This window comes from Conger conger, chromosome 3 (genome assembly GCF_963514075.1).
Source record: "Conger conger chromosome 3, fConCon1.1, whole genome shotgun sequence".
Taxonomy (NCBI): Eukaryota; Metazoa; Chordata; class Actinopteri; order Anguilliformes; family Congridae; genus Conger; species Conger conger.
The window spans coordinates 26,689,719-26,797,571 of record NC_083762.1 but is presented as its reverse complement, the minus strand read 5'-3'; the positions used below and the strand labels follow the sequence as shown (position 1 = coordinate 26,797,571).

The 107,853-nt window shown below is 39.4% G+C and overlaps 6 protein-coding genes across 12 annotated transcripts; 2 read left to right on the top strand and 4 right to left on the bottom strand.

Annotated features, from left to right (window-relative positions):
* Positions 1-422: 422 nt before the first annotated feature.
* On the bottom strand, positions 423-5,233 carry tmem216 (transmembrane protein 216). 4 transcript variants are annotated; one of them, XM_061236557.1, is made up of 6 exons: positions 4,817-4,884; positions 4,205-4,218; positions 4,001-4,094; positions 3,507-3,599; positions 1,185-1,386; positions 423-940 (listed from the first exon to the last, which is right to left on the bottom strand). In XM_061236557.1, exons 1-6 carry the CDS (start codon positions 4,827-4,829, stop codon positions 925-927), a joined length of 432 nt encoding a protein of 143 aa, XP_061092541.1. In that variant the 5' UTR covers positions 4,830-4,884; the 3' UTR covers positions 423-924. The 4 variants fall into 4 exon arrangements, with proteins under 4 accessions (XP_061092541.1, XP_061092542.1, XP_061092543.1 ...); XM_061236558.1 differs by lacking the exon at positions 4,817-4,884 and adding an exon at positions 5,061-5,233 and having other exon boundaries at positions 423-1,386; XM_061236559.1 differs by having other exon boundaries at positions 423-1,386; positions 4,759-5,031.
* Positions 5,234-6,636: 1,403 nt separating this feature from the next.
* Positions 6,637-21,712, bottom strand: matr3l1.1 (matrin 3-like 1.1). Its single transcript, XM_061236183.1, has 19 exons — positions 21,608-21,712; positions 17,906-18,964; positions 17,549-17,610; positions 16,013-16,051; positions 15,442-15,518; positions 15,307-15,353; positions 15,101-15,217; positions 14,183-14,308; positions 12,686-12,802; positions 12,471-12,595; positions 11,311-12,286; positions 10,929-11,031; positions 10,743-10,768; positions 10,464-10,589; positions 9,918-10,048; positions 8,946-9,624; positions 7,816-7,936; positions 7,559-7,680; positions 6,637-7,101 (listed from the first exon to the last, which is right to left on the bottom strand). The coding sequence occupies exons 2-19, from the start codon at positions 18,809-18,811 to the stop codon at positions 7,069-7,071; spliced, it is 3,933 nt and encodes a 1,310-aa protein (XP_061092167.1). The 5' UTR covers positions 18,812-18,964; positions 21,608-21,712; the 3' UTR covers positions 6,637-7,068.
* A 950-nt stretch (positions 21,713-22,662) lies between these two features.
* Positions 22,663-60,557, bottom strand: LOC133123444 (uncharacterized). The gene is made up of 42 exons (XM_061233909.1): positions 60,470-60,557; positions 60,310-60,347; positions 54,714-55,594; positions 52,173-52,234; positions 50,611-50,649; positions 50,381-50,478; positions 50,174-50,220; positions 49,835-49,951; positions 49,178-49,303; positions 48,764-48,904; positions 48,500-48,624; positions 47,262-47,784; positions 46,978-47,101; positions 46,696-46,715; positions 46,422-46,544; positions 46,158-46,286; positions 45,912-46,034; positions 45,661-45,791; positions 43,546-43,906; positions 43,077-43,221; positions 42,713-42,828; positions 41,602-41,651; positions 37,965-37,969; positions 34,595-35,337; positions 33,056-33,117; positions 32,378-32,416; positions 32,141-32,238; positions 31,919-31,965; positions 31,605-31,721; positions 29,311-29,436; positions 28,877-29,017; positions 28,306-28,430; positions 27,032-27,545; positions 26,751-26,862; positions 26,497-26,516; positions 26,232-26,354; positions 25,734-26,090; positions 25,487-25,617; positions 24,808-25,156; positions 24,481-24,625; positions 23,890-24,005; positions 22,663-23,183 (listed from the first exon to the last, which is right to left on the bottom strand). Exons 3-42 carry the CDS (start codon positions 55,497-55,499, stop codon positions 23,166-23,168), a joined length of 6,774 nt encoding a protein of 2,257 aa, XP_061089893.1. The 5' UTR covers positions 55,500-55,594; positions 60,310-60,347; positions 60,470-60,557; the 3' UTR covers positions 22,663-23,165.
* Positions 60,558-64,065: 3,508 nt separating this feature from the next.
* Positions 64,066-67,133, top strand: LOC133123443 (uncharacterized). Its single transcript, XM_061233908.1, has 3 exons — positions 64,066-64,139; positions 65,139-65,175; positions 65,565-67,133. Exons 1-3 carry the CDS (start codon positions 64,066-64,068, stop codon positions 66,531-66,533), a joined length of 1,080 nt encoding a protein of 359 aa, XP_061089892.1. The 3' UTR covers positions 66,534-67,133.
* A 2,383-nt stretch (positions 67,134-69,516) lies between these two features.
* Positions 69,517-93,670, bottom strand: LOC133123304 (matrin-3-like). Of its 2 annotated transcripts, none has more exons than XM_061233654.1 (21): positions 93,590-93,670; positions 88,351-89,234; positions 87,836-87,897; positions 87,174-87,212; positions 86,640-86,737; positions 86,392-86,438; positions 85,204-85,323; positions 83,326-83,451; positions 81,119-81,262; positions 80,845-80,969; positions 80,134-80,656; positions 79,283-79,406; positions 78,718-78,737; positions 78,451-78,573; positions 78,106-78,234; positions 77,904-78,026; positions 77,664-77,794; positions 76,515-76,842; positions 75,774-75,900; positions 70,749-70,864; positions 69,517-70,577 (listed from the first exon to the last, which is right to left on the bottom strand). In XM_061233654.1, exons 2-21 carry the CDS (start codon positions 89,134-89,136, stop codon positions 70,530-70,532), a joined length of 3,339 nt encoding a protein of 1,112 aa, XP_061089638.1. In that variant the 5' UTR covers positions 89,137-89,234; positions 93,590-93,670; the 3' UTR covers positions 69,517-70,529. The 2 variants fall into 2 exon arrangements, with proteins under 2 accessions (XP_061089638.1, XP_061089639.1); XM_061233655.1 differs by lacking the exon at positions 93,590-93,670 and adding an exon at positions 92,680-92,697.
* A 408-nt stretch (positions 93,671-94,078) lies between these two features.
* On the top strand, positions 94,079-104,501 carry LOC133123305 (polyadenylate-binding protein-interacting protein 2-like). Of its 3 annotated transcripts, none has more exons than XM_061233657.1 (4): positions 94,079-94,201; positions 98,731-98,875; positions 100,987-101,166; positions 103,379-104,501. In XM_061233657.1, the coding sequence occupies exons 2-4, from the start codon at positions 98,738-98,740 to the stop codon at positions 103,433-103,435; spliced, it is 375 nt and encodes a 124-aa protein (XP_061089641.1). In that variant the 5' UTR covers positions 94,079-94,201; positions 98,731-98,737; the 3' UTR covers positions 103,436-104,501. The 3 variants fall into 3 exon arrangements, with proteins under 3 accessions (XP_061089641.1, XP_061089642.1, XP_061089640.1); XM_061233658.1 differs by lacking the exon at positions 94,079-94,201 and adding an exon at positions 94,541-94,659; XM_061233656.1 differs by lacking the exon at positions 94,079-94,201 and adding an exon at positions 97,403-97,559.
* The last annotated feature ends 3,352 nt before the right edge of the window (positions 104,502-107,853 follow it).

The window sequence follows — 107,853 nt, the reverse complement described above, 5'->3', positions numbered from 1 at the left end:
AAATAAAAGCTGAAATTCAGATCCGTCATCTCATGTACATCTTTTGATCTAAAACTCAATTGTCTTCAGTGTATAGCAAAAACAAAGAAATTGGCCTTGATGTTCCAATACTTTTGGAGGGGACTGTACCTGTAGTACCGTAAAATGGGGGTACCAGGTAGAAAAGGTGCTGTCATTTCTAAATGGTTCATCTGATAAAGCTGACAGTCTGCAATTATGGTGATCACTGTGTTTATATTTTGATCATTTGCTTTTGAATGGCATGCAGACCCAAGCATTTGTAAATTCTTGAGCAGACCCAGTGTTGAAACATTTATTGTGACACTACATTTATCCCTGAATGTTTATCACAGTAGTCACTGCTTCATAAGGACTGTGAACAAATGCAATAATAGTAATTTTTTTAATTCAAATAAATCTCATTCTGTATGAGTGTTCTTGTGCAAGCTCATCAGAATGCAAGACAAATGCACAATTCTACAAAAGCCTTACAAATATATTTTTATTGTAAACAATATTTTTGACTGATTTATCAATAATAACTTGATAACATTCATTGATATGCTCGCAAAACAATGCTGCACAGTACTTTCAAAATGTTATCATATAAAACGATACATAATACCTAGGGCTTCTGTAAAAATGAATCAATTATATACAGTTAGCAACACATTTATCTGCAGATTACAAAAACAATCCATATGAAATACACTTATATACAATTAATTATATACATTGAAAAAGGAAAGATATATTCAGACTTTGACAGCTCAATTAAAGTTTGCATAATGCATGCAAAAGTGAACTGCCGACACTAATGGAGGAATTCCTGTACATTGAGGTGTCCCTGCGTGGCTTTTTCTTCACACCCCTTTTCAGAAATACACTGAACCTCCCCGCTGCCTCACTGGGACCACAGCGACATTAATAGACATTTGCCCTAAACAATAACAGAAACAAGAAAATAAATATCGCAAGGAAACCCAAAAATAGTACAAAAAGAAGAAAAGCTCTTAAAAGACAGTTTGCTAGATTTTTCAGGCAGTCTGGTAGACGATTCAGGGTAAACCACATGAATAACTAAAGAACAAGGAAGAATTACTTCTGCAGTAATTTGATATACTTGGAAAACTTGATAAATATTTTATGAAGCACTGACTGACACCTAAGCGTGCTTTGGGTACCTTGAGAAAGCGGAAATGGTGATGAGGCTCAGGAGCAGTTCCAGGCTGTAGAAGCAGAGCTGTATGGCATTGAGCACCAGCTCCAGACGCAGGACAAACGTTTGCAGGAGCAGGTAATACACACAGAGCACGCTGCAGGGCACCAGCACTGCTAAACTCAGCATCAGGGCCAGGGAGCGCTCACACAGGTTCCCTTTCCAACCTGTAAGACATTACCACAACCAATGTACACCGTGATCACAGGACCCCAGTACATCAAGACAGCATCAGGAGACTCAACAGGCTGTGCATTTTGTTAGTTTGCCCATCAGTATTGGTAATTCAGGATAGACATATTACATATAATGGCACAGTCCCTACAAGTACTCCCACCAAGTCTACTCCAGAAAAAACAACAATGAACTCTCAATGAAAAGTGACCAATTATTGAAAGATAGTCCATGTTATTTGCTATAATAGTCAAAATGAAATGCATAATTTCCTTTACATTATACTAATTATCTTGAGCCATTTACTGGACAGTGCAATGTTTTGCAATTATATTTGCACCTTGTATAACATCGAAAATCAGATAAAACATTCTCCTCTTTATCATCCAGCAAATGGCACTTAACTACTCAAACACTTGCAGCCCTAGGGAAGATGTTCTAGGATGTCAAACTAAAGTCAAGTCAACACAGAACAGGACTGCCGAGCATTCTGCTTCTACTTTCTTCCCAGTGCATAATTTGGAATGAAACCCTTCCAAACCCAATACAGATATATTACACCATGAAAAAACTATTGGAATGAGGCAGAAACAAACAAACAACAACATTCATCAACAACTGCCTCAGGAGGATCCTGAATATCTGGTGGAGGGACAAAGTTAAAAATGTGGACCTGTGGGAGAGAACTGGACAGGATCCCATCGACCTACAGATCCTAAGAAGAAAGTGGAGCTGGATAGGACACACCCTCAGGAAACCAGCCAAGCCCTAAAGTGGAACCCACAGGGGAAGAGAAAAAGAGGCCGCCCCAGGAACAGTTGGAGGTGAGATGTCCAGACAGAGGAGGTCTGGGAGTGGGCACAACTGGGGAGACTCGTGAACAGACATTCGACAGTCTCTCTTTGAAGATGGAATTAAATTATCCTGTACCACCACATAAAGAATTTTCAGTGACAGTGATACATGGGAAAGTGGGTTCCACAATTATTGGCACCCTTGATAAATATGCACAAAGTGCTGAAAACTAAAAAATAATAGTTATTCACATAAGCTTTATTTTCCTAGCAGTGTGCTTTATTACTGATACAGTGGAATCAAAAAAGTAAAATAAATAAATCGATTTCCTCAAAAACAGGTTCCAATTATTGGCACCCCTGGTAAAGATGACAGCCATCAATCAGTCTTTTACTAATTTTTGATAGTTAATGAACACAATGGGAGGGATCTTTGACCATTCCTCCATGCAGAACTTCAGAATCATTGAGATCCTTGGGTTTGCACTTCTTCAGTTCAGACAACAGGTTTTTGAGTCTGGAGACTGAGATAGCCATTGCAGAACATGGTTGTTGCTTTTACTTAACCATTTCTGTGTTTGATGTACAGTCTCCTCCAAAAGAATTTGAAAAGCAAGGTCAATTCCTTTGTTATTGCCATGTAACGAGAGATTTTGCCTGAGTCCGAGGTGGGATTTTAACCCTGGCCTCTCACTTGTCCAAAGAATTAGCAGACAAATGTGTTACCAGTCAGCCTTGGCTAGAGATGTAATCCCCTCTAGCCAAGGGTGTTACGACCTCTGTCGTAAGCTTTTGTGTTCATGTTGCGCATCTTGGCGGGATGTGCAACCATCATGATTGCCTTCAATCTAAATAACATAACATGTTCTTAAACAGCGTTGGCAAAGTCTGCTCACCTTTCTTCCGAAATAAATTAACAATTGCCTTCCTTCATGTTCCTTTCTTTTTCTAATCTCCCTTTCTTTTATTTTTTGGCTCCCCAATTTTGCCGTCTTGGGGAAAGGCATAGTTTTGTTTACCACACTGTAACCAGACCACTATAAGCTCAAGCTTCAGCTGTCATTAACTGCTTTCAGGACAAATTTTTCCAGCAGGGGCATGAACCATTTGCGACTTTGAGAGGGGCCTCAGTTAGGGAGCCTCCAGTTTTTTCAGCCTATTTATTCAGCCAATATAAATGTAGTTAGTCCAATTACTTTGAGATTTAAAATTTCAGGTAAAAACAGACATTACATTTCCAGGCTTATCGCCCCCCCCCACTTTTCCACCCACTATTGCTTGGTGCCATAAAGAAAAAAATCACAAACAATTTGACCTACCATAAAAGAGCCTGAGGACCTCAAGGCCAAGGTAGAGGAAGAGCAGCACTATGTCAAGAATAAGATTGGCTCTGGGATATGGCAGCAAGATTCCTAGTGGCACAGGGAGGGACAGGGAGAGACAGAGAAAGAGAGAGGAAAGCAGGATGTATCTTTTTAGTTTTGGGACATACCCAGATAAATTATTACATTATGATGCTTGAAATGACATTTTCAAATATTTTCCATCTTATTTCCAGATAATTTGATGATTATATGATCATTAACATGAAATATGATCATTTGAATATCACTTCATTATAGGAATATATTTATGTCAATAGTTATTGAGACCCAAAATGCATATATTCACAATCATTTAGAGATTTAGTATGTCATACTAACTACAACAGCAATGAAGATAGTGTGTATTTCAATAAATAAACAAACAGGAGCACCACAATACATTTCAGTTATAGCAGATATAACCAAGACAACAGGGCAGGGTAGCTAACCTTTGTAAACGAACATAAGGATCTCTGCTACAAAGAGGGCAGCAAAGTACCAGCCATTCAGATGAAGCAGGACCTGTAATGGTGCCGAGGACAGCTACGAGCATTTGTTAAGGACAGGGCAGATTTTAAGAACGTTTAGTAACAGATGCACAAGACCAATTACTGACTTTGAAATGTATGGTAAGTTACTTCTCGGAAGGATACGATCATATCTTTCCCTGCAAAGCATAATAACACAATGTTTATTATGTAATGTTAGACACTGAGACAAATTAGAGGACAACATTTATTTAAGTTGCATCTTTCACTCAAAGCAGCTAACTAGTACTACGTTAGTTAGCTAGCTAAGTTAACGTTACATTGATGTCATTATAGTTAGTAACGTTAGCTAACCTAGATTAACTTCGTCGTTACTAGACAGATTGCTGAGACGACTTGCCATTTTAGAAAATTTAAGATTAGCCTGACGCAACTAAAATAAAACGTCAATGCAAAAATACTTGCTGGCTAACTTTAGGCGAGTTAACAGAAAGGGCTCTTGGGCATTTGCTAGTCAATTTATCCAACGATGTTATTAGTTAAGTGTCACGTTAACATTGCACGGACGGTTGTGTCTAACTTAAGTTACCTAGGCTACCTAGTTTGTATAATATGGCTACTCCTAGAACGTGCTGCATGTTAGCTAGCTAATGTAGTCTCTATATTCGCGTCTCATTTGATTCTAAGACGAAGCATTCGTCTTAAAATTAGTAACGTACCTAGCTAATCAGCAAATGCTATAACTTGCTTGCTCGCTGCTTGTTTCAGAAAACTCACCCGAGCCCGCCATATTCGTTTGCTATGGTGACAGCGTCGTTATCAGGAGCAAAGGGCACCGATTCCAGAGAACACTGGGAAGTGTAGTGTGGTTTCTTTTTTCTTTTCATTTTTTAACAATCACTTTCGTGCTCTGGTTTCTGTTTGTACCATTAGAGTTCAATGGTTTGTACTCAAGTTTCAATAGCCAAGACACATCACTCAAAACGTGTAGTACTTACACAGCCTGTCCTATGTTCAATACCTTGCATTGTGCATTCACATCTTTGAAGAAATCTTTCACTTCGTAATCATTTGTTTCAAATATCAGAATGTTGTTGCAGCACCGTCTCAGATTCTGTTCAAACCTCATCGATATCATGAATTTATCCCAAAACCAAGTCCTGTAAAATATTTCTGTTCAAGTCCTATGCATTTCATATTTCAGCCCTTGATATAATTTAATTTTATAGCCTCAAAACCACCTTAACTGGGAAGCCATGTTTGGGCATTCATATCTTGACGTATTGAAGTACTGAATTGTTCCCAGCCTCACAAAACTTGGAATGGAAGACAAACATGTATTTTGCATGCCAAAACCATTAAACTAGATTATGAAAAAAGTGCAAAATTAGTGATATTGAGGGTACTACAAACCCACATGTTTGCACCAATATGGCATCAATCATAATTTTTCCTGCAAATACAACCTTTTATTGATTTTGGGCAATATTTGAGGCCTCTATCACTAATGGATATGAAGATATTATGAATGAATGTGGCATATTTTGATCATTTTCATAGGACTAAAATGGTATGTGGGGTAGCTAGTAGGAACATGAACATGAACATGGAAATTGCTTGATGTATGGTTATTAAGAGTACAAAGTGAATGTCCTTATGTTTTTCCTTCATACAAAAATAGACACAGATTTGAGAGATAGTTTACCTATGGCAGAAAAAGTCAATTTTTTTTGCCTCAGTATGATTATTGAATTCCCAAGAAATGTTCATTATCGGTTTTGAGTTTTGTGTTTAGTTTAAAAAAATAGATATATTACATTACATTATTGGCATTTGGCAGACGCTCTTATCCAGAGCGGCGTACAGTTGATTAGACTAAGCAGGAGACAATCCTCCCCTGGAGCAATGCGGGGTTAAGGGCCTTGCTCAAGGGCCCAACGGCTGTGCGGATCTTATTGTGGCTACACCAGGATTGGGGGTCCCAGTCATTTACCTTAACCACTACGCTACAGGGCGCCCCATATATATATTTCAGGACGAGTGCAAATGTATTCTTTGCAGCTGCATTACTGCCACCTTGCCTGATTTTACATCTCATTTTCTAAAGCTACTGCTACATACAGAAAGAAAGAAATAAACATACAGAACACAAAACCAGTTAAACAGGTAATATGTAGAATTCTGATTATTTCATCCTCTACCTTCATTTAATATGGTAGGTCAACCAGACACATCTCATTTGCAATAATGACAAGAGGAATGCAAGAGATTGTGTAGGTAAACAAACATGACTATATGGCCAGGGGACCATTCTTTATAAGCAGTTTATGTTTCAGGTTAAGATAAAGTCTACCGGATTCAACTATCCAGGATTGTTGATTCTTCCAATGCATATCTGCCAGTGATTTTCAGCACTGGCACCCACAGGGTGTGGTAATGGAGAATTTATTTAAAAGTCTCACTCTCTCTCACACACACAAATGCACTCACACAAACATTCACACACAAACTCACACTCTACCTTGCCTGCCTTTCCTATTCATAAGAATTGCTTCTGTATATACCTGGTCAAGTCAAAGCATTTTCCAGATTAGCGGTCAGCTACAATGACTTTAATACACAGAAGATTAAACATTCATTATACACAACAAAAATAAATGTGTGGCTACCAACAAAACAACCATACACAGTAAAGTAGACTATTTTATATTGAAATAAACTAAATCTGAACAACAATCTGAACAGATTTTGTTATTTGTAGTAACAATAGTAAAAAAAATAATTATTACGACCAACAGGAGTGCACAAGAGCTTCCCGGCGAACAGAAAACCCAGCCTCCCAGCCTAGGTGCATTGTCCTCTAACAGCTGGTTTGGATTTTTTCCAATTCTCATCATATTTCTTGCTATTCTATTCTTCTTGGAAGATTGTTGCACATCAGGTCCCACTGATGTAACTACTTAATCAAGGGCTGTTTCCACACATGAGTTGTCATAGGACTTTTATAATAACCACTGTGCAGTTCAATGTCAATTAGGATTGCCGTTTTGCTCCAAGTACGCCTGAAAAAAATTTAACAGAAACAGTACAACTGTGATGTTAAATACATTAAATGAGGGCTATCCTGGAAAAAGGCTAAGCAAACTGGCATGGCCTTTTCAAGGATTTGCTAAATCTACTAATTTAGTTTATTTTGTAATTTAGCCAGGTAAGACATTGAGATGGGTAAACAATTTTAATACTCAAGCACTCAAGAAAATAGGCTACTCGGGAGAGTTAAGAAAATAATACTTCTCCAAAATAGCAAACATATCGTACTGATAAAATCTCTAGACATTTTACTGTACTACATTACTTTAGACTGTAGAATAAATGTGCTTCATTCATTGTACTTTTATTCCAACATATATTCATATTCCAACTATTTAAATCAAGCATGCAGCCACATGCAGAGTACCAATGGTAACCTTACTAGGTGGTTGAAATGCAACTAATCATTTTATAATTTTCAGGCTTTACCTTCAGTTTCTCATAGTGAGAGAGGCTGGAGCAATGTTCATTCCTTGCTTCGTCTTCGGTGACATAGATGGCATTGCATAGGCGGCAGAAGTATCCAATTTTCTGACTGACAAACTCCCTTCCTGTAACAACAGTCACATATCCAACTCAAGTGTTCATGCCACTGGGTGGGCGGGGCACAAAAGCAGCAGGCAGGCATGATGCTAATGATTTCAGATTAGATGTCTACAATCTACAAGATGATTGGCCTCACTTACCCATGGGGTTGTTGGGCAGGTAGGGCCCCACAGGGACATGAGTGGGCTCTGTTATCATTTCCACTTTCCCCTCCTGAACACAGACCTGTTTGATTCCATCTGAATTTTCATCACTGGTCTCCTGTAGGACATTGTAGTGAATCACTTTTTTTGCACTTTTCTAATGCATGCTTTATTTCCTATGTGTCCTATTTGGGACCACATACGCTACCATTCAAAAGTTTGGGGTCACCTTGTCTTTTATGATTTCATATTTTATTTTCACTGTTATCAAAACATTAAAACATGGTCAAAGTGCAGACTCCGAGCTTTTATTAAAGGGTATTTTTGTACATTTTTGTTTCGCCACGTAGTAATTACAGCACTTTTTAGATGTAGTCCCCCATTTCAATGTTTGAGACAAATTAACATAATGGTAAAATTTGTCATATTTTGTATTTGGTTGCATATCCTTCTATCCATCTTCCTGCATTTCATGACTTGTCTGTGACCCATCAACATAATCAGAGTCTGGATATCTTATTTTTAGGTTGTCCTACAAGCGATAATAAAACTCTTTGCATTTGAATGGATCTCAATGTGAATTGTGGGGTGGGACTAGATTCATCTGTAGATTATGTTACAGTATGGAACACATTTGTTGGCTAAATGTCTAAGTCATGAAGGGTCCAAGGTATCAATTGCGCCCCAAACCATCATACTGTTGCCAGATATGCAGTAGATACTACAAAAACTGACACATTTTCCCGCAATGGGAAAAATATATAGGAGAAACAATTCTTGTATCTACTACATATGACAACACAGTCTGAAACACTTAACATGTATTTGCATATTATCTTGCTAGTGAGATTGAACATTCTTTCATGTCATGTGTAAAGAGAAATATCCCATATTAGCCAGTCAGCTAGCTAGCGATCACAAACTACTTATAGGTGAGCTAGTTAAATAGTTGGCATTAACACTGCCATTTTTCTGTGTAGCTAACAGTAAAGCTAGCTGGCTAGTCTAGTTAACTCCCGTTGTTGCTGTTTATGACTAGTAGAATAAACAAACATAAAAAAGTGCAATTGTAAAACATGACTGCCAAGGAGCAACGTGCAGTGCTTCACAAGGCATGCCCAGCTCACCCCCTCTGTGTCTGTCTTCTGTGTGTCCATGCTGTCAGAGGGCTGGCTGAGCTGCACATCTTCATTTTCTGTTTTCACTGCTAACTTTTCTTGCTCACAAGATGTCTCAGAAGCACCCATTTCTTCTTCTTGGTGCTGCTTCTCATTACTGCTGGGATCCTCTGTACCAGCCTTTTCCTGGGTATCTACGCTGTTGGAGGGCAGGCTAATATTCACATCTTCATTTTCTGTCTTTCCCGCTAACTCTTCCTGTTCACAAGGTGTCTCCGAAGCACCCATTTCTTCTTCTTCCTGCTGCGGCTCCCCGTTGCTGCTGGGTTCCTCTGTATCAGCCTTTTCCTGGGTATTCACACTGTTGGAGGGCAGGCTAATATTCACATCTTCATTTTCTTTCTTCCCTGCCAACTCTTCCTGTTTACAAGGTGTCTCAGAAGCACCCTTTTCTTCTTCTTCCTGCTGCTGCCCCCCATTGCTGCTGGGTTCCTCTGTGGCAGCCTTCTCCTCCTCTTTGGTGCTGCTGTTGGCCTCTGCTTGGGCGGTCTTCTCTTCCCTGATGCAGATCTTAGCTGGGGGCTCTTCCTCCTTGCTGGATTTGGTTCTTTCTCGCTCCCTCCTCCTCCTTTCCCTTCGACATTTCCTCTGCTCACTGTCATCTTCTGAGTCTGATTCAGGCTTCCACCTGTGAATATAAACACACATCAAACAGAGCACTGAAAATGCAATGATCTCATAATAAACTGTGGCACTATTACCACAGCTCAACGACCAAAAATGGACACACTGCCAATGTGGTGTAGCACCTGCACAACTGGAACAAAAGAAGGTAGAAGGATCAATTCTTCCTCATGTGAAAGGCTACACAAAGAGAATACTGCATTTATCAAGAAGCATTCAGGTCAGGTGCATTGCTTCCATTATGACCTTTCACTCTGGGTGTAGCATTGACACATCAATGACTACAATGACACCTACCCACATGTCAATCTTTTGTATTTCCGCGACAGATGAATAACCAAAATATTGCGATCCATTGCCACACACTTTCTTGATAGCTCCCTTACAGCTCTCAGGGCATCGGCAGATCTCTCCATTTCAATGAAGCCCTGGGAGACAGTAAGAATGTTTAATAAAATAAAAAATCCCACCTTGTAAGGTAGTCCTTTCAGCATAAAAACACATTTTAAATAAGAATTTAAAACTACCCTTTTATAGATTACTGACCTCCAAAGTAGTGTTCAAATACGATCTAGTACCCTGTGAACATTCTGTTTGTAAAGTTGCATTGTTATAGCTTTTGCTTCATGAATCTTGCTAGGTAAAGTCGAATGTTATGAAAATAGCTAGCTATAATGTTTGAACTATTCTATTTTTCATGTAGACATTAAGGGATATTTTGTAAACTATATTCAAAATAATAAACATTTTGGTGTCACAGGTTATGGCACAAAAATAAAGGTCACATTGAATCAAAGAAATTACAGCAAAGTCTTGGATGTCAAAATAGCTGCTCTTGTCTACCTCTTGACGACGACGGATCAAGAAATAACGATTCACTTTTCCATACTTCTTGCCAAGCTCCACAAACTCTTTATCAGTGTAATAGCTAAATGGAAGATTTTGGATGTAGATAACTCTTCCATGTTCCTGGAATAAAAAATAAACAGTAAGTAATGGCTAATGGCTGCAAGAAAATGTATATATCCTCTTACAGCAACAAAATTATCATTATTATTCTCAGGCCACTGAATTACATAAGTAAATCAAAATAAATTACAAGATGAGCAAATAATGGCTGACCTGTTCTTCCTCCATGGATCTCTGATCTGCAATATGTAAAAATGGAAATACTTACATGTGCAATTATCAAGGTGCGACAGTAAAGACCCATTACCCATTATAAGAACCATTCAAATACAATGTCCATGGATGCAACATGGAAATACAAACTACAGGTGAATTCACATTGGATTTCAGATAGAGTACCGAAGTTGCCTCGTGATGAAAGTGTCTGCCCCTCATTATCATCATCTTCAAGCTCATCTAGAGTAATACAGTTCTCCAAGCTTTCAGGGAAATCAGGTTCATCCTAAGGAGGAAAAATATTTGAAAATTTTAATATTGTGTTACACAAGATAATTTTCTCCCATATAATTTGGTGCAACTATGTCTAAACTCTAATGCCATTTTGTAATAAATAAATGTAATTTCATGGTAAGTGCTTACAAAATAATCTAAATTCTGTACTGGCCACCGTTACTCATTTCAGTGGCATTCCGCTGCCCCTCCCCATATGCCACTTTTTGCTTTGCTGTAAAACTAAACATTAGAGTGAGAATATTCAAGCACATCCTAAATAGGGCTTCACCTCTTCATATGCCTCATTAGGTTCCCCTAGCTCATGCTGGCCTTCCTCTTGTTTCTCCACCTGCACTGCCTTGACTGTTTCCACTTGTTTTTCTTTTTCACTAGCTTCAGCAGCCTCTGAAGGACAAATAGATAAATCATCTGCTAAAGTCCTCTCTTTTCCAGCTTCATCACTCACATGTTCTTCCATTTCCTCCAGGGATTCCATAGAGCCTGCTTCTGACCTCATCTCCTCATCCTCTCCAATCACTGCCATTCCTTCTATGTCACTGTCCATGTCGCTGTAATTCCCTCCCTCGCAGTCCTCAGTTTGGTCTTGCATTTTCTGGGCAGTACCATGATCTTTGGGGTGTTCCTTCGGGCTAGGCACACTCTCCTGAGGATTAATGCATGACGGCTCTTGGCTGCTCCCCAGGTCTGGAGTCTCTGTCAATACTCCTTTGACCACTGCCTTCTCAGTATTAACTGTTTTCTCAACAGAATGTCTAATGGAGTTGCTCTTGTCCTCCCTGGTATGGGATGTGGACCTTCGAGAGGACTGATTCCTATGCCTGCTGGAAGACCTTGTTTCCTCCACTGAAGCTTTGTCCTCTACCTTGGGGGCAACATCACATTTCTCCCTGGACTTCCTCCTTGGACTACGAGACCTCCTCCTGTTTCCAAGAGACCTTTTCATTTGAATGGGAGATCGCCTCCTGGTGTTGGGAGACGTCCCTCTTGGACTGTATGACCTCTTCCTGGTGTTGGGAGACGTCCTTCTCGGACTGTAAGACCTCCTCCTTGGGCTTGGAGACCTCCTCTTTTGGCTGGGAGACCTACTCCTGGGGCTGGGATATCTCTTCCTCATATTGGGAGACCTCCTTGGAATGGGAGACCTCCTCCTAGGGCTAGGAGATGATCTAGTCTGGGACCTATACAACTGGCCGCTGTGTCTGCTGGCCTCTCCATCTTCAGCATGTTTGTCACTTACTGCAAATCTGTAAAGGGTGAAAAGGATACCATTACCCCACAGAAAAGCAGTCCGCATGTTTGCCCTCACAAAATCATTACCTAAAAGTTGACAACTCTCAAACAATAGGGGCTACCAAAATAAGAAATATACATGACAGAATTCAGTCTGCACAAACCAATGCGCAACAAGAGAAAGTTTCTCATCCTTACTTCAGTGTGCTGTACTCTGTAGAGTGGGATACTTGGATAATTTTGCCACTCATTTTAAGGGGGTGGGAGGTGTAATATTGAACCAACTTTCCAGCATCTTCTCTGGATCCCATTTCCACGAGCACCTACAGAAAGGGGAAATAGAAACTTCAGACACAATGCAATCTTTCATTAGAAATTAAACTTACAGGTGTCAGTAATGATAGTTTGTTTACCTGATTCGGAAAAAATAAGGAGTGTTTAACAGGTCCAAATAGTTTAGCAATGCCCATCATCTCAGCGTACACCGCATTTCCAGGGGGCAACAAGGAAAAAATCACCACCGGGGAATTCTACAGTGCATATGAAGAGATAGATACCAATATTTATTAATTAAATGTACAAACACATTACTCACAACTTATACATTTCAACATGGAGCAAGTAAACACACAGCAAGACATGAGAGAGGCAGCTTTCTAAATTGTCTATTCAAAGGTTTCTATCAACAGAGAATTGGCCCTTGTGATGCTGCGGCTCATTGGCCGCACTGAACTTTTATATGCGTTTTTCATAAATTATGGACTTGCGTTCATAAAGTGCATATGTTCCCTCCACTAGTATTCACTAGTACTGTGATATGTGTTACGTGTTGAGTTTGCGTGAGTATAAACGGATGGGTGCACACATGCGTTTAGAACTCGCCAAACATTTCACGCACATTCGTTCATTAAAGTCATTCACTCGGTTATGCAAAAACTATGTTGTGGTCTGATAAAATATGCAGGTTAACCAAAAGATATAGGCCTTTGTACAATGTCTGTGAGCTTGAGATATTTATTTAATGTACAGTGCTTTGTTAAATGCAATGATTTAGAGACATAACTTCTTACCGCCATATCGGCTGGCTCTCTTCCTGGTGTTTCTAGGGAAGCACGCTCCCATCCTGGGACAGCTATATGGTTGGGTACGTTCGCGATCGGCGCATTTGCGTCTTCATAAAATCAATTATGTGTTGTGTAACACTTACTGTGAGTTTCATGGCATGTGTCCATGTACTGTTGTAAACTTAAAGGCCTGGTGTAGTGTTTGTGTAATAGGTACCTTTTTAAATGCTGTTTAATACGTATTTGTGTTGTGATATGTAAACACCCGTGTTTACGGAATGTCATGGTGTGTGCCAATTTGGGGTGGTCATGTCTACCTGTTAAAAAGGAAGGCATTTCATTTGTTGGGGAGATCTCTATGGGGAAGGAACCAATGCCTAGGTCCTCCTTATCCCTCAGTTGTGTGAGGTATGGTCTAATTATTATCATCATGGTTATTATTATTATTGAAGTCTTGAGTTTATTCAAGTACTTTTGTTTGGCTGATGTAGCCATAGCTTTATATAAACATTTATTTTTCTATTATTTTCCTTTATTTCCTTTTTGTCATTTTTCTGCATTTCTTGCATTTTGGATGCCTCAACACCTGGTGGTGGAAAAATAAATTCCAAGAAAACGTCATATCTGCCTCACTGCTATCTTTTGTGCCAACCTAAAAGACCCTCAACACTCTACTATTTAACAGCCCTATATATACGGTTCACACACACACAAAAATAATGTGAAACAGACCACTGACCTGCTTGCAATGCAGTAATGTCTGCTATAAACTGACCTGTTGCAATTATGAACAATGCATTTTGTTTGTACTGGAAAGGAACAAAGCAAAGATGTATGCATTTTTACCTGGAGAAAATTATATGTAGCAGACATAGAAAATTGGACATGGCTCCCTTCAACTACAACTGGGTTCCTGTTGAAATATTTTATAACAGCATCTGCTTCATCTGGTGTACTCATCTCAATGAAACCCTGCAAATACAAGTAGAAAACACAAATAAATAAGGAGACAACATTTCACATAGTATAAAGTCTGCAGTGTGTGTTATAATAATTTGCTATAACCCAAAGACAATACCACACCACTCTCGGAACTTGACATTGATTTTTTAACTCTACTCCTGCAGTTCTGCATAAAACTACTATTTTCAGTTTTCCATTCCTCAAACCAATTTAACAGTAAATTCCTTGCACAGGCCTACTTTGTTCACAAATGTGTCATCTGGGTCACAAAATCCATGTGCAGAAAAAAACTTCATAAATACATCCTAGAAATACATGAAACTAACCAATAAAGCGCTGTTTAGCCTGATGAAGCACTTCTTTAATTTGGTTTATATAAAATATATAAACCTTTTTATGTTTACATGCATGTTACATATAATGACAACTATATGGAAATGATAAACATACAGTACAGCCCATATTTGGATAGTGGTACAATTTCTTTTGGCTCCGTACTCCAGCACAATAGATTTGAAATGAATCAGGTTTAAGTGCAGACAGTCACCTTTAATTTGAGGCTATTTACATACATCCACATTGAATGATCCATGTAGGAATTACATCCATAAAGTCAAAAATAATTGGACAGTTGGCTTCTTGACCTTCTGATAAGTCAGGTGCATTCAAACCCTTCCTATATATAAGAAAGCTTTCTATATCCTGTATTGATTCTACGCTTTTGACTGCCTTTGGAGGCTGTTACTACATTTGTCAACATCAGGACCAGAGTTGTACCAATGACAGTGAAGGAAGTCTCACCTGTACAGGGAACATCATAACATTCACTGCTGTCCCAACTTGGTTAACCAGCCTCCTCAAGGAGCGCTCATTCATAGAATTAGCTGCATATTTAGCACAAACCACTCTTCCGGCAGCCTGGATGCAATAAGACATATACAGTAACAATAAAAGAAAGAACAGCATTGTATAAAGACGGTGCGACTGAAAACATCATCAAACACAACCTTCTCTCCGGCAGGACTGCTTTTCCCTTCACAGCTTGGTGTAACCCCTTTAGAAAAGAAAAAGAGATTCTAAATTAGACTTAAGTCTAAAGTAGTATGGCTTTCTTGATGAAAAAGCAAAGGAAGCATTTTTACCATAGTGTTGCGTAGCTCCATGCCTACTTCCTCCAGTGTTTTTTTCTTTCCTGCCTTTCTCTGAACTGGAGTCACTCCTGTAGAGAGGGAAAACAAATTAATTCAGATTTACATTATGTTTAGATCATAATGAATGCAAACACAGATCATCTTAGATAAAAAATTGGCTTACAATCTGAAAACCAAAAAATGAAAGGCTGTATTTTTTTGCTTTCAGTAACATTAATTATCTGCCGCGTTATGAAGCCAAATAAATTCCAGCATATTTCCGCTCCTGGGCAGGGAGCTCATGCCGAAATCCAAAAGACTTGAGATGTGTTATAAAAATAAAAGCAACGACGAATCGATGCGTCTGCTTTTGTTACAGAATTGTGCAGGAGGAGCAGATTTAACTACTAAAGCTGATGTTTTACAAATCATAAAAGACCGCAGTTTCTTAGCTCATTGCTATCACAGCACAAGGTCGTATGCAACAGCGAGAGGCGGGTTGCAAATGGGGCATAGATGTTGAATGATTAACCTTGTACAGCCAATCACCACAATTGATTCATTAGTCCATACTAATACTCACTGTCTAGCTGATCTAGTCCGACAGTCCCAATCAGGATACCTGAAAATGAGGTCAGGATATGCTTTGAATATCAGTAAGATACAACCATAGACATTTACTTGACAAGATATGAACAGGTTTCCAATAAACATCTCAAATTTGATATACTATATATATGCACCAGAAACATACTCTATGACAATATATTATCGCTTTACAGAACTTTTTGGAGTAATACAATCAAAAATGTTTGTTTATTAACCAATTGATAACATACAGATGCAATTTTTCAAATTGTGTTTACTTTTTTATGTTTAAACATTTCATGCACCCAGTGTTTTATAATAGAACATGCTCAATACATAGATTTGAAGTCGAAGAAAAAGCCTTAGGTATTTGACTGACCCTAAATTAACATCTACAGTGAGCACCATAATGAATTGGACAGGGACACATTTTTTGTTATTTTGATTCTGTACTCTGCACTTTGAATTTGTAAAGATGCAATGAAAATAAGGTTGAAGTGCAGACTGTCAGCTTAAATCTGAGGGTATTTTCATCCACATCGGGTAACAGTTTAGAAATGCTTTGTACATAGTCCACCCCCATTTAAAAAATGTGGTCATATATTCTTTGCATGCAATGACGGCTTGGAAGTCTGCGATGCACAGACATCACCAGACGCTGGGTATCTTCCCTGCTGATGCTCTGCCAGGCCTGTACTTCATCCATCTTCAGTTCCTGCTCGTTTCGGGGAGTTTTTGCCTTCAGCCTCTTCTTCAGCATGTAAAATGCATGTTCAATTGCATTCAGATCTGGGGATTGACTCAACCAGTCAAGGATTTTCCAGTTTCTGGCCATCAAAAACCCCTTTGTTGCTCTAGCAGTATGTTTCAGGTCATTGTATTGATGCATGATGAAGTGCCATCCAATAAGTTTGGTTTTATCTGAGCAGATTATTATTATATTATATTATGCAGGCCCAAACCATGATAACCCTTCACCATGTTTCACATATGAGGTGGTATGCTTTGGAACATGGGCATTTCCTTTTTTTTCTCCACACTTTGCAGTTTCCATCCCTCTGGTACATGTTCATCTTTGTCTCATCTGTCCATATATGGTAGACAGACACATCTACACCTGCATTCAGGAGTGTTTTTGATCAGTTGAGATGTTGTCAGTGGGTTTTTCTTCTCCATAAAGTATTCTCCGGTTATCTACTGGGTATTTTGACATAATTGAGTTCACTAGTTTTCCTGTTAATAATAAACCAAACTGTTTGTATTGCTGTCAAATTAAGCTGCTGTCACTGCTGTCTTTCTCACGTTGTCACACTCCAACAACAATCTCCAAAGGCAATTGCAAAGTCTTGAATCAAGACGAGACATCAACAGCTCTGCATTCATTTGTGTCGTTCTACATTCACCAACGACACAAATGCATATACCTGCCTGACAAAACACATCTGTGAAGCCAATTCAACAAATACTTATAGGACCTTAAAATGAGGGGACCATGTACACAAGGCGCGTAAAACTTTCGAAAAGCCCTTACATTTGTAACATAGCAAGCTGGCTGTCTGCATGTTGAGCCCCATTTATGTGTAAGGTCCAGTCCTAAAGGGAAAGAAACCACATTATAGCAACCAGCAGTATACCAATACCAGGGGTATATGTTATCTGCCACAGCGCCAAGTCTTCTGTAATAATAAACTCCTGTTAATATATTTTGTGAAGGCTAGGTGAAAATTGTACTTACCTTGTTGTCAGAATGAAAGTCTTTTTAGGCTTACAATATATATGCATCAAAAGTATCCGTTGAGTTAAACAATAAAAACTTCAAAAAAGAAAAGTTCAAACTGGGAAAAACAGCCCATTGCAGAGCTGAAAATGAGAGGAAGGTTTTGCTTACCTTTTCAGAAAGAACTGCAATGTCACAGAGTATACATGCGTAAGGAAAGGTTTGGGGTGCAGCACCATGGAAATCATCTGCTTCTCTTGCTGTTGGAGTCGAGTGAACTGCAGTAGCCAAGGGAAGGATTTGCTTCTTTTGATATGTTGCTGCTGGCGCTTTGCCTGGGTTCAACTGCCGGTAATCAGACGAAGATTGCAAATGGGGTCGCTCTCCGATGCCTACAGCTCTCGCACTATAAGCTGGTCTCTCAAGGCGTCGTGAATCCCCCTCTTGTAGCCGGCCGTAGTTATAGTCCACAACATAGGTGGAGCTGGGTTTCTCCTGCCTGACGGCACCAGTTTGCCTGGGGTTCCCCCAGCGATCTTTCCAGCTGTCAGTCTCCTCCCTGGGAAGCGGGTATGAGGTATGTGGGGTTGGGAGTGATGGGTATGAAGGACGTTGGGGAGGGTTTGCCGGATATTCTGCAAGGAAAGCACGAACGGAATTCTCCCATTTGTCTGAGGAAGGCTGGAGAGGCTGATGGCATGTGCTGCGGTGAGGGCTGGATGAATGGCTGTGGTCTCGGAGGGCCTTCTTCTGCCTGATCTCCATGAGCAGACGGGGGAGCGTCTCCTCTGTGATCATATTTTCAGGCATACCTGCTAGGATAGAAAGATCTGCAGGCTCAAGCCCACAGCTGGAGAGAAGACTCAAAGCGCTTTCAGAGGTTGTAGTACTTTGGGAGGAATAAGACTCCAGGGCACTCTTTGGGGTTGTGAAAACGGATGTTGACTGAGGAGATGGCTGGAGAGAGGTTCGATAGATGTCATGCTCTTCATGGTGTAGATGGCCTGATGTATAAAAGGCTCCTTGATGTGAACTAAGATCTGTTGTAGACCTGCTATATGGATTATTATGAGACATGCTGGATAGGAAATGTACCAGAGATAAAGGTAATGCTTCCAATGGAGAGATGAGTAGTGTGGGAAGAGAAAATCCTTCCTCGAGTCAGCAATTCAAGAACTCTGAAATAGAACTACTCTGATTTCTGATTCCTCCTCAGAAAATGCAACAAGTCTGTAAAAACACAAAAATTTAGAATGTTAGGATTATGATAAAGATTTATATAGCCCACACTAACACCATTTTATTCTGGGGCATGAGATCCTTACACAGCATTGTCACTTCCTGTCAAAAGTAAGCTCACCATTGGAAGAGGAGTTTGGGAATTCGGAAGAGTAAGAACAACCAATTGACATGTCATGGAGGAAAGTGTGAAATCCAGGGTGATGGTTATATTTTAACATCTTGCCTGTTTGGATATTTTGAGTGCAGAAATGTATTTGTTGTAATCAGGTTCTGACTTTGTAGCACTGATGTTTGGATGAGATGGACATTAATGAATTCCTGATGCACCTTTGTAGCTCCATTCAATATCGAAACTTGATAGGAAACACCTTTTGCCAAGCCATGCATGTAGGAGGATTTGCGCCACAATCCATTGCTTTTAAGTGTTCAGATTCTACACATGTTGAGTACAGTATGTACCATATTACATTTCATGCTGCCTTTTATCACCATTTGTAGTATGAAACGATAGCACTACAGAATAAAAAAGCAAGGTCAAGGAGGAGTTTGAATGCAATAAAATGAAGGATGGAGCTTGGCTTCACAGTACAATAAGGATACTGTGAAAACCCAGAACAGTTAATTTATTCAGAAATGAGAAATATGCTAAATACATTAAATTTGGAGAATATTAAAATTGATAGTGAGGTAAGAGATGAAGCAGTACAAGACAATACAGAAACATAAAGACAAATCATATAGCAGGCCAAAATGGCAAAACTGGTAAAATAAGATGTGAAGCGAATGTAAGGTAACATAACCCCAAACAGGAAGCAGTGACAAGCAAATATATCCAGGCTGTATGGGTATTGGCCAATAATGGCAAAGAAACGTACAAATCATTACTGGCCCAATGGCAAGATTATGGCTGAGGTAGGGGTAGACATGAGGATGCAGTATACATACACTAGATAGATGAGACCATCACACAATCTATGTCAATGGGACCAGAGGGAAAGCAATAAATGGAAGGAGGGGAAATTAACATGATACAGTAGGTGATGCAATTAAAAAATGTAAATATTTGAAAGTCCAGTCATTCAACATCATTAAACTAATTTTCTGTTGTTTCAACACAAATGCAGGGGGGTCCAGGGTCTAGCCCATGCCAGGAGAAAAAGTACAGTATGGATGTAGCATTAATTCACTGTGCTGGCTTAAAAGCCGGCACTTTGCTCACCTGCCAGTCTAATTCAAATTGGCTATAATACTTAAATGACAGTTTCAGATAATCGTAAAGGTTGCTTATGCAGGAGGAGGTTATGTTGGAGAGAACCATAGTAACAAATGAGATGAATTGCTGGTTTGTTTTTTGTTTTTTTTTAGTATTGGCACAAGAACTCAATAAGGATCGACACACTGTGCTGTTGCACTTAAATGCTCATAGGAAGCAGGGATAAATATCAAAGATTATAAAGAAATCAAAAGTAGACTGTACTTACATTACACAATTTGTCAGACGACATTTATAGTATCGTCACTATTTCTAGTGTCACCATAGATAGTAAAATATTACTTGCATGTGTATAAAGTACCGTAGGCTAATTAAGTGCACCGTTAAAATGGCATCGCTTTTGCTACCGCTCACCCAGTTTCGCATCCATAATAAATAACAAAATTATGACACTCGTAACAAAGCAGTTAATAGCCAAAAGGAAAGCGTGAAAAGAAACAGTGTTTGAATAACTTTTTCCGAACAAAAAAACGCCACGATTAGACTTCAGCTCTACCACCATCCTCATATTATTCGCATGGACGTCAGATGACGTAGCCACTGTAATCGTAGGATGGAATCCCTGCTCTTATTATAGAATTATTGGATCTTATCGCAATGTCTTATCGTGTGACAGCAATGAAAGACGGGATATTGTCGGGGCGACATCGCACATACACTATGACTTGCCAATCGTAAAAGACGGTCGATATCGTAGTGTGCAGCCATCATTACTTGTTTACATTCTGGCCAGATGTGACTGCATTGGCACGACCAATATTTTGTATCGAAAGTGCTGAAACGTGAACAGAGGAATTTCACGTAGGCGCATATGCATGACAACGTGAGCTAATTGGACACCCAGAATAACATCACCATTAGTTTCGTGATTTTACCGTCGTTCAGATGGCGCGATAGGAAACTGGGTGACATTTCAGCGTGCACATCAATCGCCTAGGAAACCTTATTCTTTTACATTTACCTAGCCTAGCAAAAACTACTTTCAAATCAGCAAGCTAGATAATGTTAATCCACAACCAAGCAATCGGTTTGGAATAGCTAGCTAGCTAAACATACTTAACGTTAGCTAAATTCATACTTGCCATATAACGTAACTAAATTACAAGCTAACGTACTATATTTATTTATTTGTTTTAGAAGTAACGTTTTACTTGCATAAACGTTTGCTATAGCTACCTAACGTTATGGAACATTTTCTGCACACGTCAATTGCTAGCGTTAGCTTGTTAGTAGTTCGATTTAAGCAGTACATTCACTAATGTGATGCGATATTCTCGAAGTCAGCATGTAAACAACTGGCCAACTAGCATACTTGTTTTATTAACGTCACCCTACTGTACTAAATATGAACATCTTACCGTAAAACACAAGTAAACAGCAAGCAATATCTTAGCAGGGCAACCTCCAAATTCTCCAGCTCCGTGAATAAGTTCAAGAGGCCTCAGAAGTCCTGTCGTCCTTCCTATCGGAAATATCTATGGTTCGTTAGCATTTTCTAGACTTCCGTTTCAAAAAATCCGGCGAACGATGGGAGTTTTTCGAAATCATTTAAAATAAATTAGGACATTTGGAAGTTTGTTTGTATATGAAAAAAATAATGCTTTTCATCCTATTTTATAGTAAAAAAAAAAAAATCAGAAAAAAGCTCATTCCTACGGCTAACGCACGATAACTTCACGTGCAGTGCCTGTATTTTCAGTTACCATTCACGCGCGTTGCCGATGGCTATTACTCGTTAGTGCAATACATTGTACGCTTTTTAATATCTTAATACAGTTGTATATATCGTCGTCTTAATTATTATCCACATATATGGGCAACCAGAGCAAAACCGTAGCAAAGTACCGAGATGAACAACAATAACGCAAAGCAGCAGACGTGATACAAAGCTACAGTTCTGGCTTGTCTGAAGTCACGATGGATGCAAGATGTTGCTGAGCATGAGGGTTAAAACCAACTAGATTGTACTTTACATGGAATTTTCATGTTACATTTGTATGCGCTATTGCATATATACACCAGTGCTGCCGACAGGCCTCGGACTGGTCAAGAAACGCCGATGGACCCAAATGCAATGGTCATGGTCTTTCATAACGTGCCTTTTCTCACTTATGATCTAGATTTCATCCAAAAATCATTCAATCAACAGCTGAGCTCCATTGTTAAGGTGCCGGTGGAAAGCAGAAATATTGTAGATGCCGCATTGCATTGAGTAGAGGAAGGATGAAGCTCTGAATGAACAGTATAAATTAAGCTTACATAATGGGATGGAGTATCCGTAAATAAATATACTTGAGTGAATAAATAATGTAAATTTCCACAAAGCAGGGAGACAAAAAACAGCCAACTGAAGAGCAGAGTTCACAAACAATCTTGAAATGAACAGCTTTTGAAAAAAATTGTGTACACGCTGTTGCAAATGGTGTCAGAGCTAGTATTTAATACCTTTCCCCACCAAAAGACACTGGTCAGAAAACTCTAGCACTGTGTGAATAATGCAGTCATGCACCAAAACCTTTAAGAAAAACAAGCAAAAGAATGTTCCTTTATGTGGTCAAATGTAGTAGAAGGTAGCAGTAAGGGCTTGAACCTACTTAAAAAGAAGAGAAACAATGGTAAAAGAAATCAAGCCTTTCAAAATGGTACTTATAGTCTAAGCATCTATATGATTTGTCTAAAAGACCACACTTGAAATTTATCTACGATTACCTACATGAATTGGAATGACTACTGAAAACTAAATGCAACAGCATTAAGAGTTTCATGTAGAGCTGGGAAGAACACAGTGTTAAAACAAAGAGAACATGTCATGATTCACTGTTAACAAAATCTTGTATTTAATGAAAATGCTCCTTAAATAAAAATGCTTGGTTTCCCATTTTCCACTGAGCTTCTGGTTTCTTTTTCTTTCCCCTTCTATTTTTCCAAGTGTTCCTGGAAAACAAAAGCAAATTGGATTAAATCAATTGGACAATAAAAAAATATTTTGTCACCAGAAATTCAATTACATTTTATTTGTAGAGCGTTTTTTTACAGAAGGCAAAGACATACACTCAGTGAGCACTATTAGGTATTAGACTTATAGTTGTGTTCAAATAAACACTGGCCATTCTCCTTAAGGCGTTTCTGACTGCAGAACTGCTGCTTATTGTATTTGTTTTTGTTTTTTGCACCATTCTTGCAAACTTGCAGACAAGTGTGCGTGAAAATCCAATGAGATCACCAGTCAAACCACCCTGTCTGCCACCAACAATCATTCCATGGTCAAAGTCACTTAGATCACATTTTTTCCCCATTCTGATGGTTGATGTGAACATTAACTGAAGCTCCTGACCCGTATCTAAATGATTGTATGCATTGCACTGCTGCCACCCAATTGGCTGATTAGATAATCGCACAATAAGTAGGTGTAATGAAGTTAAAATGTTTCTAATAAAGTGCTCGGTGAGTGTATATAACAATGTCAAAATAAAATAATTTTGCTAGGGTCATTTATGAAATAGATAAATATCATGAACTTTTGAGGAAGATCCCTTTGTTGCATTTATTCATATGCAAGATTTAAAAGGCTAGTTTCTTTGACCTGTGATACATTATTTATCCATTATTTAAGTTCAATCTACAACAATTTCAGACATACCTTAAATTTTTGATAGTGAGACTGGCTGCTGCAGTGAACCTTTTTCGCAGTTTCTTCATTAGAGTAGAACAGGAAGCATACTCTGCAGTAGTAACCCATTTTCACATACTCCACACCTGAAATTTCACAGGAGTTAAATTAATTTAAAGGTACTTTAATAGGTAATATTTTTGTGTTAAAACATTGTTACATGACCACTTCCTATCCCTTCCTATCATTGAAAAAGGCTCACTGACATGTTGACTCACCATCTGCCTAGTCCTTAAATTTGGGTTTCAAAATATGCAGTTGACAGGCTGGCACTCGAACAAAACATTCACAGAGAAGGGGTGGAATAAACAGTGTTGTGGGTTTGTGCATATTTGTTGCTGCAGTTCCTCTCTTGATCGTTAGAAGTCCGAAATTACATATTGTTCCTTTACCTTCTTCAGGTCTGCAGTGAGACTCAAGAGAAGCATTTTAATTGTTTCCTAAATATTGCAACAGAATGTTCTGGCTTGCCTACGTTCAAAAAGTCAGAGAGAAGGATTGTACAGTGAGACATCAGGCTGCAGAGGGTTTGCTTGTATGAGGAACAGGAGCCAGTCTTACCCACAGGGTTGTTGGGTTCGTACGGCCCCAGAGGAAGTGGTTTCTTCTCTGCCCGTGGCTTGGTGCTGGGTGTCTCCTCACTCTCACAGCTCTTCTCACTCGCTCCACTGCAGGAGGGCGCTCCTGCTGGTTTGCTTCCGCAGTCCTGAAAGAGGCCACGGCTAATGAATGATTTCATTAGAACAGCAAAATGCCATCTTGTAAACTGGCAGTGAACTTGGAGACAAATGTCAGGGTACACATTATAATATACAGCATATACAAAGACCTACACACACATTCATCACCATTATCAAAGTCCCTTCGATACATCATCCTCAAGCTCACCCCTTCTCTGTCCTGCTCCTGGGTGTTCACGTAGTTGGAGGGCAGGTTAATATTCATGTCTTCATTTTCCGTCTTTGCTGCTAACTCTTCTTGCGTCTCAGAAGCACCCTTTTCTTCTTGCTGCTGCCCCCCATTGCTGCTGGGTTCCTCTGTGCCAGCCTTCTCCTCCTCATTGATGCTGCTGCTGGACTCTGCGGGAGCAGTCTTCTCTTCCCTGAGGCAGATCTTCTTTACTGGGGGCTCTTCCTCCTTCTTGGACTTGTTTTTGGCTGGAGAGTCTTCACCAGCACCACTGCGCTCCCTCTTGTTTGGCCTCTCCTCCTCAGGCTCTGGAGGGGGTGGTCTGAGCCTGGAAAGAGCACAGCTCATTAGGACTGCCACACCTACAAGCAAACCAGCTAGCAACTAATGGACATATTTCATAAGAGTACGGCTGCACAATATATCTAATCAATCAGAGAAAACTATGTTTTAAGGGAAATACTTGCATTTGCCAAAAGCCTAAAAAGACAGGAAATTAAATTGATCAGCCCTAAAATCAGCCTGCTTTCCTTTAAAGTCTATCAGTACAGGCCTTTGGCAACTGCTACAGCCCAGAAAAAATCTACTGTAAAACTTCAAAAACATGTACTCACCACTGGCCAACTAAAGTTAAATAGGGGTGACCTTTACAACTCACCCATTCTTCAGTTGTTTATATTTTCGGTTCACATATACAGTCAGTCGCTGGCCATGGAACTTTGGTGGATTCTCCTTGTAGGCATTAGCCATTCTCTCAGCATCTTGCCCTCTTTCCATTTCAATGAAGCACTAGATAAAATGATTGTGTTATTAGGAGCTGATTAAGACCAAGCACAAAGTCACAATGGCAAAGCAAAAACTTTATATTAAAACAATTGGCTACACAGGTTTGGAAGATTTATTACCTCACAGCGAGGTCGATTGAAAAAATAACGTTTCACTTTTCCAAAAGGTTCAGCAATCTTCAGGAGGGAGGTATCTGAGGTTTTCACCAAAGGAATGTGGCCAACATAGATAACCCGTCCGCTCTGAAAATAACAATTGCAGCAAATAAAAAAACTTTGCAAACTGGAATAGGAAAAAATAGCATTCATCAAATGGGTAATTATTAGTGTTAGGACTTCTGAACATACATGGATTGATGAATGAGTCTGTGAGTGGTATACTTTCACAGGACTCCCACACACTGTTGGGGTAACACTGGAACTGTAGAAGGCCACCATAGCTCTTGCCTCCACTTCAGAAGAAAATTCCAAAAATGCCTGTTTCACACAACCAGCAATGTATTAGCTGTATTTATTAGGAGAATAAATGTCTTCTCCTAATTGAAATAAAAAATTATCTTTAAAATCTGAACAAAAACATTCAGGAACAAGGCAGGTGATGAGAAATCAGGACAACACCTCAGGTCTTGTGTCAAGAACCAGATATCTAACCACTCTTCCAAAAGGTTTGGCAAGGACCAGGATTTCATCAAGGAAGTTGTAGCCTTGCTTAAGTCCCACAACTTTGACAACCTTCAGTTCCTATGAATGAAAAAGAAGTAGTTATGCTTGCAACTCAACACCAGGACATTCAATTGTGTGAAAATGTTAATGAAATAATTGAAACCTGAAAAATGTGTATCATGTCATCAACATTGCTTTTTCAAAAAGGGGTGTAACAAACCTCATTTCTGCCTGAGCTCTCTAAAGAAAGAAAGCGAGAGAGAAAACAATTAAATACAACACTAAAACCACATTTCACAGTATATTTAAGATTACGTGGGTAGATTCCATGTGTAAATGTGTATAGCGTCAGTGGTATTTAACAGAACGGAAATATTTTGGGGTAAAAAAGATGCCATTTTCTTTTAACCAGCACTAATAACCAGTCAAGTTATTGCAACAGAACTTTATCAATGGCAAGTTGACATGAAGCACCTGAGTTCTCATCCCCCGATTTTGAGTGAGGATCCAGTCCTTCTTCTGCTACCTCATCCAAAGTCACAAAATTGTCCATGTTCTCTGGGAAATCCTGCTCTGTCGGCATTTCCTGTTGGAAACCGTTAAATTTAATTCTTGGATGTGATGGCCAATTAGTTAATAGTAAATCAGTTCATTCCAATGCCATGTGAACAACAAATGACATAAAACATGCATGTGTTATGATGGATCAGAATAATAGAATAATTGAATGAATGATGTCTATGTTGGGGACTTACCAGGTCCTCCTCTGGCATCTCTGTGCTTTCAGTTAGCTCTGTTGTTCTCCCCTCATCTGGATGAATTTCAGCTTCAGCCTGTGCAGCCTTAGCCTCTGATAGGGGCTCCTCTGCTATGGCATCCTTAGACCCCGCTGTCAGTGGAACTTCACAGGTCTCTTCCACAGTGTGTCGGGTCTCATCTAGATCAGGAAATGGCTCCTCTTGTTGGGTTGACGACTCTTCTTGTTCCATAATGGGCTCATCTGGGATCTCGGCCTGTTCTGCTTCTTGTGTTTCAGCAGCTTCTTCACAGCCCCCTTCATCAGCTTCAATCACACCAGATATCTCTTCTCCGGGGCCTTCCCCGAGCCCAGCGCTGTGCTCCTGCTCCTCCTGTTTCTTAGCACTCTCTGTCTTGCTCCTCTTGCTGGTGGAGTCGGTTCTCTGTTTTTTTGGAGATCCTTTCCTGCCAGTGCCGCTACTCTTTCTGTTTGTGTCCTCACTCTCTGAACCGTGTCTGGTGGGACTCACTCTGAGAAAATGATGAGTGGTATTTTCATTGGCTGATGATCTTAAGTGTCAGTTCACCCAAAAATGAAAATAAGGTATGTTTCCACTTACCCAGATTAGTATTAGTCAAATCAGACCACAGAAATGTGTCATTTAAATACTTTCTGTAGTTACCCTGGTAAAGTGGACCATATGCATCTTTTATCCTGCGGTCTTAATGAACCCCCAAAAAATAAAATAATAATAATATAATAATCATTTTCAGCAAGGTTCCATCAAACTAGTTTCCTTCTACTGAATTAGCTGGCAGGCACACTAGTATCAAATGCTGGTGATGAGACATGGTAGAACATGACGTTTTATTGTTTCAATATAACAACTTGTCTGCAACTTATTTTATTAAAGCACATAGCAGCTGTGGATGTCCGTGCTTAATGGTGGGATTGTTTGAGCGGTTTAATTGGTTGAGCGTTGAAGTCACAGGATGAAGGACCTGCATGGTCCACCTTACCAGGGTGAATTAAAGCACATATCTAGAAAACACAACTCATTTCAGTGAAACCATCTGGATACCCAGATACTACTCTGGGTTAGTGGAAATGTGCCTTAATTTCATTTCACTGAAGCACCCCTTTAAAATATGATTTCAGCACATTTAATACACAAAACAAACAATATATCTTTGACATGCTTTCACAACACAGACCTCACAACACAACACAACACAAACTTCTTAATAATGAGATAATGAAACCTAATTTTTCTGACTCTGTCTCACTCACATTAAAGTCTTATACTTTTCACAGATGTTTAGCCGGATGATTCTGCCCTTGATAGTGAGAGGATGCAGAGTGTAATACTTCACCATCATCTCAGCATCCTCTGGAGTTCCAAGCTGAACAAAAGCCTGCGAGCACAGATACATTTAAAAAAATGTAACAACTGCTTTAGGCATGTCACATTTTACTGCTTTTGAAAGGTTCAGCTATAAAGAAATTAAGCATTTCAAAGATATGACACTATTTCAGGCTTTTTTCAGATATTTGACTCAAGATATGAATACACCTGCTGCCTATTTCACTACACCTGTACCTATTTCAACAAACATACAGTACTCAAGCTCAAAAGGTTTTTGTTTTTTTTCCATTTTTAAAAAATATTTGGCTCTCCAATTCCATCCAAATCTGGAATATCCAATTCACAAACTGTCCAAGCAAGGCCAGCGCTTGGACGGCCAGCAGGTGTTGCTTGAGCAATGAGCAATCTCTCCTGCACTGACTGTGTTACCCAGCAGACCCAAGGCCCGTATCTTTAAATTTCAGGGATGATGCATCTTCAGACGGAGGCCTTTACTTGTTCTTTTAAAAACAGGTATTTCTCCACAGTTCCAAAACGCCGAGCTACAGTCAGCAGCTCTGATTTCTTCTCTCGCTCTCTTGGCAGGTTGGAGAAGAAAACCACCTGACTCTGTGTGCCACCATCTGTGTTGCCTTTCTGTGGAGCAGGGAAAACATGGCTCTCAATTTCATGTCCTAATCAGTATATACAATTTCAAAGAGAAAGATGTGGATTACTACAGCAGTATTCAAATATACAAGTCTAGTATGTCAACACTGATGCATTGCTCCGTCCAGGCAACATCTGAATTATGTTAATCATGAAAAAGGCAGCAATTGCTTACTTTCATTATTGAAAAAGAAAAGGACAAAGGCTCTACACTAACAAATCTCCAGTTACAAATTCAAGTTAATCAAGTTCTTTATGAAGACACAAATTACCATTCATACCTCAAAGGGGAATTGTGCCCATGATAAAGAAAAAGAGACTGGTTTTCCGTGCATCACTGGCGGCTTCTGCTGGTAGCAATTCACCATTGCAGTTGCCTCTTCATGACTTTGCATTTCCAAGTATGCCTTAAACAGACAATACACATGTAGAGAAATTAATGTTGTTTCTGGGTGTAAAATCACCAATGGGAATATTTTAACAGCATTAACTCTCACCAGGGCTGGGCCAGTGTGGGTTTCTTTTCTTTTTATTTATTCTGTTTTTAACAGTGCAATTTTCAATCACCAGGTTGACGGGGTATAACATGGGAAAACGTTAAAACTCATGGTTTTGTATAACTTATTTTAAGATGCTAGTGACAATACTTCCTAATTTTGTAACATTTTTAAAGATTTAACTTCACTTTAAAGTACTGAACTAATATTTAGTTGCATAACCTTTGTTTTTCACTGCTGCGCATGTGTTGCATCAAGTCAACCAACTTCTGGCACCTAGAAACAGGTATTTCAGCCCAGGATGAACAAACTACATACATTTTTAGTTTTGCTTCAGAAACTGCATTTTTAATGTCACCCCACAAGTTTTCAATGGGGTTGAGGTTGAGGGATTGAGCTGGCCACTCATTACCTCAATCCTTTTTGTTGGGAAGCAAGATGTTGCTCGCTTACTTGTGTGTTTGGGGTCGTTGTCTTGTTTAAACACCCATTTCAGGGGCATTTCCTCTTCGGCATACAGCAACATAATCTCTTCAAGTATTTTAATGTATTCAAACTGATCCATGATCCCTGGTATACGAACCCAACACTGTAGTATGAAAAACATCCCCATACCATGATTTTGCGCCACCATGCCAGTCTGACTATTCTTTGATACATTTTAACAGTAGTTGCTCGTTTTCTTCCGTGTATTTCGGGTTTTTGTTGCCATTTTAAAGCATTTGAGATCATTTTAGCTGAGCATCCTACAATTTGCTGCACTTCTTTAAACGTTATCCCCTCTCCAATCAATTTTTTAATCAAATGACGTTGTTCCTCCGAATGTTTAGAACAGCCCATTTTACTTAGCAATTCAGAAGGAAATATATTTTATAACAATGTGTGAAACATTTGCTTCCCTTCTTCCTTAATAAAGGACAATTAATGACACCTGTTTTTTTTCACAGAATTTATGAATTCTCAAATTAAGCACACCCCTTTCAATTAATGAGTCAATTACACAGAACAAGCAGCGTGCATGTCATGACAGTTGGGTCTGTTGTTTTTCTATTACACTGCTATATCTACAGGTAAAGTATTTGTATTTGTATATTACACAAAATAAGGTAATGTCAGTGCCTTTTTCATGGCAAGGGTCCAGCAAACCAAACAAATAATAATGCAATTCTAAAAAAGTGTGAACTTGGTGAAACGTCGATAGAATGTCCATTGTTTTCTTAGAGTAGAATTTTTCCTGGAAGAATTATTGTTGTCCAAGTACGTGTACATATGAATGCCATTACATTGTATAGGCTCTTGGGAACAAGAGCCCATGTTCTCTGACCACTATCTGTACACCTGTTGCACAGTAAATGCGTGATCCCCATCCGTGATGCAAAAAATACAAGTATAACTTCAGAACCGGCTAGTGATATGCAATTGAAGTAACGACTGTGAAGCATTTTAGCTAATGACATTACATTTCCAAAGCAGTATAGTTTGTTAGGCTTTCATAAGGCATTTTTGACAATATGCACTATTATTATTATTATTATTATTATTATTTTTTTAAACAATCATCTCGACCTGTTGCTATCTGAGGAGAGCACAAGGAAAGGGAGAGGTAGGGGGAGGGTGACAGGCGGGGGGGAAGTACAAACACTTTTTTTTTTAACAGAATAAAAAGTGTTGTATACAGCACTAAGCAAAATACAGTTTGAGAGCCATTATATAATTTTGTGTCCACGTGTCTTTTTGGAAACTCCAAATTACATATCTTAGAAAAATCAAAAGCTTATTCTTGGTGATATTATCATCAAATTTGAACGGGGCTTTGTCCAGTGTTTTGGCTGTGGCTCCATTGTATTTCTAAATGCACCAGGCAACACCACAATAATCTGTGTTAACTCAAAAATCTTTTCTCAAATCTTTTCAGAGAAAAAAATCTTCCATTGTGTTTGAGCTTCTGTAACTTCGATTTAGTAATACTTTGAGTAATTCTGGAAATTCTTGGAAAACAAACCCGAAAGGGATACCCTTTCAGAAGACACCAGGATTGTGAATGTAATCAAAAGTGTTCAAGAATAGTAACAATCTACCTTGTTGATGCGCACCAGATGCTGACAGACAATTCCAAACGGCTGGGCCAGTGACAGTAATTTCTTCAATATTATAGGTTTCCCTTTATTTTCTGCCACCACAACTCCAGTTCTGATCTAGGACAAAAAAAGTATTTCAGCAGAGCAGATACATTTGAAGCTGTCTTTTTAAAACGTTTTTGATGAGGTTGAACGCCTGATCACAATGAAATTATGGTTAAACATTACCAAATATGTTTTATTTCCCCATCACCTTGATTTCAAATGACAGTAAGGTATTGTAAGGTAAAAAAATAAACTGCCTGTAAGGATACCTTCGAAATTGTTAAAAGTGGCTGTTTTTGGTTTGACATTCCGGAACCTTGAAATAAGACAATACAGGGAACAAATTATTAATGATGATTGCTCTCATTTATCCCAATTACCCCAATTACAATTATCCCAATTACTGCACTGGCCAAAAATTTAAGAAAGAAAAAAAAACATGGCAGAAGCAGGGCAGCAACTGGGTTATAATTTTAGAGAGCATGGGTTACCCCAGTTGGAGTTCATCCCTCCTCTTTGTAGCCCCATAGGTGCAGGGCCCAGGATTCCATCGGATCGGTTAGCGCTATCCAGTGCAAGTGGCCCTGACCTGCAAGGGACAAAATATATCCAGATCTGGTGAAGGTGCGGCAATTACTAAGTTTCCTTCCCCCACATGACAATCACATTCAGTGACTCCATAACAGAGTGCACCAATCATGCGAAGGGATGCATGGCACGTAACTCACCCTCTGTTTGATCCCAAGCGAGGATCCCAATCTGGATACCTGACAAAACGTGTACAGACAAATGTTTGCGTTTTAGTTTTTCTTAAGAGTTGTTCCTGATAATGCATACAGTAAAGTCCACCGTATTAGTCCGACACCTACATCAAACAGGCTTTTCAAATTCTCTAAAGTACGAACCATATCAACTCTGGAGAACAGTTGTGCAATGTACAAGAAAAGATTTAACTTCAAAACAATAAAAGTTTCAAGGCATCAAATTTGGTAAATAGGGCACTGGATGATCCTTCTCAACTTAAACCAGAGCTTTACAGGTTCCCTAATTCTATCCTGACTGCTTGAAAGATCAGGAGGAAGTTCAATATGCTATACAGTATTTGTACCTTACAAATGTACCAAACCTTTGACACAACCGGATATCATGGCTTACCCCAGGCTCAAATCTCCATAAACAGACACAGATCTCCATAATCTTATGTTGAACCATTCGATAAATGGGTGCCATTTAATTAAATTGGAACCATGTAATCATGTTTTTACCAGTTTAGGTGTAGGCTATACGATGTGAACACCACAGCTCTCCATTAACCATTTCCTTATTAGGATTGACAGACTGATGGGATTGATGCATCCCATCAATCGCTAACAAGGGCTATAGGCAGAAAGGATAAGGAGACTTACATCTGCAAGAGCTGCCTGCATTTTTCCGCATGGCGCAATCCATTAATGTGCTGGTTCCACTCCTGCAATATGAAATTAGTGAGAATGATTTGTTTGTAAATCATCAAATATGCCACATTCTCCTGGGTACACTGAATTGGTTGTCACTACAACAAGTAAAGATAACTCACACAAACATAAGCCAACCACTTTCCGGTTCATCTTTACCTTTTTTTTTCTTTTTCTTTTTTTTTTCTCCCCAACATGAACAAAAAGTGAATTTCACCTTGTAAGCAAACACCATAATTGCCTCTATGATCATTTAAGGTGCCTGCCATCCCTGAACTAGTTATTCGAAACATTTCACCTGTGGTTAAAATCAACTAATTCTCTGTAGCTTAGACTCTCCTAAGTGTGCTCCAGAAGTAACATTTTCCACAGTTGAACAATTACTAAAAGTTTCAGAAGCAGTGAGTAACCAGCCAACACCCATTAAAAAATACCACTCCACCCCCAATGGTTTTGGGAATATTTCAGTTTCTTGTAAAACGAATGAGCCAAGAGCGGCAAAAGCTGTGGAATAACAAATCCACTCTGCAAGAGGTACCCATGAAAATACAAAGTTGAAAGTAAATGGCAGCAGAAGTCGATGAATTTGAGCATGAGCGCTTATTTAATGTCCCTTGAACATGACTACTGCACAATAGGGAGTATGGTAAAAGGAAAGTTATGGTTCTTTAGGTGCAGTGCCAATGACTAAGGCAGCATCACACTGAAATCACACACTGAAATTCTGAAGCTGGTACATATTGCCCTTCATATGTCTCTAATGTTTTCTATAAATATGTGGTCAAACAACTGAAGACAAGAGCTTCATGGATGCTAATTTTAAAGGTGTCTTTTTAACTAACATTTTAACAATTTTCCAATTTCCATTATTACCTGGCCTCTCTTCTATGTATGCGGCTAATTGTGTAAAGATTTATTATATTTACAGTCTGAACAACAGTACGCCATCAAAGGAATTGCTCTGTCGTTTACATATCACGTGCAGGTGGGAATATAAAATTAGCAGGGAAAAAATGATAGGAAATCAATTTGCTTGTTCAGGTTTTTGGAACAAGGAAAATTGCTAAAATATCAGCTACATCTAAAATGTTAAACTACTGCAACAGAATCAACAACCCATGAAAATAATTGCGTAAATGTTACAGAATGATTTACTTTTGGTTTGACGGGGCAGTCAGGAAATGTGTACATCTCTGATGTTCTCCAGTGTATTTGTTTTTTCACCAAATATCTGTATAAGGCTAGACTGCTGAATGTTGAAAACTTGACCAAAAATGTACACTGCTGAAAGAATGTGTGCTCTTGAAGTAGCAGATATGAACACTGGTCCATAAGGTGCCGTGTGCCTGAAAATTGCTATACAATATCCTCTCTGAAGCACTTGGAAACATGTTCCGTTCAAAAATTGGGCATGCATGTCTGAGATTCACTTTTTCAATGGGAAAGCAAATAACTATGCATTTATTGTCACATGTTAAACAAAGTACTCACCATCATTGAATGGACATCAAAATCACAAAGAGAGCACACATGTGGGAACATGTCTGGCATGACTCCCAAGAAGTCCTGCACTTTGCCTTGGGAGGGAGAGCCCATTCTTTTCTGCAGAAAGCCACTGTCAGATGCTGGGGAGGGACCCATCCCAAGGCCACCATAACTATCACAGGAAAGCTCTGAATATTGGCGGTCTCTGCTCATCCCACCACTGCTGTTCTCACCATAGTCTATACGTTTGTAGGCCCGAGAGGGGCCCCCCTGCATGGAACCATAGCCATAGTCCATATGGGGGCCACGGGCTGAGACCTGCCCACTAGAAGCCGGGATATCCTCCCAGTTGTCACGAGATGCTCTGTATGAGTGCTCTGGAGAGATTGGGGGCAGGTACCTGGAGCTGCCGCCCATGCGCCGGCTCGCCTCCAACTTGCGGTTCTTCAGCTGCATGATAAGTTGCGGCAAGGTGTCTATACTGATATTTTCTTCAGGCATTTGTGCCAGTGCATTTATGTCAGTGGGAGAGAGTCCCAGGCTGCCAAAGAGTTTCATAGTGTTGGAAACATGGCCGCCACCATGAGGGGGCATCTGGGAGTTCCTGCCGTAAGAGGGCTGGGAAGGGGTGCCATAGAGGGGGCGAGGATCATTCATGCTGAAATGCAGGGTCTCGGCAGCAGCCAGGAGCCCCCGTCCCACAGCAAAGCCTTTATGAGCACCGTCAGAGGGGTTCTTCTGGGACATTGCTGCACAAAGGTTGTGCAGTTACTCAGTGGATGATGGCACAAGAATGGTTTAAAGCTGGACACCTTATTTTTCAATTCTCCAAGGGGAGAGGGCTGGGAAAGTCAAAGAAAAAATGTACTTAGCACAAGAACAATTCCACTTCTGATAGGATTTCTCTGCAGGGACACAAAAGGTAACACCCAACACACCTCCCACATGACAATCAATAAGAGCTGATCATGAGCAAAATTGGATTATGTGCATGTGATTTAACAAAGCCTAAGAGCAGTCTGCAAAGTAACCCAATTAAGAAAAATGTCAAACTTCTAATTCGAAAAGTTGATGTTTGAGTGCCACAGATTTAAGAGCATATGTCAAAAGAAATTGCAATTTGTTGAAAGCAATGAAAGTGACTGTCAGAGAAAGTGGACATCCAATTTAGATGAAGGTTGATTTCTCACAAAGCTTAGTGCTGAATAGAATATCAAGAATGGAAGACTATGTAACATCCAGAGTGAAACGGTCAGTCAGGATAAGGTGCACAAATCAGGGCATGTCAGCTTGTAGCTGGTGTTTAGGAGGATGGATGAACACAAGGTATTACAGAATGATTTGTCGAAAACATTTTAAGATTGCGAAATTGTATTACACACAACATATAATCACAGGCAACACGAACAGGAGACTGTTCATATGATTGACATGATTCTTTCCATGACTTTCTTCTCTAAGGGTAAGAAATATCGTAACTTCGATACTGCCGGAGCCTGAGCCAACTGTAGAGGTGGTAACTGCAGTACACCTGCGCTAGCTAGCTAACTGGCTATCACTTATTAGGATTGACACTTCCAATGCAAGCCACAAACAATGAGGTGCTCAGGGGTGTTGAGAGCCAGTTGACTGGAACCAGATAGTGAATGTATAAGAAAAAGTAAAGTCCTACTCCTACTCAACATGACTCAGTTAACGCACGAGCTAGACTGGCTATTCCATACTTCATTACCTGCAACGTTAGCTAAGGGTATTCGTTGAAAAAAATAAAATGCTTGCGAGATCAACCAGTCGGCTTAATCAACGAGCAATTAATGGTACTGCTAGCCAGCGAAGTGCATTTGCTAGTTAAGCAATTCGTCAAATCTTTAGCGTCTGCCTAGATCGCAAATCAACTTCGGAGTTGTGTTAGCTAACTAGCTAACATTACCTCGTCGACGCATATCAGGCTCCAGCTAACTCAGTTCTCTGAAACGCGGTATTGTTCGCGAAGGAAATGTCCAAAAGGTAGGGTTACCATCTATGCAATAGCACAAATCAAAATATTTCAAACATCAACTTAATTGCACATCTCTATTCGAAGGACTTACCTCGCAACCGGAACGGCATCTCTTTAGTATATTAAATAGCGCGACTGGTCACACACAGACATTTTACCACCACCTACCGTACTGGAGTGTGGATGATAAACTCTGCCGCCCCTTTTTTTAATTTCTAAATTCTGAAAAACAAGAAGCGTAGTATGGAAGCATATCCGCCAAAATGAACGTGCAAATCGGCAATTACATTCCATATGCGTAAAAACCAAGGCTGTGTCTGAAATGGCTCACAATTCACTAATCCCTGTCTAGTGAATGTCCATATAGTGCAATGAAAAAATATTTGTGTCTAATAAAGTTAGGGAAAATTGCCACGGTTGTGCAGTAGTTTTTACCGTGCATCATGGGTTATCTCAAGTGCCTTCAAAATGTGAGTAAAACTAGATTTTTGAATTCGGACCATGGTCCGACCATACAACGATATTGACTTTTGGATGTTGGATGTTTTTGGATGTTTCACGTGATTTGTTGTATTTAGTGTAAGTATATGTAGTGTGACTTAACCTTCCTAATGTGTTAGAAAGTTCCCCACACCTTTTTTGCTTGTAGTACAAGATTCTAGAATGATAAACTTAATGCTCTTTAAAAGATATATATATTTTGCCTTATCTTCAGCACCACTCAATTTCGTAAAAAATCATCAAATGTAGTTGACTGAAGACCAATTTCGGTGACCATTACTACTGTAATGGTAATAACATGCAGTTTCATAAATACAATGGTCAAATTAAGCCCTTAACCCTGTATTGCTCCAGGGGAGGATTGTCTCCTGCTTAGTCTAATCAACTGAATGTCACTCTGGATAAGAGTGTCTGCCAAATGCCAATAATGTAAATATAAACCTGTACTCCAAAATATGCACCCTAAGGGCAAATGTGAAAATTTAATTGGGAAGTTAATATAAATAGTAAAGTTCATTTTTTCATGCTCAGGTTGAGATTACTATGAAATTGCCTGTAGACAAAAAAAGAGCAGTACATAAAGAAACAGTTAGACTGCTTATTAATTAAACTCTTAGCAAAACATGCTTTCTTGATTCTCAGACAATGGTACTTGTCCTTTCAGATGGGAGGTTGTTTTTTTCGACACAGCGGAGGAGTGGATGTTGTGCTGGCAATGATGTGCTGCAAAAGGTGGAAAGCAAAAAAAAAAAAAATTTTGGATGTTTTACAAGATGTTTGGATATTTTTCCAGCTTGACCTGCTATCATAATAAAACCACTCCCTCTTAAGATGATACTACTACAGAATTGCTGCTTATGTGACAATGGAATTTACCTGAGCTGGAAAAGAGAACGGGATAGGTACAGCAGTACAGAGCAACAGAGCATGCCAATGGACATTTTTCTTATCAGTTTACCCAAGAGAACTGAGGCAGTTTTAAAGGTGCAGGGTGGGCACAACAAATATTGAACTGCCCTTTACAGTATTTTTTGATACACACACACACACTTTATTAGGTACAGTGGGTAGCACTGCCGCCTCACAGCAAAAAAGAGGTCCTGGGTTCGAATCCACATTGGCTGGGGCCTCTCTGTGTGGAGTTTGCATGTTCTCCCCGTGTCTGCGTGGGTTTCCTCCCACAGTCCAAAGACATGCAGGTTAGGCTGATCTAAATTGGCCATGGGTATGAGTGTGTGAGTGAATGGTGTGTGTGCCCTGCGATGGACTGGTGACCTGTCCAGGGTGTATTCCTGCCTTTCGCCCAATGTATGCTGGGATAGGCTTCAGCCCCCCTGCGACCCTGTTCAGGATAAACGGGTTAGGAATTAATGAATTAATGTTGGATTCAGTTCTGGGGACAAGATAGGTGATCATAAAGTGACCGGTGTGCATGCATCGATGTTATCTTAACACACTTAGCACAAATGAGTTTGTCGAAGTAGTCAGACGCAAAAATGACAAATGAACGGTACTTTTCTTAAATTTTTCACAGTGAAATGGCAAGCAGTATTACAGATTTAACTTTTTAAACCATCTTCTATTCTGAAAAGTAAATGTATGGGGGAACGAAATTCATTTGTGGCCAGTTAAAGGTACAATAGGTAAGATTTGTCTTAAAACATTGTAAATCCCTTCCTATCATTGAAAAAGCCTCACGTTCATGTTGACTCTGCCTGTGTTTACAGTCTTTAAATTCGGGATTCAAAATATACAGTTAACGGGTTGACAATCGGTACCAAAACATTGTTTATACAACAGATAGGTCCGGTCCATTGTCTCCGTCGGTCAGTTTGTGTTCCAGCCGCGCTAATAATATCCACGATATACGCACAGCTAAATGGAATGTTCACACAGCTTTTAAAATTACTCCGTAATCGAAATGAACATAACTAAACGTTATCATCATCTCTCCGCTAGTAGCCTACCCAAGTAAAATAAAATGAGTGAGTTTAAAGTGTTCTTTGATTTGGTAAGAGGGAAGAACGAAAAAAATACAACTTAAGCAACATCCTCAGCTTGAAATACCAGCAAGCGCACCGGCGAAGCAAATGACGGCTCATAACGACACTGAGTTATTTCAACAACTGCACGTTATCTGGCAGGGTCCCGATAAACGTCTACAACAAAAACAAATTATGTGTGTGTGTCAGTGTCCTTTGGTGTAACGTAAACTAGCTAACGTTAATGCAGTAGGGATACATTATTGGGTTAGTACCGTTGCTTTGATAGTGGAGTAGGGGATACATTATTGCTAGCTAACGTTCGCAAAACCGTTACTTAGCAACCAATAAACTACTGTTCAGCGGAAGGATACATTTACCATAAAACATAGTTCCATAAAAAAAAAACATTAATTTAAAGTTTGTCTTATCTTTTGAAAGATAAATGTGATAACCGTTATATAAAAGCCACTTTGCCTAACCAGCCCCCTAGCTGTGCCAATGTCCACGATATACCACGGGTTCTCGTTCCATAACGGTTAAATAGCTGTACAATAATTTACGCTCATTGGTTGAAAATTGGTTTAAATTGCCACAGCCAATGGACCATACCGGCAACACGTCACTGCCATAGCCACGTCCCTTCTCGGGGGTAAAAATGACGGGAATATGATATTTTACCTAAATTAGCTATATCTTTTGAAAACAAAATCTAATTGTTTTGAAGTGATTTAACGTAACGTCAGTATACCACCAGACTAGGCGCAGATGTAAAACAAAGCTCTCCTAAAAAATGTCAATTTGGTATGGAAACGCTCAAAATAGGCTACTTTCAGCTTATCGGTGAATTACATACAATTTATTTATTTTTAAACATTGGATTTTTTTTGTCAAAAGTTAAAGCTAAATTAGGTAAAATATCATATTCCCGCACTGTTATAGGCTACATATAAACCGAGAAGGGGCGTGTACTTCAAAGTACCCGGATTCGCTGGTCGGGTCTATGGCGTGGAGCGGGTTTCAATGTCAGCACATTCAGTGTTGGGACTGATAAACAGTGTTTTGGTTTGAGGGTGTGTTACTGCAATTCCTCTTCGATTTTGAGATTCACTGCCGTTTTAAGGTTTGCTACCTCATTCAAAACCCACACAAAGGTAGCTACTGGAAAGGCACATTATAAATGATATTTCAAACAATACAATGTATCGAAATTGATACTTATAAACCTTTTTATGAATATGAAAACAGATTTCAGTTTTTGATTTTTAATAAATTTGCAAACATTTCTAAAAACATGTTTTCACTGTCATTATGGGTTAGACTAGAGTGTAGATTGATGGGCAAAAATGGCAAGAAAAAGTGAAGCGGTCAGAATACTTTTGAAAGCCACTGTATATTCAAAATGTACTTCCTTTCAAAGGAAACATTTGCTGGAGCACATTACATAACACATTACACAAGTTGTCTGAAAGCGGTTTGGGGGAAAAAAAAAAGAGAAAAAACAAGACCCAGCTTACACATAGCAAGGGTCTTTGTCATTAAGGTATCTGCATATTTAGATGACAAACAATTATGCAAGCTAGCAGACATGTGCTAAAAAGCAACCCAGAAGAGGTTATGGCTTATCTGATGAAGTCACGATGGATGCAAGATGTTGCTGAACATGATGGCCGAAACCAACCAGAGTGCATCTTTACATGCAGACAGGCTTCGGACTGGTCAAGAAATGCCGATGTACCCAAATGCAATACAGTGTCATGGTCTTTCATAATGTACCTTTTCACTTATTAGGATCTATATTTCAACCAAAAATCATGCAATCAGCAAACAGCTAAGCTCCATAGTTAAGGTGCCTGTGGACTGCAAAATTATAGATGTAGATGCCATGTAGAGTAGAGGAACCATAAAGCTGTGAATCTTCAGTAGAAATTAAGCTTACAAAATGGGATATAGTATCACATCTTAAATATACTTGAGTAAATGACTGTGGGAAGATCACAAATTAGCCCCAAAAAGCAGGGAGACTAAAAACATATTGAGCCTCCTGTCGAGCAGTGTTCACAAATAAACTTATTGAACAGCTTTTGAAATAAATTATGTACAGATGGTGTCAGAATTATTTAGTAATGACTTTCCCCTCCACAAAACAAACTGGTCAGAAACCTGTGTGAATAATACAGTCATGCACCAAAACATTTCAGTAAAACAAGCAAAATAATGTTCATTTATGTGGCCAAATATAGTAAAAGGCAGCAGTAAGGATTTAACCTACTTAAAAAGAAGGGAAATGACAGTAAAATAAATCAAGCTGGTACTATATTCTAAGCATCTATATTCTTTGTCTAAAAGACCACACTTAGCATTCTACGATTACCTACATGAATTGCAATGACTACTGAAAACTTATGCAACAGCATTAAAAGTTTGACGTAAGGTTGGGTAGCGTTATAACAGACAGCATGTCATATGGTTTACCCTTAACAAAATCTTGTATTTAATTAAAATGCTCCATTCGGTTTCCCATTTTTCACTGAGCTTTTGGTTTCTCTTTTTCTTTCCCCATCTCTTTTTCCAAGTGTTTCTGGAAAACAAAAGGAAATTAGACTCAATCAATTGTACAAGAAATCAAATTTGATTGGATTTTCCATCACCAGAAATTCAATAAAATTGTATTAGTTTTTTTGACAGAAGACGGTCACAAACACACTACAGAATAACAGAACAATAAATAGACAAATTAATTTGAATTGATTGAGATAAATACATCTTTTACAAAAAAGAAAAAACACAAGAACTGGGCTGTGTTTTTTTGTTGCATTAATCAATTTTTTCATGGTGGAATTTTCAATCACTATGGTAACAGGATATACTATTTGAAAGCCTTAAAGCACACGGTTCTACCTGTAAAACATATTGTAAGATACCATTGCTTTAGCAACAACAGTTTCTTATTCTCTAACGTATCTGAACACTGGGGGGGGGGGGGGGGGGGATCTCGCCTTCTCTGCATTTTGAAAATCCATATACTAGACAAAATAAGGTAATGTCAGCGTACTTTTCACAGCAAGGATCCAGTGAACCAACTGCATAGTAATGCAATTCTAAAAACATGCTAACTGAGAAACATTGATAGACTGCCCATTGCTGACTAAGAATGTCTCTGAAGGAATTATCATTGTTGCCTATTCCTCTGTTGCATATTTCTACAAAAGTACTTGTACATAGGAATACAATTATCTATGTTTTATTTAGGCTCTGTCGAACAGGAGCCCACGAACGAGTTTCTGACCAGTATCGGTAATCCAGTTGCACAGTAAAGGCATGATCCCCATCCGTGAAAATGAGGAAACAAATGCTCATTTTTGGAGATATTGTCATCAAATATGAAAGGGGATTTGTCCAGTGTGTTGGCTGTGGCTCCGTTGTATTCCTAAGCATGCCAGGCCACGCTATAATAATCCACTCAAAAACAGAAAATCTTTTCAGTGAGAAAGACATCCATCACTTCCACTGTTTGAGCTTCTGTAACTAAAGTTTTAGGAATACTTAAGAGTAATTCTGACTCTTGTGTATGTACATTTCAAGCTTGTCAAGAAAAGGGGAACACTACATAAATTCAGTCAACAGCAATTTCATACATACCTTTAATTTTTGATAGTGAGACTGGCTGCTGCAGTGAACCTTTTTTGCAGTTTCTTCATTAGAGTAGAACAGGAAGCATACTCTGCAGTAGTAACCCATTTTCACATACTCCACACCTGAAATTTTGCAGGAGTGAAATTAATTTAACTCATTTTTTTGTTCTCCAAAAGCAGATGTTTGTGCAAATAAAACAAGTGTTTGCAGGTCAGCATTAAGAGACTCAAGAGAAGTATTCCTGAAAGTCACATTGCAACTAAATGTTTTGGCTTTCCTGTTCCTTCGTTCAAAAAGTCAGAGAGAATGATTGTATAGACATCAGGCTGCAGGAGGGTTTGCCTGAATGTGGAATATGAGCCAGTCTTACCCACAGGGTTGTTGGGTTCGTACGGTCCCAGAGGAAGTGGTTTCTTCTCTGCCCGTGGCTTGGTGCTGGGTGTCTCCTCACTCTCACAGCTCTTCTCACTCGCTCCACTGCAGGAGGGCGCTCCTGCCGCTTTGCTTCCGCAATCCTGAAAGAGGCCACGGTTAATGAATGATTTCATTTGTAAACCAGCTGTCAACTTGGGGGGAAAAAAAGAAAAGGAAAAAAAAAAAGATTTAAATGAGGGTGTCAATGAGAGTGGTAGGTTGCTTTTCCAGGAGGTGATTGCACAGGAGTTCACTGTAATAAATAAGTACTTGAATACATTTACTTGTTTCAATCTGTTTTCAACCAGAAGACAAATGTCAGGGTGTACACTAATATACAGCATATACAAAGACCCACACACACATATTCATCACCAAGACAGTCCCTTCAATACATCATCCCAATACATCTTCCTCAAGCTCACCCCTTCTGCGTCCTTCTCCTGAGTGTCCACGCTGTCAGAGAGCAGGCTAATATTCACATCTTCATTTATCGTCTCTGACGCCAACTCTTCTTGTTCACAAGGTGTCTCAGAGGCACCCTTTTCTTCTTCCTGCTGCTGCTCCCCATTGCTGCTGGGTTCCTCTGTGCCAGCCTTCTCCTCCTCATTGATGCTGCTGCTGGACTCTGCGGGAGCAGTCTTCTCTTCCCTGAGGCAGATCTTCTTTACTGGGGGCTCTTCCTCCTTCTTGGACTTGTTTTTGGCTGGAGAGTCTTCACCAGAACCACTGTGCTCCCTCTTGGTTGGCCTCTCCTTCTCACGCTCTGGAGGGGGTGGTCTGAGCCTGGAAAGAGCACAGCTCATTAGGACTGCCACACCTACAAGCAAACCAGCTAGCAACTAATGGACATATTTCATAAGAGTAGGGCTGCATAATATATCGAAGTAATAACAAAAAAAGGCACAGTACTGTGCAAACGTTTTAGGCAGGTGTTAAAAAGTGCTGTAAAATAAGAATAGAATAGAAAAATAGAATGTTAGTTTATTTTTATCAATTAACAAAATGCATGAACAGAAGTGAATGAACAGAAGAAAAATCGAAATCAAATGAATATTTGGTGTGACCACCCTTTGCCTTCAATACAGCATCAATTCTTCTAGGTATACTTGCAGTTTTTGAAGGAACTCAGCAGGTAGGTTGTTTCAAACATCTTGGGAGAACTACCCACAGTTCTTCTGTGGATTTAGGCAGCCTCAAATGCTTCTGGTCTCTTCATGTAATCCCAGACAGACTTGATGATGCTGAGATCAGGGCTCTGTGGGGGCCATACCATTACTTCCAGGACTCCTTGTTCTTCTTTACGCTGAAGACAGTTCTTAATGACATTGGCTGTATGTTTGGGGTTGTTGTCCTGCTGCAGAATACAACCAAAATACAATCTCCCTGATAGTATTGCATGATGGATAAGGATCTGCCTGTACTTCTCAGCATTGAGGAAACTATTAATTCTGACCAAATCCCCAACTTCATTTGCAGAAATGCAGCCCCAATCTTGCAAGGAACCTCCACCATGCTTCATTGTAGCCTGCAGACTCATGCTTGTACCGCTCAAACTGCCTTCTGCTACAGCCAAATATTTCAAATTGACTCATCAGTCCAGAGAACCTGCTGCCATTTTTCTGCACCCCAGTTCCTGTGTTTTTGTGCATAATTGAGTCGCTTGGCCTCGTTTTCACATTGGAGGTATGGCTTTTTGGCCGCAATTCTTCCATGAAGACTATTTCTGACCAGACTAGTAGATGGGTGTACCTGGTTCCCCCAGGTTTAAGGTTGAATTTCTGAGCTGATGACACTGCTGGACATCTTCCGATTGCGAAGGGAAGTAAATATGATGTGTCTTTCATCTGCTGCACTAAGTTTCCTCAACGTTGTCCATTTTCTTTGTGCTTCTTCAACAGAGCTTGGACAGCACATCTGGAAACCCCTGTCTGCCTTGAAATTTTTGCTTGGGAGAGACCTTGCTGATACAGTATAATTACCTTGTGTCTTCTTGCTGTGCTCAGTCTTGTCTTGTGACATTAAACTGTCTTCAGCAACCTCACCTTGGAAGCAGAGTTTGGCTGTTCCTCACCCAGTTTTAACCCTCCTACACAGCTGTTTCAGTTAATTAATTGTGTTTGAACCTACATATTATGTTGATGATCATTAGCTCCTGTTTGGTATAATTAAGTTAATCACACACCTGACTATATGCCTACAAAATCCCTGACTTTGTGCAAGTGTACCAAGAAGAACTGAAGTTGGTTTAAAGGGAAAGGGTGGTCACACCAAATATTGATTTGATTTAGATTTTTCTTCTGTTTACTCACTTTGCATTTTGTTAATTTATAAAAATAAACTATTACCATTTCTATTTTTGAAAGCATTTTTACTTTACAGAATTGTTTCACACCTGCCTAAAACTTTTGCATAGTACTGTACATGTTTGCATTTGTTGAAAGCCTCAAAAGACAGGAAATTACATTGTTCAGCCCTAACATGGGGCTGGGTAGATTGATTACAACCTAAGCAAAATAGGTGCGATGTTTAAAACTCACCCATTCCTCAATTGTTTATATTTTCGGCTCACATATACAGTCAGTCGCTGGCCATGAAACTTTGGTGGATTCTCCTTGTAGGCATTAGCCATTCTCTCAGCATCTTGCCCTTTTTCCATTTCAATGAAGCACTAGATAAAATGATTGTGTTAATAGGAGCTGATTAAGACCAAGCACAATGATGAAGTCAAAAGCAAAGCAAAAAATTTATATTAAAACAATTGACTTCATAGGTTCGGAAGATTCATTACCTCACAGCGAGGTCTATTGAGGAAATAACGCCTCACTTTTCCAAAAGGTTCAGCAATCTTGAGGAGGGAGGCATCTGAGGTTTTTACCAAAGGAATGTGGCCAACATAGATAACGCGTCCACTCTGAAAATAACAATTGCAGCAAATAAAAATGAATGCACCTTGACTTTGTAAACAAGAATAGGAAAAAAAAAAAATAGCATTCATTCAAATAGGTAATTATTAGTGTTAGGATTCTGAACATACATGGATTGACGAATGAGTCTGTGAGTGGTATACTTTCACAGGTCTTCCACACACTGTTGGGGTAACATTGGAACTGTAGAAGGCCACCATAGCTCTTGCCTCCTCTTCAGACGATAATTCCAAAAATGCCTGTTTCACACAACCAGCAATGCATTAGCTGTATTCATTAGGAGAATAAATGTCTGAATTGAAATTCTCTTTAAAATGTGAGACATTCAGGAACAAGGTAGGTTATGAGAAATCAGATTTTTTTCAGGACCACACCTCAGGTCTTGTGTCAAGAACCAGATATCGAATTACTTTTCCAAAAGGCTTGGCAAGAACCAGAATTTCATCAAGGAAGTTGTAGCCTCGCTTAAGTCCCACAACTCTGACAACCTTTAGTCCCTATGAATGAAAAACAAGTAGTTATGCTTGCAACTCAACACCAGGACATTCATTTGTGTGAAAATGAAATAATTGAAACCTGAAAAATACGTAGCTGGCTTATAAATTAAAATGTCATCAACATTGGTTTTGAAAAAAAAGGTGTACAAACCTCATTTCTGCCTGAGCTCTCTAAAGAAAGAAGAAAGAGAAAACAATTAAATAAATTAAAACTACATTTCACAGCATATTTAAGATTACGTGGGTAGGTTCCATGTGCAAATGTGTATAATGTCAGTGGTATTTAACAGAACGGAAATATTTTTTCATGCAATGGTAAAAAAGATGCAATTTTCTTTCTTTTCTATGACAATACTTTATTTTTCCAAAAACAATAATAACCAGTCAAGTTATTGCAACAGAACGTTATCAATGGCAAGTTGACATGAAGCACCTGAGTTCTCATCCCCCGATTTTGAGTGAGGATCCAGTCCATCGGCATCTTCTTCTTCTGCTACCTCATCCAAAGTCACAAAATCGTCCATGTTCTCTGGGAAATCCTGCTCCGTTGGCATTTCCTGTTGGAAACCGTTAAATTGAATTCTTGGATGTGATGTCCAATTAGTTAATAGTAAATCAGTTCATTCCAATCCCATGTGAACAACAAATGCCATAAAACATGCATGTGTTATGATGGAACAGAATAATAGAATAATTGAGTGAATGGTGGGGACTTACCTCGTCCTCCTCTGGCATCTCTGTGCTTTCAGTTGGCTCTGTTGTTCTCCCCTCATCTGGAAGAATTTCAGCTTCAGTCTGTGCAGCCTTAGCCTCTGATAGGGGCTCCTCTGCTATGGCATCCTTAGACCCCGCTGTCGGTGGAACTTCACAGGTCTCTTCCACAGTGTGTCGAGTCTCATCTAGATCAGGAACTGGCTCCTCTTGTTGGGCTGACGACTCTTCTTGTTCCATAATGGGCTCATCTGGGATCTCGGCCTGTTCTGCTTCTTGTATTTCAGCAGCTTCTTCACCGCCCCCTTCATCAGCTTCAATCACACCAGATATCTCTTCTCCGGGGCCTTCCCCGAGCCCAGCGCTGTGCTCCTGCTCCTCCTGTTTCTTAGCACTCTCTGTCTTGCTTTTGGAGCTCCTCTCACTGGTGGAGTCAGACCTCTGTTTTTTTGGAGATCCTTTCCTGCCAGTGCTGCTACTCTTTCTGTTTGTGTCCTCTCTCTCTGAACCGTGTCTGATGGGATTCACTCTGAGAGAATGATACGAATGATATTTTCATTGGCTGATGATCTTAAGTGTCAGTTCAGCCAAAAATGAAATAAGGTTTCCACTTGCCCAGAGTAGTATCTGTTTATCCACATCCCTGTAATGTGTTGTGGTGGTGACAAGATATAGTGGAACGGGACCTTTTGTAGTTTCAAAATTCATTGTTGGGGTATTAACAGGTTTAACTTTGACAAAAAGTTACATCCTACTAATAATCTGAACCATGAATTCTGAAGCTGCAACTTACTTTATTGAAGCACAGAAAACAAGTTGTTTTATTTAAACTACAAAGCGTTGCATTCCACAACATCCCCTCACCACCACTCAAGTTTCATATAAGTTCCCCTGCCTGCTACACAGCTGGTACTTTGTTAGATGTAAAACTAGTTTGATTGAAAGTTGCTGAAAATAAACTCTATGAATGTAATGCTTAAATCACTGGATTATATTTGTATATGGTTGAATTTCCGGTACAACATGGTACAACACATTTCAGCTAAAGTATCTGGATACTCAGATACCACTCTGGATTAGGGGAAACGTGCCTTAATTCATTTTTGAGTAAAGTGCCCATTTAATGTATAATTTCAGAACATTGAATACACAAAGAAACAAGATATCTTAGACATGGTTTCACACCACAGACTTCTTAATAATGAGATAATGAAACCTCATTCATATGACCCTGTCTCACTCACATTAAAGTCTTATACTTTTCACAGATGTTTAGCCGAATGCTTCTGCCCTTGATAGTGAGAGGATGCAGAGTGTAATACTTCACCATCATCTCAGCATCCTCTGGAGTTCCAAGCTGCACGAAAGCCTGTGAGCAGAGACGAAAAAACTGTAGCAACTGCTTTAGGCATGTCACATTTTACTGCCTTTGAAAGGTTCAGCACAGATATGACACCAAAACTGAATGGCAAAAACTTCATGATGCATCTTCAGACGGAGGCCTTTACTTGTTCATTTAAAAACAGGTATTTCTCCACAGTTCCAAAACGTCGAGCTACAGTCAGCAGCTCCCATTTCTTCTCTCGCTCTCTTGGCAGGTTGGAGAAGAAAACCACCCGACTCTGTGTGCCACCATCTGTGTTGCCTTTCTGTGGAGAGGGGGAAAATACATGGCTCTCAATTTCATTTCCTTATCAGTATATATAATTTCAAAGAGAAAGATGGGAATTGCTGCAGAACACTGATGCATTGCTCCATCCAGGCAACATCTGAATTATGTTAATCATGAAAAAGGCAGCAATTGCTTACTTTCATAATTAATATAAAGAAAAGGACATAGAGTCTACACTAACAAATCTCCAGTTACAAACTCATTAATCAAGTTAATCATTCTTCATGAAGACACAAATTACCATTCTTACCTCAAAAGGGAAACGTTCCCATGATAAAGAGATACAGACTGGTTTTCCGTGCATCACTGGCGGCTTCTGCTGGTAGCAATTCACCATTGCAGTTGCCTCTTCATGACTTTGCATTTCCAAGTATGCCTTAAACAGACAATACACATGCGGAGAAATTAATGCTGTTTCTGGGTGTAAAATTACCAAAGGTAATTACCAGAATTAAACCAAAGGTAATTTTAAATAGAATTAAAAAACATCTGAGGAAGTCAAAAAACATGGAAGTGATTTCAAAATCCAATTAAAGCTGAGTGTATTCTACATTATGGCAAAGAAAGAAAAAAAATGGTGCAGAAGAAAAATGTGTCATGTCCTTTTATACTGGGACTGTACCCGTTAAAAGTTTCAAGCATCACTGACTCTGTCGGCAAATAATATAAGCATGTTAACACCTAGAACAGCAATGAAAGCAGTGTAAGAACAGAATTTCAGCAACAGCATAACAGACCAAACTAGCCCCCTGGAGGAATCGCTGCTGAAGAATGACAGTAGATGCATGCACCCTTCATCCCATTTTCGACACAATGCAGTCACTTGGCTACTTCCTCCCCAAAACAGCTTATTTGGGCATTAAGGGCATGACAGCTTCCAGAAAAAACTCGAGTGAACTGTATCTACCTTGTTGATGCGCACCAGATGCTGACAGACGGTTCCAAATGGCTGGGCCAGTGACAGTAATTTGTTCAATATTATAGGTTTCCCTTCATTTTCTGCCACCACAACTCTAGTTCTCATCTAGGACAAAAAAAGTATTTCAGCAGAGCAGATATATTTGAAGCGGTCTTTTTTAAAATGTTTTTGATGAAGTTGAATGCAATAATAGGTCTGATAACTATACAATTATGGTTAAACATTTCCAATATGAACAGGCTTCATTTTCCTATGGCCTTGATTTCAAATGACTGTAAGGTAGTGAAAATGAACTGTAAGCAGTCCTTCCACCACAAAAAATGATACCTTCGGTGTTGTTAAAAGCGGCTGTTTTTGGTTTGACATTCCGGAACCTTGAAAGAAGAGAATAAAGGTGACAAATGATTAATGATGATTGCTCTCATTTCCAAACAATTATCCCAATTACTGCACTGGCAAGAAATTCAAGAAAGAAAAAAAACATGGCATAAGCAGGGCAGCAACAGGGTTATCATTTTAGAGAGCATGGATTACCCCAGTTGGAGTTCATCCCTCCTCTTTGTAGCCCCATGGGTGCAGGGCCCAGGATTCCATCAGATCGGTTAGTGCTATCCATTGCATGCAGCCCTGACCTGCAAGGGAGAAAATATACACAGTACCGTTACTTATTTTTTGACTGCCCCCCCCCCCACATGACAATCACATTCAGCGCTTCCACAACACAGTGCACCAATCAGGTGAAGAGATGGATGGGACAAACTCACCCTCTATTTGATTCCATGTGAGGATCCCAATCTGGATACCTGACAATATGTGTACAGACATGTTTGTGTTTTAGTTTTTCTTTTGAGTTGTTCCTGATAATATGTACAGTAAAGTCCACCATATTACTGTGATACCTACATCAGAGTTTTAAAATTCCCTAAAGTACTAAGCATATCAACTTTGAAGAACAGTTGTCTGCTACATGTACAAGAGTATATTTAACTGAAAAATGATCAAAGTTTCAGGGCATTAAAGTATTGCTTTGATTCTTTCAAAAACTGGAGCACAGGATGATCCTTCTCAACCGGAGCTTTATAGGTTCCCCATTTCTACCCCTTACTGCTTGAAAGATCAGGAGGAAGTTCAATATGCTGTATAGTATTGGTACATTTATACCAACCCTTTGACACAACTGGACATCATGGTTTACCCCAGGCTCAGATCTCCATAATCAAACTGAGATCAACATAATCTTATGTTGAAACATTCAATAACTGCGTGTAATCATGTTTCCACAAGGTTAGGTGCAAGCTATATCATGTGAACACAACAGCTTGTGGCTTCACCCTCCATTAACCATTTCTGTGGGGGAACCCCTGGGCCCAGTATTTCAAAATTTTTTATCTAGATCAGAATAATCCAGATTTTTTAAATCGCTTTCATTTTCATTCGTTCGATTTTCAGATAGGATAGTTCTGATCTAGATACCACAAGGTCAGGATTACAGAATCTAGATTTGCAGTCTTTGGATATGTCTATCTGTTGGTCAAAATAATGCAACACTTCATTAAGACAAACATGTTGGAAAATGCGTAATTCAGTTTGCATATTAGTCCTATTCATCTGCAGTAGTACAAAATACATGGGCCAAAGTCAGTCTAATTTCAAAATATCTACATCTTTAAAAACTAATTTAAAAAAATTTTTAAACGTCAGAACGCAACTATTTTGAGAGCATAGTATTTTCACTGATCAATCGACCCTAGTTAAAAAAAATGGTCTCTGACTGTCCAACTGGTCCATCTGGATTCGGGCATAGAATTTTCATAGAACTGTGATATTTTAGTTTTTGGACCTACCCACTAGGCAATTATTTTATCATTGATAACTTTTAGTGTTGTGGGTTCTTCTTGGAAATATTTTATTTTTCATTTAGAATGGATATTGTTTTGCAATGCTTTGTGTTAATGTGTAATCAATGGATAAAACAATTTATTAAAGATGTGCCATGTGTACCTTGAATCGATCCAGAATCCACCCTTTCAGTGGAATCAACATTTTCAGTATCAAAACTATCCTCACTTCCACCTTAGAATTTAGAAATACCCAAAACCAACATTTGATCTAGAGTCTAGGTAAAATTGGATTACAAAATCCTTATCCCAATTTTCAGCGTCAGCATTCTATTCGTGAAATACCCAATTTTGAGATTTAATCCTATCCGATTACTGGAATCCTATCCAGAAATGTTTTGAAATACTGGTCCCAGGACATAAAATACTTCTTGATGCATGCCATGAATTGCTAACAAGGGCTATAGGCACAAAAGATAAAGACTTACATCTGCAAGAGCTGTCTGCGATTTTCTGCATGGCGCAATCCATTAATGTGCTGGTTCCACTCCTGAAATATGAAATTGTGAGAATAATTTGTTTGAAAATAAACAAATCAGCCACATTCTCCTGGGTACACTGAACTGGTTCTCACTACAATAAATAAGGATAACTCAAATATACATAAGCCCACCACTTTCCGTTTTCACTCATCTTTAACACAGAATATTCAGATTTTATGGATGTCTGACTTAGAAAGACAAAATGCAAGCACTATCCTTTGACGCAGCACTGAAGATGCTGTGCTATAGCAAATAGCCAGATGCACCACAATACGAGAAACAGGTTTGCATACTTGGGTAATTTAGTGAAAAATCTACCAGCAATTTTGCTCAAACTTTGTGGAAATGTTCTCAATATATTCACATACTTTCCAGAGATATTGTCTCTTACAAAGAGGGGGTTGCACCCGAAAAGTAACTTGGGAGTGGAAATTGAGTTTTATGCCCATTTTGGAGCGTCATATCTTTGGCATTAAAGTAGGGGACAAACCTGAAAACGAGTACTCGGACACCATGTTCTGTCTATTTTCAGATTATCAACTCCGATTTTCATAATATTGCCCAGATAACACTGGCATTATATAATGTTTTAATAAATAATCTATTTGACTTCACTTTGCTTGTGGCTGTTCTTAACCAAGATATTCACTCGTATTTCAAGTTTGGATACCATACAACCAAGTGATACCGATGTAGGAAGCCATCAAATTGTTTTATTGTGAATTAAGCTTCACTTTGAAATTATCAAAACAGGCTAAGACATAGCAGTTAAAAAGGTATAATAGGCCTACTTGTTTAAGTACTCATTTTAAGTTTCATTTTGATCGGAAACTTTCTACCTTATCAACTACTTGAAAAGAACTTGAATATTGAACACTTTGATCAACTTTGGCATTGTATACTTTTTGAATAAATGATTCATTTGACTTCATTTTGCTTATGGCGGTTCTTAACCAAAATATTTACTTATCTTAGAAGTCTGGAAGTCATACAAGTGGTGCTGATGTAGTAAGCCATCAAATACTGAAAAAAATTGCCAAGTGCCACAATTTAGCAAAACCCTAAATGGTTTTGGGAAGATTTCATTTTCTCGTAAAACTGATGAGCCAAGAGCAGCAAAAGCTGTGGAGTAACAAATCCACTCTGCAAGAGGTGCCCATGAAAATACAAAGTTGAAAGTACATGGTAGCAGAAGTCGATGAATTTGAGTTGTGCTAAAAGCATGAACGCATATTTAATGTCCCTTGAACACGACTATTGCACAAAAGGGAGTATGGTAAAAAGAATGTATCTGGCAGCTTACTGGAAAAAACGGCAACTTTGTATTAAGCTTGTTAGGGTTCTTTAGGTGCAGTGTCAATGACTAAGGCAGCATCACACTGAAATCGCACACTGAAGCTGGTAGATATTGCATGGTCCATCATGTCTCAAGTTTCATTGAAAGTTTTCTAGAAAAATGTAAGTCAATATGTTCACACAAGAGGATGATGACTGAAGAATAACTCAAGCTTCATGGATGCAATTCTTAAGGAGGTCTTAACTCAAATTTCCCAATTTTCCAATTACCATTAATAGCTGGCCCCTCTTGGATGCATGTGTGTAATTTTTCACCAATAATAAACTGCATCCATTGATTTTGGATGACTGGATCAGTAGGAAGTCGATGTAAAGATTTGTTTTTACATTTACAGTCTAAAACGGCAGCACATCATCATAGGCATTGCTCTGTCGTGTACATGTTTGGGCAGTCCCCACTTGCAGATGGGTGGAGATATACGATTAGCAGGTAAAAAGATGATTGGTTGGCACAAGCAAGTGTATTTTATCTGTTGTTCAGATTTGGCCATTTTAAGAAGAAAATTGCTAAAATCTCAGTTACATCTAAAATGTTAAACTACTGCAAAAGAATCTACAACTCATGAATATCATTGTGTAAATTTTACACAATGATTTACTTTTGGTTTGACTGGGCAGTCAGGAAATGTGTACAACTCTGATGTTCTACAGTGTATTTGTTTTGTAACAAAATATCTGTATATGCTTTATATTTATTTTTTCAAGTAAACCAGAATGGGTTGTATAATTTAATGTTTGAGATACAAAACAAAAATAAAAATAGGGGGGGGGGGGGGGGGGGGGGATAAGTGCTTGGCTTTAACCAATGAAGCTAAAGCCTGAACAATTTATAAAGCATGAATGACAAATGTTCATACATATTCACACACCATTCACTTTGCTCAGTAAAGAAAATTACACATGTATTTTTGCACTGCTCAAAGAATGTTGAGAGGTGTGCTATTGAAGTAGCAGATATGAACACTGGTCCATAAGGTGCCGTGTGCCTGAAAACTGCTATACAATATGCTCACTCAAGGACTTGGTAACATGTTCCATTTAAAAATTGGGCATGCATGTCTGAGATTCACTTTTTCAATGGGTAAGCAAATAACTATGCATTTATTGTCACATGTTAAACAAAGTACTCACCATCATTGAATGGACATCAAAATCACAAAGAGAGCACACGTGTGGGAACATGTCGGGCATGACTCCCAAGAAGTCCTGCACTTTGCCTTGGGAGGGAGAGCCCATTCTTTTCTGCAGAAAGCCACTGTCAGATGCTGGGGAGGGACCCATCCCAAGGCCACCGTAGCGATCACGGGAAAGCTCTGAATATTGGCGGTCTCTGCTCATCCCGCCACTGCTGTTCTCACCATAGTCTATACGTTTGTAGCCCCGAGAGGGGCCCCCCTGCATGGAACCATAGCCATAATCCATTTGGGGGCCACGGGCTGAGACTTGCCCACCAGAAGTGCCCATGCGGCCAGCCGGGATATCCTCCCAGTTGTCACGAGATGCTCTGTATGAGTGCTCTGGAGAGATTGGGGGCAGGTCCCTGGAGCTGCCGCCCATGCGCCGGCTCGCCTCCAACTTGCGGTTCTTCAGCTGCATGATAAGTTGCGGCAAGGTGTCTATACTGATATTTTCTTCAGGCATTTGTGCCAGTGCATCTATGTCAGTGGGAGAGAGTCCCAGGCTGTCAAAGATTTTCATAGTGTTGGAAACATGGCCGCCACCATGAGGGGGCATCTGGGAGTTCTTGCCGTCCCCACTGCCCAGAGCTGAGGACATGCCGTAAGAGGGCTGGGAAGGGGTGCCATAGAGGGGGCGAGGATCATTCATGCTGAAATTAAGGGTCTCGGCAGCAGCCAGGAGCCCCCGTCCCACAGCAAAGCCTTTATGAGCACCGTCAGAGGGGTTCTTCTGGGACATTGCTGCACAAAGGTTGTGCAGTTACTCAGTGGATGATGGCACAAGAATGGTTTAAAGCTGGAAACTTTATTTTTCAATTCTCCAAGGGGAGAGGGCTGGGAAAGTCAAAGAAAAAAATAAACTTAGCACAAGAACAATTCCACTTCTGATATGATTTCTCTGCAGGGACACAAAAGGTAACACCCAACACACCTTCCACATGATAATCAATAAGAGAGCTGATCATGAGGAAAATTGGATTATGTGTATGTGATTTAACAAAGCCTAAGAACAGTCTGCAAAGTAACCCAATTAAGAAAAATGTCAAACTTCTGATTCGGAAAGTTGATGTTTGAGTGCCACAGATTTAAGAGCATATGTCAAAAGAAATTGCAATTGGTTGAAAGCAATGAAAGTGACTGTCAGAGAAAGTGGACATCCAATTTAGATGAAGGTTGATTTCTCACAAAGCTTAGTGCCGAATAGATTATCAAGAATGGAAGACTATGTAACATCCAGAGTGAAACGGTCAGTCAGGATAAGGTGCACAAATCAGGGCATGTCAGCTTGTAGCTGGTGTTTAGGAGGATGGATGAACACAAGGTATTACAGAATGATTTGGCCAAAATTTTCTAAAATTGCAAAATGGGATTATGCACAACATATAATCCCTGGCAACACGAACAGGAGTCTATTCATATGATTGACATGATTCTTTCCCTGACTTCATTCTTTAAGCAAAGAAATATCGTAACTTTGACACTGCGGGAGCCTGAGCCAACTGTAGAGGTGGTGACTGCGGTACACCTGCGCTAGCTAGCTAACTGGCTATCACTTATTAGGATTGGCACTTCCAATGTGAGCCACGAACAGTGAGGTGCTCAGGGGTGTTTTGACTGGAACCAGATAGTAAAAGTATAAGAAAAAGTAGGAAAGTCCTGATTAACATGACAATATGAAAGGAATACACCAACATTTTGGGAAATATACGAAATCTTTGACGAGACGTTTGATTTAATTTTTATTGTTGCGCATTCACTGGCTCAGTTTCCATGTTAGCATAACGTGTTAGCTTAGCATACTTGAAGACTTGAAGCCTATAGGCGTCTGTAGCCTACGTCAAAGTCAAGAAATACACCCTACAGCAACTTGGAAGCAGTCTTTTTTTACACAAGCTATCAGGTGTATTTGAAATTTCTTTTTCTTTTCTTTTTTTTTAAACGAGAGACATCGTTTTCAGAGAAGTTAGGTAGGCTACTGACTCCTATAGGCTTCAAGTCTTTATGCAAAGCTTACACATTAAGCTAACATGAATACCACCAAATGCACAAACATTTTAATGAAATTCCCATCTTGTCTGGTAAAGTCCGAAAAAAGGTATATTTCCCAAAATGTAGGTGTATTCCCTTTTAACTTGGCTCCTTGCTGGAAATTGCATGCCACCTTAAATGTTAGCATCGCTAGCACATAAACTGACAAAAAATAGTAACACGATGGCTAAATGAAACATTGCTTATAGTGTAGGCTGGAATTACACCAGGAGCACCCAAGCTAGTGGATTAGTTTTTATACAAGCCATGGTCTGGTGTGGTGCTCTGCACACAAGAGATATAGTTGGCATAGTTTCACTGTCAAGTCTTGGCAAATTAGTGTTAGTTAAATTAGTGTTGGCAAATTTGATTAAGCCATATTAAGTCAGATATAGCTGTACATGCCATAAGAATAAAAATTGTGTCATCATTGTGCTACATTACAAACAATTAAATGAAAAGGTAACAGATCCGATGTTAGAAAAGTGACCACATTTAGATGAATCAATCAAAGTTCTGATGAATCAATAGGCTCCTAGTTAGGTTGTTGAACATATTTGCTTTCGTTTTCATATTTTTCCACTGAAAAGTATCAATAGAATGCAGGTTAGTAATCGTTTTCTTTGTCTTTGAAATCCAAATTGTTAGTTTTAGTGACTGTGTCCCCACACTCACTAGTTAGGAGCCTATTGATTCACCTCCATCCTAAATCACTCAATTCATTCCATTACCACTTTTCTGTCATCATTTGCGATATAGCACAATAAGCACAACATGAACATAGTGCTTAATTATATCTGACATGTGGCTTCACAGTAAAAAAAGATTTTCGGATTCAAATTGATGTTTATTTGAATGATCCAATATCAATTCATTAAACCCCAAGATCGATCTTTTAACGTATGCTTTTTTTCTTGGAAGTGTGAAAACTTAATACTTGCACCAAGTTTCTGCTGACCTACAGAAACCACAGAATTATGAGCGGAATGTCAAGTTAGTCTCGCAAGGCAAGCCTTCGTTTCATGTAAGGAGAGCTGGCCACGTGAGCCATAAAGGTTTACATTTATTACGCACTTAAAGCAGTTTTCTGTTTTGGTTTATGCACTAGTATTTCCCCTACCATAAACTCACATGCCGCCCAGCTTGGGGAAAGAAAAACTATCAAAAGATGTACATGAGATGACAGATTTGAATTTCAGCATTTATTTCCTTGTATTGCTATCTTGATTTGTTAAAAGCAACTTAGAACATATCACCTTTTGTATCAGACCACCCAAATATTTCAGTGAGCAAAAGTATTGGAACATGTAACTGACAGGAGTTTCTTGTTCCCCAGATGTGTCCTGTTAAGATTGATTGGTTACACAATAAATGGTTCTGAAATTCTACTCTTGGTTTTAGCCTTGGCTTTTGCCTGTGAACACTGCATTTGTGTTAGAAAAGATAAACCAACATGAAGACCAGAGCTGTCTGAGGAAAAATGTTAGCTATTCTGAAGCTTAGAAAAAAAGGAAAATCAATCAGAGCGATTGCACAAGCATTGGGGATAGCTTGCACAACTTGGAATGTCCTGAAAAAGTAACAGACATCGAACAGGTTGACCAAGAAAAACAAGCAGTTGATGACAGAAACATTGTGAGAGCTGTGAAGAAAACCCAAAAACATCAGTCAGTGACATCACAAAGTCTCCACAGGGCAGAGGTGAAGGTCTCTCAATCAACTGTTTGAAGAAGACTTCGAGAGCAGCAATATAGAGGCTATAACACAAGATGCAAACAACTCATCAGTAGTAAGAATAGGAAGGCAAGATTACAATTTGCAAAGATGTACAGAGATGAGCCACAAAAGTTCTGGAACAAAATTTTATGGACTGATGAGACCAAGATTAACCTCTGCCAAAGTGATGGAAAAGCCAAAGTATGGAGAAAGAAGCAATCTGTTCATGATCCAAAACAACAAGCTCATCTGTAAAGCACGGTGGAGGAAGTGTCATGGCTTGCATGGCTGCTTCTGGAGTGGGCTCACTAATCTTTACTGAAGATGTAACTCTTGATGGTAGCCACAGGATGAATTCAGAAGACTACAAAAACATTCTGTCTGCCAACTTACAGAGAAATGCGTCCAAACTAATTGGGAGGAACTTCATCAGGCAATAAGACAATGACCTAAAATACACTGCCAACACAACAAAGGACTTCATTAGGGAGAAATAGTGGAAGGTTTTAGACTGGCCAAGTCAATCACCAGACCTTAACTGAATTGAGCATGCATTTCATGCCCCCCCAAAACAAACAACTGAAAGAGGCTGCAGTAAATGCCTGGTAAAGCATCACAAAAAAAGAATGCAAGTGTTTGATGTCAATGGGTTGCAGGCTAGATGCAGTTATTGCAAGCAAGAGATATGCTACCAAATATTGTTCTTTTCATTTACTTAAATATTCTCTGTTCCAATACTTTAGCTCACCTACAAATTGTGTGGTCTGATACCAATGCTGCTATATTCAAAGTAGTTTAACACATCTAGTTGCAAATATGAGGAAATTCTGAGCTCTCGTCTCCTGTCCATCTTTTTATCTCAACCCAAAATGTAATCAGTGTATTGCAAAAACAAAAGAATTGGTCGAGCAGCCTAATTCATTGGACAGTGACACATTTTGCCGTTTTGGTTCTGTACTACAGTGCTTTGAGTTTGAACCGTTTAGAAATAATTTAACATAAAAGATTTGTGAATAATAAAATTAGGTGAAATGTTGGTCGCAAAGAATTGTGGTTCACCACCTTTCTAGTGACCACGGTTGTTCACTAAATTTTACGGTGCATTGTGGGATGATTCTAGTGCTCTCAAAACGTGAGTAAAATACGTGTATTTTTTAATTCAGACACGAGAACATGATGGATGACGGCCAATGTAGTTAATAGTGAGCCATTTCGGGCACAACCTATACCAGCTGTTCACCTCAAAAACTGGTCCCACTGGCAACCAGTTGTTCACGGTATATTTTTCAAGTCCCATGGATGACCAGTTTGGCGGCTCATTAAAAGCTGTAACATCATCCAGTAGCATGGGCGCCGCATAGCTGCCGCTATGTGGGCCGACGTTTCGTTTCTGGTGTAATTCCAGCCATTAGTTAATGCAGAAACCGCGATACTCCCTGGTTTTCTAGTCTAAGTATAGTCTACGCACTAATGACCAACACGTGTGCAAGTCTAGTTATGGATTCAACTTAAGTAAACAAGTTTATTTAGTAACTTACGAGCTAGACTGGATATTGTGGTTACACTATGACTAACACTAGCTAGCTATCGTTATTCGTTGGAAAAAATAAGGTTCTACGTAGCCAGCTCTAGCGTTTGTTGCGAGATCAACCAGTCGGTTTAATCACCGAGTAATAAAGTGTTAGTGTAGTGTTATGTGCTAGCAAGCTGGCTATTGTATTGGCTAGTTATGCAATTCGTCAAATCCTTAGCGTTTAGCTCGTAAACCGACTTCGGAGCTGTGTTAGCTAGCTAGCTAACGTTACCTCGTCGACGCAGATCAGGCTCCAGCTAATTCAGTGCTCTGAGGTATTGTTCAAGGAAAATGTCCAAAAGGTAAGGTTACCGATCTATACAATAATACACACAAATCGAAATATTTCAATAATATTCACTTAATTACATATCTCTATACATAGGCCTTACCTCGCGAACAACACGCCACAGAGAATATGAGGAAACGTCGGGGAACCAGAACGGTTTCTCTTTAGTGTTTTAAAAAGCGGGATAGACCACACACAGACATATTACCGCCACCTACCGTACTGGAGTGTCGATGATAACCTTGGCTGCCCCTTTATTTTGAATTCTGAATAACTGGAGGCTTAATATGGAAGCATATCCGCCCAAATTGAAATAAAAATGCAAATTCTCAATTACATTTATTTTTCATTCAGTATGTCATAATTACGATAAAAATGCAAAATCCCGCTTTGTATTTTAAGTTAATGTACGCACTTTATCTGACAGTATTAAAATGTAAATGCAAAGTCCACTTCGACTTCAATGTCGACAACAATGAGTTTTTCTCTGACTCCTAACGGTCGTCAAGAGAGGAATTTCAGCAACAAACACTCTCAAAACAAAACATGCACTGTTTTGGAAAGTTGACATTGACCTGCCGTCTTTTCTTAGTGTTCTAGTAAGAAAATGTTCGCCGAACAGGTGATTTTATGAAATCTTGACTTTGGTGTGCTACACAACACTTTATATTTGTAGTCTTTTTGAAATTTTCAATTTAGCTAACCAACTCTATTATGAGCAAGCAACTTATTTGGCTATGGAACTAGCTGGATATATAACTAGTATACCACAAACGATGCAACTGCAACTTACAGTTTGAGACAAATAAAGATTTAGCTAAACACGCACGATTCAGCTAACTATGGCTAATTTGCTTGTTGCTACCGAACTGGTATTGTTTTATGACTAGATATGTAGCTAGTCTTCGCTTGGATAATAAGCAATAGTACACAGAGAACTGAGAACATTCAGTAGGTGGCACTAATTTTGGTTTTTTCAAACCATATCTATATGGTTCGAGTTTGTATTGCGGATGAATGGACTTAAAAATATTGAAGAAGGTGGATGGAATTGGGTGGGAAGCAAATGGTGTTTTTATAGATGGCCTCAAAGTTGGGAAATTTCCATTAAGAGAAAGCTACATCAAAGGGGGGTTAGTGGAGTCCCATATTCTGCGGAAGCGGTTCGTTTCTTGGAGTTGGAGGGTGTAAGACAAATTGCTTGTATTTGTGCATTAAAAATCAGAGGATTCAGCACTACAACTGTAAAATGTTCTCCATTTAGGGAAAGGGGTGATTCGTGGGGTCCCATTTTCAGTTGAAATGATTGTTTCTTTGAGATGGAGGGAGTTTGTGGGCCGAGGTGGCTGAAAAATTATAGGGACAAAAAGGAACAGGATAGCAGGCATCCCAGCTCCCCTGGAAGGTCCAAGTCTCCCGGAATTTGTCACCTGCTCCCTGATACCTGCAAATGGGCAGAAGTCTCCTGCAAATCAGCAACCTGCACCACAGGCAGAAGTGAAGTTAAGAAATAGGCATGATCCTGTTGCGAATTGCCAATTAGTCAGAAATTAAAGGCATACTATGCAGGATGTTCACCTTAACAATAAATACAAAATAGCTCAGTCTTTACTATGATACACTGGCAGCCTGTGTCTGTGTTCACTTCTGATCAATACCTTGCTTGTATACTTGTATTTGTTAAAACTGTTCTGGATGTTTCTTGGCACGGCCCTTTTCTCTTTCTGTGCTATATCTGAAAAGCATGTGTCCTGTACACTGAACTCATACACTCTATGGTCCAATAAAAGGAGGAGGGCAACATGAGACGTGTATGGATTGGCCACTACAGTGCATTAGCTGGGTTTGAAAGCGATAGCCTTGGTGGGTTTGAAAGCGAAGCAAGTGGCAGGCCAGCTTTTGGTAACATTAGGTTGCTGCCGTTATTCATCAATAAATTCAGTATTGTATCAGCTAGCTGGCCATGATAGCTGGGTCCTCTGCACAGTACTACTGCTTATTTTCAGGAGATTCTGATGGTGTATTTCCTCCATGAGGACATGGACCTCATGATGAAGTCCAGAAGACACAGATGTTTATCAGACATCTGAAGTCTTCTGAAAATAAAAGCGACAAGAGTTTGTGGGTGGTTTCTGGTCTGCTTATGTCACGGAATTATGCAATGCTAACTTCCAGGCAGGCGAGAGCAGACTGAAAATTGTAAAATTGTATAGATCAGGGAAAAGGTATAAATCTATAAAAGGGTATAAAGTATAAACAGCACAGCAAGGAGGTCCTGGGTTCGAATCCCAGTTGGCCGAGGCCTCTCTGTGTGGACTTTGCATGTTCCCCCCGTGTTTGCGTGGGTTTCCTCCGGGTACTCCGGTTTCCTCCCACAGTCCAAAGACATGTAGGTTAGGCTGATTGGAGAGTCTAAATTGCCCGTAGGTATGAGTGTGTGAGTGAAGATGTGTGTGCCCTGTGATGGACTGGTGACCTGACCAGGATGTATTCCTGCCTTTCGCCCAATGTATGCTGGGATGGGCTCCAGCCCCCCTGCGACCCTGTTCAGGATAAGCGGGTTAAGATAATGGATGGATGGATGGATGGAAGTTTGGAACCACTTGGATTCTTCCTAGAACAACCGAGTAACCAGGCAAGAAGGGCCTTGGTCAGGGAGGTGAGCAAAAACCCATCCTCTGCAGAGATGGGAGAACCTGCCTTAAGAGGATGGCCATCTCTGCAGCACTCCATCAATCAGGCCTTTATAGTAGAGTGGCTAGACGGAAGCCACTCTTGAGTAAAAGGCATATTATAGCCTGCTTGGAGTAAGCCAAATGGCATTTAAAGAACCCTGAGAGACAAAAATTGCTCTCTTTGGACAGAACTCCAAGCACTTCTCATTACCTGGTTAATACCATCACTCTAGTTATGCATGGTGGTGGCAGCATCATGCTATGGGTGTGCTCAGTGACAGGGACTGGGAGACTGGTCAGAATTTAGGGATGAATGCAGCCAAATACAGAAAGGTCCAGAGTGCAAGTGACCTCAGACTGGGGCGATGGTTCACCTTTCAGCAGGACAATGGCCTGAAGTATACAGCCAAGACAATGCTGGCTTCGGGGCAAGTCTCTGACTGTTCCTGAGTGGCCAAAGCACAGACTTAAACCCCATAGAACATCTGTGGGGAGACCTGAAGATGGCAGTTCACAGACGCTTCCCATCCACTCTGACAGAGCTTGAGAGGATCTGCCAGGAAGAATGGGATAAACTGCCGAAATCCAGCTGTTCAAAGCTTGTAGAGACTTGAAGTTGTAATTGCTGCCAAAGAGGTTTCTGAATTAAGGGTCTGAATACTTACATAAATGAGAGATTTCAGTTTTTGAATTAGAAAAAAAAAAAATTCTAAAAACATTCTCACCTTGTCATTATCACTTTGCAAGACTTGTATGAATGAGCTATTGGTGTATTGTATTCTTCTTTTAGTTATGGGGACATGACCTGGGCCACAAACCACTCACTCTGTTTAGAGGTGACAGGACTTCATGAGGCAAGTGAACATCCTGGGTTGAGTACCAATGGACATAAATGTCTCTACCTGGTAGGAGGACACTTTCTATGCAGCAAATAGAGACAGTCACTGACATTTTGGAACCAGTCCAAGAACTGATCCAGGATACCGCATAAAACTCAGGTGGAGGTCAACCTGGCAAACGGATCATGAGGATCCTGACCAGTGCTTCTACACGATCAGCTCAGGAGGCCTACAACTGGTGGGATTGGGTCTACCGAGGGTGTGTCATTGCCAGTCTGCTTGTCTTCACCCGCGTCCAGTGTTGCTCGCCTCCTTGAGATCAGCATTGAACACTTGTTGTGCTTGGACCCCTTTCAGGGAACCATAATGTTTGGGACACATGGTTTCACGGGTGTAATTGCTCAGGTGGGTTTAATTAATGCAGGTAAGAGAGCTAAGAGAGTATTTCCTCTAGTCTTTTGATCACCTTTGGAAACTATTATTGCCATTGAGGACCAAATGTGTGCCAATGAAAGTCAAAGAAGCTATTATGAGACTTAGAAACAAGAATAGAACTGTCAGCGACTGTGGCCAAACCTTAGGCTTACCAAATTCAACAGTTTGGAACATAATCAAAACGAAAAGAGAGCACTGGTGAACTAAGGGACTAGCAGGCCAAGAAAGACCTCCACAGCTGATGACAGAATTTCCTCCATAATGAAGAAAAATCCCCAAACATCTGGCTGACAGATCAAACACTCTTCAGGAGTCAGGTGTGGATTTGTCAATTACCACTGTCTGCAGAAGACTTCTAGGTATGGGTCAATGACGTGACATGTCCATTTTGGTGTCGAAAACATTTTTATAATAAAAAATATATATACTTTTAAATTAAAACTACACTATATCACTCAATTCTCTCATCTTTATTGTATTTATTATGAGTAATGGAAATTTAAGGAGATATTGAGCTCAAAAGTGCCAAAATGTCATTCGGGATAACTGTCCGCACCTAAAATCAAAGCGTAAAAATGCTCCAAAAACATCAAAAACCTTGATAAAACCTTAAATCTACCCATTGGGCATAATTGTGTAAGTGTTTGCATGGATGTGTCAACATATTGTGAGGATTCTGAACTTCATTTCATTTTTATGCATGAAACATTTTTGTCCCCACATTGGGATGAATGGCACAGTTGCCATTCGGGATAACAGACATTCAGGAGCAATTTTACCATATAAGGCAATGTGATAGTCATGTGACAGAATGTTGCATCAGAAAGAAGATTCCCAAGACCCCCAGGCTGTGCAACAAGGTTAGTAAAGCTCTCCTAACATTTTTATAATTTGACCTTTTCGGTCACTGGTGCACTATGATCCAAAATCCAGTGTCATACGGGACAACACTTAAAACACATTAAACCTGTTGTTTTATTTCAAATTTGCATATTTGATGTGAAAGATGACATTAAAAGTTGTAGGTCAAGGTCATAGTTTTCCATAGGTGGCCAAGTAATTGCCTGTTAAATAAGTTCAAGCAGTTTGTTTGTCATTCGGGATAACGGTTTCTTTGTTATCCCACAATGACATTTGTTACTTCGAATGACACATGCATAGTTTTATTGTTTTTATGACTATTTTAAAGCTTGTAGGCATAAAGTATATATTTATATTTTGTATTAATAACATATTTAACACATCTCAGGGGTGCCAGTCGTATGCTACCATATCTGATAGCCTCCGCCATGATGAAAGAGCTGTGTGGGCACACCTTGAGCCTATTCTGAAGGAGGTGAAGGAGCAAAATCCCTCTGTCACCACTCTCCACTTCATGAGTGACGGTCCTGTGACGCAGTACAGGAATAAGAGGAACTTCTACCTGCTCAGCACACTTCCATTCCTTTGGGGATTCAAAGAAATTACCTGGAACTACTCAGAAAAGGCCCATGGTAAAGGCGCTCCCGATGGAGTCGGTGGAGCAATCAAACGTTGTGCCGATGACATTGTGAAAATGGGAACAGATATCCAGACACCAAAGGATCTCTACTGCACACTACAGGAGAACACAAGCTCAACTATAAGGTACTTCTGGATATCTGAAGATGACGTGTCCAGACATGATGATGCAGTGCCAAGTCAGTTGCCAGTTGTTAAAGGCACCATGAAACTACATCAGGTTGCCTCACAAACCCCGGGGAACATCAGTCACAGAGAGCTGTCCTGCTTTTGCAGCCGAGGAGGGAGCCATTGTAACTGCTATGGTCCAGTTGATGTGGACTTCAATCAAGAAGGATCTGAAGAGACTGCCTCCACAAGCTCAAACTCAACACGGTTCAACCAAGAAGGATCTGAAGAGACTGCCTCCACAAGCTCAAACTCAACACTGCAGCCCACACAAAACAACACACCAGATTTAGTCGGTAAATTTGTTGTTGTGAAATACGATGACCAACTTTTGGTCGGACAAGTTCTTCATCTGGTGGAGAATGAAATTGAGGTGAGCTGCATGAGACAAACTGCCGGAAAGAACTCATTTATGTGGCCAGAAACATGTGATGTCATCTTTTACTACATGTCTGATGTGCAAGCAGTCATCTCAGAGCCAGAGCCATCCACCAATCACAGCTCAAAACTATGCAGCCCAGACTGGGAAAAATTCAAAGAGATGATGTAAATGTGCAGTTCCACCCACAGAGAATACTTGGATTAGAGATTAGATGGGGAGATCTCACCCAAAATGAGGTATTTTAACTGAATGTTACATGTAGCCTAATTCAAGAGAACATATGAAGCCAATTTTTAAGGCAACATTCCAGATTATATAGCTACAGTATGTTGACAATTTTATTCAATCAAAAAGTTCTACTTTTCAGTGTTGATGATGAAAATGTTAATGAAGAATACATGGATTAGAGAATAGATGGGGAGATCTCACCCAAAATGAGGTATTTTAAATGAAAGTTTTAGTTACAAGGCCATGTAGCCTAATTCAAGAGAAAATATCAAGCCAATTTTTAAGGCAACATTCCAGATTATATAGCTACAGTATGTTGACTATTTTATTCAATCAAAAAGTTCTACTTTTCAGTGTTGATGAAAATGTTAATTGATATGAAAATGTTAATGACTTGATACTGACTTGTCATGAATGACTTACACTACTACTGTTGCCTACATGTTGATACCTTTTACAATGGCTGATGTTTACTGTATATGAAATGGTTAATGTGTTCAAAATGCTAAGATTAGTGTTTTTAAATCTTAACATGTTTTACTAAGGCAACATATAAAAAATGTTAAATGTAAGTGTAATGCTTAAACATATCAAATAAAGTTAAATGTTAAGTGTAATGAATGTCTACTCACTACTGATTATTTAAATTTGACAAGTTGCCTCTTACTTTGTATTAAATATAGAATGAGTAGCCCATTTAAATACACCGTTGTTGCTGAAACTACCTTTAGTGATCATCCCATGCAAAATCTCACAGTATGTCATTCGGCATAACGATGCCCGTCAGGCGGGATAACACGGATTTCTCTTGAAATATTACATAATTCAGTTTTCTTTAGTTGAGAATACAACAATAATCTTAACCCCTTTACTGGATTGCATTTTTTAGACATTTTCCAGCTTTTTTCACTTTTAAGTTTTGGGTGATAAACATCGACAAATGAGCCTGTGTCAGTAGAAAAGCCTACATTTCTGATATTGTGATGGAATTTTGATTTCCTGAGCAGAACATGTTTGTTGATATCAAACTATGGATATCTATAAACTATTGTATGCTGATAAAAATAAATAATCAAATTATTAGAAAATCCCGAATGACATTTTTGATGGGAAAAATCTAATTGTTAATAATTAAAATGCATAAATTATATTCTTAGAGAACAAAACTTGTTGAAATATATACACAACTTTCTAAAGAAGCTAGAAAGAGAATTTTTTCTCATTTTTAAACCCTTATTCGTCACTGACCCGTATACTTGCACACAGTTTTTGAAGGAATTCAGCAGGTAGGTTGTTCCAAACATCTTGGAGAACTAGCCACAGTTCTTCGGTGAATTTATGCAGCCTCAAATGCTTCGGTCCCTTCATGTAATCCCAGACACACTCGATGATGATGAGATCAGGGCTCTGTGGGGATTAATACCATTACTTCCTGGACTCCTTCATATTCTTTACGCTGAAGACAGTTCTTAATGACATTGGCTGTATGTTTGGGGTTGTCCTGCTGCAGAATACATTTGGGGCCAATCAGATGCCTCCCTGATGGTATTGCATAATGGATAAGTATCTCCCTTTACTTCTCAGTATTGAGGAGACCCAAACTGGCAAGGAACCTCCACTATGCTTCACTGTTGCCTGCAAACTGCCTTCTGCTACTGCAAAATATTTCAAATTGACTCATCAGTCCAGAGAACCTGCTGCCATTTTTCTGCACCCCAGTTCCTGTGTTTTTGTGCATAGTTGAGTCGCTTGGCCTTGTTTCCACATCGGAGATATGGCCACAATTCTTCCATGAAGACCACTCCTGACCAGACTACTCTGCACAGAAGATGGATGTACCTGGGTCCCACTGGTTTCTGCCAATTCTGAGCTGATGGAGCTGATGGCACTGCTGGACATCTTCCAATTGCGAAGGGAAGTAAGCATGATGTGTCTTTCCTTGGCCGACCACTGCATCTACTGTCCTCAACATTGCCCATTTCTTTGTGCTTCTTCAACAGAGTTTGGTCAGCACATCTGGAAACCCCTGTCTGCCTTGAAATGTCTGTGTGGGAGAGACCTTGCTGATGCAGTATAACTACCTTGTGTCTTGTTGCTGTGCACAGTCTTGCCAGTGTATGACTTCTGACATGAAACTGTCTTCAGCAACCACACCATGGAAGCAGATTTTGGCTGTTCCTCACCCAGTTTTAACCCTCCTACACAGCTGTTTCTGTTTCAGTTAATGATTGTGTTTCAGCCTACATATTAAATTGATGATCATTAGCTCCTGTTTTGTATAATTGTTTAATCAGACACCTGACTATATGCCTACAAAATCCCTGACTGTGTACATTGCAAAAAAGGGTGGTCACACCAAATATTGATTTGATTTAGATTTTTCTTCTGTTCACTCACTTTGCATTTTGTTAATTGATAAAAATGAACTATTAACTATTTTTGAAAGCATTCTCACTTATTCCTACATTTTTTCACACCTGCCTAAAACTTTTGCACAGTACTGTCGATACAACTTGAACCCTTGAAGAGTATATCAACTTACCAACTAACATACCATGGTTGGCAGCTAGAATACCCCGAATACTACAATAACAGATAAGTGTATAGTTCACCCCGTCTGAACCCAATTGAGCATGCGTTTCATATACTGAAGAGAACTTAAGGGGACTAGCCCCTGAAAGGAGCATGAGCTAAAGATAGCTGCAATACCGACCTGACAGAGCATCACCAGTAAGACACCCAGCAACTGGTGATGTCCTTGAATTGCCTACTTAAAGCAGTCATTGCATGCAAATGATATGCAACAACACTAAACATGACTACTTTCATTTACATAACATTGATGTGTCCAAAACATGATGGTGCCCTCAAATGGGGGGACTATGTATAAACACAGCTGTAATTTCAACATGGTAAAACAAAATTTATAAATATGCCCTTTATTAAAATCTTACAAAAAAAAAACTTTCTTTTTTATTACAAATCTCAAATTGTGGAGTACAGAGGCAAATAAATAAATGGTTTGTCCCAAACATTATGGAGGGCACTGTATGTATAACGGTTAACACAGAGGAAAGGTTAAAACATTATTTTGGAGTCACTGAACAGAGAACATTAAATGAATCCTGTTCCAGGAGCGTCTGCGGGGATTCTTACAGTGACACCAAGCCTCCATGATGAACTATGGAGCCTGGTTGCACTGAAAAGTTCTTCCATCATCATTTGCTCAACAAATTCTGAATAGAACAGATAGGAGTGCAGAGCCCACCCCCAGTTACTCCTCACTAACTTGTAACCACATAATTTTATTGCACCTGGATGATAATCAATAAGCTGAAATTCATGTTGACTGATGCTAGATGTTCAGGCCATACTATTGGCTTAAAACCGAATTCATTGACATGGTAACTTGTATTGCCACAACTCATGAAAGCCTCTGCAATGAACAATGCAAAAAGTGACATGCAAAATCCCAGATGATCCTTTAGAAGTAGATTTAATTTCAATGTGTATAAAAAAAAAAACCTTTTAGACAACCATAAATGTGTGTATGCATATGAAGGGGGTACATTGTGATCTATACACAACATTTTTAATAAGACCTAAAAATATCACAAGAATCCTTTAATCAAACAGACCAAAATAGTTACACTGTAGGTAATAACTAATCCCATTATACAATAGAAAACGAAATAAAAAACAAAACGGGCAATGAAGCATTATAACAAGGTACTCTACATTCTGGGCAATGAAGCATTATAACAAGGTACTCTACATTCTGAGCACTGCCTCATTAGATGAGCATTCTTTGTCAACAAGGACAAACAATACCTGTGGTCATTACTGTATGACAAAAAGAGTACCATGGCATGTGCAACAACACTGGAATTAAGCAGCTTCATCAAGTTGAACATCAGTGTTAAAAAAAATTACATTTCACTGAGGCTTGACCTCTTTTGCTTTCTTCTTTTTGTCCAGGTGTTTCTAGGGAAAAATCAGATTCAATAAAATCAAACTCAATGCTGTAAAGGTTTGAATTCCAAACCTTCAGCCCTCAGTAAATTACTGATGACTTGTCTTAGATCTACATTTTGTGTGTAAACTGTTTATTTGAATTAATTATAAACTTGAACTTCAATTAAATTAAAATCATACCTTCAGTTTTTTATTGTGAGACAGGCTGCTGCAATGGATCTTTTTTGCAGTCTCTTCATTTGAGTAGAACAGGAAGCATAATCTGCAGTAGTAACCCATTTTCACATACTCCACACCTGAAATTTCATCATGAAACAAACAACATTGAAGTATTTTAACACTTCAGTATCTGTCCCTTATTACCCACATTCTTGAAATGTAACAATGACAATGGAATTATTCCACCAATCAATATATCACAACATGAGGAAAGTTAAATTCAATTGATTCAATCTCATTGGATTTTTCATTCTAGAGATATTGGCTCTTAAAGAAGGGGGGGGGGGGTACCCAAAATGCCACTTGCAAGTGGAAATTGGGATGTGTGTCGATTTTGGAGCATCATATCTTTGGCGGTAAAGCAGGGGAAAACCTGAAAATGTGTAGTCTCACAAGTTTCTGCCTAGTTTAAGATGATTTTCAATTTCAATTAATACTGCTGAGAAAAAAATGTATGGTCATTCATAAATGCTAAATTGTGCCACATGGCAATTTCTTTTCAATATTTGAAGGCTTACCATAACAGCACAACTTGGTGTATGGTATCCAAACTTGAAATACTAGTAAATATCTTGCTTAAGAACAGGCCAACCATTTATAAAATATATACAATGCCAAAGTTGGGTCTGGGCAGAAAATGACCAAAAATGGTTAGATATTCAACCAAGTAGAAATTTTCCAGTTTCATGTTCTTCTATGAGTTGATAGTCCAATGCCATAGCATGTTTTCAAACAGGACCTCAATTTACAGGAACATTTACATGCAAGTAACTTCAAACATGTAGCAAAATAAGTCTTTTGAATAAAACAATGATCAAAACATCTTTTGCATTTGTGTATTTAGTTATAGCCTTTTCACATTAATATAATGAATAAACAATTAATAATATAAATATAATATAAAGAAATATACAAATTTAAAACCAGATATACAGTGAATTTTTGGGTTTTGCTTCAGAAACTGCATTTTTAATGTCACCCCACAAGTTTTCAATGGGGTTGAGCTTGAGGGATTGAGCTGGCCACTCATTTCCTCAATCCTTTTTGTCGGGAACCAAGATGTTGCTCGCTTACTTGTGTGTTTGGGGTCGTTGTCTTGTTGAAACACCCATTTCAGGGGCATTTCCTCTTCGGCATACAGCAACATAATCTCTTCAATTATTTTAATGTATTCAAACTGATCCATGATCCCTGGTATACGAACCCAACACCGTAGTATGAAAAACATCCCCATACCATGATTTCTGCGCCACCATGCTTCACTGTCTTCACAGTGTACTGTGGCTTGAATTCAGTACCCGGGGGTCGTCTGACGTACTGTCGCCGACCACTGGACCCGAAAAGAACAATTTTACTCTCATCAGTCCACAGAATGTTACGCAATTTCTCTTTGGGCCAATCGATGTGTTTTAACCGATTCTGCACATGCCCTTTTTTCAACAATGGTGCTTTACGGGGGCTTCTTGATGATAGCTTAGCTTCGATCAAATGTCTTCTGACTAACAGCACTTACAGGTAAATGTAGATCATCTTTGATCTTTCTGGAGCTGATGTATGGCTGAATCTTTGCCATTCTGATTATTTTACAGTATATTACAGTAGTTGCTCATTTTCTTCCGCTTGTTCCAGGTTTTTGTTTCCATTTTAAAGCATTTGAGATCATTTTAGCTGAGCATCCAATAATTTGCTCCACTTCTTTATATACTTTCCCTTCTCCAATCAACTTTTTAATCAATTGACGTTGTTCCTCCGAACAATGTTTGGAACGGCTCATTTTACTTAGCAATTCAGAAGGAAATATATTTTATAAGAATGTGTGAAACATTTGCTTCCCTTCTTCCTTAATAAGACGGGAAATGACACCAGTTTTTTCACAGAATTAATGAATTCTCTAATTAAACTCCACACTGCTATTATTTAGAACATGCCCCTTTCAATGAATGAGCCAATTACTCAGAACAAGCAGTTTGCATGTCATGACAGTTGGGTCTGTTGTTATTCTATTACGCTACTACATCTACAAGTAAAGTATTTGCCATGCAGAAATATCACTATTAGTAATAACAGTGGTTCACCAGGTTACTGATGTTGTACTGCTATTTTCTTGAACACAACTGTACAGTGGGGTGCAAAACTTTGGGCACCCCTGGTTTAAATGTCTGTTACAATGAATCTGTATGTGATCAAAAGCAAACCTGAACTCTAAATGGCTAATTAAACATGATACCTTTCTACAAATATTAAAGCAAGATTGATTTTTACTGTATATAAATTATAAAAAAAGGAAAAGGGCCCTGTTCAAAAGTTTCGGAACCCTTTTTGATTATTCTTTGTAGATTTTAAAAAAGATGACTAAGAAGGCCCAGGCCCAGGTGATATACTCGTTAGGACTTCAATGAGTATAATTACAGGGCTGACCTTGTATTCTGAAGTAACTCCATGTCTTCTAAAGTATCCAACTGCGGTGGCTGTTCTATCTGGTGTTAACAACTATGGGTTCCTCTAAACAGTTGTCTAAGGATTTCAAAATGAAGATGGTTCCTTTCCACCAAAAAAGCTACAAAAATTCTCTCAATGTTTCAAACTACCTCTGTCAGAAACATTATTAGAAAATGGAAGATAAATGGAACAGTTGAAGTCAAGGCAAGGTCTGGAAGACCAAAAACCAAAAAATATTTCAGACAGAATAGCCCGAGACCTGGTGAGAAATGCTCAGAAGAACCCACACATCACTGCAAAAGAGTTACAAAAAAAAGAATAGCAAACACAGGTCTAGCTGTTCAGAGTTCACAGTCCCCAGACTTGAATATTACTGAAAATCTGTGGAGAGATCTCAAACATGTCATACATGCAAGGAGGCGAAAAAATATTTTGGAAAAAGAGATGTTCTGCCAGGAAGAAAGGGCGAGAAAAATTCAGTTTACAAGCTGTTATAGTTGCCTGAGGAGGAGTTGCAAAGTTCCCAAACTTTTGCACAGGGCCTTTTTCCTTTTTTAAAATTATTTTGATTTAAAAAATATTACAATTAAAATTAATCTTGCTTTAAAATGTGAAGAAATGTGTCATGTTTAACATTGTACCATTTAGAGGTGAGGGTAGCATGAATTCACTAAGATATTAATGGTAAAAAGCTTTTTGACCAGGGTTGCCTAAATTTGTGCACACAATTGTACACAGTCTCCTCCAAAAGTATTGGAAGAGCAAGGTCAATTCCTTTGTTTTTGCTATACACTGAAGACAATTGAGTTTTAGGTCAAAATATGTACTTTAGATCATTGTTTCTCAATCTATGGGCTGCGGACCGGTGCCGGTCCGTGGAGAGGTCGCTGCCGGTCCCCTGAATCCTGGTGGAAATTCCATTTCTTTTACTGTCTATGATCGCGACTCTGCTCCGCACGCCCCCGTCCTTACGTCGCCCGTCCAACGTTCTCTAACGTGAAGCTTTCCCACCCGCGAGAGGTTACGTGCTCTGTTCTATCTCTGTCACTGTCACTCTGAACGTTCAATCGCAGGCATACACACACTACATCTACAAGCTCAATATGGCATGCTCAAAGCAAGCTAGCATCAAGGGTTTCTTTAAAAGGCAACCTGCTACGCCTACTAATGCTACACCTGATGTTCCCAATGAACCACCAGCAAAAAAACATTGCCCATTTACTCGAAATTATGACCAAAATGACATCAAATTTGGCTTTGTGTCCAACGATTCTTCTCCCCCCCAACCCATCTGTGTTATTTGCCAGGCAATGCTAAGCAACGAGGCAATGAAGCCATCGAAATTGCGCCGGCTTTTAGAAACTCAACATCCCCACTTAAAAGACAAACCAGAAAATTTTTTTAAAAGAGAGATGAATTGGCCAACCAAGCAACTGTGCTTAAAACAAATTTCACTGCAAATGAAAAGTTAGCAAAAGCGTCTTACTTTCACACCACATCTCAAAATGTCAGGCACCGTTTACGATGGGGGAGAAGCTAGTTATGCCATCCTTAGTCAGTGCTTGTGCTGAGGTCTTAGGTCCAGCTGCTGCAGCCAAAGTCAAAGAGATCCACCTCTCAAATGACTGTCTCGCGGAGAATTGGTGACATGGCAGAGGACCTTGAAGCCCAGATTGTCGAGAGGGTTAGATTGTCGGACTGGTTCTCTCTGCAGCTAGACGAGAGCACCGACATCTCTAATCTAGCTATGCATCTGGTGTACATCAAATATGCGTTTCGGCCGACTTTCATTATCTGAATTCTGGCTGTCATGTGCTGCTGAATACCCGCAGCTCAGCGAAGTGGCAGTGAAGGTACTGTTGCCTTTCCACTCCACGTATCTGTGCGAGACTGCCTTTTCTCACATGACAAAGTAAAGAAATAGGCTTCAGTCAGAAAACACTCTTCGGGTGGCTTTGTCATCTTGTCTACCTCGATTTGATCAATTAGTGGCGAGAAAGCAGACACACCCGTCGCATTAGTGCCTTCATTCACCTACTGGGCCTTGAAACGCCAAAGTCAAATATGACTGGGCCCAGCACAAAAAAGTTTGAGAAAGGCTGCTTTAGATGACAGATCAAAATTTAAGCTTTTATTTCCCGGTATTTTTATAAAGATTTCTTAAACAACTTATACATTTTTTTTTACCAAACCACCCAATCTTTAGGTGAGCAAATTTTTTTCTAAAACATCACAGCTTGAATGTGAAATTAACATTTACAGCCATATTGAGTATTCCGTGTAGAAATTACTTCTTATACAGACCCTTCCTTTTAGGGGACCAAAAGTAATTAGACAATTGACTTCTCAGCTGTTTCTGATTAGTCCGTTCAATTGCTACTATAGTGTAGTATAAGAAAGCTTTCAGTATCTAGCATCTTATCAAGTTAAATCAAATGCCTCCAATACTGTATTTGGATACATTCCTACTAATTAGTGCAAGGAAAAAAAGGAGAATGGAAATGTTACAGGCTGCAGAGGGTTTGCTTGTACAGGAGCCAGTCTTACCCACAGGGTTGTTGGGTTCGTACGGCCCCAGAGGAAGTAGTTTCTTCTCTGCCCGTGGCTTGGTGCTGGGTGTCTCCTCACTCTCACAGCTCTTCTCACTCACTCCTGACGCTTTGCTTCCGCAGTCCTGAAAGAGGCCACGGTTAATGAATGATTTCATCAGATCACCAGTTTACAGATCTTGTAAACTGGCTGTCAGATTTGAATACCGTCAAAATATCTAAATAGCTGTACGCCTCAGAATCTAATTTATCAGAGGGGGGGCAATGTCAAATAAAATTAATATTTGACAAATCTAATATTAAAGCTATGGCTGAGACTGAAGGCAATGTAGAGGGGAAGAAATGCAAATGACTGGGAAACAATTAGGATCATTTAATGGCTTAGAAAACAATTAGACCTTTACAAACCAAGTGAAAGTGTTGTTACTGCCTTCAGCAGAGTACCTTACTTAACATGCACAACCGAATGCAGACTCAATAAAATGTTGGTTCAGCACAACATCCACGTTGCTACAGTAAATTCAATGGGGCTGAAGGGCAGGCAGATATACAAAAGATCAGATAAATCTGTAAAAATTCAAATAAGCTTAGGATAGCAATGAAAAAATTGTAATGATCAAAATTTAGAAGAAATCTATTAAACAACACAGCACAAGTCCCCACTATCTATCCTGGACTCTTCCTTGAAATACATCATCCCATCTTGCTCACTCAAAGCAAGGCAGTAGATCCAGCTCACCCTTTCTGTGTCCACGCTGTCAGAGAGCAGGCTAATATTCACATCTTCATTTATCATCTCTGACGCCAACTCTTCCTGTTCACTAGGTGTCTCAGAAGCACCCTTTTCTTCTTCTTCCTGCTGCTGCTCCCCATTGCTGCTGGATTCCTCTGTGCCAGCCTTCTCCTCCTCATTGATGCTGCTGCTGGACTCTGCGGGAGCAGTCTTCTCTTCCCTGATGCAGATCTTCTTTGCTGGGGGCTCTTCCTCCTTGGCTGGAGAGCCAGCACCACTGTGCTCCCTCTTGGTTGGACTCTCCTCCTCAGGCTTTGGAGGGGGCAGCCTGAACCTGGGGGGAGTTCAGCTCATTAGGACTGCCACACCCACAAGCAAACCAGCCAGTAAAGGTGCAGGCAATTCCATTCCTGGAGAGCGGGCGCGTTACAAAGCTTTTTTCTTTCACCAATTACCTTAAGCAATTAGATAAACCGCTGTATACAGTAACGTTGGTTCAGTAGTGGATAACTTCAAAGTAAAACGTTTCATACACATACACATTTTTTTCATTAACTGTCATTCATGTTATTGAAAAGTTATTAATTCATAAACTGAACTAAAATATCACCCAGGATTTCAGTCATCTCCCAGCATAAGGTCAGTATAGCAGTCTCTGATCACGAGTTAGACAATTATCACTGCTTTTCATTTGCATGTATTTCTCAAACTGTTCAATACAAAAAAAAGATGACAGTCTTTAAAGGGACATCTCTTTACGTATAAAAGATTGTATATTTATTCCACATTAGTCACAGATTGAGATTGAGAGTAGAATGATGTGGCGTAATCACAAAAACTTTACTATTCAGTGAGCAGTGTTTTTCACTGCTGTATTGCAATACCTTCAAACTTTTTTGGGGCTTTATCTCGTCTTTATGAAGGAATACAAATTTCTGGTGTGGAAAGAATATTTTTTATGAACTACCAGATAAGACTGCTTCTTAACTGGCTTAAACTATGCTACAAAGGTGGTATTTGATTTAGTTGTTGTATTGTCTTCTAATAAAGCTAGAACAGAGTTTGTTGCTTCCACTCAGTTTTGTTGCAGGAGCACTGAATGTCTCAGGAAGCCAGCACCATGCCACTAGGGGGCTTGTGCTTTCTAGAACTTACCCATATTTTAGCTGCTTGTATTTTCGGCTCACGTAAACATTCAACTGTTTCCCTTCAAACTTTGGTGGGTTCTTCCTGTAGGCATTAACCATTCTCTCAGTGTCTTCTCTAGTTTCCATTTCAATGAAACACTACGAAATAGAGAGAACAAAATGCATTTTGCATCTCAAATATAATGAACAATAGGACCAAACTGTAATGTTGAGAAAACAGCATCTGTCATGGCCAATTTTGAGTTACCTCATTACGAGACCGATTGAGGAAATAACGTCTCACTTTTCCAAAAGGCTCAGCTATTCTCAGAAATGAGGCATCAGAACCTTTGAATGGTGGAATCTGTGCAATATAAAGCACTCGTCCACTCTGTAAGACAGTAACAATAATTAATAAATAAGTACATGAAAGCATTGTTACACACCCAAATTATGTTTTGAGGACATACCTGAATTGTTGAATAGGCTTGTGAATGGTGTATTTTCACAGGTTTTCCACACACTTCTGCCGTAATATTAGCATTGTAGAATGCCACCATCGATCTAGCCTCCTCCTCAGATGACAGTTCCAAAAAAGCCTATTTTTTGGAAATTAGAGTAAGGTATTTAGACACAGGATAAATAAATGGTTATAATTGCAGTTTAGATTTAATTAATTATTTAAATTGTTTATAAATCAATTGTACAGTTCAAAAACAGATAGGACTTGTTTCTAAAGCACTAGAACCAGGGGCATCAATCTGTGTTGGGGTCGGGAAAAATAGACTGTGGGTAGACATTGTATTCAAGCATACCTCAGGTCTGGAATCAAGCACAAGGTGTCGAACCACCTCTCCAAAAGGTTTGGCAAGGTTTAGGATTTCTTGAAGAAAGCTGTGGCCCCTTTTAAATCCCACAACATTGACAACCTTCCGTCCCTGTAAAAAAAAGAATTTTCTCCTTAAAAGCCTTGTGGAGCAAATATCAGATTACAGTAAAATGTAACAATGTGTAGGTTAAACAAATATTGTAATGTATGCAAATACAAGACTAATGTCAAAACTAATAAAATGTATCCAAACCTTATCGTTCCTTGCATTTCCTAAAAAAGAAATATTGAACAGAATTAAATCAATTCTACCTCATTATCTGGATAGTTACAAGGTAAAGTACTTGTACTCAAATTATTTTTTCCTTCTAGCTAGCAAACAACACTACATGCTAGATCTGTTACAGAGACTGAAAGCAGTTCCTGACTGCTATTGGTAGGTCAACCCAAACTGAGGCAAGTTATAATGGCCCCCTTGTGGCAGACACAGAATACTACCGTGTGACGAACGAACAAATGAACCAACTGACAGAGACTAATCCATAGTCCTTCCCCCCAATTTCATTGGATGGGGGACACATGAGCATGATTAATTCACTACAATGAAACAGCAACAACTAGCGAGTGCTAGCCAGTCAAAACAGCTAACATCAGAACAATTCCTTTGCAGGCGAGTGAGACTTCGAAACGTCGGCATGAATTTAAGAAAAGAGGGAGAAATGGGAAAAGACATTTCATTTTTTACACCATTTTCAAACGCTTTAAGAAACCCCAAGGGAGGTTGTAACTAATTTCAACAGAATAAAATCAACAAGCACCTGAATACGAGGCCCCAGATTTTGATTGGCTTTCTAAACTATCACCATCTTCTTCCTCTGCCACCTCATCCACAGTCACAAAATCTTCCATGTTCTCAGAGAAATCCTGCTCAATAGGCATTTCCTGTGGAGCAGGCATCAGATACAATGTGCATAATCTTGAACAGCTAATAGAGGTCATGGCCAGGTAAACTTGATGTCAAAACATGTAAAATCCAGGAATTACATTTTTGTACAATGCTGTGAAAACATATTTGTCCCTTTCCTGCTTTCCTCTATTATTGCCTCTTTGTCACACTGAATGGTTTCAGATATTTCGACAAAATGTTATATTAGACAAAGGGTAAATAGTAAGCTCAAAACACTTTTTTAATTTATAATTTCATTTATTGAATAAAAAAAGGATCAAACACTCAAATCACCCATGTGAAAAAGTAACTTAAACATAGCTGGTTGCACCACCTTTTGCAGCAATAACTGCAACCAAATTCTTCCTAGAATTTGAGACTAGTCTTTCACATAGGGAGCTTCAGTTAATGTTCACATCAACCATCAGAATGGGGAAAAAATCTGATCAGTGATTTCAATCATGGCATGATTGTTGGTGCCAGATGGGCTGATTTTGCAGAGAATGGTGCTAAAAACAGTTCTGCGAGAAGAAACATATTGTTGTTTATTGGGTGACAAATATGCAATAGAGGGAATCAGGAAGAGGGAAAATACAATAGAAGCTGGTTATGTCAAATAATCAGCAGGCCTGCAGATGCAATGAAACTTTTTAAAAATTAAAACAATGTTATGTCAAAAGAAGAATGTGTCACTAAATAATGAAATAATTGAGTGAATGATACCTCGTCCTCCTCTGGCATCTCTGTGCTTTCAGTTGGCTCTGTTCTTCTCCCCTCATCTGGATGAATTTCAGCTTCAGCCTGTGCAGCCTTAGCCTCTGATAGGGGCTCCTCTGCTATGGCATCCTTAGACCCCGCTGTCAGTGAAACTTCACAGGTCTCTTCCACAGTGTGTTGAGTCTCATCTAGATCAGGAACTGGCTCCTCTTGTTGGGTTGACGACTCTTCTTGTTCCATAATGGGCTCATCTGGGATCTCGGCCTGTTCTGCTTCTTGTGTTTCAGCAGCTTCTTCACAGCCCCCTTCATCAGCTTCAATCACACCAGATATCTCTTCTCCGGGGCCTTCCCCGAGCCCAGCACTGTGCTCCTGCTCCTCCTGTTTCTTAGCACTCTCTGTCTTGCTCTTGGAGCTCCTCTTGCTGGTGGAGTTGGATCTCTGTTTTTTTGGAGATCCTTTCCTGCTGGTGCTGCTAGTCTTTCTGTTTGCATCCTTTCTCTCTGGACCGTGCCTGGAGGGATCCAATCTGAGAGAATGATAAGAATAAGATAAATTAGTTACAATATCATTGTATTATTACAGCACATGTAATACAGAAAGAAAAATATATCTTTGGCATGCTTTCACAACACTGACCTCCACAAATGAAGCATATAAATAATTAGATGATTAAATAAAACCCTCATATCATTCATATTACCCTGTCTCACTCACTTTAATCTCTTATACTTTTCACAGATGTTTAGTTGGATGCTTCTGCCCTTGATAGTGAGAGGATGCAGAGTGTAATACTTCACCATCATCTCAGCATCCTCTGGAGTTTTAAACTGCACGAAAGCCTGTGAGCAGAGATCAAAAAAGCTGTAGTAACAAATCTGAGACATGTCACATTGTCAGGCTTCTCTGACAATGAAAAAATCCAGAATTATGATGCGGTTTAACTATAATTGCCAAGTGGCCCTAGTAACCGGATGCACCTGGATCTCACCTGATCATTTAAAAACAGGTATTTCTCCACAGTTCCAAAGCGCTGAGCTACAGTCAGTAGCTCCGATTTCTTCTCACCCACTCTTGGCAGGTTCGAAAAGAAAACCACCTGACTTTCCTCGGCTTGAAAATCTCTCTTGCCTTTCTGCAGGAAGAGGAAAAAGAAAGACATCTGAATTGTGGCCATATAGTGAGTGGCAAAACAGTAAAAACAAAGAGATTCAATTCTCAGCAAGATCATTTATGATGCTCAAGAAATTAGGAATTTCGAAAAACAAAAAAAAACACATTCAATTCATAATTTCAATTATCCATAATTAACATCCATAACGTCAGAATGCTGCATGCCACATCCCATCACCAGCACAAGTTTCTTATAGTAGTCAGTTAGTGTACTTCGGTAGAAGTAAACTAGTTCCTTAGAAACTTGCAGAAAATACAGATATTTGTGCTTAAACAAGGGATTAAATTTGGAAAGAGATGTTAAAGGTACAATAGGTAAGATTTTTGTGTTAAAGCATTGTTACAAGACTATTGTAACTCCCTATCATTGAAAAAGGCTCACTGACATGTTGACTCACCCTCTGCCTGTGTTTATAGTCCTTAAATTTGGGTTTCAAAGTGTACATTTGTCAGCCCGTCACTCTTTATAAGAAATTATACAGTTGTACAACAATTCAAGCTCATTGGTTGAAAATTGCTTCTAACTGCCACAGCCAATGGTGTGGGAGCTTATTCTGACTGTTCGTATAGCTGCCCAAATTGCACTCCAGACAAGCGATCACTGAAACTTTGTATACCATTGCTTATTATCCTAGCCAAGACTACATGTCTAGTTATAAAAAATACCAGTTTGTTATCTGCAGCAACAAGCAAATTAGCTATAGTCAGCTTTACGAATTCACAAATATCCACTTACGATAAAATATAGGCAACACGAACATAGTAGCGATTGAAGCGTTGTGCTTCAAGTGGATATTTGTAAATTCGGGAAGCTAACTAGTAATAGCTCATTTGCCTGTCGTTACTGATAGCGTACTGGTATTGTTTTATAACTGGATAAGCAATAGTATACAGAATTTCAGTGATCACTTGTCTGGAGTGCAATTTAGGCAGCTACACGTTCCTTTTATCTCTTTACGTGTTTAATCATCCATGTTTAGCTAAACCTTCTTCTCAAACTTTAAGTTACAGTTCCATCATTTGTGGTAAACTATCATATCTTAGTTATATAGCCAGCTAGTTATGTAGCCAAATAACTTGCTTGCTCACAATATAGTTGGTTAGCTAAAGTGAAAATTTCAAAAAGACAAAAAATATAAAGTGTTGCGTAGCACACTGAAGTCAAGATTTCATAAAGTCACCTGTTCGGCAAACATTTTCTTACGAGAACATTATGAAAAGAAAGCAGGCTCTGTTGCGTTTCTTACTTTCAGCTTTCCAAAACAGTGCACAAGAACACTGAACTGCATTATAACGCTTTATATTACGCTTTATATTGATAAACTAGAGAAGCATAAACAGTGTTGTGGTTTGAGGTTGTTTGTTGTTGCAATTCCTCTCTTGACCATTAAGAGTCTGAAATTACCTATTGTACCTTTAATATTTTGCCTATTTGAAGTCAGAGGAGAAGGCCCCATGTGGTCCGCTTAACCAACTACAGCAAATATTTTGAAATTGCAAAACATTTTCAGTGAAACATGCTTCTAATTATTTTCTGATGTTTTTGTATTGTTTAGTTTTATACTACAGCTTCTAAATAAAGTGCAATTTTGCAGAGCATTTAAGACCGTGACTGTTATGAGAACTTAGATTAATTCACTTCTAACAATGTCAGATAACCCTATGTGTGATCGCTGGTCCAATGGTCCACATTTTTACTAATAAATCAATTCTGTTTCATGTCAAGATACTGACCAAACCAAATGCATTCATGCATCAATTCCAAAGAAATACTCAAAATTTTAATTAAATTCCAGTTTTAAAAAAAATCCAAATTGTAACTACAACACCATAATATTTCAAATAAGAACAGACCATTCAAAATTTCTTAAGTTAGGAACTGACAAACAACCTTGCTGGAAGGGTGCAGATACAAGGTCCATGAGGTCTGTTCATTAAGTAGAACAGTGCACTAACAGGATGAGCCACACAGCAGTCACCATAATGAAAACTTTTGTCACATAAATCAATGCAACAATTTAATACCTGAATTGTTATAAGCTCCTGTGATAAATAGATTGTGATTTTTTCCCCATGCATCTCAGCTGGCTTCCTCTGGTAGAAATCCACCATAGCCAATGCCTGTTCATGAGTTTCCATCTCCAAAAAAGCCTGGAGGACAAACAACCCCAATGAAGTATTATGGTAGAGAGCAGAGCCAAGTAGATGGTTGCCATCTAGCCAAGTTCACCATCATCTTTTGTGGGTGTAAACTGATGAAAATAAATTAATGTCAAGGATGAACCAATAGCCAGACAAACTTAAGCGTTTGAAATACACACAAAATATGTACATTGTGATGCTTAAAACACCCAAGAGTTTCCTACAAAAAAAGAATGCAGCGGTAAATAGTGACACAAATCTTTTTTTCCACTCAGTACTCCAGCTTGTTGAAATAAACGACTAAAGTGCAATCGTTCAGCTTTATACATTGTCCGCCCCAATTTTAGGGGACCAAAAGTAATTGGACAAATTTCATATTCAATATTTTGTTGCAAATCATTTGTAATCCATGCCTGCCTGAAGTCTACGACCGATAGGCCTCACCAGATGCTGGGGATCTTCCCTGGTGATGCTCTGCCAGGCCTGTACTGCAGCCCTCTTCAGCACCTGCTTGTTTCAGGGGCCATTGCCTTCAGTCTGGAATTCAAGTGAACTGCATGCTCAATTGAATTGAGGTCAGGTGATTGAGTTGGCCAGTCAAGAACATTCCACTTTTTGTCCCAAAAAAACTCCTTGGTTGCTCTGTTTGTATGTTTTGGATCATTGTCCTGCAGCATGATGAAGCAATGCTTTGATGCATTTGCTTGGATTAGAGATTATGTTTCTGTATACTTCAGCATTCATCCTGCTGCTGCTGTCAGCAGTGACATCAATGAACACAAATGAGCCAGTTCCAGTGGCAGCCATACATGTACAAGCCATAACACTACTGCCACCATGTTAGACAGAAGTATGCTTTGGATCATGAGCAGTCCTTTATTTCTCCTCTTTCTTCTTTCCATCACTCTGTTACAGGTTGATCATTGTCCATAACACTTTGTTCCAGAACTCTACAGGTTTTTTTAATGTCCATTTCTGCAAACTGTAACCTGACCATTCTATTCTTGAGGCTTGCCAGGCGTTTTCATCTTGTAGTGAACCCTCAAAGGTTATGCTGGCGTAGTCATCTCTTGATGGTCATCGGGATTTTTCTTCACCATTCAAAGGATTCTTCTGTCATCCACTACACAGGTCTTCCATGGTCTACCAGGTTGTTAGCCATTGATGGACTCATTAGAGTGTTCTTGCTTCTTACTGTACCAAACAGTTGATTTTGACACACCTAATTTGGCTATGTCTTGGATTGATTTATTCAGATTTTTCAGCCTAATGATGGCCTGCTTTACTGCCATTGACACTTCTTTGGCCCTCATGTTGAGAGACAACTCACTCCGAATGCAGACGGCACTTCTAGAATCAATTCTAGACAGCTTGACAGCTCTTTTATGCATGAACTAATAATGAAACCTGTCAAAGAAACATTTGAACAGCCAATTATATTTGGTCCCCTAAAATTGGGGGGTCACCTAATAGGGCTGTAATTCCAACACGGTTCACCCAGTATGGATGTAAAAACCCTCAAACTCTATTTGGTTAGTGGTTTGCCACTTTATTGCCACAGTGATTGTTTTATTTCAACCATTTGTTTACTGGAGTACAGAGTGAAAACAACAAAAATGTGTCACTGTCCAAATACTTATGGACTGCAATGTATGTTTTAGTTGCACTGATGCTTTACAGAGTGTTAATGAAAAGAAAAAAGGTTTGGGCTGCACTTTACAAGAAGTGACTTGTAAATGCTGAACTGTTCTTTGTCCTTACCTTGTTATTCAGGACCAAATGTTCACAAATAGTTCCAAATGGTCGGGCCAGAAGTCGTAAGCAGTTCAATGTGAGAACTTCCCTTCTTTTATATTTTGCCACAACAACTCTGCTTCGGACCTAGGAACAAAAGCCATAAAGCATGGTAACAGAAGCAAAACCAAATCCAGTGCAGGAGTACACAATACGTTCATGTATTTTGTCCCCCAAAGCTTTCAACAGATACCTGAATAATACAGTGAAAAAACAAATAGGCTCCAGAATTATTGGCAATCTTGATAAATGTGCACAACAAATACTGGAAACATTTTTTTTTTCTCCCAGTATGTGTACAATAATGTGCTTCATTAATGAATCAATGGATTCATCCAAAAGGCTTACATTGTTCAACAAAAAATGCTTTCCCGAAAAAACATGTTTCAAAATTATTGGCACCCCTGGTTTAATACTTTGAGCAAACACCCCTGGCAAAGATGTCAGCCATGAGTCTTTTCCAATAATTAGTGATAAGGTTAGAGAATGCATTGAGGGACCGTTTCAAGATCATGAACTCTTCAGTTCAAACCACAGGTTCGACAGGTAGACAGAGATTAACTTAATTAAAATGATTGCCAATTTCAGTTTTTGATTTCATTAAAAGTAAATGTTTGGTGTGCCAATAATTTTGATACCGATGGTTTTCTTTAGAAAAGACTACTTAATTAAAACAGTGATAACATGAAAATAACCATATTGAAATAAAAGTATATAGTGTAGTCCGGGGCTGAGGAGGGCCTCAGCATCACATGGTGGACAGACAAAATAATAAAGTGAAATGACTCAAAAAGAATTTGGCTTTTGACTGGTGTCCCACAGAGTCCAGTGCTTGGTCGCCTTCTATTCTAAAAAAACCACCAGTCCTTACCAACCCAAGCCAATTCACTCGAGGCCTGAACCAGGCCTCATATGTAGCCCACTGATTAGGTAAGTGGCCATACCTTCCCCCTTGTAGACAGCATCCCATTTTCTCTTCCTAGCACCACAAAAGTTTTCCAACAGGTTTGAATGTAACATACAGATTAATACCAGATTTCTTCTTCTTTTTTTTTTTGCTTTTACAAAATATAACCTTTTTTCCAAGGGTGCTAATAATTCTTGAGCCCAGGGTAGACTTTTTAGTTCAAGCCTTTGGGAAAGAAAATAGATCACCTTTGGACTGCCTGAAAATGGCTGGTTTTTGTGTGACATGCTGGCACCTTAAAAACAAAAAAGGAAGAATGAATTAAACAATGTAATAAGTCATGAAGTCAGATCCATTTTCATCCAGGAGCTAGGCTGCCATTTTTCAGCAGTACTGGACATCTTAAAATGCAAAAAAGATGTAAAGGATCATTACGAATTCGGTCAAACAGAAAAGGTGCAGCAGTTGGGTTATCATTTTACAAAGCATGGGTTACCCCAGCTGGAGCCCATCCCTCCTGTTGGTAGTCCCATGGGTGCAGGGCCCAGGATTCCATCAGAGCGGTTAGTGCTATCTATTTGGAGTGCACCAGACCTGTATAGGAGAGAGAATAAACCCAGAGCTCTCTGTCAAACTTGAAACCAATACCATTTAAACTATCTCATGCTCAGACTATTGTCATATTACTTGGGCTGGTATTAATATCTGGGTACTTGGTACACACATTACCAGTGTATACAATAGTCATGCTGGCAGTGGCAATTACTCTATTGTAGCTAGAAACAACATAAGGCTACAAAAAGGCTACAGAAACAATGTACATTAGGTGCTGCTTTACAAAGCCTACGCAGGATTATTTCATAATTATTTTTAGCAAATTATTTTTATAGGCGACATGATTCGTATAAAATTTTAATCAAATTCAAATAAAAATAATTAATTATTATAAATGAACATAATGGCAACATTAGGAAGAAACTTAGAATGGGTAGATTTAAAATGAAGATGACCCCCCCCAATATACACTCACGTTCTGTTTGCAGCCATGTGAGGATCCCAGCCTGGATACCTGAAAAATGGAGGGAAAGGTACATTCAACTGGATTTTGGGTTGCTTGGCAAAATATTTCTAGCCCACAAAACATCATTTCTAATGATCTGAATTGAGAGGTGGGCCTGAAACTGGGCCTCGCTAACTCCCATTCAAAGTCACCATGAAATGTGCTGTGTAGAAGAAAAACTATGGAAAAAAAAATAATAATAATAATAATAATTTAAAGACACATTTCATTTAACAGATTTGAATTTATCAACTGTGAAATGAACATTAGCATGGATTAACATCTAAAAAAAAAGCATCTTCCCATAATTAAAATCTTCAAAAAAACAAAGTTCCAAATCAAGTTCCATTTTTCCAACTCCCCACATTCAATTTGTACAAATTCAGTTCGTATAAATTCAGTTTATAAACTGCTATGAGCATCAATTAAAATACTATTAAACATACTAATTTCACATTCAATTCAATGCATTTTTTAATTCTAATCTTTTTGACCCTTATTTTCTTCCATAGCTGTGCAAACCTATAGCAATGTGTGGACAAATCTCCCATTTAAAGTTAAACCTGTAAAATTCACTTGACTGGTCGGAAAGTCTTTAATTAAGATGAGATGCAAAAGAGAAGCAGACTTACATTTGTAGCAGGAGCCGACAGTTTTCCATATGGCGTACTCCATGACTGTGTTGGGTCCAGTCCTACCACAAAGCATGATGTTGTGTGTGTGACTGTCACTTACTTTAGACATTTCATTCTCCCCTTCTATAATGTACACTTGTATTTTATATAGAATTATGCCTGGTTGCCAATTTATTGATTCATTCATTCACAAAAAGCTTGAACATAAACATAACACAAGAAACACGAAAGTCTATCAAGTTATAACCAGTTATTTTTATCTCAGGGAACACAACAACATTCACCACATAACAATTGTTATATTCAAGTGCTGTATGGAGAATTACAAAAAAATAAAATGCTCCCAAAATTCTTCTGTCAGCAGAATAATGCTGCCAAAGATGAGATAATGCTCAAGGATGCAATACACTTTCAACTAAAGTGGCCATGCAAATGTAACAGCAACTTTAATGCATGGGGAAAGTATATACCTGGATCTGTCTGCATGTATTTGAGTGTGTAAGAGTACTCACCATTGTGGAATGCACTGCAAAATCACAAAGAGCGCACACGTGTGGGAACATGTCGGGCATGACTCCCAAGAAGTCCTGCACTTTGCCTTGGGAGGGAGAGCCCATTCTTTTCTGCAGAAAGCCACTGTCAGATGCTGGGGAGGGACCCATCCCAAGGCCACCATAACGATCACGGGAAAGCTCTGAATACTGGCGGTCTCTGCTCATCCCGCCACTGCTGTTCTCACCATAGTCTATACATTTGTAGGCCCGAGAGGGGCCCCCCTGCATGGAACCATAGCCATAATCCATTTTGGGGCCACGGGCTGAGACCTGCCCACTAGAAGTGCCCATGCGGCCAGCCGGGATATCCTCCCAGTTGTCACGAGATGCTCTGTATGAGTGCTCTGGAGAGATTGGGGGCAGGTCCCTGGAGCTGCCGCCCATGCGCCGGCTCGCCTCCAACTTGCGGTTCTTCAGCTGCATGATAAGTTGCGGCAAGGTGTCTATACTGATATTTTCTTCAGGCATTTGTGCCAGTGCATCTATGTCAGTGGGAGAGAGTCCCAGGCTGCCAAAGAGTTTCATAGTGTTGGAAACATGGCTGCCACCACGAGGGGGCATCTGGGAGTTCCTGCCGTCCCCACTGCCCAGAGCTGAGGACATGCCGTAAGAGGGCCGGGAAGGGGTGACATAGAGGGGGCGAGGATCATTCATGCTGAAATTAAGGGTCTCAGCAGCAGCCAGGAGCCCCCGTCCCACAGCAAAGCCTTTATGAGCACCGTCAGAGGGGTTCTTCTGGGACATTCCTGCACAAAGGTTGTGCAGTTACTTTGTGGAGAATGGCACAAGAACAGCTTAAAGCTGGAGATTTATAAAGCCTCCAAGGAGAAACCTGGGAAAGTCTGTGGTGAATGAAAGAAATGAAAGAAAAACTCAACTTAGCAAATGGTAACTCCTCGTCTGTTACAGCATGACATTACTCTGCAGAAACAATCATTGAGCAGGGAGGACCAAAAATATGTACAATATGGTTATCAAGAGAGTTGAACATGAACAGAATTGTCTTATATCTTATAATCTTACAATTTTAATAACAAGATGCAAAGCTGTAAAGTATCTCAATACAAATCTCGACAGTCAAGAGATATTTAAGCAAAGAAATTGCCAAAAGCAATGAATGTGACCATTAGGAAAACTAGCAGTTGGAAATCTGGTTCAAACACGTGTCTCCAAAGGTAATGTAAAATGCTGAGAGTATTGAATATAATGTCCAGGAATTTATGTCCAGAATGAAAGATTATATTGCATAAGAATAAAATAGCATTACCAGGATAAGGTCAACAAATCATGACATACTGAATTATAACAAAATACGATTCAATGGAAAGAAAATCCAGAGATATTTTTGTCATCTAACTATTACAACCAAATATGGTCAGAATATGCAATTAAATGTGATGTTATCGGGCCGATATAAAGCATCTGACCAAACAATTAAGGAAATAATTGGAACAATAAGGTGAAGCCCATTTACTCCAACACTCAACAAAGCAGAAAGAACCAGCGATAATAGAGGGAAAAAGTGTTTTTGATGATCCCTGCTAATAGTTTAAGTGCAAATCAATGGAGACCGTGCAATGAAGCACAAGTAAGCTATAGACAGTTTGTGAATTCCTGTGAGCTTACTAATAAGAGTAGTACAAGAGTAGTACATTACTAACAAATCCACAAAAGGATTTGCCACGTCACATTTAGGGGACACAGTTAAGCTGCTTCCATTTAAATCTAACATGAGATACAATCAGAAAAAGGCAACGATGATGACGACAACCAAGGAGAAAAAGAAAATCTATAAAAATGATTAAAATAAGTTGTGTTATGAACTGCACATATATGGTATTGGAAAAACCCCATGTCAGAATCAAGATGATTAGCTTTATGCTCTTAATATAGTGGGAAACCTCATAGATGTGCTACAAAAACTAGCTTATCACGGAATCGATATTTTACACTCATCAAGAACGCATTATGCAGCAAATACATGTATAGTTTAAGACTTTGGGCTCTCAGTAGGCCTACTACAGTGACATCTCAGAAGCAATGAAACTTGTTTAGCTAGCTAGAGATAAGGTCATTTTATCCTAGGTCATTTTATCTCATTGGATCTCGCCAGCTCTATTTCTTGGTAGCGATGTAACAATCATGAGACATTTTTGTTAGTTTTAGATATGCTGTCTTTTTTTTTTTTTTAAACAGGGATTTTTTTTGTTGTGTGTGCATTCCCATTGAATTCAATAGAAATATTTTAATTGGTAGGCCCCGAGATTATAGGAGGAAAGTACCAGTATGTGTTGATCTGCTCTATAATAATGTTGCTGAACAACTCAGACAATAGCATAGCATGGTATAGTCTTCTACAATGAAATTAACAGAAGAAATGAACAAATCTGCAGTGGCATCAAACAGCTGTAGCTATAGTATATATGCATAAGCACTGTCAACTTTAAAAATTGAACCACTATTATTTAGCTGGCAAGCGTGTTTCTATATTGAAACACTGTGGTTCAAAAGTTTGAGCAACTGCTAGCAATTTGCAGCTAGCTAAATATTACATTTGAACAGTCAAGCTCAAGTTATTATCCAACTGGCTAATAGCTTACTAGTTAGCAAATACTAACTAGCTAGCAACAAAGATTGTTTCATTGGGCTGTGGTTAGCTAACATTAACCTACTGGTAGATAATTGAGGGGAGATAATTCCCTACAGGATAATGCATTCCGGGTGTCAGGAAGCGAGCAACAAATTCTGTGTCCACCTGTGTCTATGACTCATATTTTCTGCATCAAAAACATCAGTAATCGGTACCCAGGACCTCAAATGATGCAGCAGATACAGCAACAGATACAGTTCTCATCTCACAACTGCATGATACACAAATCATTTTCAGTGTCTCTCACTAACGGTAAAACATTTCGGCATACGGGATAATTTTTTGGTAAAAGCATGGCCTTTTGCAACTTGGTAATCCAGTAGAGGTTTCATTTATTGACACGATATTTCAGTAGCAATCTAGCTAGCAAACTAGCTACAATGCAAAGTGGAAGTTTTCATCATGAATTACCCACTCGTCTTCATAATGACTTTACGTGCAAAAGAGTTACAATATACCAGTTAGCTAGGATATACAGTCCCCTCCTTGTTTTTGCTATACACTGAAGACAATTAAGTTTGAAGTCAAAAGATGTACATGAGATGAATTTCACCTTTTATTTCCTGGTATTTTTATCCAGATTTGTTAAACAATTTAGAACATATCAGCTTTTGTATCAGACATTTCTAGGTGAGCAAAAGTATTGAAGCGTGACTGATAGGTGATTCTTATTGCCCAGAGGCCTGTTAGATTGATTAGTTAAACAATAAATAGTTCTGAATGTCTACTCTTGGGTTTTTCCTGCATTTATGTCAGAAAAGATAAACCAACATGAAGACGAGAAAGCTGTCTTTGGGAGAAAAGATGAGAAATGAGGGGGAAATCGATCAGAGTCATTACACAAGCACTGGGGATAGATTGTACAACAACTTGAAATGTAACGAAAAAGAAAGAAACCGCTGGCTTGCAATAGACATCGAATAGGTCGACCAAGGAAAACAAGAGCAGTTGATGACCGAAACACTGCGAGAGCTGTGAAGAAAACCCCCCCCCCCCCCCCCAAAATATCAGTCAGTGACATCACAAACAGTCTCCACAGGTGAAAATTGAAGGTATCTCAATCAACTGTTTGAAGAAGAGCAGCAATATAGAGGCTATACCACAAGATGCAAACCACTCATCAGTAGTAAGAATCAGAAGGCGAGATTAGAATTAGCAAAGTACAGAGATGAGGCACAAAAGTTATAGAATAAAGTTTTATGGACAGATTAGACCAAAATTAACCTCTACCAAAGTGATGGAAAGGCCAAAGTGTGGAGAAAGAAGGCATCTGCTCATGATCCAAAACAAACAAGCTTATCAGTGAAGCACAGTAGAGGAAGTGTCATGGCTTGGGCTTGCATGGCTTTACTGAAGATGTAACTCATGATGGTAGCTGCAAGATAAATTCAAAAGTCTACAAAAACATTCTGTGCCAAGTTACGGAGAAATGCGTCCAAACTATTTGGGAAGAAGTTCATCATGCAGCAAGACAATGACCCAAAACACACTGCCAGCACAGTACTACTTCATTAGGGAGAAAAAGTGGATGGTTTTAGACGGACAAATTCAATCACCAGCCCTTAACCCAATTAAGCATGCATTTCACCTCCTGAAGAGGAGATTGAACGAAAAAAACCCCCAACTTACATACTTACATTTACTTAAATACTCTGGTCCAATACTTTTGCTCACCTATGTGGTGGTCTGATAAGCAAAGACGCTATGTTCAAAGTAGTTTAACACATTTAGGTGTAAATACCAGGAAATAAAAGCTGACATTCTGAACTCTTGTCTCCAGTTCATCTTTCTATCTCAACCCCAAATGCATTCAGTGTATTGCAACAACAAAGGAATTGGCCTTGCTGTTCCAATACTTTTTGAGGGGACTGTACAAGTAATCATGGTGCCACACCATTTATTAGCTCATTTTGTTGTAAAGTACCTCGTAGCTCGCTAGTTTGGACTTTACACTTGGCAAAACTGGGGTTTTATGTGTGTGCGCATAAAGTTACAATTCCTTCCGTTTTCATAAAAACTTGGTACGAGTCACATACGCGAACCATTACAGCATACAGTGACATGGTAATGGTGATCCACTGTAACATTGTGGTGGGAAAGCTGTTGCTAACGAGACTATGAACTTAGCCTGAACAGAGCGAGCTCACACGGTCTTCCTAACACAGGGCAGTTATTTGTCTTTTTCTCTATACATATTGGTCCAATTCACATCAATCAATGTGTTTTATTGTCTGGGATAGCCAATAAGCAACCATAATCATAAATCACATTCCTCAGGATAAAAACTACCATTATACGGACGTTAACTTCTGGTGGAAGCGGTCGCTTCCCTGTGTTCGGAACACGGTGAGTTTACGTTAACGTTAGCTAACTTAATGTTATCCCAGTAAAAACACAGGCCCAGCTTCACATAGTTATATGTTCCCAGCTAATTTAGCTAACGTTACTAAGTTAGCTGTTCCCCAAGCGATGTTCACGAAAACGGCTTAAAAATTCCAGAGTACAATAATATGTCTTCGTATAATTGTTTCCTAACTAGTTATTTACCTTAGCTCCTGTCAAGCGCGATTTTTTTTTTTTTCTCCTTCTTCTTCTTTTGGTTTTATGGCGGGTAGTACAAATTATTTATTTGGTGCATACCGCCACCTACTGTACCGGAGTATGTAGTATGGTATATTGCTCAGGACTACTTTATATCATTATCACTCACTAAATTTTATGGTATAATCGTATCTCCTTCAGATATTCCACAACCACTTTCTGTGTCCTGTACCCCACCTCCTGTTGTTCCCAGAATACCCACAAGATTCCATTCTCTTCCTGCCTTACCTATCTTTTGCGCTAGTCTTATCGTCTCTTCCCTATACTTTCGACATTGCATGAGTACATGTTCCGCATTCTCTGATCTTTTACATTCCGAGCATTCATCTGATATACTTTTTCCAATTAAATACAGTGTTTTATTTAATCATGTGTGGTCGAACCTTAGTCTAGTTATAACTGTTTCCTCCCCTCTACTTCCTCTAAACACACCCTGTGCATTGATGGTTTTCTGCACGCCATAATATTTCCTTCCGCTGTTGTCCCTGTCCCATCTATCCTGCCATTCCTTCATTGTTTTTTTCTTGAGCATCGGCTTAATTTCTCCTTTGCCAAAAGGTATGTCTATGACATGACATGACGATCGCTATCATTTCTGCTGTATAAACTGACATCTGATCTGGTATTCTTTTCCCTAAACTAACATTCATTGAGGGTATATATTCCAATGCCTACTTAATCCTTTTCGTCTTTGGACCCGTCTGTATACATATCTAAGTAATTATAATATCTGTTTCTTATATAATGGCTTGCCATATGTCCTTCCCCACTCTCTTCCCATTCTCTTTTTATTTCAATTATGTTTATGTCTATTTCCGGTCTCGGAAATAGCCAGGGGGACGTTACTAAGAGGGGTAGGTGAGTTCAAACAATTGTTTTCCAGTCTATACTCCTCTGATTTAGCCTTTGTTACTCAACCAAATCCATTACCTTGGAATCTGCTGTATTCCAAACATTCTTGAATTACGCTCTTGGTAGAATTTCCATTGCCGCGCCCCCGTAGATGGCTCCAATACGTAAGCATAAGTTTCTCTCTTTTTAGATCTAGATTTTAGATTTAGGCCTTTCACATTGGCAAGGCTCCGTGCCGGTTCCGGTTCAGGTGGAACCAAAAAAGAGCGTTGTTCTTTGATATCGAAAAGGCTTATGTTTCTATGTGGAAGGAAGGGCTGTTAATTCAATGAAATAGAATGGGAATTAGAGGAAGGTTCTATCACTGGGTATCAGATTTTCTATCTGAACAGAGATTTAGAGTAAACGTGGGATCAGAGTTGTCTGATGAATATGCAATTACTCATGAAATTCAACAAGGCAGTGTTATTAGACCAATTTTATTTTATATTATGATTAACAATATTTTTATGAATTTGGACAGAAGGATTGAGTCAGCTCTTTATGCGATGGGGCCATCTGGGTAAGGGGACGAGATACCCCAAGCATAATAGGTAAAATCAAGGAAGCAATAGGAAAAATAGAACAGTGGTCATATAATTGGGGTTTTAAGCTTTCTACAAATAAGTCCTGTTACATGCTTTTTACAAGAAAGAAGGGGATAGACAAACAGAGCCTGAAGTTATATGGAAAAAGCATGGGCAATAGATTACGGCTGTTTTGTATATGGTGCGGCAGCCAAAATACACCTAAACAAAATCGATAGAGTGATAAACAAAGCACAGCGAATTTGCGCCGGTGCAATGAGATCAACGCCGACTAAGGCAATCCAGGTAGAATTAGGAGAAGTACCCTTAAGGGGTGTCTTCGTCTTCTTTCTTCTTTAGTTGTTTAACGGCGGGTATAATACTAAGATTTGTGCATTATCGCCACCTACTGAATATTTTACGTTATCACAATTGTTCTGTATGCGAGAGTGTATAAATAATACACTCTGCCACACCTGCATCCCAATTCTTTATTACTTCACAATATCCCTGGAGTCTGACTCCTTCCCGACCCTTTCACCAAAATTGTCTGTATATCTTCCCCCCACATCCGTTATATCCAAAATCGCTTGAGCTGTGTCCACCACTATCCTGATCCTCTCTGATTTTGTGTCTACCTCACTTGCACAATTAATCACCATCGCATTAAATGGCTTTAATGGCTAAAACTTTATTCTATCCACATGCATGATTTCTTGTGTCACATCTCCCTTGATCTTTTCCCTCTGTCCCAGCTCAATTCAATTCCTCACATGTCCCATTTCTGCCAGTCTGCTTCTGCATATGTTATTGGGTCCTTTCCACCTCACTTTCCCTCTTACTTCATTCAGACTGCTTGTCTCCCACTTTGTCATTTCCCCCATAGTGATAACAAACAGCCTGGTGTTTAGAAAGGTGCAATCTTCCTCTGAACACCCACCTTCTACACCTGTGCACCCATGTCCATGGTCTTGACACCAATAACACCACAGCAGAACCCTTTCATATGCCCTCACCCTGTAACTAACATAATATAAATAACCCTCTGTGGTAAATCCCAATTAAACTTGAGAAGTGTCTTCTTCGACACCCTCCCAATACCTTTTCATTCATCTCACCCAATCTTTCATCTCAAAACAAATGTTCAGGTGCATGCCCCCATATCTCCTCCCCTAGTATCCCCTCCAAGTCCCATCCCCATCCAACCACTTTTAGCCTTTGATACAACCTTTCCCTTTGTTTTATATTTTGTGCATTGTAAAAGTATGTTTTCAACATTTTCTTTGATATTGCAGTCCTCACACATATCAGAATTACTTTTTCCCATCAAAAGTTGAATTGAGCACTGTTTGATCAAATCTTAGTCTCGATAATAATACCTCTTCTCTTCTGCACTTCCCTTTAAACTGCTTTACATAAATTGATTTCTGGATATTATAGTATATATACATATCTGTTAGTTTATGCTTCATTGAAGCCTTCTTTCAGAACAATAGAGTCTGCTGTTTTTCCCAGTGACCAATTCAGACCCAAGAACAAAAACTTTAAACCAGTGGTTCTCAGACTAGGTCTTGGGCACCCTCTGTGTATGCTGGTTATTGTTCCAGCCACAATCACGATGCAAAATTAACAAACTGTTGATTTTTCTAAATTAGGTACTTGTCATGTTTTGAGGTTATTCACTCACTTAAGCCACATTATGTCAGAAATAGCGATGCATACCACAAAGAATAGAAGACCCATATTCACATTGTGCTATATTGCAAGAGTGTAACTGATCGGAACAAATCAATAGGTTCCTAATTAGTGAGAATGTGGACACTTGGCTATGAAAACTACCTTTAGATTTAGTAGATAATGTAGGAAGTATTGAAGTACTGTGAAAATTATGAACACCATAAACACCTGCTTTCAGTAGCCTAATTAGGAGCCGATTGGTTTGCCTTGCATGGCAGCCGATCGCAGTTGGTGTGTGAATGTGTGTGTATGAATGGCAGAATGAGAGACATTCATTGTAAAGCGCTTTGGATAAAAGCGCTATATAAATGCAGTCCATGTACCATTTACCAAAACCCATGTCCAATGCCCATAATGAATCTTGATGGGTTAAAAACGTGTTTCTGACATACTGAAATGTAATTTGCCATTAATTTGAAACCAACTTATTGTGGTATTCAACATGTGTCCATATCGTCTTCTTTTGTGCGGAGGCTATATTGTATGCCATGTCACGTTGTATTGTAAAAGAGTCAGCAATCATATTCCCTGCCAAAAGGACAAATTATAATCATGCATAAAATACAATCAATTATTATAAACAGAGGCCATGTGTTTGCGCAGGAGGAGTTAAAGCAAATAAAACGGAAGTGCCCATGTTTGCGTGGCGTAGGAAAGTAATCAAAACAAAGACGTAGCGGCCATTAAACCTGAAGTGTACCAGCTACTAACCTGAAGTCATCGCCCAAGTTCTTCGAGAGCAGCACCACTCACATTCGTCGGTAAGAAATGATTTCCCTCATGGAGCCACGCTCACACATTTAGCTTAGTTACTAACGTTATATAGTAGACTAACATACTCGGATATTTCACCACGCTTTTGATAACATTAGCTAGTTAGCTTAGCTATTGTCAACAGCAGACTTGCTGGCAAGTGCCCGTGAGGCCGTAACACAAAAATAACAGAAGCCTACTAACGTTACCTAGCTAGCGAGACAGCTTGTTATAACCAGAATTGGGCGGTGTGGAAAATAAGGTTGCTAGCTAGTTGTTTAAACGGTACTACAGTTAAAAAGGTTAATTTAGCTACCAAGATAGCCCTCCTTTGGTACTAACCTGATTAGCAAAACATCCGGATACTCCCTTTTTGTTTGCAGGGCAATGGCTGCTAAGTAACGTTAGGTTAATGGTTCGCCCGCAAGCAAGCTGTAGGATTATAGCTAGTCCCTTAGCTAGTCTTTTAAAAATAGAGCTAACTTTACTGTGCGGTAGTAGTGCTAACCAATGTCAGCTAATTGCTGACTGACCGCTACTAACATCTTGCTAGCATTCGTCGCCAGTGACCTTTTTACCCAGTGAATAGCCAACGGTTCCTAGCCATATAAAGTAATTTAACCTTACGTTAGGTATTACAGAGTATACAACTAGATCGTTAGCTATAACGTCTATAGCACCACCTGATTCAACGTACGTATTCATGTACAGATAGTAACAATGAACCATCTTGACAGTCTATGAAGAAAGGATACGGTCTTCCTCAAGATCATACTATATTTGGTTCGATTTATTTAGAGTTCAGGTAGTTGCGAAAATCAATTTCACAAAGTCCTGGAGACTGTGAAAGGAATACAAACTAATGCATGTACAAAACGGTATGTTGTGGTCTTCAGGTTTTATCAGATGCATTTCATTATTAGCTTAGACATCGACTATGGTAATATTTCAAGGTTGACCTAGGAATACACCATGCAGGTCCCTTTTTAGGCCCTATAAAAGTTTCCAGGCAAGATGTCTAATGATGTAAGGTGATATAATTATTTAACGGTGGTGATTGGATGACAAGATTGCTCCAAGACAGTTAATTATGTATTTGAGGTACTGCTTCTGAAGCTTGTTGCCCTTTAATCACTCTTCCCTGACATATCCCTGAAAGATACATTTTCTGTCTTAAAGGGTGAAAATGAAGGATCCTGGGCGCAGCAGCAACACTCCAAACATAATCAACAATGATGTCATCATCAGTGGTCAGTTCCACAATGATGACAACCCTTTTGCTGAGTACATGTGGATGGAGAATGAAGAGGAATTCAACCGACAGGTAGGCCACTCTATAACCTGTAAAATGTTTTCCTGTTAAAACATTAACATTCTTAAGGGGGCAGTTCAAGTTTCAACAGTGATGAAATTAAAATAAAGTTGAAATCTGGCCCTTAGTCAGTAACTGTGATACAACCATCCATGTGATATTTGGATGGACCAATTGCAGATGGGAGGACATCTACGACCTAGCAAACCGCTTATGAACAGTTTGCGCTGAGGACTTGCACTCACCGTTTGTTTGCCTCTTGTTTGAAAAGGGTAACATTGAACAAAAAGTTCTGTTTTGTTTTTAGTATACTGGTGCATAAAACAGAGTACTATCTGTCCATCCAGATTACTGAGATTTTACGAGTTTTATAGATAGCCTCTGTAACTCGCCCTGATAACAATGTTCCTCAATGGGTCCCTAACTTTTGTGGCCTCGGAGCACGAAATATTTACATTTAGGAAAACTCAATGGCAAATATAATTATATGGTTACTCGCAAACATCCACTGAGATCAATTTGTGTACAGTTTCAGTGAAAGCTACTTTGTACGAAAGTAAGCCTGTTGTGTATATCCGCGTAATGTCAACCAAAGCACGGCAGTATTTTGGGGCACAATGTTTGAAAATCACATCGTTATTTAGCGTAAGTGGCTTTATTCAGACCCCTTCACTTTTTTTTTTTTTTGCACACTTTGTGTTTTAGATTGAATTTTAAATGGATGAAATTGCAATTTTGCCTATACTCCATCCATCCATCCATCCATTATCTGAACCCGCTTATCCTGATCAGGGTCGCAGGGGGGCTGGAGCCTATCCCTGCATACATTGGGCGAAAGGCAGGAATACACCCTGGACAGGTCGCCAGTCTATCACAGGGCACACACACCATTCACTCACACACTCACACACTCATACCTACGGACAATTTAGACTCTCCAATCAGCCTAACATGCATGTCTTTGGACTGTGGGAGGAAACCGGAGTACCCGGAGGAAACCCACGCAGACACGGGGAGAACATGCAAACTCCGCACAGAGAGGCCCCAGCCGACGGGGATTCGAACCCAGGACCTCCTTGCTGTGAGGCGGTAGTGCTACCCACTGCACCATCCGTGCCGCCCAATCTATACTCAATAACCCAAAATGACAAAGTGAAAACAAGTTTTTAGAAATTTAATAAACAAAACAAAACTGAAATCTCTAATTTTTGTAAATATTCTGACCCTTAATACAGAGACTGGTTTATGGGTGGCCACCCATCCAGGCGATCACATGACACTCCCATGAAAATACGGTAACATTAGCATACAAATATCACATAACCTATCTTGGCTAGCCTGAGCGATATGAGTTCGCCAAACGCAGTTCTTCCTCTGTAAAGCCTGGTTAAAAGGTTGTATTTCTTCGTCAGAATCGAAAAGTTTATCCTCAAACTCAGAGCTGTCTGCCATATCACTCAGGCTAGCCAAGTTACGTAACGTGATATTTGTATGCTAGCATTACCATATTTTCGTGGGAGTGTCGTGATCGCCTGGATGAGTGGCCACCCATAAACCAGTCTCTGCATTAGGGGTGGAGTTTGAGTACCCGTTACCCCCGTTATTTACATTTAATTATACTCCACCTCTGATTAAATGTTACATATGGTGAAAACTGGGAGTCAGCCTGTCAGCCTACAAGATTCTTGATCTGGTGATATGTAATGATTCTAACATAATTTGCAGTAGAGAAATAATGGAACCGCTTTACTAATATTTATAACGGTAACCATAATGATAGAAATAACTGGCAAACTCTGATTCCTTCAAGTGCATGCTGGATTTTATGAAGGCCAGAACAGCCAAAACTGTGTGCCATGTAATGTTGTAAGTGGAAAAATAATATATAGTTGAATTTATTATATTTTTAACATGGAGATGGACCAGTCCTGTAGACTATTGAACAGTCTTTATCCAGGAAAAATGTATTATGTATTATTGTATTGTATTATTTTCACTACACATTGGACACATTCATGTGTGCTGTTGATTTGTTTTCTGAAAAATAAAAACACACTATGCTCGAGTAATCAGATGGTGTTCTGTATTGGATTGCAAATAACAGCTTCACGTGTTTTTTCCAGATTGAGGAAGAGCTTTTGGAGGAGGAGTTCATTGAGCGCTGCTTTCAGGAGATGTTGGAGGAAGAGGAGGAATTTGAGTGGTTTATTCCTGCAAGAGATCTGCCACAGACCATCAACCAGCTGCAGGACCAGCTCAACGGATTGGTCATTGGGGATGGCAACATTACAGAGGACCTTGTGGTTAGTTATTACTCTGAGCACTGCTGCGTCAGCTTTCTAGTATGAAAATGCGATTTTTGATTTTGTTGTTTCAAAACCAATCTCAACGGCATTTCACAAGTGATGACATGTTACCAAGTCCTGTTTTTGCTCAAACTACATTACACTGTTAAATAGCTGTGGATACCAGCCCCCCCCCCCCCCCCCCCCCAAAAGCTTAAAAAAATACAATTTAAATCCAGTAGACCCTGACACAAGGTGTCTCATTCTGTTGGTCATTTTGAGACATGCATGCTTATACTTTCACTAGACTAAATTTCACTGAGACCTCAAATTCTGATGATGAATTGTCCGTGGACTTATGAAGATATGATGATTTCTAAATCATGCTTGCTTCTCAAAACGTAAATAATGTGTGGTTATTTCAGTTACTCATTATCCCATTGTGGACTAAGGATAAAAAAAGCCATAGAAAGTCCTAGGAATCACATCGCATTTCAACGGTCATGTGTCTTGAAAAACGGTCATATGATCAAATACAACGCTGGTGTCACATCTGTCTGTTAAGGGAGATGTATCGCGCAGGTTGCATCCGTCTGTTAAGGGAGATGTAATGTGTAGGCACCAGCAATCATTCCAGTCAGTCACTTGGATCACATTTCTTCCCCATTCTGATGTTTGGTCTAAACAACTGAACCTCTTGACCATGTTTACATGCTTTTATGCATGAGTTGCTGCCACATGATTGGCTGATTTTAATATTTGCATTAACAAGTTGGTGTACATGTCTGCCTAATAAAGTGGTCAGAGGGCATGTACACTGATGAGCCAAAACATTATGACCATTCACAGATAAAGCGAATAATGTTGATTATCTCATAAGAATGGCACGTCAACGTCTGGAATATATTAGCCTGTAAGCAAATTGTTGGTTCTTGTAGTCGATGTGTTGGATGTGAGAGAAATGAGTGGGCATAAAGTGGCGAGTGCCTATCGACAGTGGTCCGAGGAGGGACAAACCACAAACTGGTGACAGGGTGTTGGGCGTCCAAGGCTCATTGATACGCGAGGGTGACGAAGGCTATCGCATCTGGATCAAACCGAACCGAACAGAAGGACTCCACAGTACTCAATATTTCTTTGCAATCAATGACTGCCTTCTGAAGTCTACCACCCATATGCATCACCAGATGCTGGGTATTGTCTCTGGTAATGCTCTGCCAGGTCTGTACTCCAGCCCTCTTCAGCTCCTGCTTGTTTCAGGAGCTATTTGCCAGTTCCCGTGGCATCCATACATGCCCCAACCATAACACTACCTTCACCATGCTTTAAAGATGAGGTGGTATGCTTTGGACCATGTGCAGTTTCTTTTTTTCTCCACACTTTCATCTTTCCATCACTCTGGTACAGGTTGATATTTGTCTCATCTATCCATAACTCTTTGTTCCATAACTCTAAAGGTTTTTTTAATGTATGTTTTTGCAAACTGTAAAGCAATCTTCCCGTCGGTGGCTATGTGTTGTTTGGCGTATAGTAGACCTACAGGGTTGTAGCTGTTAGTATTTTAGTCCTGTACTAAATGAAAGCAGTTCTGCAAAGGGGAGTGGGGTAAAATCTCTCCACAACAATGTGAAAGACTGATCTCAGATTGTATGAAGTGTTTGATTGCTGCGAAAGGTGGTGCAACCACTTAAGTTTAAGGGGGCAATGACTTTATCATATGGTTGAAAAGGGTGCTTAATGCCTGCTTTCATTAAAGAAATTAAATACTCACTAACTGTTCTGCATTTTCTCCGGTTCCCTTTGTGTCATATTACATTTTTTGTAAAATTCTGAATCCATTCATTGTGACGTATGCATTCATTGAGGAATCCGGAAGCGGGCAAATATTTTTTCCCAGCACTGTATTTACTTCTGAAGTGTGGATTTTCACCATGCTGAATTCAGTTGTTCAAAAGGCTGCTAATTTTTGGATTTTCAGATACTCATTCTATACCAACAGTACTAAAAGCCATAAATCTAATCATGTGAATTTTTATTTGTCTTTAGATATGATGTGAATGTGGTACTGTTACTGGTTCCAGCTTATTAAAAAATTTAAGGCAGATTCAGAAAATATTTCTGCACTTAATTATTCTTTTGATTTCAGTTTTATCATCTGATGACCAAGAACTTCTACCAGTCAACTGGAAATTAATTCTTGTTTCACTTTTCTTTCTTTTTCTTTTTACAGGTGAACAGTAACTTGAACCCCAACGCAAAAGAATTTGTTCCTGGTGTTAAGTACTGAATCTCAGCATCTCGGTGGATGTAGCACATCACCACACTGTGAAGCCAGTATTAGAATAATCATTGTGGATGCTTTTTTGTCACTGTGTTACACTTATTGCATTGCCAAAGTTTTCATTAAGTCTTGCATGCTGAAGTGCTGAGAATGTTACATTTACATATAAAGCCTTTTATTTTCAGAAACCCTTATTGGTGATTTCATACCAGTGGTAGAGGCACCAGGGCAATACTCATTCAATCCTTGCAGAACATTCATTGTGGTTGCCTTAATGTGAGCTATTTTCATGATGCACTTCATTGCTAAATTTATTTTGAGGTTAATTCTTTGTGATGTTCATATTTCAAGTAGTTATGAAAGGCTAAAACTGATTAATTCTAACTGCAAGTACAAAATGTTTTATTAGGGAATGTGTAGAAAAGGGAAGATAAAATTCTCAGCCATTCCATACTTTTCATGTGTTTAATGTGTATGTTGTTAGAACGTGCATATTTGCAAATGTTACTTGAATTTCTTTGTCTCCCATTTCTGATTTCTGATAAATGTAACATTTTATTTTGAATGTTTTAATGAATGCAAGTTCTGAAGACATTAAAATATGCCTTTGTCATTTTCACTCCATCCCTTAACATAAAGACGATTTTCTTATCTGTAAAACTAATCTGAAGATGGCTGTTAGGATAGTTTTTGCCTGGACATTATGAGCACATCTAGTAATCAAGTCATATTTTGTTTTCCCCAATCAGATCTAGTGCCTGTTTTTATTTGTCTTATTTTAAATTTGAAAGGTGTTTGGTGTTGGGGATTGTTTTGGTATATTCTTGTCCATTGTTTGAGCCTCTCTTGTTTTCATTGCAAACACTAATATTGGCAAGTCTGCAAAACGGCACTTATTTTCTTTGACCAACCTTTGTTTCTCCTCTCTCAGAACATGGTATTTGACACTGCCTCATGTGTTAAATGTGAATAGTGTTGAAAAAACAAAACGCACAAAAAAAGAATAAAATAAAAATATTGTAAAAAATATATTTTTTCAAAAATATTTAAGAATAAACATTGGTGGAATAGATTTTGTGTCTGGATTACTTGATTTACCCCCCCCCCCCCCCGACCTTCCCTATCCCACCCTTGTACTTTATTTAAGCCCTGTGTTCTCTCATTACTATGCTGTAAATCTCCCCCGAAGAAAGGTGCCCCACACCTCTGTTACATCAGACTCCTAATTCATCACTTGGAGTCTTAATAACTTATGAGAATTGCTTAGATGATGTGCTTCCAGCTATTAAAAGTATTGCTGTTAATATCGGAAATCAAGTCGGTCATATTTTGCTTCACATTAAAGTCTTGACTTTATTCTGTGTCTCAATAATGTAAGTATCAAGGCTGGATGAACAGTTAAATGGCTACAGCAATCAATCCGCCCTATAAACGGTGTCAATCTGTAAATTATGCCCGGCCATTGCATAAGATATAGTCTCAACATTAATGGAGTTTGTTCCTGAGTTTTGGAATGTAAAAAGTAATTTTTCTTCAGGGGTGTGATTGAAGAAAGCCTTGAAGGCCCAGCCTATAAACATTGATCATGAAGGAAATTAACAGGAATATGCGGGATTACATGGTATGGAGAAAGGGGGTAGGAGCCAGGGCACAGGTGGTCCCAGCAGTTTAGAGATGTTGACGCCTGTAAGGGGAGAGAGTTTTGAATGAGAATGTAGATCAGAAGAGGGATGTGGGTGGGAGTTATCAGTTAGATAAGGGGGTGAGTGGAATGCTGTGATGTCTTGTGGAGGGCTGTAATGTAGTCATATTAAAGTGACAGTGAAGGAAACTAAAGCAAGGCAACATCACAGATTCCACAGCTGGAGAAGTGAATTGTTTTTAATTCAGTGGTCTATAGTCATTCTTAACATACTTTCAATACAAAATGTTCAAACATTCAAAATAATTCCCTTTTCTAGGAAATCTAAGTTTGGCAGTTTCTATTGCAGCAATTTTCATGACCAATAGATGGCGCTCATGCCTATAGTTTAAAGTAGCAGGTAGCGATCTAAAGAACTTTGCCTCAACGGTTCTGTAGAAATCTCCAGTAGCTGTATTATTCAAAAACTGAATTATTAGTATTTTGTTTGTATGTGGACAAACAAAATATGTGTACAAAATTGTTGCAAAGCATTAGTCCGCTGGTACTGTAACACAACTGCTTCCAATAAAAATAGCAATGTTTATCATACAGATTTTCACTTTCTGGGATTTAATTTTCTCTTTCCGTTAGTGATTTTATACAATTAGTGGCTGACCCCCAGCTTATCTGTCTTCTTGCCACTGAAGCAACAGTGAGTTCAGCTGCACATTAGCAATCATGGCGAGGCAAACAAGAGACAGGTTATACAAAAGCCACAGAGGGTGATGAAATTAGTTGGTGCGCAACTCGTGGATGGTTCTTATTTTCAGAATAACATGCCCTTTAGCCCACAAGGCCCTGTGCACTAAATCCATGTCTCTGGCATAAAGGGGAGCACAATGATCTGGTCGCCTGGGGAAATGGTAATGTTGGGCAGGCTGTAAGGGAAGAGAAAGAGGGGACAGGGTGTGGGTTCCAGCGGTAGTCTGAAAAGGGCCCTTCCAGCAATGCACTTTGAAGGCCAGTTTTAGAGGCAGGTCCTTTGACTGCATGTATAAAGGCGGTAGCGGTGGCGTGCCATAGATCAGACTGTCTCTCCATTGTTGCCCCCCAAACAGGTCAGATACCCTCAGACTGAGGCCTGCATGCTGATGAGACAGGGCAGATGTCCACAGAACCGTCGTGCGTTTATTGAAGGAATTCTGAACAGAAGCAGCCGGGCCCAACTGAGGGTCCTTGGGGACTTCCTCTTCTTCTCCGTGCCGCATTCTGACAGAGAGACGACGGAATGCTCATGTCATTAACCTTGATATCAGAAAGGGAGGATGGGAGAGCGTGCAGATGTCACTACTGAGCCACAAGTTCATGGCCCTCGTGTTCTGGGTCAGAAACGTACCCGGTTACAAGCAAAGATATAGCTACGTTCTCATGCCATTAGATTATCTACACTGTTTAATACACCTGTGCACAACACACACATTATCATTATAAATAAGAATCTATATAGTATATTCCATAAATGTTCAGACAAAATAGGATTCTGTCCATTGTTCACCATACCTGTACCCACTTCTCTCATTCCCTCCTCCCCACCCAGTGTCTTCTGAAAGATTTCTCATTTTTTGCCTCATTTTCTTTGCAAAAATATTTAATAAAAAAGTTTCTCTCAATTTTCTCTGCGATAGTAAAGCTTCCTGGCTACAGAGGCAAGCAAACAATTCCAGTAGGTTCCACTAGAGCCACATGAAGTCGTGTGACGGGGTCCTCACTGTTGGACATTTGTACCCACTAGGAACACTTGAGTGAGTGAAATAAGTGTCCAGACAAGGGCTCAACCAAATTGAAAGACAAAAATTAGGGACAAAACCCAAATTCTGCCATTCTAATTCCCAGAAAAACACAACGGTGAGCCTCTGTTCCTCCTGCCTGGTTCCCTGGGTTACCGCCCAGTGAGCAGTGAGCTAATCTTTTCTGAAGTGTTGCTACGTGCCTCAATAATGGGTTGAGGCAGTTTGGTAAACCGGAGTGATGTAAAAGTGTTCCCTCGGTCCCCTCTGGTTCACACCTGCTTCCCAGTCTGTGGGTGAGGGAGATTATACCCATGCCAGCGGAGAGTTGCGTTGTAGTGCTGCCATTGTTGCCACGTAATTGCTGTTGCATAGTCAGTCAGTGTCTTTTCATTAGTTGGTGGTCTAACCCCTTTAATGGCAACACCTAATGCAAGTGTGGTGCCATTGTCTCTCATCTCCTTTTGTCCCACTGCATTCTTTCAAGTGGTTCCCCTTTATATCTGGAATTGTTCAAATCTAGCATGGAGGTCTTGTTTTAACAAGGAAAGAATAATAAACTCTGCAAAGGGCTCTTGGGTCACCGTGAGGTAGTGATAATGCTGCACACAAGTACATACTCCCCCCAACCCCATCCCAACCTGTTCATTTTATCGGTGTACTGCAATTAGCAGAAACAACATTTAAATAACCCAATCAAATCAATGCTAGCAGGTGGATCGATCCCTTACCAAATTTGTGTATATTCTAAAAGAAATTAGCTCATTGTAGCCAATTCACAGCCTCAGGTCAACCCAGTTTTCCTTCGTCTTGGTGGGTCACTGAACAGGTGAAATATGACTTTTGCTGTAATTGTGCTTTTCCATTTTGCAACAAAAGTAAATACAAAAGTACTCCCTCAAACTTTAACTAATTTTAAAATCAAGCCGAGCTGTTCTGTAAATTAAAAGATTTTAAATCAGTAATTAAACATGGTCTTTCATTTTAACACAACCATGACTGTGCACAAAAAC

Excerpts from the sequence above, each read along its gene's own strand:
- tmem216 (XM_061236556.1), bottom strand. Across the intron at positions 3,600-4,000 it reads CCTTATGTTCGTTTACAAAG|GAATCTTGCTGCCATATCCC; the intron begins GTTAGCTACCCT and ends CTGTGCCACTAG. Across the intron at positions 1,387-3,506 it reads GGTCCTCAGGCTCTTTTATG|GTTGGAAAGGGAACCTGTGT; the intron begins GTAGGTCAAATT and ends AATGTCTTACAG.
- matr3l1.1 (XM_061236183.1), bottom strand. The coding sequence starts at position 18,811 with ATGTCTCATAATAATCCATATAGCAGGTCTACAACAGATCTTAGTTCA. Across the intron at positions 15,354-15,441 it reads TGGAGCTACGCAACACTATG|GGGTTACACCAAGCTGTGAA; the intron begins GTAAAAATGCTT and ends TCTTTTCTAAAG. Across the intron at positions 12,596-12,685 it reads CCTTATTTTTTCCGAATCAG|GTGCTCGTGGAAATGGGATC; the intron begins GTAAACAAACTA and ends CCCTTTCTGTAG.
- LOC133123444 (XM_061233909.1), bottom strand. The coding sequence starts at position 55,499 with ATGTCCCAGAAGAACCCCTCTGACGGTGCTCATAAAGGCTTTGCTGTG. Across the intron at positions 43,222-43,545 it reads AGGAGAAGGACGCAGAAGGG|GATTGCGGAAGCAAAGCGGC; the intron begins GTGAGCTTGAGG and ends GGCCTCTTTCAG. Across the intron at positions 32,239-32,377 it reads CGCTTGGGATCAAACAGAGG|GTCAGGGCCACTTGCACTGG; the intron begins GTGAGTTACGTG and ends TGTCCCTTGCAG.
- LOC133123443 (XM_061233908.1), top strand. The coding sequence starts at position 64,066 with ATGAGGATCCTGACCAGTGCTTCTACACGATCAGCTCAGGAGGCCTAC. Across the intron at positions 64,140-65,138 it reads TGGGATTGGGTCTACCGAGG|AAAGAAGATTCCCAAGACCC; the intron begins GTGTGTCATTGC and ends ATGTTGCATCAG. Across the intron at positions 65,176-65,564 it reads CCCCCAGGCTGTGCAACAAG|GGGTGCCAGTCGTATGCTAC; the intron begins GTTAGTAAAGCT and ends AACACATCTCAG.
- LOC133123304 (XM_061233654.1), bottom strand. The coding sequence starts at position 89,136 with ATGTCCCAGAAGAACCCCTCTGACGGTGCTCATAAAGGCTTTGCTGTG. Across the intron at positions 83,452-85,203 it reads ATTTGGTCCTGAATAACAAG|GCTTTTTTGGAGATGGAAAC; the intron begins GTAAGGACAAAG and ends TTTGTCCTCCAG. Across the intron at positions 78,574-78,717 it reads GAAATGCAAGGAACGATAAG|GGACGGAAGGTTGTCAATGT; the intron begins GTTTGGATACAT and ends TTTTTTTTACAG.
- LOC133123305 (XM_061233657.1), top strand. The coding sequence starts at position 98,738 with ATGAAGGATCCTGGGCGCAGCAGCAACACTCCAAACATAATCAACAAT. Across the intron at positions 98,876-100,986 it reads AAGAGGAATTCAACCGACAG|ATTGAGGAAGAGCTTTTGGA; the intron begins GTAGGCCACTCT and ends TGTTTTTTCCAG. Across the intron at positions 101,167-103,378 it reads ACATTACAGAGGACCTTGTG|GTGAACAGTAACTTGAACCC; the intron begins GTTAGTTATTAC and ends TTCTTTTTACAG.